The 144,179-nt window shown below is 39.5% G+C and overlaps 1 protein-coding gene across 8 annotated transcripts; it reads left to right on the top strand.

Annotated features, from left to right (window-relative positions):
* The first annotated feature begins 40,415 nt into the window (after nucleotides 1-40,415).
* Nucleotides 40,416-101,427, top strand: PXYLP1 (2-phosphoxylose phosphatase 1). Of its 8 annotated transcripts, none has more exons than XM_033005458.2 (7): nucleotides 40,416-40,513; nucleotides 51,268-51,449; nucleotides 57,756-57,887; nucleotides 84,060-84,221; nucleotides 86,280-86,406; nucleotides 96,416-96,555; nucleotides 99,084-101,427. In XM_033005458.2, exons 3-7 carry the CDS (start codon nucleotides 57,809-57,811, stop codon nucleotides 100,013-100,015), a joined length of 1,440 nt encoding a protein of 479 aa, XP_032861349.1. In that variant the 5' UTR covers nucleotides 40,416-40,513; nucleotides 51,268-51,449; nucleotides 57,756-57,808; the 3' UTR covers nucleotides 100,016-101,427. The 8 variants fall into 8 exon arrangements, with proteins under 8 accessions (XP_032861349.1, XP_032861350.1, XP_032861352.1 ...); XM_033005461.2 differs by lacking the exon at nucleotides 40,416-40,513 and adding an exon at nucleotides 40,597-40,615; XM_033005460.2 differs by lacking the exon at nucleotides 40,416-40,513 and adding an exon at nucleotides 50,129-50,238.
* The last annotated feature ends 42,752 nt before the right edge of the window (nucleotides 101,428-144,179 follow it).

Genomic DNA, 144,179 nt, shown 5'->3' with positions numbered 1-144,179 from the left:
TTAGCAGTGCAAACTGGATTTCTAGTGCTTGGAGCTCTGTCCACGCTCCTTGTTTTAACTCTATGCTAACCACAATCCAGACCATGGAGAAAACTGCAGTGAAACTGGGAAGTGGCTGCTATCTGCAGTTATAGTTCAATAACTTTTGCTTTTATTGTAATATTAATTTACTTAAGTTATTGCTTGTAGTGGAAGTAGATACCTGTGTATTGCACAAGCAGTATCAATGTGTGGCTATATTGGAAGACAAGAGCTCAGTGCATAGGATATTTTTCCCATTTTCCTTTTTTAAAAAAATTCCTACCAGTAAGCTTTAAGAAAGTGGTTCAAACACACCTGCTGATGCCAAACCCATAACTATGCAAATGCTTTTGAGGAGAGCTTGGTGAGTTATTTATGAAGGTTCAGAGCAAAGGCAGCCAGTTTCTACCTTTCCTTTTATCACTTGATGACCTTTTTATGAAGTTCTGTAAAACATGCATTTTGAATGAGACATACTGTGTGCACTTACATAGTCAGACACGCTCACTGATCAGCATTAAAGGTATGTCTCCAAACTTTTATCAAAATATCCAAGATTAGCTGTTCAGCTAGGTTGTAATAAACTTTTATTTTTGCAGGAATGCATCTGCATCCAGCATGCCTGAATTTGATATACATGAACCTAGCAGAACAAAGCCTTAGCGATCTGTATTTGTGCTATTAAAACTGCCATTCTGATATTTGGAAATATAAATCTAAAAACAGATGTTCTTATTATATTTTTTCTAGAATAGTAAGAAATAGTAAAATGCCAAGTCCAAGTTTGGCTAAGTTGTGTAGTACTGAATGTAAATACACTGCCATTAAATCTCTGATGGATATGAATGCCAAGGGAGACGAGGATTAGTGCTGTAGTATTAGTTATGTTGAGATGTACTTTGAAGAATTAAGAATGTGAAAAACTGGTTTTGTTATCAGGAAAATCCATAAGGCTTGGGTTCAGTTAAAAGGTTCTGCTTTCCCAAGGAATGTTTAAAATGCTATTAAACACAGGGACCCAGGCTGTGCTTCCAAGAAGATAAGACAGATGAGTTAAGATTTTTCCCCTCTCTGTCTTTTTGTTCTCCTATCTGGCTGCTGAGTGTGGCCCTGCTGTGCCTCACCAGCCATTCTGCACGGGGAGCATCTGAGCTGGACGTCAGCAGAGGGCCAGTAGGTGGGTGGCTGGAAACTGTCCCCACGCTTGCCAGTCAGTTACTTCCTCACTTTGGGGGAATAATGCACAGCAACACAGGAACAGTTGCTGCACACTCCTGTGGGACAGGTGGAGCAGTTACAGTTCAGCCCTGCATTAATTCAGAGAAAGAAGGTACAAAACCTGGTGGGTTTTTCAGCAGGACGTTGCTAAATGATTGATTTCTTCTTACAGATCTTTTCCCACCCTTTTTCCTTATCACGCACAGTCATTGACATGTCACAGAGCATTTGTTATGTACTATCTGTGCTGCAACACTTTACTAAAAGGTGTTTTTTTTTCTTTAAGTACCACCTCTGCTGAGAACCCTGAGCCTTTATAGTCTGTAGTCATTTCTAAGTGACAGAATTGCCACAACACATAAAAATCAAGAGGCTAGTTTGGCTAAAGTTTGGTAGCCTCTGGTTGTAACCTTTATAACACAAGCAAGGAGAGAGAAAATGTCAAGTAGTGGATGGACAGAAAGTCAGATGGCTTGAATTCCAAGATGCTGTGTAATTGCTTCATTCCTTTGTTCATAAGCTTTGAGTACTTTTACTTTCTTTCAGTGGTTTATTTTTTGTTGGCAAATGATTCTGGCATTGTTTGCTTTTTATATGAGATAATTTTTTTTTTTTTTTATGGAAAGCAGTGGGAGAACATAAAAATTTGAAAATAAAGGGAACTTGTTTGATGGAGGCATGTACAGTATGAGAGATTATATATAAAAGTGTTTTCCTTAGCTGAAAATCCTGAGAACAAGTAAAACTCAGAGAAAATGGAGAACTCTTCAAAGCAATGAGTGGCTAGAGGCCTTGTTTTGGTTAGCTTGTTTGACTTCAAGAACAAAAAGGAATTTATGGAGAACTATGATGCTATGGAAACACTTGTTTGAATTTTGCATTTGCTAATAACAACAGCCTGCTGATATCCTTGAGAGGAAAATCCTTGGTAGCGGTGCAAAACAAGCCTAATGCTTTCCTCTGCATTGGCAAAAGCTTTGTTGAAAATATTACTGCTGTGAATAAAAGAGGGGAGAGAAAGAGTTGTTGTATGGTCTGCCCAGGAAAATAATTAAAATGAAGGAAGAAGTGTTCTGAGTCTGATATGGATGAAGTTAAGATTAAGATTGAGCACTTGGATTTGATTGTCCTGTTGTATGGTGAGTTTCCTCAAGAGTCTGATTGCATCTTTATGTAAGCTTATATTTCATTCTGAAGTTAGATTGTACATTTCTCATCAGGAGATATATTTTTGAGCTTATATAGGAAAAACACATAAAGGTTATGGGGAGTAATCGGTTCTTCAAAAAATTGCAGAATGGAAATCCAGAAGTCCTAGTTTAGGCCAGAAGTAATATTAAAGCCACGATGTAGGCTTCCTCTCCTTTTAACACACAGCAGGATTTGGATTTGGCCTTGATGTTCTGCCTCCTATCTGACATGCAACAGCTCTGTGTCCACAACTCATGATAAGGCAATGTAGAACTTGTACTGGAAGTGTTCTCTTTTTCATCCAGTTAATAAAGTCCTTGCAGCTTCCCGTCAAAACAAGCAATTCCTCAACATGTATTGAACGTGGTAGTTGATCCTGAATGCTTAAAAATCAACCAGGGTAAAGATACCCACATAATTGCTTTGGCTGATGCTATCTATTATTTAATTGTAATTAAATAACACCCTTAACCTGTTTCACTTTCTTGTCTTCCATCTTGCTTTCAAGTTAACTATCTGCCAGTCTTTGAACTGTGCTTACCAATTCTCTTTGAACCCAGCTTCAGCTGGAAGCAGGCCCGGCCTGTGGTAGAAAGGGCCTAAAACTAATTTGTTGTAGCAGAGATGTATTTGACTAGAACCAAAGACGTGCTTTATTAAGTGTTAGGTTTTCATGCTGCCTTCCAGCAAAGCAAAGCTGAAAACTGTAGCCCTTTTAAAAACAGTAATGCAATTATGTGCTTTACAAATGCTTTAAAAACCATTTAGTGAAACACAGCCAGTTCTGTTATTAGCAGCAGTGTTGGGGAAGGCAGTATAAAAGCACAAGCTGATACGTTTCAAGGCTCCTCAACACTGGGGTGACTAAAACAACCAGAAACACCACCACGCCTTGAGATTGGTGTGTAAGGCACATATAGGGCAGATATCTACAAAAGGATTGTAACACTACCTTCTAGCTACTAAATATGCATTGGATAAGTAAAAATTGACTACTACTGTACTATTGCTACTGCTACCACCACTAAGCAAATCTTGAGGGCCTAACAACAGTGTAGATTTTGAAAAGTTGCTACTTGTTTCTGCTAATGACTAAATATATGGATAGGCAGGAGCATTTTGACAGCATATTTTATGAAATCTGATATATAATGCACATTATAATCTGGAAAAACAGTAGTTTCATCTATATTTCTTCTTTGGTCCAGCAAAAGTCCCTTTAAAAGGGCTTGAAAGCTGTGGTCTCTGGAGTCCATCTGAAGACAATACAGTCAACAGGATTGTTTCTGCTGACTTCATGGGGCTTTGATATAACAGTATATATGAAATGGAATTAGAATATTTCATAACTATTAGACACAGAATTAGCTCTACAAGAAATCTGAAAAAATTCACACCCTCTATTAGTCTAACAGATTATTGTTTATCTAAAGATGGAAACAGGCATTTTTTAAAAATAAGTTTGATTCTAATATTAGTAACAAATTATATAACACCTGTTGTGTGAGTCATAAAGCAATCTGGATCAGAGATGTCATTTTCTGAATAATGGCTGCTTAGAAAGCTGCCATTCATATGCTACTCATGTTTTTCTGCAGATTTTGGTTCAAACAATATAAACTTAATATCAGAATAAGATGTCACACAGAGGTTCAAACATCAAATAGATTTAGTAGTAGCTGGGATGAGATGAAACTTATCTTTTAGCGAGAAAAAAAAGAAAAAGGACAAAGGAATTATATGCAGCTTTATGAATGCTTTTCTGAAGCCTAGGCCTGGTTTGTATTCCCAGGGGTTGAAGTCCTTCACCTACTCTAGTCCCGACTTGCTCTCCCACTGTTTGTCATGTCTTTGCCCCAGCACAGCAGTGAGCAGGACAACAGCAGCAGGATTAGTGCATTCTAATAATGAGGTGTGTTGGCACAGATGTCTGGGGTAGATGTCTGTAATACTGTCTGCCAGGGTGCCAAATCCACACACACCCAAGCAGTTGTAGTCACTCACATTCTGTTTAATTAAACCACAGAGCTCAGTTTCTCAAATGCTTCTCAAATGGAAGAGTTAAAAATGCGCATGGCAGCACAGGAAAAAAGGACCATATCACTTCTGCTGATCAAGCTTATTTGAGTCATTAGGAAGGAAAACACAAAGGTGGTTCATAAGATAGCAATGCTTCAGACAAATACGGATTTTATGCTAGGTGTGTACAAGGCTTCTTGCTTGCCTGATTCTTTTACCTGTGCAGGTGAAATGTTGTCGCAGATATCCCCTGATTACATGGGGCATGCAGGTAGCAGCTCATCGATAATGCTGGGTGTAAATTCAGTGGCTATTCTGATCTATTCCTTTATCACCTCATCCCATTTGAAAAGTCCGTAGGATAACTCCGTGGACAGGGAAGGATTCTGCTTCCTCAGAGAGACAGAACAAATGAACAAACCTGTTTGAATGTGAAACATAGCTGAAATGGGATAGGTCTTGCATTCAGATCCCAATACAATAGTGCACAGTTGGTCATGTGAGCTCTCCAGCTAGCCGCAGTAGTTAAAAGTGCATCTAAAAGTGCTGTCCAAGGGTTGTCAACATCAAACATGAAGTATTTGCATCAGAGTTGGAAGTTCATAAACTGTTTTAAAACAGGATTGTACTGGTCATGTAAAACATAGTCACTTTACAATAAAATTTGGGATGTGGAAGAGTCCTTAGTATCTGGAAAGTGTGGACTGAGCGAAAATCACCCTGCCAGCATTTAGAAGAATGCTGACATTAATGTTTGCTGTACCTCAGCAGGAGATAGGATTGAAGCTTATGAGGCTCCATCACCAGAGAGGGCTGCATACACTGGGTAGGAGTAGGTGGAATAAAAAAATACATGTGACCACATCCTGGGCGATTTCATGGTGCAGCTTGATGCTACTTTGTGTGTTACTATATCTAAAGCAGATCATCCATCATCACAGTTAAATGGACCAAGAATACTTAAGGGCAAATGTAATTGGTAAGACTAAGTAGGCTCAACCTACTTATTCATCCTGTCATAGAGGATGAATAAATATTTGCAAGTGTATAAATGGAAATGCTTTCATCTGCTCGCAACTTAGCTTTGACCCTTCCCTTTCTGCAAAGCAGAATAGTCTAGAAGAAACATTTGAAATCGAGCATTCATATTCACAGAGCTTACGTTGACCAACTTCTGACTCAAAACATGCCTCACAGCATGAGTTTCAAAATGTCTAAAAACATAAAGCAAAACTACATAAATTGTTTGCCTTTGCTGGATTAACACCAGCATTTACAAGATGTTGTTGCAATTGTTTAACTAGAGGCATATGAAGGAAGACAGACACAACTGCTCATTGAAAACTTCCCTTGACTCAGCCTGCAATCTGCTTGACGTGTTCAGCTCTTGGAATGAATTAATAGCAAGGCAAGCAAAAAGATTAATTTTGGTTATTCAAGGATTAGCAACTTGTGCTATTTCCCTTCAGTTCTATGGTGAATAGGCAGAGAGGAATAGGTTGGTAATGTTGATGTTTGTAGGTGCTGTATATGGTGGCGGTGTTTGCTGACCAAAAAGGGAGGCAAATGTATTAATGTAGCTGGTTCTCAAAGTGTTAACAAAATAAGATCCACGCTTCACTGATCTCAAGGGCACTGCTGAATTTGCTCTGACAGCAGTTCTGCTTTCTGGTATCATCTGCTCTCACTGATACTTGGTTTTATTTACATCACAAAGGTACTTTTTGCAGAAAATGTGCTGCTGTGATGACATTACCTGGCCCCCAGATTGGGAAAGAAAGCAGCCCTTGATAGAAAGTAAGTATAGGAAGAATCATATTATTTCAGTTGCATTTTAATGAGATTTTTTTTTTTCACTCTAGTTCTCTGCTCTGTTCTGCTAGAAATCAGAAGGTATGTATAGGTTTGGGACAGGTTCTCTTTTCACTTGCTCTGATCAACAGGTGTCATTCCAGAATATATACTGTGGCATAAACAGTACAAATGGAAACAAATACCAAACTTTGGCCTTTGAAATAAACAAGGTGTGTGTGCAGCCCCGAACCTTCTTAACTTCCTTTGGGATAGTTTCCAGCGTGGGGGTTGCTGAAGTTGGGATACTCAGCTACTGTGTTACTGAAGTTGGCCTCACAGTTGCAATACCACACCAGAGCAGGCAGTGTGCATTCAGCAGCGATGCTCACTTTAGCGACTTGCTTAATTCAGGTGTGATGCCCAGTTCTTTGCATCAAAACACTTTCATCTCAGAGTAGGACCAGTGTTTATCCTCTTCCCATGAGGTAGAGAAAACCAGTACATTAGAAAAAAAAAAAAAAAAAACACAACAACAAACCAAAACAAAAAAACAAGCCAAACACAAACCAAGCAAACCCCCAAAATGGAGTTCTTTTTTCAATAGTGTCATTTCTGTTTTATAACACTACTTTAATGTAATGGAGGGCAGTTAGTGAGCCACATTTTCAGCTGCTGCAGATCTCTACTAACTTTGGTATGTTATGCCCAGTTCACAGTGGTGATTTTGGCCTACCTGTATAACACAGAGTCGTGCATATGAATTTGGGTACTGTTCAAGGGAAGCTTAAAAATAAAGTCACTGGAATTAATCAATCCAGTTAGGAGGGTGAATATTCAAAAAGGCATGATAATTTTATGACTAATGCTATAGGTCCTGCAAGCTCGGGGTAATTAGATTTCATGCTTCACTTCTTGCACCTGAGCTGTTGCCTAAGGGAGAGCAGAATTTCCTCTGGTGTTCATAAATCCAGTCCTGGCTAGACAGTCTCTGGACAATTCACTTGACAACTTTCCAGCATTTTGTTTTCCTGCTTCACTGATACAGACCCTAAAACCTTACAGATACTTTAATTTTTTGCAGCCACCACATTTGGCTCAAGAAAATCAGTTATGTGATCTTCAGAAGTACTCAGGCCTATCTTGGATCTCAGAAACTTTAATGTATTTTTTTTTTCTTAAAGTAAAATAGATGTGTGTTTAAGACAGGTTATAACTTGGGCAGAAAAGTCCCTTTCTGTGAAAAACATTCATCAGTGAAGGGCTCATGCCAGCTCAGGGGAAAGCCATGCACTTGGGTTCAGTATGGAAGAATGGAAGCAGCAGCTGGTAGCTGAAAAAGTCTTGGAACTGGATCTTACACTTATCTAGACACTATCCACTTCTGTGCAAGTGAATCTTTGACTTCTTATGACAGGGGTCTTGAAAGCAGAGTCGAATTTCTTCAAACATGTAGAAACATGCAGAATGCATGTTCTAGAGGAAGTGAGAGCAAGTCTATTCAAAATCAAATCAGTGACACTCCGTGTCACTTGCATGGGAGTCTCTCTCAGTCCAACTAGTTGTATTCTTTTGTCCTTTTTTTGATCCGAGTCATTAATATTAAATACTGTAATTTGTTTGGAAACAGAAACAAAAGGGACACTGTTGGTTTAGGGGAAAAAAATGACTTTACTCCAATGTTTTTGTTACCCCCCTATGAAAGTAGAGTAGATTATATGGATTAGAACAAACAATCTAAGATCTCTGTTTATCTTGGATTTTTGGAAGAATTGTGTGTAGACAACTTCCATTAACTTCGTTTGGATTTCTCCACAAAGAAAGATGGAGGAAGCAAACTTTGAGGCATGTACTCCTCAACTCCCCCAGAGAGAAAAGGAGACTGAATGGGAAGAGTTTTAGAACCCCCTGCTCCTTTAAATTGATTTTAGCTAATAAGAATATCTAATTTTCATGAAGCAACCACACTAGTTTGAATTGCTCACAGGCAGACATTTGTTAATCACCATTCTTGGAGATACACTACATTAGGAAAAACACATAAAACTGAATAAGACAAAGAAAGGAATTAGCAAAGTTGAAGTATAAAGTCAATCTTATGCTCATGGGAAAACGTTTGTTTTATCAAATAAAGTAGTAAACAATCCTTCCTGCCTTGTTAAAGAACAGAGGGCTATGGTACTGACTGTAAAAACTGTACATGAACAATGTAGCTCTAGGAAATTATGCACATCTAGGAAGCAGTACTGCACATCCTTCTGATCTGTTTAGTTTCTCTTTTATTTACCTTCTCTTAATTCATCTGTGTCTTTGGGATGCAGAGACCATAACAGCATGCTGTACTTAAGATATGGGCAAAGCAAGGATTTATACAGCGGCAAAATGATACTTTCAAAATGTTGTGGGTTTTTTTTTTTTTTAGAAGAAAATATTTTGCACCTTATTTCTCTATATTCCAGTCAGAAATCACAGTCCTAGAAAAGCAGTTGTTCACACAGCTTTATTTCTTCTGATTCAGATATAGGAAGGAAAAACCCTCTAAATATTTACTCAGATTGAACTAGGCAGCAGTTACGCCATATGTACTGTAGGCCCTTACATCAGTGATTGGCAGGAGATGAAATAGCAGCTGTATTGTTGCATCCAGGTTTATGGCTGTTTTGTGTTGTTGAAGTAGCACCCAGCACTCTTAGTGTAAAGAACCGGACCTGGACACCTAAAGCTGCAAGTCATCTCTGCACAATCTGTCTTGATGGAGCTGTGGGTCTATTATCTCTCTGATCTAGGTATAAGTAATACACAAGAAAGCAGCTTAGTACCAGCAATTCCTGAGAAATATGTCAGTGAATTATAAAAACAAGTGTTTAATTAAGGTTCACTCAATCTCATGGCCAGAGAAGCTCAGAGTAGGCCATCTGTACAAGTGAGAACCAGTTAAGATCACTTTGTTCAGAGCACCGCTCACAAAAGCATTTGTAGGGGAATTATTCTAGCAACACTGCTTTGTAAAGAGAAAGAAATGCCATTTGTTCTTATCAGTGCAGGGCCTGTTGTTTAGCAACTTCTGAAAGTTGTTTGACCCTTTCATGGGAGTAACATACATCTATCTTATTGTCACAGGTGAGTTTTATTTTTCCTTTACCATTACTACAGGAAAACAATTTAAATGGAAAACTTTACTAAGTTGAACTAAACAGGACTTCATCTCAATCCAGTCCTCCTACCTGTATTTCCCACACTTAAAACTTCATTCTAACTCATCATTCTAACTCACTCTTTTACACAAGTTGGCTGCCCAGTGAAGACACAAGGGAGCATCCCTGTCAGTTCCAGGCCACTTTCCACTGAGCAGAGATAAATGCATATCTCTGTTAAACAAAGTTTTGCTTCATGTCCTAATTCTTGATGCAAATCCGGAAGATCAATCATTGCTTCTTCCTTCTTCCCAAAGATACCTGTTCTATATGATGACATAAATCACAGCTAACAATCTTTCAAGGTTTGAGCTATGTCTCCACTCTGGCTACACAGATTTCAGTAAGGATTCCACGCTTACAGACTAGTGATTTACTGAGAGAGAATTTTCTGCAGCAAAGTTTCCTCTGAAAGGATACTAGAAGTTTTACTTGAAAAACTGCTGGTACAGTTTGAGTGAGTAAAAACTGTCACATGTTTCCTTATCTTTGGCCCTAAGATAGTCCTTCCAATGACTACTATACACAGGTTTTTTTTTATTGTTATGTATTTACAATTCTTCTATCATTTTTTCAAATGCTATACACTTATTTATGTTACAAATTTTGCTGTTGTCTTTTTTCCAGTTTTTAGGGTGGAGAAAGGAGAAAGATTGCACTTAATCTGCATCTCTGGATTTGCTTTTATATGTTCAAAGTCTGTGTAGAGCTTCATGTGTGGACACAGAAAAACTAAAAGTTTAAGAAAGGAAATTCAGACTAATAACTAAAATCCCTCTATTGTTTTTATATTGATTATAGAAAAGGAATGAAGAAACTATTCAGTGATGACTCAAGCCTTAAGATCATGAAAAACATTTTTAGGTAGCACTGGAGGAAATATTTCTGGGATAGGTGACATGTATTGAGTTACCAATTATGTCACTGATTTCTCACTACTTCACTTATATCCATAAGTATTTCTTCACCTATCTTAATCTGGGGAAAACTCTTTCTGAGATGAAAATATAGGTGAATTGACATTTTCACTCAAGTATTTGTCCACCTTTTGGTACTGCCAAAATGCCACACATTGATGCTATTTGCAGTGGAGGCAATTTGTCTCCTGAAAATTGGATTTGGAACATGAACAAGTTTATCTGCGTTTCAACATCAGCACCAAATTTCATAATTCTGATTTTAAATATTATTTGAAACTGTTATTTTAGTAGTTTCTATTCCCTCCTTCCTCTTACATTGGTAGAAACTCCGTGAAAGAATGGACCCTTTAAATATCCAAGTAAAATGTGCACAAGAATACTACTTTTAATTAACACAGCAGCCTTTTCTCAAAGTAGCTGAGTGCTTACCAAACCCCGAAAAGGCCCAGTACCTTGCTGCAATACATTTTAAAAAGCTGCTTTACGGACTGGTGAACTCAAGCGTGACAAGTTAAACCAAGGCCAGAGTAAACCACAGCCAGAAATAAACCAAGACTAGAAAGCAAGTTATGTTTAGATTGCATAAACAAATTTTAGAAAACGGGACTCTTAATCTGCCTGTATGCTAATTTCTGTAATGCGCTTCCTTTTACTCCATTGGGCTCCTTCAATGACAATATTTGCAGCAGTGATTTGGAGTGCTCTGAATTCACTCCAGGCCAGCAGAATTAAGGTCAAGAAGCAAGCTCCTTGGAGGTCCATAGTGACTTCAGTCCACTTCTCACATGGTTTGTGTGCCTTCAGAAAACCTGGGCTTAGAAAGGTCTGTGGCGTTTTGGGATATGCTGTGAGAAGAGCTCCTGCTATTCTCTGTATTTTGAGTTAACTGTAAAAGGATTGAGAACATTATGGCCTTCAGCATGAGATGATGTCTGAACATTATCCACTGCATGTGCTTGTTACAATTTAAAGCTTGCTTTTGGATAGGTTGATTTTTGCATCTATCTCTTATGAAGTATGCAGTATATCTTCTGATACGTGCATAGCTGGTGGGTGGATATAGATCATAGCAACAAGATGTTGCTTACTTCCTTCCTCTTGCCATAGGTACCAAACTTTCACTGAAGTCTCCTCGTTGCCAGTGGTGTGTGTAAGGGAAGAAGAGAGCTCTAAAAAAGGGCAATTTGATTTTGTAGCGATACATTTGCAGAGGGAACATTTGAAATCACTCCACTATGTGCTCCCAGTTCCACATAGAATCCCAACAGCTAATTATTTAGTTCCTTTACTGTATCAATTAATTTTAATTAGCATAGCCAGATTTTTGGTTATATAAGGTTTGCAAGATTTTGCCATATCTTTGTCTATAAACATGGGTGTATATTTAAAGCTTCTGTTACATGAAATAAAAAAAAAAAACCTGTTTGAAAAATAGATGGTAAATTTTCAAGAATTTCATCTTCTGCTTTCAGGGGTTGTTGCTGAACAAATAAAATAGCCTTTTTTACTGTACAACATGATAACCTCTGTTAAAAGTACTCAGGATCCTGGATGACTTTTGGATGAGTTATAAATAATGAATGCTTTTATCACATTGGTAGAAGAGAGATAACCGAGCTGACAAGTGTTTTGGCTGCAGTGTTCTTACGCCCTGTTCCTCATCCAGTTATCACTTACCTTCAGACCACAGTGCCAAGCTCTCAGCCCCATTCCTCATTTCAACAAAATGCCGTCACAGGTCACTGAATGCCAAGGCAGGAAAGAAAATTCTTTCCACTACTTGTTTCTATTTCTGTCTTTCCCTGCCATTGTGCCAGTGTCTGCTCCCAATTGCACCATCTATACTAATGGTACAGCTGGTCCTACACAAAAAATCTATTTGTTTTATTTTTCTATTAGCTACGTAAGTGGGGTAAGGAGCATATATAGATATTTTAATGTCTTTACTGGGTCCTTATACAAAACACTGAAGCAGTCCATTTATAGTACTTGGTTACTATGGCACATGGAAAATAAGGAGGTGATGGGTGACAGCCAATATGTCTTCACTGAAGGAAAATCGTGCCTGACAAATTTGGTGGCATACAACAGGTTAACAGTGTTGGTGGGCAAGGGAAGAGAAACTGATGTCATCTACCTGGACTTGTGCAAAGTTTTTGACACTGGTCTGCATGACATCCTTGTCTCTAAATTGGAGAGACATGGGTTTGAGGGATGGACCACTCAGTGGATAAGGAATTGGCTGGATGATCGCGCTCAAAGAGTTGTGGTCAACAGCTCAGTGTCCCAGTGGAGAGCAGTGATGAGTGACGTTCCTCAGGGGTCTGTGTTGGGCCCGGTGCTGTTTAACATCTTGGTTGGTGACATGGACAGTGGGATCGAGGGCACCCTCAGCAAGTGCACCAATGGCACCCAGCTGTGTGGTGTGGGGACACGTTGGGGGGAAGGGATGCCATCCAGGGGGACCTGGACAGGCTGGAGAGGTGGGCCTGGGCAAACCTCATGGAGTTCAACAAGGCCAAGCGGAAGGTCCTGCACATGGGTCAGGGCAACCCCATGCACAAACCCAGGGTGGGCGAGGAGTGGATGGAGAGCAGCCCCAAGGAGAAGGACTTGGGGGTGTTAGTGGGTGGAAAACTGCCTGTGAGCCAGCAATGTGCACTCCCAGCCCAGAAACCACCCGTGTGCTGGGCTGCAGCCAGAGCAGGGGGGGCAGCAGGTTGAGGGAGGAGATTCTCCCCCTCTGCTCCTTTCTGGGGAGACCCCCCTGCAGTGCTGGGTCCAGCCCAACATCAGAAGGACATGGACCTGCTTGAATGGGTCTAGAGGAGGCCAAGAAGATGCTGGGGGGGCTGGAGCAGCTCCCCTGGGAGGCCAGGCTGAGAGAGGTGGGGGGGTTCAGCCTGGAGAAGAGAAGGCTCCGGGGAGACCTTCGAGCGGCCTCCCAGGGCTTAAAGGGGGGACAGGAAAGGTGGGGAGGGACTCTTGATCAGGGGGTGTAGGGGTAGGACAAGGGGTAACAGCTTTAAACTGAAAGAGGGTAGATTTAGATTAGCTATGAGGAAGAAATCCTTCCCTGTGAGGGTGGTGTGGCACTGGCCCAGAGTGCCCAGAGCAGCTGTGGCTGCCCCCTCCCTGGAAGGGTTCAAGGCCAGGTTGGATGGGGCTGGGAGCACCCTGGGCTGGGGGAATGGGTCCCTGCCCGGGGCCTTTAAGTTCCCTTCCAACCCAAACCATTCTTTGATTCTATAAGGATTGAAAAATGTGGATACAGGATTTCAGGCTAAAGAAAAGATTACGTGGTTTCTCAGGATACATAACTATTTTTCCTTTTTTAAATTTGTTTGTTTGTTTGTTTTGTTTTCTGTACCACTATTAACTATTTAGTATTGTCTAAATTTGGGGGAATATATTTATTCTTTCCATTTCTTATTTGTGTAATCCTCTTGTTTTCAGGAAAGTTTATGTACTTTTAAAATTAATGTCTCACGCACACTTTTTTAGTCTTTTGTTAAGCAGTTATATGGGAATATCTTGCCCTCTAGTGGTGGAGAGAAGTAAGAATAGGCTCAGACCTTGCAAGAGCTGTTAAAAATATTAAAAGCAATCTGCATTATTTAAACACTGAAAAATGAGCTCCATAGATCATCACCCTTTGTGAGCTACACTTCAAGGGTCAGTGGGCCAACAGAATTAATGATTTTTGAAAATGTTCTAAATAAAAGTGACTATTGTATGCAAATATTGAAAATTGTTCTAAGGTGTCCAGGTGTTTCAGTATTCATAGTAATTTTGTTAAAGTTTTCTTTGTTGTAAAACAAAGGGAAAGGCTAATAATAACAAGTGTTTTTTAACCTGTTCCAGAAAGGAAACAAGCATACTACACCAGTGTTATTATCAGGCTTTAGACTGGAAAGAGTTTAACCAAATTCTAGCCAAGAGATTTATAAAAGCTTCCTCACTCTGTGAGATTAATATGTCAATTTAGAATTATTTAACTCAGTTGAGCTCAGAGTTCAGCTAATTTATGCTAGCATGTGTCTTATTTGGTATTTTTTATATCTCTTCATAATCAGAGAGTCATTAGAGAAACTCCAGGATTACTGACATGCTAGTATAACGCTGATGATGCTTTTGGCTTCCACAGCACATAGATTTCCCTTTTGCTTATTCCAAAATATTTTCGGGCTTAAACAAGTCAGAGAAACGATTTGGTGAGCTGCTGGCAAGCTGTCTGCTGCTCAACCCCTCTGTAGGGCTGTGCCAGCGCAGAGGCAGGAGCTACGTCCAGAGAGCTCTTTACAAATTGAGGGGGTTGTTTCTTTTATGCCCAGCTGAGCACCAGCTAGCATGTAAAGGAAAGGGCGCAGGTGGAGCACTGACGATGCATGAAGTGGTTGCAGGAGACCACACATGTGGTCACGTAAGTAATTTCCATTTACAGGTCTGGCAGCTTGTTTGCAGTGCTCGGTGTCTGCTTTCCAAGAGGTATACAGGCTGTTCAGTGCCAGTTCTCTCTATCCAGCACCGGATCCTGCTAAACCAGCCTGCCCTAAAGAGAATCCACAAAGCTATCACTGTCCATCTGCACAGAGCAGAGCAGATAAAACTGCAGCACTTTAAAAAAAGCTGGTCAGGCAACCCTTGCCGGAGGGGTTGTGCTTTGAACCACAGGCCACCTTGTGCTCTTTAGCCGAGATGTGCTATGGAGGGCACTACCCACAGGGAGGCAGGGCAGGCAGTCTTTAGTTACCAGGGAAATTTTTCAAAATGCCAAGTGTTTCTGCACTTATCACATCCTAAAAATGCAAAAGGTTGCCCCTGTTCCTATCAAAGGCATATTTCGCTTGTGCATTTAAGGAAGACACAGGGAAAGGATTTAAACAAGTGATCAGATGTCCACTGAAAAAGTGAGAGATGGGGTGGGGTTGCTTGCTTGGTTTATGCATAGCTGAACAGTAGCTGAGGTCCAAGGGAAACGACACAGATGAAACAATGGTGATGTACACTGTGGTTTTTAGGAGACCACATAAGCAGCCCCATTTAGTAATTTCCATGCCACGGCCTTCAAAAAGCATTTAAAATTTACGTGCAAGGATAGGCAGTTACAAAGGGAGGCAGAGGCAGGGCGGAGTTCTTCCCTGTGCACTTCTTTAATTTTTGAAACTCTGTTCAGTAGGGCTGAATCAAACAGCAAGGTTTCCCCTCACACATCATACAAACGACTACTTTCATAAGTTACTGTATACTATAGCTTTCCCTTAGCTAAATTAATTATAGTCTTTGTGTTTCCAATTTTAAATTGAACAGAGGCCAAGATCTGTACCACATTCCTCTCATAACACTAAATTAGATGCCATAAAACCAACAGCTTCTTCCAGATCAGCCTTCCTCAATCTATTATGAAATGACACCCCCATCTAACATTTCTGAGGACAGTTCTCTGCCATATTGTGACAAGGGTTTTCACTTGCAATCAAGTAAGAATTGGACAGAATTTGGAGTGGTCTTCAGCTGCTTCGGATTTCCCCTTTAATTTGTTTGTTGGTCTGAGAATATCTAAGTGTTTGGCAGAGGAAAGCTGCTTTTGAGAATCAGTGTTGGTGGTTGTGACAGGTCCTTCTGCCTATGTTAATGCCATTGAAATTCATTGTTCGTTTTTTTTTTTTTTTTTTTTCCCAGGCTTGAAAAACAACAGGCTCAAGTTGTAGCAATTGAAAGAACTGAGATTTTTGTCTCACAAGCCAGTTAATGTTATATTTCTCATTTAATTTTACTCACACTGAGTAGTGGGAGAGAAATAATGAACTGTTCACATGAGAGCATCCAACGCGACTTGAAGCAACAGGGTAGGATGTGTTGCACAACTAGAAAGGCAGTTTTATTGTACCAGAGGACTAAAGGAATCGCTCAGTTAAGTTTTTCTTATGTATTCCTTAGTGTTCAGTGTTTTTATGTAGGAGCACTAAAATCTTAACTTGTCTCAGGAACGGTGGACAAGGGAGATGTTACATAAGGATTGCTGTTCTGCATCCTTCAAGTCTGGTGTTGTGTTAAACTGCAGTATTAGGGGAGCTCTTCACAACATCTGGATCCTAATTAAAATACAGTTGTTTAAACTTAAAGTGTTTGGACCCATGACCTCAGTTCTTTCCAATCTGGCAAGAAGTTTCATGGCAGAGGTCCAAGTTGAATGATTTAGGTGCTAGGATTGGTGTTAGATCAAAGTAATTTCACTTTTTCTAGATCCTTTTCCTCAAGCTGACCACTGACCTTCATTCACAAACTTCAGCTACCTTGGAAGAAGCATGAATCCTCCTAATTGCATTAGAAAGCAAAACACAAATAAAAAAAAACCTAACCAAGAATAAATAAAAACTCTACTGCTTCAAACCTACTGTCTTTGAAAATTACTGTTTATCACTGTGAAAAAAATTCACCTGTCAGAAGCTGAAAAACATCTTACAAACACTGGCGGGTAGATTTTACAATATATGTTTGCAGTAAATAGCAATTTTAAGCCTTTCTATTCTGCATTTTTTAATTCTAGAAATGCTGCTTCACAGCTACTTTTGCTTATGGCATTGAACATAAGAGTTGTTTTGTGAATAACATTTATTTTACAATTAAATCACAGTGTATTATTATAGAGGACCTCAGAAAACACTTTTCCTCACCTTTCTTTGTCTCATGACTATAAATTCTGTTAGGTGTCCTTAGATTTGACAACTCCTGAAAACAGTTTTTGTTCTACTTCAGAGAAGAGAAATAGTAAGAACAGAAATAGTAAGGACAAAAAAGACAGAATTTCAGTTCTCACTTCCTTTTCTGGGTTCCTATCTATGCAAACTGGTCTCATTAAGAAAGAGATTGGCTTTCTACAATTCCCCTTTCATCCAGCCCTTTGTGGAGTATTGCAAGGACAGACAACAATTAAGTGTAACAACTAGTGAGAGAGATCTCAGTTTATTCCATTCACATTCATTGCAAAGGTGCCAGAGAGATTTCAGAAACCTAGTTAGTATTAGAACTGTAAGGACCCCCAGATGATCTTCTGAAAGAATCATGTCAAGTCTTATTAGGGTCCAAGGAACCACAAGAAACACCAATTAATTGAAGCCTGCTACAATCCTGTTACAGTGCAGCCTCCACTAGGTGCCACAACCCAAAACCTGTGAATTCTTTGTAAATGACCACTTTTATGGGGAAGTGTTAAGGAAAATTTTATTCAAACTTTAGGTAGTGATTGAAATGCTAGAGCCAACTGATTGAAATGGCTTCCTGAATAACTCTTTAAGACAATTGTTCGAGGTGGCAAACTACCGCTTCATCATTATAAAGGTGACATTTACCCTGCCAAGAGATCTGGCAGTCTGGGAGCTTTGAAATGTTTTTAGTCATATTCGTGCACTTTAAATATCAGCAGTATCCTTAAACATATCCATAGCTATTCTTAAATTTTGTAACATCCTGTAACTTTATTACCTTTTTCTAAGCTTTTGGGAACAGGAAAAAGCACCGTGTACATAATCTTTTAAACAGACTTCACCTTGTCATGGTGAGACATTCATTACCTGCCTCAAATAAGTGCAAGTTATTGCTTCATCTGCTCTTTATCCTCGAAGGAAAAGGACAATTGTGCCTTTGTTTTCTTTTAAAAAGTACCAGTATACCCCATCTAATTTATTCTGACATCTCTTTTATACACATATGATACAGCTCATTAAAATACCCATGGTGCAATAGGACATTTCTATATCTGTCTTCCAGAGCCAGCTTCCTCACAAAGACCCTGCTCCCTCCTGCATCTAGTCTTGAGAAGAATAACTGTTACTTACATTCTTTTTCCTGAGAAATGTTTTTCTTGGTTGAAACACAGAGGAGTGGCTTCTACTTTTGGGGAGAGGTTATCAGACTGAGTAATTTACCACTTCAATAGTTGAAAGTACTAGCAAAGAAGCTGGCAGTGTAGGGCGGTTGTCTCCTATATCTGTACTGAAGGAGACTGGGATTAGCACAAACCAGACAGACAGTCCTTGCCCCTGCTGAGGGAGACAGTCCTTTGGGAAAGGGGCAGATATCTTCCTCCTGGCCCCATTTTCTTTCTCAGCCTACAGAGCAAGCCTCAGCTCCTCTCAGGGCATTACTGGTGGAGAAGTAGCTGTTCCTTGCAGAACTGACTATGAAGAGCAAGGAGCTGGATCTCCAAGAGAAGCTGTTGTCTTACACAAGTCATTCTGAGCCTTCTACAAAGCCCCCAAAGCCTGCTGATGTGAGAGCTCGTCTGAAATCTTACTGACTGCCTCTGCAGTTCACAGCTGTCCTTAGGCTTAGCCTGAGATCCCAGATGACTCCTTGTAATTTTCCGTTTCCTCTGAAACCCTGCTGACCATTTCTGTTCCACAAGATTCCGTTGGCCTTGTCTTGCTGCCAACCCAAACCTGCTTTACCACAGCACTGAGGTTTTGCTGCTGAAAGGGGCTTGGGGCCAGTGAAATTGAGTCTAGTCTGTTCTTCTGGGCAGCTTTGAATCCTCTCTGACCTGTCAGAACCAGAGTGGGCACCACATTGTCTCTCGGAGTAACCCAGCTCTGCCTAGCTAGATATTTAGGCTGTTAAACAAAATAAGGGTCGTTGGCTGATGAGATACAATTTGCAGTTACATACAGAAGCATGTTTCATGCAGACTTCCTATGTGTGTCTCCCATACTCTACTCCTTGCTTAGCCTTGCATTCCTGTGAAGGAAGCTGTGGTTCATGTTTTTCACTATCAGGGGTGTAGTAGGGAAGTAGGCATCTATGCGATCCATCCATCCCTGCACATTACTAGAAATGTTCACAGGGCCTCTACTCTCTCAAAGAAAGAAAGACATGGTAAACAAGGAAAGGAACTTCACAGTGTTTTTTTTTCTTCTTTACTTTCCATCCCCCTACTCTCAGAACAGCTCTGCTTTAGAAGAACAATTTGCTTAAATTCTGAGTTCCTGTTTTCTGCTCTGTTGGCCCTCTGAGGGGCCACGACATAACACAACTGTCATTTATGCTCATTTCCTTCTTATGGTAGTAGGACATTTCAGGTTCAATATTCACATCTGCGTAAAGTCATTACTGCATCTGCTAAGTAGTGAATAATGAGGTTGCCAATAGAGCAGCACTTTACTCATTTCATGAGGAAAATCTGCAGTGACACTTAGCCAGGAGTCTATTTTGAATTTTTCTGACTATTGATCTACATTCTGAAGTGCACCTCAGATCTTCTGTCTCTTGACCTGATAATAATTTTTAGTCCTTCATTTAACATGAATTAAAGGATCATTTCCAGTAAACCCAAGTATACCCCTGGAATGTTGCCTAATTTGCTGGAAAGTACTGTAACTGCTGTTTTCAGAAAGACATTTAGACTTACATCCTTAAACCAGAGGCTTAGGGCCAAATACTGACTTCATTTGCACCACAGTAAGTCTAATGTAATTATTCTTCATGGAGTGGAACCCTTCTCTCTTGTCATCCTCTTCCTGTTTGGGATTTGCAGAATTTTTATCAGGAGTAGTAATAATTTCCCATGAAAACATCTCCAGGAAGTGGTCAGTGAGTGGCAAATCTTACATGATTTCCCTAGTTTGGTCAGTGAAAAGACAGATCCATCAAGGAAGTTATTGCTTGGCCTCTGTTATCCAACATCTCAAGATGCTGTGTAGCGTTTCTCAGAAACTAGAGGTATAATATCTGGCACCTACCTAACTCAATTTTTAGCAAAGCAGCTCTTTCCTCATCCTCGTTAGATTCTTATTTCCAAGCAAGAAACTCTCTTAGAGAATGGGAGAAAAGGGAGAATTGCAAATACATGGTCAGGTTATTACAAAGCACAGCACCTCAAGCCGAACTGGGATGACTTACATAGATCCTTAGCTGTATTTGCGAATACGAGGTAAATGACATTGAGTGCAAAGGGAAATAGGGTGCCAGTGCAGAGGGCACCGACAAGTCAATGTACACATTAGAATTCAAAGCACTCCTGTGTGTTTTCTGTCCCCCTGAGACCAGGCCACAGATGGCTTGCAAGATGAACCTCAGCCTTTTGAATATGAAGTTAGAGCTGCCAGCTGATGCCCTGTTTCCCGCTGATGCCCTGTTTCCCACTGCTGGTTGCAGAATCTGGCTGGTGGAGATCAGACAATATTACAACACTGAATGGCCTGATATGCCTCCACTGCGTGCTTGCTCTTTAAAAGATACCCTCAAAAGCTCTGATATAAAAGCATCACCACATATTCCTTGGGCTAAATCACTGCAGTTAGTGAGCGTGGGTAAGGGAGACCAACTTCTAGGGTTTTGTTTTCCTTGTCACAAACACCATTTTAATTACATCTCCTGTGGCCAAGCAGTACCTAGAATACTGACTTTAAACAAATGTGTCAACCGAAGGTTTAAAACTAATGCTTGTAGGTCCATTTTGGCTTGCTTTCTGGCTTTTAAGTGTAGGATTTGCTCCAATAATGTTTCCAAGTTTTGCTCTAAATCCATGAAAGCTTGAAAAGTTTAGAAATGCATCACCTAGCTCTAGAAATCTGGAGGCCCCTGGAACCAGGAAATCAGCAGCTTTAAATTCATGTCACTGCCCATGGATGAAAGTCACCATCTTTTAGAAAAATACAGCTTGCAGGATTGGACACAGGAATTTAGTTTTCCTCATAACAGGAAGAAAAAAATGGGTTGAAAGAGAAAGAAATGGGGTGGCAAGAATAAAATGAAGGAACAAGCTATTTACATATGATATGGTAGTGGGCTACGGGAAGGGGCTTGCTTTAAGAAGTGAGATATGATGGAGGGGAAGGAAGCACCCAGAGGGGCCAAGAGCTTTCATTGTGCCCATCCGTCATAGGAATCAATCTAGGCAAAACCCAGTCTGTCTCTGTAGTCCTGGCAACAGCACAGAGGTGGAAGCATAAAGCTGCCTTAAATCTAGCTCTGTTGTAGCTTATCCCAACTTTGAATAGGAGCGAAACTAGTTAGTTGCAATCTCTGCATGTATGCAGGCAGAGCAGGCAGCCAGGCGAGCAGATTTATGAGTTAAAAAGCATTTTGAACAACACTGACAAAAAGTGGCAGAAAAATCCTTGTTCTTATTCTATGGGCAATAAAATGGTCCACACAAAGCCTCTTATTTCCTCTGTGTGCCTTGCACCAGCTCTGAACTGTGTCAGTCTGCACCAGCGGCCTGGCTGTGCCTGGTTACCTCCCAGATGCTAATGTCAGTCTGAAAACCCCAGAGTGCCTTGCCGGGAGTCCTAGCTACTGTCTGCTCACTTGGTAGGGATGGGCAGTTGTAATGTGTCCAAAAAAAATATCAGTCTCTAGGTTTGGTTTGAGCTTTAAGAGGAATTTTTGAAAACTTGGAAAAAAACGTTCAGCTGGAGTTGCATAAGGGAGGAGGCTCTGCCAAGAGCAAAGACAGCAACTGAACTTCAGCATTTGCTTTTAGCAGACAAAGTGACTGAGAGACAGACATCTAAAAATCCCAAACCAACAAATTAATGTTATTTGTGCTTTATTTGTTAGAAATTTCTGATATATTTCAGATCTCCTGTTTTAAAGGCAGCACTGTGTGTGGATCCATGTACAAATGCCTGTCTTTTCAATCCTGCTTATCTAAAGCCTCTGTTCTGTGCAATCACAGCTCTTCCACTTGCTTGCTTTGTTATTTTCTCTCCCCACAATCCACATCTCACCCCTTGCCCCCAAAATGAATCCAGAATGCCAGTTGAAATTAACAGTAATAAAGAAGTAGGAGTCATTTCTAGTTGGGCTGTTACAGCATTGTGGTGTGGAATCCAAGAGGATTAAGACGATGCTGCTACAGCCTACACTTGATGTAGACAGCAAAGTTTTAACCAAATTAGGAAAGCAGTCTGAATGGACTGAGCCACATAAACACATTGTGTCCTTCTTTGTTATTTTTCTAGAAAAAGTAAAATCAAGGCAATTTTGGGATACAAAACTAAATAGCTGCATCTGTCAATTAGCAGAATTAGAGGAATGGCAGAGGGTCTGAAAGAAAGGCAGTTTGATGGTCATATTCTTTACTGCTTTCATTATGTAGCTGTTTTGGAGATGGGAGCACAGTTGTGCTTAGCACTTGTTTACCAACTCAGATCCAGCTGGGAAAATGCAATCAGTGCTGCCACGAATGAGAGGTAAAGTTTCTGCTTTTGATACACGTCCTGTTTACAAAGCGCTGAAGCTCTAAAATTCCACTTCTCAGAGGTATTTTCTGCTTTTCAAGTGAATTACACTGAAGAGTTCTGACATCCTTTTGAAAGCTTCCTGCAAGAAAGATGTTGTTTCAAACCTATATGTTACCTGAACCTTGATCACATCTTGTCTGCTATTGAAATATATGACCCAAAAGTGCCTCCTTATGAATTAGGCACTCATCATGCATTTTAACCTCCTTGGAGAAAATTATGCAGGCCTCCGAGTTGCCTGCATGAGCAATCTTTTATTCATTAGAATCCTAAATGTTATTGAAATGTATTCTTAATTATTCCCTGCTGAAAACAGTAGTGTTCTTGAACAAGTATTTTGCATTTGTTATGTCCTGCTGCTAGAATAGTTAATAATGTATATAATAATAAAATAAGAATCTATCAGAGCAGAATAAAAGAGTTTACTAATATGATTCAGCTTAAGAAAATTGTTACTTCAGGCTTTCACAGCCTATGAACAACATTGTCTGAATACTTGAAGCATGCAGAATCTTTGTTGCAAGTCTAGCATAGAAATAACAACATTGCCAAAAGAGAAGCTGGTAAAACATCACCTGCTTTGATTTTATTCATACCCTCTGAAATCACTTTCTGTAGTAGTACTTTACTTAGAGGAACTGATGTTGCCAAAAGCTTTCAGAAGCAGTCTTTGGACATATATCTGGTATTAATGGTTGTTTGTTCAAACAGAAAATCACACCTCCTAAAAATTATGGTTTTGCTTCGGTGTTTCCCCCTGTCTTTCATCTTTTCCCATCTCTCTTTGTGCACACACACATACTTTACATTTGCTGTTTTGCTGCACAGAAACCAAAAGGTTTCTAAAAATTCAAAAGCTGATTCTGAAAAACTGTACAATATTCAGGGTCACTCTCTGGTAGGAAATCTAGAAGCATCAAAAGAATCAGTAAAAATTACTGCCTTTTGTTGAGTTGTTTTTCTTGTGCAGCTGCATCATACACCTTTGACTCACCACACAGAGTGAGGGTGATTTGCCAGCATGTCCAGATCTTTTTCTTTAGTCATTTCCAGCTGGCTGCAATTCCTTAAATGCATGGCTTTGCATGCTCTGCAATTAAGTATCATCCAGTTCCTATGCTGTCATCCCCAAGATCTTTCATTCATTCTGTAGGTTATTTCAGTCCTCTCTGATATTGATAACATGGTCCATCTTTGACATTGACAAATATTACCTCCCACTTCTTTTAAATGGCAATGGCAAAATTAAGTGTTAAAGGGAGAAGTAGTCCCAATTTCAGACCTTGAAAAGACCAGCTAGGAACCAATTTTCAGCCTTCTTTTTTTGGAACAAAGTAGCAGTTCCTTAGTTTAATCATATCCCTCTCTCTGATTTACACTCCACTAAATGTTTTCCTCAGATTGAAAAATTTAAATATAAAGTGCTATTTAAGCACAGCAGGTCTAAACTACCTGGAATTTCTTATCAAAGAAGATACTAGGATGATCTGAAGGATCTGCTGTTGGTAATCTGATACTGTTTGTTATCTCTGTCAGTTCATCACATGGTCTTCAGTATTTCTTACCTTTAAAATGTATTCTAAAGCCTTAAAACCTGTTGAAGATAGACCAACCGGCTCATAGTTGCTTAGATTGCTTTTCTTCCTGTTATTTTACAGCCATTCTTGCTGTATCTGGGAATCATAGCTTCACAGAATAATTTGGGTTGGATGGAACCTCCAGAGGTCATCTAGTCCAACTCCCTGCTCAAGCAGGCCTAATGAGATCAGGTTGTGCTGGCACATGTTCAGTTGACTCTGAAACACCTCCAAGGAGGGAGGGATATTCCACAAGCTCCTGGGCAATCTGTACCAGCATTTGACCACTTTCATGGGGAAAATATCTTTTTTTTTATCTAATCACTTTCCCATGTTCCAACTTGTGTCTGTTGCCTATCGTCCTACCACTGTGCACCTCCAAGAATAATCTGGCTCCATCTTTGTACTCTCTGTTCAGGTAGCTGTAGACAGCAGTAAGGACTCCCTGCAAGTGTTTTCTTTTCAAGGCTGAACAGACCCACTTCTCTCTGCCTCTCCTCTTGCATCATGTTCTTTGGCTCCCTAACCATCTTGGTGGCCACCCACTGGACTCACTCCAGGTTGTCAATGTCTTTCTTGTACTGGAAAGCCCAATACTGGACATTATATCCCAGAGAGGCCTCACAAGTGCCAAAGAGGTAGAATGATCACCTCCCTCGACCTTCTGGCTACACTAATACAGCCCAGGTTGGAGCTAGTCTTCTTTGGTCTAAGGGCACACTGCTGATTTATGCGAACTATTCATGGTCTACCTGGACCTTCAGATCTCATTCTGCAGAGCTGCTTCCCAAACAGTTGGCCCCAGCCTGTCTGGGTTACAAGGAGTCATTCCATCCCAGATGCAGGAATTTGCATTTGCTTTTGTTTCTGTTGGCCCATTTCTCTAGCCTGTTCAGGTCCCCCTGATGAGCAGCCCTGACATTCAGAATGCTGGCAGTTCATCCTAATTTTGTGTTGTCCGCAAACTTGCTGAGGGAGCACTCTGTCCCATCATCCAAATCATTTATGAAGACATTAGACAGGGCTAATCCCGTCACTGATCCCTGAGGAACACCAGGAGCTGCTGACTGCCAGGTAGACTTTGCATAAATAGGTATTATCGAAGCCCTGTATGTGCTTTGAGCAATTTAAGTTTTGATGCTGCCACCAATGTGTAAACTGGCAGTTACCAGAGAGGACTTCTAATCGATCCTACCTTTTCCTCTGTATCCTTTATTATAGACATTAGTGAAAGCTGAGACAATATTAATGTGGTTTTTCAGATAATATTCAAAGCACTTTGGTTTTTGCCAAATCAAGTCTAGGGCAGTGTTCTGTGCATAGGGAATGTTTGTACTGGGTTATTTCTCACTGCACATACTCTCAGAGTGTAATAAAACATATTGCAGTGGTCACAACATGAATGCTGTATCCGTGATAACTTTAATTTAGCTAGCAGCAGTGAGAGTGCCGCAAGTATTTGGTGGCGTGCTCTCCAGCACAGAATGGCAGCCATACTAGAGCTTACAATTGTCAGAGCTGGCTGCCACATCTTTATGGCAAGCATTAGCAGAGCCAGCAAGGTTAATTGCCACTGTAATGATATCCCTATTTTGCTATATAGACATATCTTGGCTGCTTCTGTCTGTTGCTATTAAACTGTACAGCTGCAGCCAGCCTACACATACTTGATACTAAGGAGTTCTACCTTGTCTCTTGCTGCTTTTGGGAAGTAGGACAGAGCAGTTCCTCTTCTTTTCCCAGAAGTAAAGCAGTAAACACAATGGCTGCTAAAACCTAACGGCTGCTGATCAAGTTACCAATTTCTTGTAATACCTATTATATCCATACTGGATAAAGACTGATAGTTCAAGATGTTTAAAGTAGTCATCGGCAAACAAACACAATCAACTGCTGAAAGCAGTGGAAAAGATCTTTGGCGTGGTTGTGTTTTTGATCTGCTTGCTTCAAGTTGCAAGCAGAGCTTCTGTCATATACCTCACTTACAGCACAGAACAGGCCATTTCACTACCTCAGGTAATACTCAGCTCTTAAGATTTTTCTCTCAACATATTGTCAGCCAGCAGATCTGAGAGAGATTCGTGTATCTTATTCAGGCTTGTAATGCAATCACCAGCGGAGAAGACAGATACAGTCTACAAAAAGTACTGGTTACTTTACTAGGAGTTTCCCAGTGGAGCTTAGTTTGAGTACAAAGTTCTGGGAACACCATTCAGGTCATACAGTTTAAGTATGCTTGAAATACAAAACACTGCCTAAAACTGAAGAACTTAACTTGAGACTGAAGAACTCTTTCCAGTAATGATTTATCATATTCCACATATTAATTTTTTTTTACCAACAAAATATGTACAATTAAAAAAATGTTAACTGCCCATCTGGAGATAACTGAATACGCTATCAAAATAAAATACAGCAGTGAACTGAAAACAAAATATTTTTGTAACTGGCAATACTAAATGATCCTTTTCACCACTGTCTTATGAAGGAAAACCAAAAGCTAAAAAGCAAGAAGAAAAACTGAAAGCAGAGAATGTTGTACCATTGTGGACACTGAGAGAACTTTTGAGAGTTATTCTCACAGCCAGAATAAGTGGCTGATGCTGAAATACTTGCTTGCCAGAGTAACAAGAATCACTAGCCTAAAAAAAATTTTTTGCAGCCCATTTTAATATCAGCATTATTGAATATGGGACTTGTGTTCTCTCACTAATTTTGACAAAGAAGCAAAAGCAATTATAAAGCTGAAACATGTTTACCACCACTTGTATTTGAAAAGCTTTCAAGTTAAAAGTCTGTATGGCACCAGGCTGGCTAATGTGTTAAAAGATGTTTAAAACATACAGGAATAAAGACTGAGTTCAATTATTTTTTAATAATACTCTTTACCTTCAAAAAGGAGTCAAACTAATCCATATGTGATGTTAAGTAATACTTCTCCAATTCACAAATTACCTGAAGATAAAATTCTGCAGCTTGACAGAGGTATGGGGAGTTTGCTAACCCTGTAGGATTCTGAGTTAACAAAATACTTTCTCAGCTATATCTGTAACCTGTTTCAGAAGAGAGAAATATATAAAGAGAAACTGAAATAATTAGGGTCAAGGCTGAGATACTAAGTGCAGTCTTTCATTACACTGCCTTTCTGGAGAGAACATTTGTAGAACAGCTGTTTCAGAGGCACTACCTGGGATCATATAAGATAAAACAATAACCTTGTGGGCAGATCAGTCTGACCTGACCATTTTCAGAGTTTTAGAGCAGACAGACAATGAAGTTGTCTCTTCCTCTCAGGCAAGAAATTCCTCAATACACAACTACTGTTTCAGCTCATTCGAGTCTGAAGTTTCATCTGTTTTACCAGGGTGCTCACTAATGAATGCCTTTGTGCCTACGTTCTGTTGACTTTGAGGATGAGAACAGTGCATAACCATATGTGACACACAGGCTGAAACTTCAGCAGGGGTTTGTTCTATAATAACAATGATACGCTGAGGAAAGTTAGAGGGATCATAATTCAAACTCTTTATATTTGGTGGACTGAAGTCTGACCCTTCTTCCATTTCTCTTAGGATTTTTTTTTTTGAGGGGGGGCTGGTTTACACTAAATTGTGTAACTTTAAACCCCCTTTGCCAGACTGCTATTCTGATCTTTATGCGTTGCTGCCAACTGACACATAGCAAATTCTTTCAGGGGATGAGATTAAACACACCATGGGTTTCCATTTCTAATGAAAGCTCCATGGGAACACCACTGTGCTCCCTGCTACTTTGCTGCAGTCAAAGTTGTGTGAGCCCATGTGCCATCCCTTTGTGCATTAGGGAGACAGCAGTGTCATAGATACAATGAAGAGTATTCTGCTTTCACGCTTTAGGGCATTCATTGCAAAGAATAGCAGTGTTTTCCTCCTGTCCTCAAAGCCACTTGTTTACCCACCTCCTTTGTTCAGAACTGAAATGTTTAGCTTTAAAACCGTAGAGGTAAACTGTCATTTTTTATTTATCAGCGGTAGGAAAGCCACATGAAATCACTCTAATAAGCTTATTTGTTTAAGCACACAGGGTGTTAAATTAGCTTTCTCATCTATATGTGGTTTAATACCCCACCCATCTATTGGCTGAGAACAAAAAGGCCTTAACACAGTATTGCCTGCTGTGACAAGTGCTGTGATGAATTCGATCTTAGAAGATCGTATTATGAGAGACAGTATCACAGGGGCCTAAAGTCTATTGAACCCTATACTGACTGGACTATGAACTGCACAGTTGTTATAAGAGTAAGTAATTATGTACATGAGAGAGGGGGAAAAATACTCCCAAGACTGCTGGTGATAGAATTTTGGGGAAAAAATATCTTTTGCCAATTCTGCTGCTCACTTACCATTTTCAGTGAGAAAGCTATTAAGAGGTTGAAGGCTACTACATTTAATCAACAACTTATTCAGTGTAAGAGTTTGAAGGCTTACTAAAAGACTACAGTTAAATATTTTCCCCTATGCAGGGGATTTCTAATTTTCTGGAGTAGAAAAATCCAAAAGAAAACATACTTTCAATGCATTATAAATAGGGGCCTCTAAATGTTAGACAGTAGCCTTAGAGAAAACACAGGTTGTTGTATAATCTATTAAGAAACAAGTATTTGCTCCTCATGTTCAAGATATCAAACAAACAAACACATACAGAAGGTTTAACCCATAAACCTGACTGAGACTTATACAGTGTTTTTGCTTTTTTAAGTACAGGCAGCCAGAAAAAGAGACATTTAAGTTTCATAGCTCAGCCTGTGTAGGTCTAGTTTTAGTTGTCCTTTTTCCCATTTGCACATGATCCCCCCTTAAAAGGCCGTAAAGCCTTAAAAGGATTTACCTGAGTTACCTGGCATAGTTGGCCTGTCTGGTTTTGATTGTTCCTTTGAGACACCTCAGCTCATCTTTGTAATTCCCATCTGGCTTAGTTTTACCTCTCATGCAGGGAGGTGAAGTAAATCTGACACCAGCATAGCTGAGAGTGGAATGTAAGAGGCAGCTTGCTTTGTATCTGTGCCAATTTAAAGGAAATTTTTTTTTTGTTTTGTTTTGTTTTGTTTTTTTAAATAGTCTTTAAGCATGTACCTAATATTTGCAGCAGTTCAGTGGAATTCAAATACGTATTAAATGTGAGAATGCTTTCCTCATTCAGAACTTGCACTTGACTGTGGGCAAGAGGCATTCATTGCTATCTGACTTTTAAAAAGGACTAATGCTCCTCCTCTTAGTCATGCTGATGTAAACCTGAAATAACCCCACTGAGGTCACTGGGGAGATGGCAGAGTCCTCTTTGTGTATCTGAAATCAGTCTACAAAATAAGCACAACCAATATAGGCTACTTTAAGAGCTCTAAGAATCTACTAAGAATGCAGAAAAAAAATATTACTTAAATGCTGTTTTAAATTCAGTTTTAGAACATCAGTTTTTGAGAAAAAAAAAAAAAGGACAAATTTCAGTGGCTTATTTTTAAGTTTCTGCAAAGGAATATCAAACTATTGGAAGTGGGGAGAGGTAATGAAAATCTCAAAATAAAAAACTCTTTCACTTGAAGGCTGTCAGGAAAATAGCCCCCTGGTTTCCTGCAGCTGTGAAAGCAGTGAGAGCTCACTTTAATGACTGTCAGTGAGAGAGAGGCAAGCTGCTCTATTTTCTCCACACTTGGGCTACAGCTCACAATGTGTATAGATCCTTGTGCTATGGGAGAACTGGGGTTCGGAACTGTATCCCAGCACCAGATGTGGACAGGAGGTTCCAAACTGGGAGATGTTTGTAGACCTTTGAACAAGTGACAAACTGAGATTATTTATGCTCTGCCTGTCTGTCTGGTTGGTGAGGTCCGTGGCATATATTCTTTACCATGCTATACTTCAATAAGTAATTTGATAGATCCCTCAGGCTTTGATCCCTAGGTAGGACCTGTGATCGCTCAGATATGATCCCTAATTCATATTTAAGGGAGCCTGCATTTTTTTCTGGGTAGCAGTAGTAAAATTCTTCCTGTCTCTCCTATATCTGAAAATGAAGTTCTTAAAACCGTTGCAGCTGGATCAGTCTTCATTTGGTATCGTGGGATTAATCCATTTCTTACCGACAGCTCCATTCATATGAATTTGTTTTCAGACACGTACTTGAGCTAATAAGCATTTGGGCCATTGCTTGGTTGATTCTTTTCATTATGGGCAATATGATGCTCATGAATACAATTTGTGTTATTTAGCTATTCTCTGCAGTGACTACTATCAAATGATCTTTTTTTATCATCACACAGTGCACAACTCATTTGTCTCTCTCACATTCCCGATTCAATACCCTCCCATCTTTTCTTGATCTTGTCATGCCCTTGAAACATGCTACTTAGCTATATGCAAAAACTAACAAGACAAAGAAGTTGCAGTTTTTCTAAAAAAAAAACCAAAACAAAAAAAAACAAAAACCAAAAAACTCCACCATGAATTCTCAGAGTGACAGTGACAGATGATTTATACTGGCAGGCACTCTTCATGAACACTGAATGCTGACAGTCTGTATTCATGCTAGGTAGGGGTGACCTCTAGGGCCATAATTTGGCCTGTTATTTGTTCGTTTAACCTAAAAAATTATGCTCTCTCGAACATACTAAAAATAAAAGTATTACATTTCCTCTTACAGCATATGCAGTAAAAGGTAATCTCCAAGTAGCCTTTTTAGCATCTATCACTTAGTAGAGTACTTCAAAAGTTGCATTTTTTTCAAGCAGTCATCAAACCCACTGATGTAGCTTTTGCTGCCGTCCTACTGCATGTACTGCATCTTCAGTTGTGGGAAGGCATTATTCCCCTGACCTGCTATCACATTTCAGCTTAGTATCCTGGCCCTTTGCCTCTTGTTTATGTTTGCCACACTTCACACGTATCTGAACTGATAGTGGATATCCTGCAAGATCCGACTGTTGAGAGCCTGTGATGCTATTTGTAAAATATTAAAGAACTGATTAATACACAACACAATTCACTGAGGAAGGTGTCCCTGGGCATAGCTTTCAACAAGAAACGTTTCCAGAGGCTCCTATGGGAAGGAAATATGTGTTATGGCCCTGAGGGTACTAATGGGCCTTAATTGTCCTGACCAGCCTCACTGCATGGCCCCATCCAAATCCCTGCCTGTGGGCACGGGAGCTCATTTAAGCTCAGTCTGGGTCCTTCAGTCCTGGTGTGAAGTATGCTGTTGGGGTGCTGGTCTTGCTCACCTATAGCTCTGCATTACCATGGATCACATAGATCTGGACCCTGGCTTGACTTTGGGCTTGTCGTCACTGTGGACCTGCCTGTCAATCACTTGGTCTGATTCTGACCTGTGAGTTTACTTCCTGGCTTGTCCCGGGACCTGCTTCCTCTCCATGAACTCATCTGGGCTCTTGCTTGAACCTGGCCCCCACCTCCAGGTCTGCCCTACTGAAGGCAGTAGAACTATCCCCCGATGCAAAAAGTGCAATTAAATTGCATTTTCAGAGGAAAGGAGAGCCTTAGAAAAGGAGTATGGAGACAACTTTAAGAAATAGCCCTAGAGTTTTGGAAAGTAACGACACTGAATGACCTGCGAGGCGGTAGTAATGTATTACTAATTCATTAACAAAACTTGAATGACAAGAAACTGTAAACACCTTTCCAAATCATGATTCTTGGACCTGCTAATTCTGCTTCATGTTCTAGCAAAAATAAAGATCTGTCTAGGTCTTTACTAGCCCGTATTGGACCTAATACGCTTTTTCTGCTAGGAAAAATTATGTTAGAAATGGGCTTAGGAATTCACATGTGGGAGAGCGACAGTTTTGATAGCTTCTCAGCTGTGCTGACCTGCCTAAGCAGTGCAGAACACTCTGGCCCATCACCTCAGTATTTAAGTAAGCTTATTGTGATCTAGAAATTCTCTCCTGAAAGTCCATGCATCTGACTGTGTCCATGTTTATTTTCAGCTGCTATTTATTTCCCAGTTTCTGTTCTGTTTCAGTTGTATTGTCAAAACCTAATTCTGATGAAACTCTGGATTTGATCCCTGAAGCTTCACCTGTGCAGTATCTGAAAACTGTACTAGTTTAAGAGACTGTATTCTAGTCTCTTAAAAAAGGCAAGGGAAGGATTAGGAATTAACTGGCTAAAGAGTCCATAGGTATAGAGTAGAATTGGGATTTTCCCATAACCCCCACACACCAGAATGTACAAGGCAAAGATCTGTAATAATAGGAGAAGCTGAAATGACCTGAAAGGAATCAAGCAGTGCTACAATTGCAGTTTCCTTATCTAGATCTCAGAATACTGTCTCTTTCATGCTCATTGCTAGTGTTCACAGGGGGCTCATCCAGGCTGAATCAAATATTAAAATATGGCTTTTTCTCTTCCTTGTCTGGAAGCAAGTTTTCCTAGGGTTGGAGCCTCTCTTGAGGTTACTGGATTTGCTCATTTGACAAACCTTAAAGTAGTGAGCAGGAAATAATTACTTGAAATACTCGCCCTATGTGGGCGTAGAAACAGAGAAGCCTGGCTTAACCACACTGACTGCAATTCCTCTGTCACACTGAGAAAACACTACAGAACTCATTCACACTCTTCGTCCTACCCACTTTCTTATTTACTCCTACAACACTGGGGAAGTGCCTTCTGTATGGTAATGCAGAAGAATTGAGCCCTAAAAATGAGGTGTACTCCTGACATGAATATTAAATACAGTTAGAAATAAATTACACTGAAGTGTCTGGCTTTATATCTGTCTAGTACATTACTATTCCTGTGTTGGAGGAATTGTATGTGTTCATACTGGAAGTTCAGCTGGTCCAGCAATATGTGCATGCATGAGTGTAGAAGAAGCCTTCTCCTGATTCATAATGTTATCAGTCGGTGTTAATTATAAGAAGTAAGGATTAAAAGTTTGGGAGGGTTGGTCTTGCAGTACTATTTATCTTTACTTAAACTAGGACATGGTTCCAGATTATACATGTCTTACATCCACAACCAATGGATTTGTTCACAGAAATTGGAAGCTAAGATACTCAGATACTTAAATTATTAGTGTTATTAATATTTCAAGTAACAATGACTTAATGTTCTTATTTGAATGTTGCTTCTGCTACACCCACCCATGTTATCTGTATTCATGTATACATTCTTTTCCTGAGGGAACATCAGGTCAGTATGCCATATGCAACTGTACCTGCTGGATTTAATGCAGACAAGTGCTACTGACTGTAGTCTAAGGAGACTGGGATGTCTTGTTGCATGAATTTTTTGCCTCTCTGTTGACAAAGGGTACAGTATGAATAATACTTGTATGTCAGCATGAGCTTCTGTGTGTGTCTGCATTAGGCATTCCAGGGCTTTTCCCATCTTCAGAGTTTGGACAGCAGTATGGGACATACATTTGTTATACGGGCACCCTTGGTATGGATTTTAATAGAAGGACAATGACTAAGGAGGAACAGACATCCCTTTTAATGTCTGGCTGGAGTCCATCATGAGCAGGTTTGAAGCATATCAGAGAATGGCGTAGTAAGCAAGCTGGCAGAGATAACATCAGTGCCATGGGCTTTTTTTTCTATGTAGGTTTCCCTAATTAGACTTTTAAAGTTGGCAGTTTCCCTGAGAACTAAATACAACAGGGAAATAACATACTGTGCTTAAAATTCACCTAGCTTCATAGACAACTCTTTAATTCCGCCCACCAGAAGGGTCAGAAATCTTCCCCAGCAAGGTACCTGGGCATTCCCCAGGCACCAGGAAGCACTCAGATACTCTAAAGCCAGTTTTGCTGGCATCTAACCATCTGGTCCCAACTCACCCAGCAACAGAAGGGCTAAAAGCTGTCACTGAATAACTTTACTGCCTACCACTTTGGTAAGTCGAGTCTGAATTTAACTAAAATTGCAGCTTGCAGCAAGAATATTTATGAACTAGGAAACCCTCCTGTGAGCGTATAAGGGCAATTATATATATATATATTTCCACATCCCCTCCCCTTCCTCTTATCTCCATGTAAGCAGCGCAGCAATGCAGCCACCCTGGTTGCCTAGGAAGCCGATTGCTGCTCCTAAGGGATCTGTTTAAAATTCTGATCCAGATTCTAGTCAGGTTTGTGAGACCCTGGGAATGGAGCTCTTGAAGTGGTGGGTACTTTCCATTTTTTTCCCTCTCCTCAGCTCCTCTGGACAGAGAAGGCAGCTGTGCTGCTTTGCTAGACAGAGCAGCTGGACTTGGTTACCCCTAGAACCAATTAAGTACTGTAAGAATGGCTTGCCTTATTCCAGGGAGACAGAAGGAGCTATTTGGGATCATAAATGACACTGGAGAGTAGTTGTGTATGTATGCAGTTATTTTAAGGGTTGTTTTTGAGGCTTTTTCTAAGCACCTGCTGCCTTTTTGGGCATTTGTACTTTCATCTGAGTTGTTTGAAATGCAAATAAAAGCAATGATACATATTCAGATAATCTGAGACCTGTGTTTCAGAGGACTATGCTAAACCCTTCGTGGAGTTTCTTTTCAGAAACTAATCCTAGTGGAAAATTACCAAATGGAGCTTTAAAGAGGTGAAATAATAAGCAAGCCAAACAGTCCACCTGCTAGAGAGGCAAAGGTGGGTACTCTCTCCAAGCTGCTTTCCATCTCACAGCCCTACACTGCTGACTACCATTTGGAGAGGCAAAGCAGGGTGATTTAAGAGCAAAGTTCCTTAACGTTTAATTTTGGTTTAAGCCTGTTTGAGAATTTGTCTGTCACGTCTCATTATATGTGCTATTCAAACTTAAACAGGTGTTCAGAATAACACTTGGATCAAAATCTATGAATAAAATAGCTGATTGTCAATGTAACCGATACTCATTAAAAGACATCTTCGATAGTAACAAAAGCCAGAGTTTGAGTCACTTGTTTATGCTCTCAAGTGAGTGTAGGATCTTATTTAAAGGTGCTTTGAAGTCTGAATTAGGAAGAGGAGCTCTTTGATCAGAACTGATGTATGATGTGTCATAAGGCATTATGCCAAAAAAAAGAAGTCACTTAAGCTTCCTTTCCAGAGGCACTGAGCAAAATGGTTCCCATGCTGTGTCTTATGCTAGCATGTCCATGCTGAAAAAATTTGGCTACAAAGACTACTGCTGAACCTCTGCAAAGTGGAAACAGGTGTTTGGTTTTCTGTTGGGGAAAATCAGCAATGCATGATATGGGTATTTTCTTAGCACAGACTTATAAAGTCTATTTATATTGCACACATGCCTCCATGAGTGTGGTCCCACACAGACTTCCTCTTTCGAAAACTTCAGCCCGAAATTTAGTTTGTGGTTTCTGCTGCTTGCAGTAATTTCTCCATAAAGAAGTGACAACAAGGTCTTTTCTTCAAAATATGACACCCTGTTTGCACATTTAGAAAAATCACAGTTGGAATGTGATGTGCAATATTGCCATTTGGGGACACCTATCCCATGAATACTAAAACTACCTTTGTAGGTAGATGACTGCATTGTTGTTGAATGACTGGGTTAACTGGTCTTTGTTATTCTGACATGCACTGGCAGTCCTCTTGTGACCATGTTGGGTCCTGCTGGGATGAAACATCGACCTGCTGGGTTGAGATGCCTGTATTTTAATCCCAGGGTTGGTATGCATCCAGCTGCACGACAGTGGGGCTTGGAAAAGGAAGGAGGAGGAAGTAGTGGGCCAAACTAATTATTGAAGTTATATTTGTTCAGAGGTTTTTGAAAACCCTGAAACTAAATCAGATGATTTTTCAAATGAAGGAATATTATATACCTGTTTATACTCCGGGACACAGAGTTTTGCAAGTAGCAGTCTTCTGTTCACTCTCAGAAATAAACAGGGTTTTCTATGATGCTGTTGAGAAGAAAAGGGAATATTGGCAAGTACAGCCTGATAAGGCATCTTCTACTGTGTCTGTTTAATACCACCTAGAAACAATGTAGAATTTATAATTATTATTGGGAGTTTAATCAAACCGTTAAAAGATAGAGGAAAATAATGAAATATGTGGTAATATTCCTAGTATGTACTTTAATCGCTGATTGCTTCATTACTACTGAAACTGATGAGGCTGAGTATGATGATATTATCAGGAAGTTAAGCCTCAGAACAAGAGATGAAAACATAACATTTAATGTGAACATGATACACTGCAAAATAACATGTTTGAGGGTTGAATTGAGTGACTCTCTGCAGAGATAATTTAAAATCTGTAAAGCCATATATGTAGAAATGCTGCCGAATAAAATAATGGGCAGCCCCTGAAGAAAACAGATTTTACAGTGACTGAAATGCAATAGAAGAGTTACAGAAATCTGGGCAAGTGACTGTGGCACCATACCCAGACCAATGGTTATGACATTATTAAAAGATTCTGAAAGATCCAATGACACTCAGAGTGAGGTAATTTAATGGGTAACAATATTGGCATCTCAGGAGGTTATAGGAATATAATGTTGAAATATACACAAGTCATGATGGCACTTGAACCTATAAAACCAGGGCTGACTTTGTCAGGCACTTGGAATGACGCAGGAACATGCGCAAAGCAAGTGAAAGAGATGACATCAGACTTCAGGTATGTGTTGGCAAAAAGCAGACATAAATAACTGTTTTCAAAGGGGTTTCTTTCCAGAACTGTCAGCAGTTTCTTTAAATACTTAAAAGCAGTAGGACGGAGACACAAAGCATCTCAGTCAGTAATTAACAAACTGAAAACAGTGCTTGCTAAGAATGGGGTATTGTCAGAAGTGACCTTTTGCTAGATAAAGAGTAAGGACTTTCTAAATCATTCAGGCATGTAGCTGAGAAATCCAGCTGAAGTCAAGCAATGGAACTGAAAGAATGATTCAGACCACAGAAACTCATGTATTCTTAGAAGAAAAAAAAAAAAACCTACAAATGTCTAGGGCCTGAAACCGTTCAAGTGAAGAAGTAACCCTGGAACAGAAATACCTTATTCAAATATTACCTTATATAAACGACTCACCTAGTTCTAATGTACAATAGCTTAGAATTGCCTGAACCCTCCTTTATGAGCAAAACTGACTGCAAACTTGTCTGTGGAGCAGTGACTTGCTTCTCTCTCTTCACACTCACTTATGCTTATGTACTGAACTGCACTGCTGCCATAGCTTTTAGGAGCAGTAGCTGGGATCTAGCTGGTAAAGTCCTTGGCTTACTTCCTGATTCTCATGTCCTGAAAAAGTATTAGCTGTTGGATTAATCAGAAAATTGAATTAATTTATACTGTAAAAGGCAATTGATTTTGTACTATATGTGTTAGAATTTGTCTGCAGGAGAGCCCTGATCCAACCATTAGCTTCTCCCAAGAATCTCCTATTCAAAAACTCTGGCAAACAGAAGGGTGTATAGTTGCTCTGACTCTGTGACTAGAAATGAAGGAGAGGGAGTCAAAAACACACCCCATCCCACCACCCCCAGTTGGAAGTGTTTGTTTTTTTTTTTCCTTGGAAAGAAAAAAAGTCAAGAGGGAGAAAATAATAACAATAACAATAATAACAACAACAATAATAATAATAACAACAACAATAATAATTAATAATAATAACAACAACCACAATCCAGGGTTAAGATCAGGAGCTTGGAAATGTAAGTAAACTATAAAAGTGGAACTGCTCTCCCTGTGTGACAGGGCTGTGTTTCACCATGACCTATCCTCTATCATTCAGGTTGTCAGTTTAGCTCTTGGGATTGAGGTCAGACAGAGGAAACTACAGTGTTTTGACCACATATAATTGTGGATTGTCTCAGTAGCAGCAGGTTGATGTTAGTGAGCAAGCTCACAGTTTTAGCATCCATACACACTCCTGGCTGCTGTTTGGTTAATGCAACAGAATTTTTGAGTTCATAGCTAATTCACTCTGCTGTAAGGACATCCCTACAATACTTGCCAGAAGAGTAAATTCTGATGTTACAAAGTAGTATTTGCACTATGAGAAGTTCATTGGATGCATAATGGTACACAGAGAAGAAAGAAGATCCAACTGACAAGAATATCAAATGAGGTGGTATGGTGGGACTGTGTGTAACTCCTAGTCTCCTCCAAAGGCAGTAGTTGCAGTTGCTCTGTCCTGCAAGTATTCAGTTTGTTTCCTCTAATTTCATCTTTAAAATCCAAGTTCATGGGGTTTCTGCAGAAACATTTTCAAGCTATTAACAACTTTTGAATACATAGTCTTTTGTATTATAAATATTGTAATGACTTTATCTCTAATGAAGTTGATTTCTTTTGTGTCTATAGACAAGCGTATTTTATTCTCCAAAGCAAAAATATTCTGTGAAGAAAATTAAGTCCTTTTACTACTTAGAGAACAGATTGACAGCTCCTGAATCCCAAATCCTTTCTGAGTTGCACTTTGTTCTGGATGGTGGTGCAAATGTAACTGCCCTGGCAAGCATTTGCTATCACGGTAAATAAATGTTTCCACATGGAAATGATTTTTCTGTAAAGTGTGTATTCTGTTTTCTGGGTAGGGAAAGGCCAGATTTCTTTGTGCTGATGTTGGACATTTTGCAATCCTAAAATGCCCTAAAGTGATTCAGTGAAGGGCAGTCAAAAGTCTCATTGTTCCACATCTAGGGTCCCATAATTTGTCTCCAACTCTTCTGCAACCTGTTCTTTTTCAGATGGTCAGCACTGGTTTTGTAAAAAATAAGAAAATCATTAAGATTGATTAGCTCTAATCTGTGATGCTGGTAGCTGGGAAGAACAGCAGCCTCTGTGTATTTGATGTGAAGCTGTCAGTTGGCAGGCCAACCACCGTGCTGCTGAGCATCTCTGGGTATGGTTTTTAAAGAGCAGCCGTTGGTAAAGGCTCCAGTCTTCTGATCTGCAGCTGGATGACCACTTCCCACACCACTGTGCAGTCTGTCAGTTAAAACTAGATTAATTCCTACTTCTTATCCCAAAAGGAAAAAAGATGGAGAACCTCAGCACATTTCCAGGTGAAGTCATAGCAGTCAGGCAAAAGTACTAGTCTAGCTAGAAAAACATGCCCAGTCTTTTTTGCTGAGTATGTTGACACTGTGGATGTGCAGTATCAAAGCAAGCAAATTTGGCTCCAGGCTGCTATTTATGGGGCAGTGACCACCGGTCACCATGACCCAGGAGTAGGTGCCATGCAGATACGTAGCTTGGCTGGCAGAGCAGCGTGACAAGGCAGTTGGGAGCTGGCAGAGGTATCCAGGGAGCCGCGGGGGTGTATGAACCACACATGCTCTTTGAGGTGACTCCAGACTGCAGCAAAACCCCTTCAGGCATTTGCCATAAACACTGGTGCCAAATGTTTAGTGTCAGAGCATCCACTTTGATCACCCAGTTTTGCACAGGCTCTGCACAGACATGTTGAAGTAGGTGTGTAAAGGGAATTAAGGCCTTCCTTAAATCTGAAGAATTGATTTTAGAGTCTATTTTAGGGGTACATGTAAAATTGGTGTCTTTGAAAGACGATCAGTTTGTAGGATTAAACAAGCGCTGCTGCTGGTAGAGCAGCGTGAGCCCCTCTGAGGGGAAAGGCTGATGAGCTGGGACCTTCTTTGTTGGCAACAAATCCTGGCAAATACTTTGCAAGTTATGAAATTACTTCGCTTGCATCAGCTATACAAGCAGATATGTTTGGTTTATCTTTGTTATTGAAATTCGTGGAATTCTCCTTGGAGAAGGACTTGAAATTGGCATTTCTTACAAAGGGCCGTGACAACTTGCAGCTGTACTTCCCGGTAAAGTGAAGTATGAGGAGAGTTTGCGAGCAGGGTGAGTAGCAGTACCCATTGTGCTTAGCTGCGCTCGATGTCTGTGCTCTGCCTCCCGGGAATTCACAGCCATCTACTCAACCGCCGGAGCCAGCCGGGAGTTCAAGAACGGGGCTCTGATGCGGGGGGGAACGCGGACTAGAAGATGCCCGCTGTGGGTCCCGCGGCCTCTCCCTGGTTTCCCGCAACCGTATCACGAAAGAAGTCACCGGGGGCGGCGGGGAGCAGCGGGCGACGCTTCCCCCCCGCTCCCCGAACCGCCCCGGGCTGTGGGAACCGCGGCCGCCCGGCCCCGCCGCTCCGGGGCAGCCGGGGGCGGGGCGTCGGGGCGGGGCGGGGCGTCGGGGCGGGGCGGGGCGTCGGGGCGGGGCGGGGCGTCGGGGCGGGGCGGGGCGTCGGGGCGGGGCGGGCGGCAGGGGGCGCTGGGGGGCGGTGCTGGCAGCACTCGGGGCGCGGGGCGGGCGGTTGAGTCGTGGCCGTGGCGTGGCGTGGCGTGGGGCAGCGGCTCCAGCTCCGGCCCCCACCGCGGCAGGGCAGGTAAGGGCAGGGCGGGCGCTGCGGAAGGGGGTGGCCCCTCCGCCGGCCGGGCAGGTGGGACGGTGCCCTGCGAGCGCTGGAGGGGAAGCGCTCGGTGCCCCGGTACGAGCCGGCTGTGCCCGCGGTGCCGCCGTCGTCCCCCCCCCACCCCCCTCCGCTAAACACTCGGCGGCCCCGGAGGGGCGGGCGCTGCCGGCGGCCGGCGGGGAGAGGGGGCGCGGCGGGAGCGGCTGCCCCGCGCCCGGCTCCGAGGGCCGGGCAGCATCGGCGGCGGTCCCGCCGGCCCCGGGGAGTCCGGGGGCAGCGGGGGGCTTGGGGCGGGGGGAGGCGGCCGGCGGCCCCCTCACCCAGCCCGGCCGCCCCCCCCTCACCCAGCCCGGCCGCCCCCCCCTCACCCAGCCCGGCCGCCCCCCCCTCACCCAGCCCGGCCGCCTCGGCGGGACCAACTTCGCCGCCGGCTGGTACCCGCGGGCTGACACCCGGGGTTCGATGCTCACGGGCTTCATTCCGCGTGTGTGAGCGGTCCGCGCAGCTCCGCGGCTTCCGCGCACCCCCGTGCGGGGCAGGAACCCGAAATGGGCCGCCGAGTGCAACCCCCCCCAGCCCCCGGGGTGCCAGAGCCCCAACGTGCTGCCTGGGCTGGGCAACGCAGCGGGGCTTCTGCGGGCGGGGACTTGGCCGTCTGTTCTCGGGCGATACACCCTGGCTGGACTGGACTGGAGTAACTTACTGGGGTTCCTTTTTTTTTTTTTTTTTTTTGTTTTTAATGCCTGTTGCCTTTAGTGCATATGATAGCAGTCGCTTTCTTTGTATATACGTTCACCTAAATGTTTTTGGAGCCTTGAACAGACTTCTCTAGTGTCTTTCTGAATTGCAGGTTCCTGATGAATAATACCAAACCTTTTGTCGAGCACGGACTTTGCATCAGAAGTCTGTTCTGACATGGAGATTGCCTTGGCCTTCATTCAGAATGTTGCCCTTAAAAAAAAAAAAAAAAAAAATCTGTGAAAGGACTCTTTAAAATGCTAGGAAGTAAAGGGTTAAACAATGTATTTGTAAATGCCATAACCTGAATTTCTGGACTTTACATAAAGGCTGGGACAATGGAAATGACAGGGTGTGGAGAGAGTGTGTGATGTCCTTACAAGCCCTTTATTTTGTCTGCTGTTATAGTCTGAGATGAGCATCTAGTTCCAACCTTAAATGTTCTCCTTTACAAATTTCACAAATATAGTTCCATGTGGATGAAAAAACTACAAAGTAAGTGGCTCCATCCTTGACTAACTGCAAAAGCTGTCACATAATAAGTTTTTGTGCCAGTATTACAATAGTAATGGGATATTAAACCAACACATTTTGGCAGCAAGTAGCTGTAATACTTATGCCCTGTTTTGACGTCTGTAGAATGAGGATTAGCTCAGACAGAATTTGTAGTGGGAGGGTGTGAGTGGGATGAAAGCTAAAGCTGCTTAATTTTAATCTTCTCAAAAAGGTAACTAAAAGTAGTGCACATGGTTAAAACACATATGCTCTTCTCTCTAATGGCTTTTAATTGTAGTCTCTTAAATATTTTATGTAAACTCAGTAGTGCTGAAACATTAATTTTTATAAGATTCAATACATGCTAAATGAGCTGCCTGATCTGCAAAAAGGGAGTGCTGAGGAACAGCAGGGGTTCCTGTGGAGGCCTGGCCACACCAGCGCTGTAAAACTGCCCTGGTGACAGCACCTGTGTTCCCGAGCCCCGGGCACCTCTTGGTAGTCTCCAGGCATGGACTGATATTGTTTCAGTTCTGTAATTGTGAACTTGCTTTTCTCTAACAGCCTTCATTTGTCTTTTGGGCTTTGTTTGTGTTTAAAAAGCAGTCATCTTGGAATGAACTCACACAAAAAGCAATGCTTCAGGGTGTGCAAAACTACGGCCCTCCATGAAGTTTTCTTCCTCCAGTGGCTTTATAATGGGGTATATATATTTTTATATCATCTTCCCTCATGACCTCCTTAGATGAACCCTTAAGTGTCCTGTGAGGTTTCTAATGTAGGTCTTTGTTAGTTTTCATCTCATAGGAGACCTTTGAAACTAGACTTGGGTTGATTTTTTTCTGGATGCTTTTTCTGCTGAAATTGCAATTTTTTATTTTTTTTTAGTTAGAAAAGGCTTGTATCTTAAGTGTATCTGCATATTATTGCCCGAAAGATGAATGATGAAATCATGTGATCCTAAGTGTTATTTTTACCTGGATTTTTGGTCAGTTCTAGTTGTATATTCTCATCCTCTCATCAAGGTTTTAATTCTCTTTTAACTAATAAAAAAATATTGGGAAATAATATGCAAAAAAGCCACCATAAGAGCCATGTTGCTCACAAACATGTATCAAATGAGTGTAGGAATTAAATGTTAAGCCACCTACTAACATATGCTTTATGATTTATATACAATTAGATTTATGGTTTTTGATGGATGCCACAAAGGAGGTGCTGGTACTTTAATTGTCTAAGCGGGTGGAGACTTCAAGTCTACCTCTACAAAAATGATGAAAGTGCTTTCTCCAGGAGTATTGGGAAGCACGCGCACAAAACATGCAGCTATTGCTTTAGGTGGTAGAGGAATCATTTGGTGAAGGAAGTATGAGCGGATTAAAGAAGATGGAATTTGTTGTAGGTAATACAGGAAGGTTTTGGGAGTTCCTGCTAGATGCACAAGGAAGTTACTGATAAGGTGCCCGAAAAAGCAGCATGGCAGCTCAGCTGCGCTGGCGAGCTCTTGACTAGCGCACACAAATACAGCCTCGAGGCTGAGGGAAGATTTGCTTAAAAAGAACCTCAGTGGTCCAAATGTCGGGCAAACAGCGTGGTTTGGGGCAAAGCTGTTCAAGCAGTGCGTCACACTCGGGAAGTGTTTGAACATGGCCTTTAATCTTGACTTGCTGGGAGAGGGAGTCAGTACGCGAGCTATGCATTGATTCACATTGAGAAGGTTGCATTTAAAAATAGCTTGGGTGGTAAATTATATATAAAAATAAAAACCTAAATTGTGTATCAAAAAGGGAAGAAATACTAAATATCTGGGAGGAGACTTTAAATGTAGATTTCATGCAAGTGTTCTACTTGCATGGCTTTCAGTGTTGTGGTAATTTTAATGGAATTGTAGTAAAATATTGCAGTACTGATAAAAAGATCATGCTTTAAATTACATTTTTTTTTTTTTGAACTGTTTTCCAGAATGCTTTCTGTAACAAATGCAGGCCAATGTATGGTATAAATTACACAGAAATAGAAATGGAAACAGTTGATTGTAAACCTACATATAGGATGATGAGTGAAGGTTTATGCAGCAGCTTTCCAGACAGATACTAGAAATGTCGCACAGACCATGACATGCTTCATGTTCTGTTAAAATCAGGCTGAACTTTGGTGAAACCTGAATGGAGTCCCCCTTAAGTAAGCATTTGGTTTTGCAGAACATTTAGGGCAGAAACTTTTGGAGATATTACTGTATAAAAATTGTAGCAGAGGATACATAAGTCTTGATGCAACTCTACGCAGGAGCACGTGAGCTTTGCATGTGTGGGTCCCTTTGTTGCATCAGATTTAGGTTAGAATTCAAAATTAATGTTCATGTTTGTCTTGAAAGTCTTAGGTGGTCTTTGATTACAGCTGGGTAAGACATTTTCTTGCTCCGTGAAGGAATAGAGTGGCAAGGTATACTGCAACATTCAGTATTTATGATTCTTTTAAAAAAATGTCAGATAATGCTATTTTAATGTGTTCAGATAATGCCTGATTCATAAATGTAACAGTTCATCCTAAGCAGCAAAAAAGAAAATTTTTTTCATTGTGCAAGATGATAATAGAAATGTTTGTGATTATGCACAAAGTGCTTGTGATGACAGGCCAAGGATTTGGAGCAAGATTGGCAAGCTATTTCGTATTGATTAGAGGTACTCTGGGCATTGAAAACCTACATAGCTGGCATATTTCTTAAAAATAACTGATTTTTATAGGCTGAAATAATTAGGCTTGTTTGTGCCACATGGTAAAGAAGTTGCTCAGAAATGCTTTTTGGAAATAGTAGTCAGGCACAGTTTTCCAGCTGTTTCATCCATCGTTTCTACTGACATCTGAGACTTCTTCATGTACCAAGGATGAAGTCATCTCCCCTGGAAAGCTGTCACGTGATTCATGCCTTCCCTTGTGAAAATAAAAAAACAAACATCATAACTTTGTCTCAATGTCTGCTATGATAAATTCCACAATTACGCAGTGGAAGATACCATACTATGTTTTCCTAAAGTTTATAGTCTCTGGTGATAAACAGGGAGGCCCTGTGAATCCCTGGCACATTCTGTTGTTAATGATGATTTTGAAAGGACAAAGCAATGCTGACATTGGATCTCGCTCTTTGCCATGTTTTTTCATGTTTTGTTCATCTTCCTCACATCTATGGTTATGATGTTGGTTTCCTGACTGCCCCTGAAGTAGAAGTCTGAACACAGGCATGAGTTTTTGCCTATGAAGACTTTTGAGTATCGTTATGAGGAGCTTCTGTTGGGCCAATAAGTTGTGAAAGCAACTTTGTGGGACTAAGCAACAAAAATGTGAGCAATGGGCCTTTCAAATGAAATGCTAGGACATAGTGTTTCGTGCCAGTGCTGTTTATCTAAACCTATTTTTATTTATCCTCTTGAAGAAATAGCTCTCCTGGTTGCACCTTTGTGCTCAGGTTGTTTCTAAGATGGTGTGTTTTTAGAGGTTACGTTGTGCTGCTGCCATGAGGGTCAAGGAACAAACCAGGCATGCCCTTTTGCCAGCAGCACAGCCGTTCTCCCAGTACGTTGCCTGTGTTATTCCCCATTCAGCTATCCAGCAGCCAGGCAAGTTGGCAGTTGTACGAAGTGTTGTGGGGAAGAAAGAGCAGCAGAAAATGCTGACTGTCTGCTAATGCATCTATGTAATCACCATTCCGGGGTTAGATTGCAGGAAGATGACAAAATTGCTGATAAAGTCTGTTTAGCCTTTTTTTTTTTTTCCAATATGAGCTGTCAGCTGTTGGTTCTACAACAGATAATAGCGTAACCTGTGAAAAGAAACAAAAGTTTTTCATTTGGAAGACAGGCAACAAAAGTGTACCTCTACCCCATAATTTCGAGACCTTGTGATTGTAAAAAGGTGGTTGGATATCGGAGTGTTGGGTGACCTGGCATATGGTGATAGGATGGAACAAATCTCATAGCAGGGCTGTAGTCAGGAGGAAAAATATTTTGGGATGAGGGTCAAAATATAGCTTGAGCACAAGGATAGACCAGAAATGTGATCAGTAATGAAATAAATGCCAGCCCTTTCATCCCTCTTGCACAAACTCTGCTAACACCAGGTTATTGCACTACCATATTTCACATGTATAATTTAGATATATTAGTAAAATTGTGTTTTACTTTATGGGACATTGTCAGTAATGGTCAAATCAACAGATGTAAAACGCTACGTTTTAGAGTAAGCTGAAGGCATGGCTAGCTCAGGGTTACAGGGGGAGTCGTGGGTGAGTTCCCAGGTGAATTTAGTAGATTGAGATTCTATCAATTCTCTAGAGAGTGAGGCATAAAGGACTGTCTGAAGAGGGGGGTGCAAGGTGGAATGGTGAGTAGACTGATGATCTTGGAGTAATTAAGTCAGCAAGCTGTTACAACTGAACTAGAATCTCCCCAAATCCATTCTATTTGAATACTGTGAGCAAATCAACCTCACTATGTGAACTGTGGGCATGTGACTTTTCAGCATTAAGACATATATGTATGCAGTCAGGTTATAAACAGACCCAGTATAAGATCATCTGGAACTAATAGCGTAAGGAGAGATTTGGGATCTCGGATCATATTCTCAAATCCATCTAACCTGAGTGGAAGGGCAAATGTGCAGAGGAAAATACTGTCCTTCATACTAACATTATCTCAGATATTGGATAGGGTAAATTTGGCCTGGTGTGGGAAATAAACATTTTCCTACATTTATCAGCTTTCTTCACTGATCTGTTTATTCAATTTGACTTCACTGGTTAATCGCAACTAGCGTTGAGTGCATCCCTACAATATTTGCTTTCAAAGTTAGTGCCTGAAGAAGGTATTTGCAGCAGAATACAACCCCTGGCAGTGGAACAGAGGGAGGCAGGTCTATATTTGCAATGCATGCAGCAGGGAATGTTATAGTAGGAGAGAGAGTTGTTCAAATAATTAAAACAGTAAAAAGTAAAAGCTTAACTAAAAAAAATGTAACAATTCAAGCACATCAACTGCTTTGCCTTTGTGTGCTTTTTGGAGCTGTGATGTTATCTGATCAGCCACTGGCTGTGATCTGTGTGTGATTAGAATCTATGCTCTTACAATTGTGAGCATATGGTATACCATTTTAAAATTATAAGTTTAAAATAATTACATTCTGGTGCTGTTTTTTAAGTATTTAATTGTCTGTATGTTCTGGAATGGTTTTGCTGACAAGTAAGATTCAGTTCTGGCCTGGAGCCATCAAAATCATAAGGTCTCTTTCAAGTTTCATAATAATGTTAAAAAAGAGTTACTCAGTTTCCTTTAAGGAAGTAAAAGCACTTCCTTTGTTTATGTTTTTACTTTCCCTGCAGTTCAGAGCTGTGTGTAACCTATCATTGCATAGGAAAAGGAGTAGGAATATGGGGACATTCCTGCAGTGGACAACGAAGAATTGAGCTTGTGACAGATTTTCCTAGATATTAAAATTTTGTTTCCACAGGGCCACCGAATGTGCTGGACTGGTGGGTTGTTACTGACTTTGACTTTTTTCAGGTTTCCATAGAGTAACCATATTTACAACCAAAAAGAGATAGTCAAGGCCAGATCAAAGCACTTACTGAGAATTCTGAATGGAAGGAACTCTTCAACTGAGGGTTTAAACAGACCAGAAGAAATGGAAGTTAAGGGCACCTACTCCTTGAAATGTGTCATGCTCTCATACATTTGCTGTTCAAACAAGTAAACCAAATGAGACCTATAAAATCATCCTCATTGGAAAACCAAACTCCAAAGCATAGAAAATTTTAACAGTTCCTAGAAGGAATATGAAAATGAGAGAAGACGTATTGAGCTAGCAAATGAATTGCAGTAGTCTTTTCAGTACTATTGATTTGGCTATGGCATGAAGTCTGACTTTTTTAAAAAGGGCAATGGATTGTGATCCAAAGTTATTTAAAGACTGTTTAAAGCTTTGTAATTTGACAGATTTTATTATAAACTGGATTTTATTGATAGACTTAACACAACAGTGAAGCTTCTCTGTGGTTTGAAAGGAAGTAGCCTGTGCTATATCATGTTCTGTTCAACATGCAGATTCAAATTCAAAGCTGCATCCATCTTCAGAGTATCTGCTGCACTCTGAGAGACCTTTCAGCAGTGGTAGATCTGCGGGTTTCTTCATGTTGAATTAAGTGGTCTTTCTCCATCTTCATTTTGGTAATCTAAAATGTGCAGGTTCCTTAGAGCTGGGGACATGTTGGTTTTGGTTTTTTTTCTTCTTAAAATTTTTAAGCTTTTTGATTCATTTGGGCAAGTTTGTAGCAGGCATAGTATGATAGAAAAGTGGTTTGGGAAGGGAACAGCAAGACAAACTTCAATTTTTTTGGAAATGTTACAAAAAAGCACATGGCAGCAGCATGTGCTTGTTTTTAACGCTATTGGTAGTAGAACTTTAATGGGGCTTTTTTTCTTATCTTAGTGAGGTGCAAGGACATGTTCTAAAATCTGTAGCAGAGGATCAGTCTGCAGGAAGTATGTTGCTGTATAGGCCCTATCCTCAAAGCAGCGGTCAAAGGCAGAGTAGCATGTGACCTAAACGCAATGTTTTATATTTTATGTGCAGTTTCTCAGTATTGTCAGAAACCAAAAATATTTGTTCGAAAAACTCCAATTTGTTTCCAGATTTTTTTGTTTGCTACAGAAGGGGATGCCAGTAATCAGTTTTCAGTGATTTTTTTTTTTTTTCCTATTGTTTGGTAGGCTTTATGTTCTTTTTTGCCTAACAGGAGTCCAAAAAATCTTTATTATGTATTCATAATTAGAAAAACTGAAGGATACTGTATATGGAGTTTAGAATTTTGTTTCTCTTGAAGTGCACAAGTGTGAAACTCAAGGGTGTAGGAAGGCCCATGTTTTGCACCCTTGTTTGCAGAAATTGATTATACATCCATTACAACTTAAAAAAATAACAGCAGTGGTATAAATTGATTGTAACGAGAGCTGTAGTGAGGGTGTATTTGGGGTTTACACCTGATCTCTGTACACCGTGAATCAAGAAAACCCAGTGGAAATTTCCTCTAGTGTGTTTTCATTCCTACGTTTTGGTGGCTTGCTTGGCATCATGCTGGTTTAGAAACAAGCCCAGCAAGATAACCCAGATACGTTGTGGGGTGTTGAGGCATCCATTGCCATTCCTTCCCTGGATGTGTCCTATGAATGCAATTCTATGGATCCTATGCTTGATGCAATCAGCAATAGCAAAATTGAAACTTGGGTCATATTTAGTGCTTGCAAGCAGTGACATAAACACAGACTTAAATACAAATATTTTGCTGATCAAAAGAGATTGAATTGTTTCCAACTTAGGCACCTACAGCAATTTTGGTGAATAACCAAGAAAAGAGAAAGGCTGTGTGTGCTACATATACCTTTGGTATAGGGACATGTTTTATATGTAAATTATGTAGGTTTTAGGGTTTTTGTGTGTGTATTCTTTGTTTGTTTGTTTTTGTTTTTTGTTTGTTTGTTTTTTCTTGTTTTGTTTCAATATATGAGTCCTGACAGTATTAATATCATCCGAAACCTACTAGGAATGATGAGAAAAAGTAGTCAGTTGGGTAGGTGGGACTTGAAAATATGTAAAGACTCTGTAAAAGGGCCCAGACGAAAGGATGGAGATGGTTCACAGTGGCAGATGACAGAATAAGTCATCCTGTTTTCCACTGGAAAACAGCAGCCAGGGGAGGAATTGTGTGGCACCTACTAAAAGTGAAGGAGTACTGCTCTACAGCCAGTGGCAAGCAGGATCAGCATGCGACCTGTCATTTGGAACCCAGAAGCCTTGTGGAAGGGCAAATGTTCGTAACTGGGGAAGTCAGCACTCGGGCAGTCTGTGCCAACATACCTCTGTGCGGAGGGGCTGGGGTGCACAGGTCCCTGCGGGTGCAGGGGGGAGCTTCAGCTGTGCGTCTGCCTTCATCCGGAGCAGAATTCAGCAGCAGAAGTTCCTGTCTTGGCTCTGAGCCCCCCCAGAGTGAAGTGATATGGCAGAGCATCAGTGACTAACAAGTATGACTAAAAGTGCTAATGAAGAGAGAGAGAATGGATGAGCTGGCAAATATGAATTTTGATGCTGACGGTCACTTTGTCCTCTGGTCTAAACAGATGTCTAAATCTGGCACAGAGTGGGACAAAGGAGACCACAGACGGGTTGCCATAAACATTCCATAATTGTTTCTATGTGCAATCCTTCTTTTCCTCGTTGTTTACAGTCAGAGCTAATTTAGACTCTATTAGGGGCAGGGGCATGGGCATGTCATCTCAGTGTCCTGGCTGATGCAAACACTCAGTGTTCTTTAGAAATAGACTATTGAAGCTGGTAGGAGGAGAAATGCCTCTGCTGTCGGGATGCTGCCAGAGCCTGGTCACAAAGGCAGCAATTTGTCTCCGGGTTGAATCTCTAAAGGGGTAAGTGTTCTGGGAAGAGGAGGAAAGGGGACTAAATTTAAAATGTCTGTCTTCATTTGTTTATTTTTAAGGGAAGGATGTGCAGGACATAGAAATCATGTTTGAATTGCAGCTGTTCAGAACTTCTCTCACATGATGATTATTTTAGGAATAGCAGACAGACCAGAGAAGTAGTAGTCTAGGGCAATGGCATCATCCCAAAGGAATTAGATGTTTGCAGTACCTTATGTTTTGGCACTATAGTTTCCTTCATCTCTAAGTTAGTTCATGCATTTACTTGTGTGATTCTTAATAGTCCTAGGAATGATTGATTGTGTAGAATAACTGCAGTACTGCTAACCTTCAGTGACTACATGTAAAAATTATTGGGCTTGGTCTTAAAATACATTGTTTTGCTGTTCTTAGGTGTGATTTTGAAATGTTACTGAATGAAAGGGATACTTTCAGGTATTATGGTATTTCTTCCAAAAATTGTTTGAATTGTCAGAAACATTTTGTTTTAGAAGTGGTTGCCGGCAAGGTGATTAGTGGTCAGATTATGGAGAGGAGGATAAACTGATAGGCTTAAATGGTATTCTGTGGAAGTGTGAAAAAGATAGAATCAAACCCTTAAAGATCTTTTCATGCATTTTAACAGTTCCCACACTTTTTTTCTTTTTCTTCTCCCAGTTATCTTTGTTCAAGAAAACATGGGCATAATTTAATCAGAAAACTGATGTAAGTCTAAGGAAACTCCAGAAACCAGGAGATCTCTGGCTGCAAAATAAGTCAACTTACAATGTTGGGAAACCCCTAAAGGGTAGTTGAAATGTCATAAACTTACATTACATGAGCTATAACATTAATGCACTAAACATAACTTTAATATAGATGTCTCTACATGATTGTGTTTATTGCCCAATTTTAAGAGATTCATAGACTTGCAGGTTCTAATTTAAATAAAAGAAATATATGTTAAATGACTTGGACTGACAAAAGTCAAATGCAAACCAAAACTATATAAAAACTTGTTCTGCTTGCATCTCTTAGCTGCTGATCTCTGAAAGAAGGCAACTCGTAATGGTGATTTGAGTAGGACAGCATGGAGAAGCTGGAAACTGTCGTTTGAGGGATGTAACCTGAAGTTGTAAGATGAAGACTGCTTTCCCAGGATTTCCAGCATAAAACTATGACAGTCCTGCTCAAACCTGAAGGCTGGTTAGGAGGAAGAGGTGTGTAAAATGTTCTCCGCGTTATCTGCTTGTGAACCTTGAGATTTAAAAGCTAGGATCTCAGAGTCAAACGGACCTTTTATTTTGAGAACAGCAGATGATCTTCAGGGTGTGGTCAAATTTCAGTGTGGTTTGTGGTCCCTTCATCCATTCTGAATGCTAAGTGACTCTTCACCTTTACTTATTAAATCCACTAGTAAATTTGCTGCACACTGAAAATTGTCAGTGCTGTAGAGAGGGACAAAATAGTTTTGTAAGAGCTCTGTTTGATCTCTTATCTTTAATGAAGTGGGAGCTTGTGTTGGTTGCTTTGACAGACTGGCCAGCACTGCTGTGGCATTTTCAGTAGCTTTTGCACATCTCAAGACCAGCTGTGCCAGTAGAAGAATTTTAGAACTGAGTAGATAATGAAGAAAGTTGGAATAGGAGAAAAGAGAAACCTAGATCTAGATATTTAAATGTTAAATACTAAAATGTATTAAACTTTAGCAACTTAGCTGCTAGGCTTTTGCTGGTCTTTTAAAAATTAGATGCTTGCTGCTAAAATGTTAAGTGATTGGAAAATAAAATCATCTTGCAAGTAGCTATTAGTCTTTAGATATCAACATGTAGCTATGTTCTGTTGGATAGGCACTGCTTCCTGCTGTTTCTGTGCATGATTACTATGGACTGGTACATGTTGCTTGTTTTTACCATGACTTTCCTTACCTTCACTTTTTTTTCTTTTTTTTTAATGAGGCTGCTGACCTTTTTATACTTTAAGACAAGTTCTGTGTTTCCTGTGGTTACGAACTTCAAGCTTAAGTCATGGGGTGAGCTAAAATGAGTAACATTACTGAACAGGTTTTATTTAATTTTTTCAATGATAAGCTGGCTTTACTTTTTTAGAAATGCAATTTTTTACACCAAGTCATGTGACCTATGTCTCATAAATGCCTTTAAAAAAAAAAAAAAGGAATTCTTGAAGAATTATAATTAACAATACTGCAGATGCTAGCTTTGTTAATTTGTAATGCCATGCAACATGCAAGTTCAGTGTTGCAGGAATCATACATCCAGTTTAAATTGCTGACATTACAGTCAGCTGCAGGGGTTTCATCAGGGTTTCCTCTATGTGATGATTACAGGCATGAGTAACTAAGCAGGTCATGCTGACGGGCAAATTGGTTCTGCTGAGTGTTCCTGTTTCCCCTCTGTTCTGGTGCTTGCTGTAGATCTTTGTAGCACTGGTTGGTTTGGTCAAAACCACAAGATCCCAGCCTCTATTTTTCATCTGTGGAGGAAAAAAAGCAAATCGGTTGAAGCACCAAAGAAAAGGTTTGTCATGCACCACTTACTGAAACAACTATTTTCTGTGATTTCCAATTCAAGAATATGAAGTTTTTCAGTTGTGTGAGAATGTCTGGATTGCTGGACTTGTGGGTTTTAGTACTTGAAAAATGTACTGTGTGGTAGTCTGCTGCCAAGTGGCTGGGGAATAATTGATGGAGCATGACGAGTTAAAATGAAAGTCAAGACAGAAGTCTTCATTATAATTGTATCAGGAGCTGACACCTTAATTTCAGATGTCTTCAAAACAGGTTTTATGAGAAAATAAGACCACAGATGTAGATCAGAGATAAAAGATGTATCAAAAAGCAATTACAATTAAAAACTCTCTTCTGCAGTGTAGAGACATCAGACTAGGAAGTGTGTCCCTGTGTTCTTCCATGACTTTCTCTAAAACTATGAATGTTACTCTAAATCAACCTTATGTTGTCTGTAGGCAGACTCTGTAAGTTTGCTACAAAATGCACCCGTATTGGTCTTTGGCATATAGTTATATACAGACTCAATGCTACCTTCCTTTTTCAGCAAAGACACCATTTCTCTTTGCTGTTTCACTGCGACCACTTTTGCTCGCTTGTATTTCAGTAGACAATGTCATTCTGATGTACCACGTCAGATAAATACAGTAATTTTATTGAGACAGACTTTGAAAAGTACTATTGATTATTTATGGAGACATGCTATTTTAATCAAGTAAATTCTTTTAAGCTGTCATGGTGAGTCAGTGTAATAATGTGCTTACGCTTCATGCTAGATAGTAAGTTAGTGTTCTAGATGGATACGGGTGATCTAGAGGATGTAGCAGCATCAGTCAATTGGCACAGAAGTTTGTCAGTGGTGGTTTATTGTCATGTTTAACCTCACAAACGCTTTGAAAACATTGATGTCAAGTTATTTTCAGGGCCTGACTTAAAATAATGAAAAGAAATAGCTTAGCTAATCAACCCTGCCAAAAATCTTTGTTGTGTTTTGCACAGGAGGAGGGGTTGCTGGGGGGCAGGTTCCATGTGGAGCACTAGCTAGCAATACCCAGCCAGCGTGGAACAAAAAGGAGGTTAGTCATGCCAGCTGGTCTGCCAGGAGCTCCTTCCTGCTGAGCCTGGGCTCCTAGCAGGCACGCCGCGCTCCCAGCACTTCCAGGTAGTTACTAACTTTTCCCGTGAATTGGTCTAAAGCAGAGAATCTGACTTGACCAAATTTTTCCAAGAGCCTAGCAGAGGCTTGGCTTGTCTCCTGACTCCCTGGCCTGGCCTTCAATTGTAAGGCTGTTTTTACCCTTGTATGAGCTTGCAATAGCCTGGCACCTTACACTAGCATGTGCTGATGCTGTCTCATGAGGTGAGATAAGAGCTGAGGGTGCTCTGAATGCTCTGAGTCATTCTGACATGTTTTGATGAGTTGAGACTTTTGGATCATGTTTAAAAGAAAAAGGTATATTCTGTGGGTAGGTAGGTATGCTGCAAAAGGTGGTTCAGAATTAGCCTTTTAATTATCTGCATTACTATATAGGATGCTTTATTAATGAATATCCTTCAGAATATCTAGACTGCTTATGTGTGTCACACTACAGTGTTGCTGAAATATGTTTAGTGTTCTCTAGGTCATCTTTTACAAGTTCTGCATATATAGAAACACAGAATCATAGAATCGTTGAGGTAGGAGAAGATATTTAAGGTCATCTAGTCCAACTGTTAACCTAGCAATGCCAAGTCCACCACTAAACCACATCCCTAAGTGCCACATCTACATGTCTTTTAAATACTTCCAGGGATGATGACTCCACCACTTCTCTGGGCAGCCTGTTCCAATGCTTGACAACCCTTTCAGAGAAGAAATTTTCCCTAATCCAATCTAAACCTTCCCTGGTGCAACTTGAGGCTGTTTTGGTCTTGAGCAAAAGCCCTGCTCTCAGGGATGAGGATAAATCACTGCTTTTCTGGCACATGTCAGTGCATGCTGCTGGAACGCTGATGCTCCCAGGGCCGAGTTCTGCCTCTTCTGCAGCGGTGTGGTGCTTACCTTTCAAAGCAATAACTACTTATTTGTTTCTCAAGCAAAGGACTAAGGCCCATACCTGGAGACTAGTGGGGTGGTGTTGGCAGTCGCTGATAGGATTTGACCTTTGAGTACTGAGAGCTTACAGCGTGGAAATGGTGAGGCTGGGGCGTGACCTGCACTCTGGCCTGTGTGCAGAGTAAATAGATAAAGATCAATATTCTCTAAATGTCACGTTAGCAGCAGATGTTCTGCAACCCTGCAGCCTCTTGCTGTGTGGTAGTATATTCTGAAGATCCCAAATGTGTTTTGCTGTATGATTTGGTTTTTTGATAAGTCTGTATATAAAAACAGTTTTCTGGGGGGATAAGGTTGGTTAGCTTTCCGTTCCCCTCCTCAGGCTCAGTTTTATCTTTTTTAGCCTACCTATGCTCACTTTAGTGAGTGCTCACAATGCTTATTGTCCTGTCTTCACTTAATATGTGCTGGCTAAGTGCTGTTTTTCCCTCGGCATACAATGTGTGCTAGCACGGAGGAGCAGAGGCTCCAGTACTCTGTCTTACCTTCACCTGATTCCTGGCAGCTTGGTCTCAAGTAGGAGCTGATGACAAGTTGAATTGACAGGCTCTTCTTTAGCAGCTGCTCAACAGGAGCTATTCCTATTCCTCATAAATTGTAACACAGCAACTTTCAATCTGTTAACAGGCCAAAGGATATTTAAAAGAAAAATCCACCTTGTTTATAATTTATTGAATACTGCATTTAACACTAAATGTTTTAAAATTTATGATGTTGCAGTTAAGTTTTAAAGCTAATTAAGCTTGTTCTCTAAAACATTTGGCTAATATGTGGTGTGTATGATCTCCTTTTTTTTCAGTCTTGTATTTTTTCCCTTTTTGTGGCAACTTTCCTTTTACGCAGCAACAGTATTAATGAGTGTAGACTGTGCACAAGACCACTTGTTCCTGAGAGCTTTTTAATAGATTTTTACCTTCTCCGTGATAAGTCTAATTTTGCTTTTTCCTGTGGTTCCCCTTCTGTTCTTCCATCTGTTTGGTTAACTGCTTTATTCTCTCCTGGTGTTTTGTATACACTAATGCTTATACCTTCTACCCTTTGCAGCTTTGTTTAGTTTCAGTGGTTTAGTTCAATTTAGTTTCAGCATACCTTTCACTATGATGTTCCAGGATGAGCTATGATTTTGTAAAACTAAGACTGTTAAAATAATTTCTTCTGTCTCTTTTTTAACCTTATTACTGCTTGCACATGCCATTTATGGTGCGATTGGCATTTTGGAAAAATACTGTAATAGCTCTGGCTTCTTGCTTCTCAGAATCTCCAGTTCTTTCAATTTTTTTCCACAGTTTCCAAAAGCTGTAAAGGTAATTCTGTAAGTAAAATGAGATGGAAAGGCCTGCAAAATGTATGTGCGTAATACATTTGACTTACTGCAAGCCCCACTGCCTTCATTTCTGGAAGATCAGCACTTACACTCTGAGTCCCATTGCTTTGCCCTGTGGAAGTCACCTTGGACCAGTTGGTAGATCCCACAACTCTTCTTAAGACTAACCACAATAGATAAAATGAGCAATTCAGTGATTCATGAGACATATTCAAATCCTAATGAGAAAATTAATTGGGGAAGAAAAATCTGAATTTTGAGGTTGTGATTTACTTGGTTTATCAACGCTCAGAGATGGAGATTAAAATCTTGCTAAGGTAATTAGTCTTTGGAGTGCAGAAGATTTTTGATAAACGGGTATGTATTAATTACATGTAACTGTAAGCCTTTTAATTCTCAAAAGCAGGAGAGAAGCAAGAGAGATCTCTTCCAGGAGTGAAAATAACAAATAAGCACTGGGGCAAATAGAAAGGGGGGAAATAAGTTACTTTCTGTCAACATGTTTGGATGTGCTGTCATCAACAGAGCTCAGTACAAAGGATCTGGGAATCTCAGAAGATTTTTTTCAAGACTAACCAATTTTCTGCAACACACTGTCAGTGCTAGGAAACGGCATCACTTGCACATAAGAGCAGCTGGTAGTTTTAAAAAAAAAAAAAAAAAAGTATGTAGGGGGAGAACAACCTTCCCTGTCCCTTATATAGAGTCATTTTCTAATGGAAAATGGACATCTGTGAAAATGGGGCACTTCGGCAAATTCTGTGCACATTGGGATGTCATTTTGCAAGGAAAAGTGTGTTTTTTACTAACTGTGGATGCTTCTTGTTTGGGTATTTTCAGGAGAGGGCTGGGGGTATTTGTCCATTTTTTTTGTTTGTTTAAACTTTTGCAATGAGTTATCTGATTCCTGAAGTTTTATTAAATGCCACTGATTTGAAATATATTGTTCTGATCCTTGTCAAAAGAGTTGTTTAAAAATATTCTCACAAAGAATTATTCCATGTTTTTAATTCTCTGCAGGGGTATTGGTAACTTTTCTTACTCTGTATCCTCTTAAATAAGAATTGTGAACTTTATTTCAGTAAAAGGACTACCAGTTCTTTAGTTTTACCAATTAGAGAAACTAATTTTTAACTTGTGTTTAAAAGTGCATGTGTGTACCTTTTTAACATGTTATGGGATTATTTCGTTTCTAGGGTTGCTTTACCAAATTGCTCTTGAGAGCTCTTAAGTAATAATATTCTTATTGTGATTTGCTTTGCACAGGGGCAAGAGGTGTTTGTGAAAGAACTATTGACTATGTTATGATATGATCATTAACCCAGTGTTAGCAGGAGAAAACTTAATTTTATGGGAAATGGCAATTTTTTTTTTATTTACTTGAAACTTCTGTCTTGTGAAAATATAGTTAATGTCATAACTAGGGTGAGGACATCTTATTGATAGTGTTGTTGCCAATTTGAATTGCCTCATGTGTGTGCCTTTAAGAAATAACTTGATACTGTCAAAAGAGTATTTGAATTTTCTTTGCTAAAGCTTCCCCATCTGAAATATATTTGCCAATGTTTTGTTGTTTGCAGGAACCACTGATATATGAAGATGAAACCATGAAGAGAAAGCAGAACGAATAATAATGCTTTTCCGAAACCGTTTTCTGTTCTTGCTGGCTTTGGCAGCCTTATTAGCCTTTTTGAGCCTCAGTCTACAATTCTGTAAGTGTCTTGCAGCTTTGTTTTCTATACATAGTGGTCTATAGATATGTTTAAAAACGGCCATGCTTACATGTTGTTTAAGCATTCTTTCAGTAGTTAAATATTTGTTGGGTTTCTTTTGGTGTGGGTTTGTTGTTTTGTGTTGTTTTCAAAAACAGGAGAATAAATGTAAGAACAAAAATAGTTTTGTGTGCCATGTAGGAATTTATACAATCTAGAGATTTTTCAAATCAGACTATCTCAGGAAAAAAAAAAATCTTGATTTTGTAGTGTAATTAAGTAATTGAATGTGATGAAAGTAGACAAAACACATTTGAGTAAAAACTGCTGCAACCCCTGTTTTTTACATTGCATCAGACCAGACCAGATGGGATTGAGAAAACTGCTGTGAGAGGGCTGAGTGTTGGAACTTTTCCTTATTTGTACCCTCCCATGAGGAAACTTTAAACAGTTGAGTTGGCTCATCACAAGTGGCTGGTTTGTTTAAGAAAAGATAAATTATGTTGTGCTTCATGGGTCAGTCCAGTGGGCTGCCATGTACTTACTGATGGCTAAGCAGGAAGGTGGGGCTGAGTGCGGGTTAGTGTATGTTGACAAATGAGCATTCTGCCATCTGACTGCTTATCACGTGGTTCATCAATGGTAGCATCTGCTAGGTAAAGTGATGTTTTGTGTATATCTAATATGTACTAATACCTGCCGATGTAATTGCTGTTAGAAGACAAGGAAAAATGCATATTCGTAGTGTAGGCTAACATTCTTCGTCGTTGTTGTTGTCTTGCATCGTGCTTTAATTGTAAGAGTGTGGTCCTTCTGGTCTATGCTATTTTGCATAGTGTAAAAAAACCCCAAACCCTAAAACCAGAGGATTTTTTTAGATTTAGAATGTCTTTTGCATATGATGGACAACTTAAAAGAAAGGGGGGAGGGGGAAGGGAAAAAAACCTGTGGTTTTATCTTGTTATTTTTCGTGTATTTAAACACATCTGCATGTAGTACATCTTCATGTAATACCTGTGGCTCTGAATTGCTTTTGCAGTCTCCTGTGGGTACATGCTGGTGGGTCTGATGGCAGCTTGTTTTGCCCATTAGGTTCTTGATGCCTCTGCTCTTGGCATTATATGGTTGGTTATGAATTGTGTATAGGGTGAAAGTCCTAGAGGAACTTCAGTGGAAGTAGGAAACTGAATTGTTTAATAAAAATGAGCTTTATTTATAGATAAAGTAGGCATATAAGAGAGTGAATCATATTTCATCAAAAGGGGAAGTTATTTTCCACTTAATTAGAAGATAAGATTTGTTCAAGAAGAGTTCCTGGAGATGGTTGTTTGAGGGGTGCTTTAAAAAGCACTTAAGCTACAGCAAACAGCAATCAGGAAGCTTCGTGTCAATACCAAAATACATATAGAAATTTTTACGTCATGAGAACTGCAATACAGGCTAGCTGGAACCAAGTAGCTTATGACATACAGGTAGCTTGATATTTTAACTTCTACCAGCTTCCGCCTGTAGAGAGACTAGTTCAAAGTTGGACCAAATATCATCTCCAAAGCAAAGACAAAACTCTCTTCTATCACCATAGAAAACTACTATGGAACCCAGCTGGAGTTTGAAGAATTTAAAAACCAAACCAAAGTCTTAAAGCCAAACCAAGTTTTCCCTTCCAGCTGCAAAACAATCCACTAGCTGCAGAAGTACATTAGAGTCTACAAGTGCTTGATGAGCTGCTTTCAAATTTAACTTAGCTGTAAATTTTTAGCCCTCTCCAGATTATAGTTCCTGACTAGTTTAACATGAAATAAAGGAAACACTTGACTCTGAACTTGACTATTTAATGAAACTGTCATGCAAATATTTAAGGAAATACTTGCCTTGTGATGTTAATGGAAGCATAGTTTGAATACTGTCTTAAAGCAGAATCTTTGGTCAGTGTCCATGAGTAATAAAAATACATAAAATCGTTGTTTTGGTAAAAGTGGACCGAGTACTAGCACATAGTGACCCACAAGCTGACTCAAGGCAGTAACCCCCACCTGAGAATCTCCAGAACATCCTTCAGAAAACATCTGTCAGCCCCTCTGATACTGCATGATGTGGAGCACTGTACTGGTATAGAGCATTGAAGGACAGAAAATTTAAGTGTCCAGCTCCATGGGACATAGACATTATGTACTTGATAGATCCCTATTTACTATTTGTTTCCTATTGCTATGTTGAAGGTCCTTCCTTGCACTCATTCTGTTCCTCTTAACACAGGGCATAGTTCAGAGGCACTCATCCCTCGTGATTTGATTCTCACTGTTACACAAAGCGGTACAGATGTAGTCGTTTCATGTATAAAGCTTTTTTCTGAAAGTGATGTGCTGCTTTCCTTTTTCTTCAGACTGTAAAATTTGGTTTCCAAATTTTGATACCTTCTGAGCTGCCTGGAGAAAAATTTTGTTTATACTGCTTTGTAATTTGTGTCAGATCATGGAACGAAAATGAGAGTTTATACATTTAGACTTGGGAAAATGCCCAAGCCACTGATTTTTTTTTTTTCTTTTCATTTTTTGATTTTGTTTTTGTTTTGTTTGAAGGGAGTTATCTCTTGAAGCATTTGGAGTGAAAATGGATGTTTTATGCTGTTATGGGATTGATTCTCTGTTAGCAAGCAGTGCACAGCTTTGTGGAGGAGGGCTGGTCATTTTAAAACACGCTACTGCTTTTCTAAGCAGTGGATGTTGAAAATGTCTCTTCCTTTCTGTGCTAAATTTGTTTAGGAAAGTGAAACAGTAACATTAAATACATAATTATATAAAAGGTACATATCTTCCTTTTTTCAAATTCTGCCTTAGAGCAGAACATCACTCCATAAAAGCTTGGTATTTTATACCCTCTTGTCCACACATGGAACTGCAGCACTTTGAAGCCAGACTGGTCAGTTGTGGCTGATTGAAGAGAAGGCAGTAGCGAAGGCCAAGTTCAGCTGGTTTTCCATAGGTTCTAACTCCATATTACAAACAGCCCACGCTGGGATGGCTGACAAGATTACAGTGTGTCCTGTGCTTGAGCTGTGAGTGTTCAGGAATTGCTTGCAGCAGTCAAGCAAAAAATCAATGCTGGTTTACTGTAATAGACTGTGCTGTGAAGGGTCTGGAACTACTTACGGGCAGTGATTTCTGCAGCCACAATGTACTGGAGATGATGGGTGTCCTACATGTCAGCAGTCCTAATGTAAGTCCGTCCTTCCTCATAAGGCAAGGTCCCAAGGCAATTGTTTTAGAGCTAATAGTTGTCACATCTTGGGTTTAGACACAAGCAGAGAAATTCTGGGGAAGACAACCAGTATTGGACCTCAGAGTCTGTGGTATTGGTAGGCTTGGGATGGACCCAGGATTGATAGAAAACCTTCTGTCCTGTTTTGATGTTGGTTCTTGGTCCCTTTCTCTTCTGTTATGGTTTCTGAGTTCTGATCTAAACTAGTCTGCTTTCCTGTGTTGTTTTTTCCCCCCATGGCTGGTGCTTTACATGGATACTAACACTGTATAACTTACAGGGTAAATCACTGAGAGTTTCCCCCAAAATCTGTCTTGACAGCAACCAACAGGTCTGAGTACTAAAGGTATTCTGTCCCACCAACAGCTGCAGTGGATGGACGTGGACTGATGGCAAGGATCACTTTTACCAGAGCAGAAGCTACCATCTGCCGTGCGTCTGCAGTGCCACGGTACCAGAGATACAGAAGGCGGCTCTGCGGAGCGGTTGGTTCACGTTTGTCAAACTTTGTGTGCTGGATGGGCTTGCTGGATCAAATACCAGCTGAATGTTCTTCATTTCCTTATCCTGAGAAGAGGGAAACGTGTAAGCAGTTTGCACTTTACCAAATAGCTGGAGAAAGGACTTCTTTTTACCTGTCATAGTCATTCTTCAAGGTGATGTAGTTGCTGTGGATCCCTTAAGATACCTTCCTTTCTGCTGCCAGAGTCCTCTGTCACATAAGTTTTGGGCAATGGGGTACTGGGCCAGTTCTGCTCTTTATGCCCTCGTACAAAAAGGCACGGTGGCCGAGTGTGGTTTTTTCCTATGCTGCTTCCCACTGCTCCCAGTGCTGTACTTGTCTGCTGGGGTGCCAGCCAGCTGCCTTGGTGTTCCACTCAGAGCAGCAGGGTAAGGGAACTTCTTGAAGAAGTCCTACTCTTTTCAAGCTGTGGGTATTTAATTACCTAAATAGTGCCTCAGGTTTTGTTTCTGAACATACCTGGTGGGTGACAGGAGAATGAGGTTGGAGACATGTTTGAAAGCTTACTACAGTATTCCAAAATGTATTCATAGTTTTGCCAGGGTTGTTTACTATTTCTAATAGGCACATAGAAGAATTTTAAGAAATTTATAGTTGATGAAATAGTTCAAGTCTTAATGGTTGTAGGCATCTTTTCATATAATTGTGTGGCCTGGACTTTGAAGCAAGAGACTGGGAGACAGATGTGCTCTCAAATTCAGTTTGGCTATTAATAAATTGTACAGTGTAAAACCTGGACCATATCAGCAATAGAGGGAAATTCTCTTCAATGGCAAATGCCTCCAAATTATTTATATGTTTTAGTTTTTAAGTAGTATAGAAAACAGTGTTAAAAGTTAAAACTCCAAATGTTCTACTGCTGACTGAAAGCATACTATGAGGTCTCCGGTGGATAATTATAGTGATGAGAGTTTTCATCTGAGAAACCCATTGGTTAGAGGGACTGGTTGACTTCCAAACCAAATATGACTGGCAGCTTCAAGTTTTATTGGGAATTGTCATTGTTTCCCTCTTGTTTTATGTTTGGGTCCGGATCTGTGGAAAAGAGTGAAGTATTTTCCTTATGGCATTTATCACTCCATACATATTCTTATTTCCCTCATCTTTGTTCACGTAAATAGCCAGGGTTCTAAAACAATTTAAAGCTTCAGTACTAGAGACAAAAGGCAAACTGGTTTTCATAGACTTCTCACAGTGTTCTAAAATGGAATTATGTTGGTTTTCTATTAAAAGACTTAAGTGTTTTGCTTTGTCAGAAAAACTGTAGCATGGAAAAATGACCTGTCCTACATTGTGGACTGTATTTTTGTCTCTGTAAATATTATCTGTAATGCTGCTGGCTAAAACTGGTCAGTTTACTTCTGTACAAATACAGTGCATGCAAGTTGTTACACTTTATTCTTTTTGGCCAGAGGAAAATATTGCAGTGGTTGGGATCTTCCTTCCTACTCTGTGCTATGTAAAATGCCCAGAGTGGAGCAAAGGGATTGCAGACGCACTGGTTGGGGGAGTTCCTGTAGTACAGACATGGGGGGTGGCAGTGCAGCTAGGTTCAAGTGTGTTGTAAGGGATGTGTCAGAATCCGGCTGTGGTCCTGCAGCCTCACGCTGAGGGGAAAAGGCATAATTTAGGACCTTGTCAGCGTTAATTATCTTGGTTAGCCCTTAGGTCAGCTCAGGAACAGGAGATTGCAAGTATGCCTGAAGAGCTGCTTTCTTTTTTCCCCTTAAGATTGGTGTAATACGTGAGAACCCAATTACTGGGCAAGCACAGACCTTCCAGTGTATTAGAACCTCTGTGACAGACTGCAGAAGCCTGAAGGTGGGTCTCCTCAGGGTGTCTCAACAATTTATCTTTGAAACTACCTTGCATAAACCAAACTGAAAGGGAATTTACAAGTTAGCTGTTAAGAAGCCATGTGTAATCTCTGTGAAGTTTACTTGGTAATGGCTGTGGATTTTTTTTTTTCTTTAATCAAATGCATGTAAATAATTTTTTTTTCCAACAAAGTAAATGCCTTTGTTTACTTTTTTTTTTTTTTTTTTTCCTGTTTACTGAAAGCTTAAGGAAAGAACCAGTCAACAGAAGAGGACTAAAGTTACAGTGGGAAAGCAGCTCATTCCACTAGGTATTTAACCTTGTGGCGAGCATAAATTATAGACTTTGCTTTTGAGCCTGCCTGTTTCAGGCGCTTGCAGAATTGCAAAGTCCCTGGCCCTCAGGCAGACCCTGCATATGGAGCTTCCCTTCTGGGTTGAAGTTTCCCTCCCTAAATGCTTTGATACTTTGGTCAGTGCCTCAGGCTTGCCCTTCAATAAAAACAAATTTGTTATCTGCTTCTGCTTTTTAGGATTTCAGCTGCTATCCTGGCAGGGTGCTGGTTCCTGTGTGAAGTGTGGGGAGTTTTTTTCTTTTTCTTTAAATACTTTCTCTGCCTTGATGGTTCAGGTTTGGGTGTTGGTATTTCAGCATGTCTGGAGATGACATTTTCCTCTTCCAGTAATAATTTCCCTCTGCTTTCTGTCATCTTGTTTTGCACTGGAGGTTTTGCTTTTACAGATGAGTCATAGGAAACAGAAATCGAGTTTCTTCATGAGGAAAGGCTGTAGAGTTTTAGTTTATTGTCTTGAGGGCCCCGGGCAGCTCTGATTTTATGAGGATGGTGAGAGCACCACATGCAGCCCCCCCAGCGTTGCTGCAGAGCCCCGCTTGGAAGCCTGTTGGCTTTAACAGTCCCAGCCCCTCGGGTGTGATTGCTGCTGTTCCCATCCCGGCTTGGTGGCCTGATACAGCTGCACTTGAAGGCTCTGGGGCTTCACTCTGTGGGAGGGGGCTCCGGGGAGCAGGTGCCGGTGCCCGGCGCTCAGCAGGGACTGCGGGGGGGAACAGAGGTGGGAGCCGAGGGGGGTGTAGCATTCCTGTTCAGCCTTTCCGTTTGCAAAGCAGGATGTGCTTCCTTAACTTGGGATGCTGTAGCTGTGGCCCTGCAGAGCTGCCACTGTCCCATGTCTCCACCCCAAACTGGAATGGGAGGGTGAGCTGCACCCCCAGCCCCTTGCCCAGAGACTGCTGGTGGAGTGCCAAGAGGAGCTGGGAAATGTGAGGTCTGTGGAAAAAGTGGGAGAGCTGGGTTTTTCCAGAGCTTTAATTTCTGAAGGAGAAAGACGGGGGCAAAACCCCCCAAATAACTCAGTAAAAAGATCATATAAGCTTTTGGCTATTTATGGACAGAATACGTATCCTTACCATCTGTCTAAGGTGAATTCTTTACTGTTTGTTGGTAAGGAACAGTAAGAGATGGTAACTGCTTATGTTTCGTATTTTAAGAATATAATTTCTTCAGTGGAAGAAAAGCAAAATAACATATTGCATTTTGCTGATTTATACAACTAACTATATTTAAAAAGCCTCAGCTTTAGAGTTCTTGATGCAGAGAGCTTGTTTTTGCCATGTGTTACCAGCATACGAAATTAAAAGGAGACCGGATATCTTCCTTCCCGAATTTTGCCTTCAAACTCATAAGTATGGCAGATTTTCCACTAATGAGAAGTCTCTCTGGGTTTTTTGAAAGTACTAATTCAATCTGAATTTAAGATGAAAGGGAAAAACAACCCAGAAGGAATATATCCAAGGCTATGTACAATTTAGTAGCGAATGAAGAAAATGAACTGTAAATACACAGTTTATTTTTGTTAAAGGTGCTTTTTATGTTGTTACTGGAGATTTAAATAACTTCTTGGTGTGATTCTTGAAAGTGGTGGTATAATGTACCAGTCCAGAAGTTAAGCCTTAAAAGGGGAGGAGATGTGATGAATTTTTAAGAATGATACTATGGGACAGTCTTATTTTCTCCCACAAAAACAGTGCAGTAATTTTTAAAATGTTTGCTTTAAATATAGGTCAGGTTAAGTTGCTTCGGGCAGAATTTGACCGGTAGAAGTTACTTGGCAGGCTACAGAACTTTATAAATCTCCTTTAAATATTTATTTTGTTTTCCTCCATGATGGTTAGTGGAACTGTATTTAGGCAGAGATTAATATAAGCTGTTAAAACATATGGTTAAAGGCTACTGTAAATAAAGCCTGATACTTCGCAAAAACTAACAGCAAGTTATTAGTTAGGCTTCTGCAAATCCTTATGGCAGTGTGAGGTTAAATTGTAGAGGGAAGGAAACAAGGCTAGAAAATAATAAATGTTTAACATAATTTCTCTCAAAATCCTACTCAAATCTTGGTCCTGGTACCTGCAAGAAAGCTTGAAAGTGTTGAAACTTGTGCTTCAGTCATTTAATAATTATAGTGATACATAGTGTAATTACTTTAAACATGGGCAAGGGTGAGTGAGTTTTTGTAGGGAGAGTCTCATAGGTACGTACCTGCCCTTAATTGTTTGAGTTTTGAATGGATGGTAAACAACAAAGGAAAATTAATATTCTCAGTAGGAGAAAAAAGTTATGTTTACAATAATTCATATTTCTGTCAGTTTTTACCTAGGCTAATGCAGTGATCTTAATTCCCTTTCTGTATATATAAACCTGGGAGTGAACTCTGTTTTGTTGATAATAGTTAAGCTATCTTTGTTGGAATACCTGTGCTGTAGGTAAATCCTTCCTCATCTTCCTTCCGGCCAAACTGGGCTCTTGCACTAATTGCAAATAATGCTGCAAATAGGTTCCTCCAGAAGATGTCTACATGTTATATGTAGTTGTAGGTTATTTAAACAAATTCAAGACCTTGGGTAATACATCAGTCTTTCTACATACCTTGGAGTCCTGCTATCTTGAGATACTTGGGCTTATCACCAGAATGGGGCTGTAAAAGTAAACGAGGGTAAAATATGGAATGAGGAAGGATATAAAATTAATTAATTGCGACTGTGTGTGAGACCTATAGGTTTGTTCTGTGAAAATGTGTCAGGCCTTTGCTTCTCCTAAAGCAGCCTTTAGACAACAGCCCTCCCCATGTATCTTGTTCTTGTGGGGGCCAAGAGGTGGAATTATCTCTAGACGCAGAGGCTTGCCAAGGAGTGGGTGTGTTCCTTACTGACCTGTACTACTCAGGTTTTGCAAATCAGTGGTGTGCAGATGTAACAGCTAGAAGCACTATTTGAGTTCAACTCTTAAAACCATGGGCATAGCTAGTTTCCCTGCATGAAAGTCTGTGCAAGTGTAGTAGACTGTTGGGGGAGCTAATTGAAGATGATTGCACAGTGTTTTCTTCTCATGACTGACAATTTTTTGTAGGTTTTTTCCTACCTCTTCAGATATTGCAGTCATTTTACAGTTCTGTGAGCTTGTTTACATTGTATTAGTCTATTATGAATTTGTAGTGTTGTTTTTGGAACCACTGCTTGGGACTGTCTGGCATTGCAGTTGCAGACAGTTTGAGATACAGTACATAGAATAAATAGCTCAAATTTTCTGTAGAACTTTAAGAAATGCCTTTCTTTTTTTCTTCCTTAATATGGTGTATACCTCTTGTTCCTATGCCAATTTTTCTTCCTTCTTATTTTCCTTTCCTTCTAGGAGACAGTAGTTACTTGCCTTTTTATGCCAATTGAATCTCATCTCAGAAAAGGTCAGTTTTTACTTTAATGTGTATCAATGTGCTGATGGCCGATTTCAGTCGAGACATGGGACAGTGAAGAAATTTGGACTTTTCTTTTAAGAGTTGCTTAATCATAACAAAGCTTTAGGCTGTCTACTATTATTCTAAGTTGTAGGTGGTTTTAGCCAGTGTGTGTAACTTCTAAACTGTTTATAGCTGACTGGTCAATGCCTTGAGTAACCTCATTTGAGCTAACTCTGTTTTGAGTGCTGGGTTGGAGCTGATGACCTGCAGAGATCCCTTCCAACCTAAATGATTAGTTTATTCTTTTCCTGGGTTTAGGCCCATCTGACAACGAAGCACCACGCAACTGCTTGCTTACTCCTCACTTCAGTGGGATGGGGAGGAGAATTAGGGGGGGGAAAAAAATAACAACTCATGGATTGAGATAGGAACAGTTTAATAATCATCATAGATCATGGAATGGTTTGGGTTGGAAGAGACCTTAAAGATCCTCTAGTTCCAACCCCCCAGCCATGTGCAGGGACACCATCCACCAGCCCAGGTTGCTCCCAGCCCCATCCAACCTGGCCTTGAACCCTTCCAGGGAGGGGGCAGCGACAGCTGCTCTGGGCACCCTGGGCCAGTGCCACACCACCCACACAGGGAAGGATTTCTTCCTCATAGCTAATCTAATTTTTCCCTCTTTCAGTTTAAAGCTGTTACCCTTTGTCCTACCCCTACATCATCCTGATAGAGTCCCTCCCCACCTTTCCTGTCCCCCCTTTAAGCCCTGGGAGGCCACTCGAAGGTCTCCCCAGAGCCTTCTCTTCTCCAGGCTGAACCCCCCCAAACTCTCAGCCTGGCCTCCCAGGGGAGCTGCTCCAGCCCCCCGAGCATTTCATGGATTCCTCTGCACCTGCTTGAGCAGGTCCGTGTCCTTCTGCTGTTGGGGGCCCAGAGCTGGACCCAGCACTGCAGGGGGGTCTCACGAGAGCAGAGCAGAGGGGGAGAATCCCCTCCCTCAACCTGCTGCCCCCCCTGCTCTGGCTGCAGCCCAGCACACGGGTGGTTTCTGGGCTGTGAGCGCACATTGCTGGCTCACAGGCAGTTTTCCATCCACTAACACCCCCAAGTCCTTCTCCTTGGGGCTGCTTTCCACCCACTCCTCACCCAGCCTGGGTTTGTGCTTGGGATTGCTCCGACCCACGGGCAGGACCTTGCACTGAAATAAAATATAATAACAATAGTAATAATAAAATATAATAATTGTAATGGAAAGGGATATAATAAAAAGAGAGAAAAGTAAAACCAGAGGAAGAAAACCCCACGTGATGCACAGCACAGTTGCTCACCACCCGCTGTCCGATGCCCACCCAGTCCCCTAGCAGCACTCCGCCCTCCCAGACCACTGGCCCAGTTTAAGCCGAGCATGACACCCTCTGGTATGGACCATCAGCTGGCTCTCCTGGCCGTGCTCCCTTCCAGATTCTTGTGCACCTGCTCGGTGGCAGAGCAGGGGAACTGAAAAATCCTTAACTTAGGATAAGTGCTACTTAGCAACAAGTAAAACATCCGTGTGTTATCACCATTATTCCCACACTAAATCCAAAACACACTGTACCAGCTACTAAAAGAAAATTAACTCTATCCCTGCTGAAACCAGGACAATTCTTTAGCAGTAGCTCTGGCGAAATATTTATTTTTAGCAAATTCTATTTTGTTTAAAGTTTCAGGATGTTACCCTTATCAACAAAAGCTCATTATTACAGTTCTCTGCTGTTCCTTTTTCATAGCTCTGTAATGGTGAGTCAGGCTGCCTTACAGATCACTTCAGATGTGTTTGGATTGGCATGTCGGTCTTTTGAAAGCCAAAAAAAATTTTTCCTGAGATTTTTTCATACGTTAGTGGTGTACTGACCTGAACTATGTTTTAACACCTGTAACATTGTTCTTAAATTCTGCAATTCACTGTATTTTGTTTGTAGAAATAGTGAGGATAGTTCTGTTTGTACTTTGCAGCTGTTGGGTTCTTTATAAATGTTAAATTCGTTTTGGTGATTCGGAGTTAGTTCAAGCAGATAAAATCTGCACAATACCAGCTCTCCATTCTCCCAAGAATACGGCCACTCTGTGTGAGGTTTGCATTCTAGCTCTTGCTTGGGCTTTTCAGGACAGCAGATTCGGGTGTTGCAGTGGCAGCTGTGTGGATCCAGTCCCCGGGGGCGGCTGGCAGCGGGGGCTGGTGGGGAGATGTGCTTTGGGCTGGGCTCACCTGCAGGCCAGGCGGCGAAGGAAGAGATGGCCCGTGTGTGGTCCTGCCATGCTTTCCTGTTCTGGCTGCCTGGGCATTGGAAAGGGATTCTCATCCCTGAAGGTTTTTTTTGTTTGTTTGTTTGTTTGTTTTGTTTTGTTTTTTTTTTTTTCCATGTGCAATTTCTCATCTGCGCATTCCCTTGCTATAGGCTGCCTTCCTTTGCACGTTTGTTGTTTTTTTTTTTTTTTTTTTTTTTTTTCATGTTTCATTACAAAGGTGGTGGCATCAAAACAAATCCTGGGTTGTCTTTAGCTAAGAGACTAAGGACAGCCTTGTTACCCTGCTTTGTTTTAGCACAAGCCCTTTGTTAATTTTTTGCTGACTGCTCTGATGTTAGAGCAGTTCTATGAGAATTCACAATCAGTTCACACTGTATGAGCTTTATCCTTCTTTACTTTTATCAGAGATTTTAGGGCAATGCTATCTATTAATTGCAAATGGATTCCTCATACATTAATTGTTGGCTGTCCTTTGTTTGAGATTTGTGTTCTGCCTCTTCATCAGAGGAATGTTCTCACCCAAATCTCCCTTCCTGCCTTGTTCAGAGTGCAGACACAGTGTCTCAACTGGAGAGTACCAGGAAAACTATCTGAATATCAGTGGGTATAATGCAGATGTGTTCCCCCTGTTTATAGGCTATGTGCAGTCTTCAGGAAGAATGAATAACTACTTAAACTTTAGATTTGATGATAGCTTTGTTTTTCTGAGCTGTGCTTTGTGTCTGCAATTTGTGCCCCCTGTGCTACTGCAAACTGAGTTGAAAGCCATCGTTTTTATGGATGCGCTAGTTCTCCTGTATGTATCGTTTCAGGCATACTTAATATTCTTCAGAGAATTGTTGTTCATGTTTCTTCTTAGTCCTCTTAATTTTCCTCTTGCAATTTATCTTCCAGGCAGTTCTGTTCTTTTATCTGTGCTTTTGCTTGGCTTTCATTGCTGAAACGATATAGCGACTTACTTGATCCAAAGTGTCTCATCATTTGACTGTAAATATTTGTGAAAAATTTATTGTGTGCTATTGAGCTTGTGTATCTTCTGTGATAAATAAGGTTTCTTAAAGTTTCTTATACTGATTTTGAAGATTTTAATGCCTCCAGGCAGTTATTCATAACTGCTTTTTAAAAATAAGAGTAATCTCTGTTCCTGAATTTATTTCCCTTTTACATTTTCAGAGCTCACTCGCTGAGACAAAAGCAATGCTTGCATATACTAAACGGCATTGTGGTTTATCTGTTAATGAGGTAGGGTCTAAGTAGTTTGTATTTAAAAGACTGAGGCTTTTGTGGACTTGGCTGCAGTGAAATATGAAGTCTTGGAAAGTGGAAGTGATTTCTCTTTATGATTTTTGTGAGGTGTTTAGATTAAAAGAGCTGGAAACCCCAGGTACGTGGTGTAATTTTCGGTTTACCATCTGTGCACATAAATACTGGAGGAAGACAAGAAATAAGATTCACTGTCTTTCTCTAAGCTAGTTTACAGCAAGCGTCCTAAAGACACCAATAGTTCTTTGATCCAGAAAACACTGTTATGAATTTCTGAGATGAATGACTATGTCTGTTATTACAGGCTTCCCCAGCACAAAAATCTGTCAGGCTCTACTGTATTAAATATGTTGGTTTTGGGTTTTCTTCTAGCAAATCCGTGGCAGCTTTTTGTGCCCTGGTGTTGACAAGGACAAACAATTGAGCTGGCTTGGCTTGGGTAAGCAGTGGCATATGGTGTTGAGATCACTTCCCTGAGCAGGTCAGTTTGTGGATGGAAGACAGTTGGGATTAGATGTGAAACAGAAAGGTGCTAATTTAATGCAGTAGTTAAAATATTGATTTGAATGTGTAAGGCTTTTTATCTTGGAAGGACACTGATGTAAGGAAGTGCCAGATGTCTTCAGATTGTGTTTGATTGATGACATTAACATATTAAACAGTTTGTGTCCCGTTCCTTTGCAGAGGCTATTCCTGCCTTTTGGGTGGTAGTCCTTTGAGAGAAAGAGAGATTACTGTATCTGACCCAGCTGTGCAGAGACAGACTGCTGAGAAGTTGAGAGCAGCTCTGTTGAGAGGTGACAGAAAGATGCTTTTACAAGTGAGCAGATACACAGAATTTGTTGCAGCCCAAAAAGCCACTGAGTTGGTGTTCTGAAACCAGGGGATCAATGCTTGTAAAGATGTAATGGGCAGAGCAAAAGGCATGCTTTTAAGTCCTTTTATTTCTTTGTTTTTACCTATGTATTTTGCAATTTCATTTTCAATAGCTGGATGTTCTAATGCATGCCCTAATAAAAGTTGACTTGGATTTCAAAGGCCATTTTGAGTATTTTGGTGTGGTGTCTAAGGAGAGCCCTAAGGAAAAGAGACAATGACATGCACTTGAAGCTCTTGATAAATAGATGCTCCTATCATTTGGTCTTTTGGAGGGGGGGGAAAAAACATTTTATCTAGGATGACAGAGAACAATTGTGCAGACTTCCTCTTCATATCCATTTGATGAGCAAGAGCTTAGTAGCAAGAGTTAGTGAATTCCTTCAGGAATAAGTGTGGGAGAGCATACGTGTGTCAGCAGCAGAGAGCCTCTGTCAAAGATGTAAAGTGTTAGTGCCAGATTGCTAGAGAACAGAACAGGAGCAACTGTTGAACCATCTTGAACTCTACTGCATGGGACATATTTTTGTAGCATTCTCAGCTGCTGTAGATGAAAAGCTCACTGAAGCCAGAGGATTTGCAGTCCATGTTCCTGAGAAAATACTTTTTGCCATGTTTTCTTCTGCTATGTTGAACACTTAGGGTAGCTGACCTCTATGTTTCTGTTCAGTTCACATGTGAAATCTGCCAAGCCTCTTTTTTTTTCAGTCATGATGTAATCTCTGCTGCACAGCTTCCCACTCCGGTATTTGTGAGATCCAAAAAATATACAGGACAAAAACTAAAACGTCATGATCCACAGGTAAATTATGGCAGTACCATTCAGCATATTGTGTTCTGCAGCTACCTTTTCATGTTGACCTTTTATTTTGAGACAATACTATGGAAATGGAAAGAGTTGCCAACAGTTTCTGAACACAGCTGATAAAAGCTGTTTTGAAAATCTGTTCCAGGACAATTCCACAGGATTAGTTCCTTTACCAGTCGCTGAGGTTGGTAGACAGAAGCAGGACAGAGCTTTAAAATCTTATTGTAGTGCTCATGAATCTTGTTAGATAAATAACAGTGGCTGGATCTACTGTATTTATAAAAATCATGGTTTCAGGCTATAATAAAACCCCTTAGTCTTTGTATACTGAAGCTTTGTTTGGTGGCCCTCAGGACACTGATTTGATATAGTCAGTCATCTAACATGGTGAGGTGTGGCATCTATGCAGATACATTGATAGGAGTGACTTCATTTATAGTATCCTGGTACAGTTTATGTAACACGTCTCATTTGTGAAATCTAATGAGCCTGTGGTAGGCAAGGGACCAACATAACTGTTTCATCCTAAGCAGTGGTGGTTTTTTTTTTTTCATCTTGTCACGAAATAACCTGGAGCATGAGCAATATCCAACTCGAGTAATGTGTTTATAGAGCAGGAAATCTGTCTGCTTGTCTAGATGTCTAGAAGGAACCTCCCCCACCCCTTTCAAATTGACTGGAGAGCCAAGCAGTGAGGTATTTAGTGAGAAGATGGTAAGGAAGAGCTTCATTATGCATATATATTTATTTTAAAGGAGTACTTTAAATGGATGGGAAAAAATATTTTCCATGTTAAACAATGTAGTGTTATAGTGTAGTAGGAAAACAGAATCAAATTTAGAGAGTAATTTTTCACTTTAAGAGAAGTGAAAAACGTCTTCTCTAGAACTTGAAAAGGCTTGGATTTGCAGTCAGAATTGCTGTGTTATTGCTGTCAAGCTGAAAATCCTGGAAGCTCTTTAAGCAGTGCCATATGCCCTTCTGAATTGCCAATTAAAAAACAACTTGGGGGGGGGCACTGAGAACCCTAAAACTGTAAAGCCCTTTTCAGAGCCACATCTGGACTCAATAAATGCAAGCACCCATTGTATAGTTTAATGAGTCTGGTTAAATTTGGTCTCAAAAACATAACGCTAGAAGGCCTGCCATGTTGTGCTTTGGTGCAAAAAAGATTTTCTTAATGTACGTATTTTCCTTGTGTAAGTCAGATTGGGACCCTGTAAAAAATCAGCAAAGCATGCAGCTAATGCAGCTGGAGATAAGAAACTTGTTCTCAGAAATCCTGGTGCAAGTTGTTTAAAGCTGGTAGAGCTACTGTGCATTGTGGTCGTGTGTTGTTTTTGTATTTATTTTTGAGCATGAATATGCAGACAAGGCCATCTGGCCTTTCCCCCTGAGTCTGATAAGGAATGAGGCGCTGGGTCAATACCTGTGAGCTATGGCTCTGTGGGCAGAAGGCTGCTTTTGGCAGTTGCCCCAAGATGAATAAAATCTTTAAAGTTCCCAACTTGTGACTCAGAAAATAGGCAGACAAATGTGCCTTGACACACTTCTGGAAAAAGGGGTAGTGAATTTGGCTATTTCTGTCCAAGTCTGTGAAAAACAGCTAAGAAAAGCAGCCAATTTATAGTAGTTCTCAATTGCCCATAGGAAGATTTGCATCTCCAGTGGAAAACTTCAGGGAATGGAAAACCAGTAAGGATGAAAACTCAACTAGTGTTAGACTGAAGAATAAGCTTTTGGTTGCATTTCATGCAGTAAAATTATGTCAGTATTGATTAGTAAAGTCAAGATGCACTTCCAAGTTCCAGCTGCAGTCATATTACTATTGTTCTGGGGACAAAGAAGGGATGCATTGTGAAAGCTCATAGTGGGGCGTATGTATAGACTTCCATTTTGTTAACTAAAATTTAATTTGCCTTTTATTTGAGCTTGTGCGTGGCGGGAGACCATTGTGAAGTCTTTAGTTTTTTCCCCAATAGCTTAGTACAAATGAGGTTTTCTTAAAAACATGCACATTAAAACTACTAATCACTTCAGTGCTTGCACTCGCTCCCCCTCAATCAGATCTAACTTCCACTGGATTAGCTGAGGTACATCTGCAACCCCTTAGCCTTCCTCAGTTGCCATTTTCTGTCAATGAACATGTGATATACAGGATGCTTCTGAAAACTTAGTTTTCCTACACTTTAAACAGAGAAAGAGCTATTTTATTTACTTAATTAAAAATGGCTCAGACTTCTAGGGGGAAAATTGCCCTGTAGTATAGAGAAGTTATAGTGAAAAAAAGTAATCAAAGCTTAAGGAAATGGAACAAAATAATGGAAAATAGACCACTTCAGCTAGCATTTCTTTAAATTTTTTATTTCCTGAAGATATGTGCATCTCAGCCTTGGACAGGTGATTTTTCCTTACATTACAAAAGAAAATGTATCAGGCAAACCAAAACAAAAAGAGTATTTGTTTTATTTTCACTGTGAGCTGAATAATAGAGAGTTGCTATAGCTGTTGGTCATGTTAGTTGTATTGTCTGCTGCAGTTTTTCTTCATAGACAGTCTTAAAAAGATGGCTGAAATACCTTTGCTGTCAATAAATACGTAAAAGTAAATGTGGCTTGGGCTGATGTTTCCTAGTGGTCAACCTGATGATGGTAAGTTAGTGCCAAAGCTGAGAACTGTCAGCACAGTAATAATGTGCTCACTCCAGCGTGTGATGCAGAATCAGGCAAGCTGCTGTCTAGGTTTTCCCATTCCTGGGGTGTGTACTGTGCTTCCCCAGTGAGACCCTGCCCAAGCAGGGACTGAAACTGCTGCTTGTGTCAGTAAAAAAAAAAAAGGAAGCAAGGCTTCAGGTGAAGATTTGGAGAACAGTCTTTGCCTTAACTTGAATAACACCACTCTGTTCCTAGACCAAGTGTTATACCTATATATGATAGTTATAAAAACTGTATCATGCAGCATGTGTGACAGTGGGCTGAGCTTCCCTGCCAGGGGCTGCAGAATGCTTTTTTGCTGAAGAACTGTTGAGGCAATGCTGAAGTTCTCCCTTTGGGCATGAAAAAACAATATTTATCCTAAGTCTTATTCTAAATTTCGAGTGTTTTTTTTCCAGTTGAGGGAGGTTGGCTTCTCACATTGCCTCCTCTGCTCCGAACCCCAATTGTTTTGGGGTTGAAGACTGAATGTGTCTGAGTCCTCCAGGGGGAGGGAGGGCTGCGGGGGAACTGATGCTTCAGGGTCTGTGATGACTGGGTTTGCAAGAGTAAAAGGAATGGGAGAGATCAACTTCTTTATTAATCACAAGAAGTAATTTGGGAAGGCAATGGGACTGTAACTCCGGTGTTGACACTTGGAAACAGAAGATGTAGTTTAAGAAATATGAGGAAATACAAACATAGCACTAAAGAACAGAATTTTAAAAGCATCACTTGTCTAATACTGACCCAGGTAATGTAGAAATTCACCTTACAGGGATCAGTGCATCACAATGGAGGGGGAAAAAAAAAAGGCAATTTTGAATTTAATCAATTTCTCTTGGCAGGTTAATGTTTATATCTAAGAATTAAAAATATGATGTTCTGTTCCACAAGTGTGCTGCAGCATTCCTCATTGTCTTCAAAAGTAATTAATATTTTTGCTATAGGGAGATGTCTGTGTTTACCTGATGGGATCAATAGAACTGTTCTAGTGGGCTTTAACTTCTGGTGTCAGAATAGGTTGTAACGAAGGCTATTGCAGAAATCTGTGGCTCTGCAGTATGAAGTGCATGTATTCAAGGCTGCCTTAGCAAACAATTTCAGAGCTTTTGAACAGAAGCACTGTCTTGAAAAGAACATTTATTCAATGATATCTGCTGTTTCGTTACTACATTTAAAAATACTTTTCATGAAAATTATTTGAAGTCTGTCTTAGAACTTTAAACATAGGGTGCTGGCAATAGGATTGTGCTGTAAGTCAGCAGACCCCTGGAATATTCTCCAAACTACTGTGGTCTCTCTTAAAGAAGGAAGCACAGCAGCAGCAATCCAGAAACTGAATGTAGGTCAAATAGGTGTGTGTGTGTGTGTCTGGGCACGTCTCAGTCTTTAACTCACCACTAGTGCTGAATGTTTGCAAATTCTTGGAAACTCAGAGGAAGGAATCTGTAGTCACTGTTTGCTGTTTGCTCCAATTTGACTGTTCAGTGAATACCATGAGGTTGGAAATTCCTGCCCGCTTCTGTAATGAGGTTGATGAATTTGTGCTTTGGGTCATCCATATTCAGACCTTTGGTTTGATAACAATTGTAAGTGTATAAAAAGGGGGGTGCTTGCTTCTGCTGCTCAGCTAAAGTTGCAATCTGAAAGCTGTATCTGTGTGACCTTAGAACACATACTGTTGCTAGATTGAGGTATTGTGAAAAAATTAGCATCCAAGGAAACTTTAGTTTGTCAGGGATTTGCCAAGGCACAGCATTTTGTTGTTGGTATTCTAGGTTAAATTTAGGTGTGTCCTCCCCAGCCCCCACCCCACTGTTCTTCTTTCTGTTATCCACCTCTCCCATAGCTCCCTTCACTCTCTTTTTTTTTTTTTTTTTTTTTTTTTTTAAATTTGGAGTGGTGCTTAGAGAAGTTAGCAGCACTGTGAGAAGAAAACCTTGAAGTTTGAAGCTTGCTCTGCAGTAGGAAGGGCAGCAGTGGCATGGGGAGCCAACTGTGGGAAAGACGCCCATGCTTCAGGGGCTGCCTGTGCCACTTGCTCCTGGACAGGCAGAAGGCACATCAGGAGAGTGGGGAAAATTGGAGGGCAAAGGCTAGGGGAAACAGCAATGTGGTGAAAGAAATGGGTTCAGATGTGGCTGGTTACAGGACTGGGACCGCAGAGATCCTGAGGATGGTCACTTCTTTGTAAGTTCAGTGTGGACAGATTTTATATGATATAAAATTACTCATCAGGTTCTGTAGGGCAAGTGGTTTGATTTAAAATAAAAATTACTGAAGGTTTTTTGTTTAATTAAACTGTACATCCTTAATAAAAGACAGTGAAAATTTAAGACAAACATAAAAGTTTAGTAGCTCCATTTATACGTGATAGAAATACAGAATCTAAAGCTTAGAAGCTTATGTTCACAGGCTTAGAAAGCCTTTTAAAAGATTTTCATGGTTGCTTTTCTTAATAATACTTGATAGTTGGACCAGTGCGAGGCTAATAAGCCTTCTTTGTTTGTGTGATTTACTCAGTGTTCACATTAGTGACTGTGGCATTGTGGATTATGGATGGATGCCCTCCCTATTAATATAGTTCTTACCTTTGAGGTGTGCAAAGCTCACACCTCAAAGCTTTATTTAGCTGTACCAAAGAATAAAATGAGAAAGGTGGATTGTGTGTGTCACACAGGCATATTTGAACTTGATTGATGTCCAAATACGCATTTGTAATCCAAAGCAGAGCTCTAAAAGTGACGCCAGGGACGTGCTCCTCGGGGGTGAGCGCAGGGTGCCGGGCCTTGGGCCCATCAGGCCTGTGGCGGTGGGGCTCAGGCCCACGGCTGGGCCCTGGGGCAGTGGGCTGTGGGAGCTCCCGCAGTGCTGGGCCCAGGCTGCCTCGCTTCCAAACTGCCAGCCTGCGCCTTCAGTGTTGCTCTGTAGCCCATCTGTGCCTTATCTACTTCTTCCAGGTTGTTGTTCTTGCTGCACACATCCTCATCTTTTTCCCCCCATGCCATTTGTTTTGAGCCATTCCTGCCTCTTCCCAATTGTTCTTCCCTACATGTCTCCTTTTCTAGCTTCCATTTTCTTCAGAGAGAGTGAGTGAGCAACTAGGAGGGCAGTCTATGTTCATCACCCGAATCTCAGAAGCCTGAGTGTTCTCAGTGCTAGGCAACCTTGTTAGTGCCCTTCTAGGAGCAGAAGGGGGGAGGGGGGAAAAAAAGGTGGAAGAGGGATAAATAACTTTCTGTGCTCTCTGACATGTGCATTTACTTTTCTTTATCCGTTAGCATAAGGTTACCTACAGTGGGCTGTTTTTTTATTTGCATTTCTGCTGTGTGGCTTCATTTCCATGTGACTTTTAAATAGGATGTTTGCATGGGGCTAAAAGGACCTTCTGTTTTATAAAAGATGAAAACTTCAGGTCTCTAGTCAGAAAATTGAGACTAACATGGCAACTTGTGCTGCTGCTTTTCAGGCTGGTTGGAGCTACAAGGGAAATCAGAAATGGAAAATGGTTTTATTTTCTATCTTTCTAGTTTCAGGTAAATTTTTTTCATGGATAAATTTTCTTGGTAAACAGAAAACCCTTTTGGTTTGCCAGATGAAACTAGGACTGCAGGAGGGAGAGAAACTGGTAATAGAGTGATTTAGCATTTAATTTGGTGTTTCTTCTACATGAACTGCACTTTGCTTTGTGTTTGTTTTTCTGCTGTACTGAATTCTGTCAAATTCATGTCAGTTCTGTAGCCCTAATTTGTATCAAACTGGCTCCCTGCTTGGGCTTCATAGTTGATTTGATAAACTTGACATTCTTTCAGAGGGTATTAGTTGCTATATAGTAATTGTTGCAATTGTCATACTAAAATCACGTCTGAATGATTGTCTCTTTTGCTTAGAAACTACTTGTCGAATATTTGTCTTTTTTTGGTATATTTTTTGACAGCCAGGAATTGAGGGGGGGGGTATGGAAGTCAGATGAATTAGTTTCTTGCTCTTTAGGCCGTATTTAAAGTACATGGAAAATAAACCCATATGTCCTAATATTTCACATGCTGTTTGTTTTGTTCATAAAGACATTTTTTAGTCAAATTGTTAACTTCATTTTAAAATTTGGTTTTCAGGTTCTGTGTTTTGATTTAAAATACAAATTGCTGGATGTTTTTTGTGTAATAGAACTTAGTATCTAAGTTTGGATTTTATTTCCTCTGTATTGTGTCAACTTAAAAAAAAAAAAAAAATCAGAGTTTGGTTTGGAGCTGGAGCTGCAAAAATTCTTGGGAGTGATTCTACAGCAATACTTAGCTAGTCTACTGTGTGACCAGTGCCCCTCTGTCTCTCACAGGACATCATTTGCTGTTTGACTCTTCAATCAGGTCTTACTTTTCTCTGATACCATCCTATGTGTTTAGTTTTACTTTGTGTTTCTAACAATTTTAACTCAGTGGGACACTGAGCAGAGTTGCACTGAGGTCTCTTTCATTTTATGGTTTCTGTAAGCCTTCTAGTTTTTTCTTAGATAGAACTTCTTCAAAATGAATGTTTCAAAGTAGTCTCTATGTAGTTTCTTTAGTTTAAAAAACAAGTTTATGAATGTTGGGAAATGAAATATGTTTTTGTCAAATTACCTCTACAGTCAAATGTACTTATTCTTTATAGTTCTAGTGTTGGCAAACTTTCAGTTAGAACATCGAATATGTTTTAGATATATTGTTTTAACTGCCCTGTGTGGGGGATAGACACATCAAAATCATCTGTTTAGTTTCTGTTTTCAGTTGTTGTATTACTGTTATAGTAAAACATTAACTTTGAAAGGCACAGCAGTGAGAAAAATCCTGTTTAAAAACTCCCTTAATCAATGATTTAAGTATGACTGTATACACATTGTCAGACTTATGTTTTGGGCAAGTGCATATTACTGTGAACTAATAGAGCAAGTCATATAAAATAGTGCTAAGCTATAAAAAGTTGTGTGAAAGGTATGTAATAATAGAATTCTGATCTTACAATGATTTATAGAGGAAAGAGCAGAACAGAGTTTGGATAAGAAGAGTAATTTCAACTCCATGAGGGACTTTGTAATTTTTTTTTTTTTTTTCATTCTTGGAGCTGTGTCAGTTCAGTTCTGTTTATAGGTCTGCTAGTTATATATGCACCAGAAACCCCACCTGAGAGACAAAGGTAGGATTGACACTGCTGAGGAAGACTTCCAGTAAATAAAGACTTGGATACAGAGAGACATTCAGCTCTTCAACCAGCTTTCAAACTGCTTCATGTGTCATAAGGGGTACTAAAATAGAGGAACAGATTGAGCCCGCAATGTAATAGGGAGCGGCAGACAATGAGGCATGAAGAGAAGGGCATGGCATCAAGGAAACAAGATAATTAAGTCAGCAAGGGAGCATGAAGCCCAAGTACTCGAAAAGACAGGGAGAAAGGAGAAAACATAAATATGAGGCACTAACAATGTCCAGGAAATGGCAGAAAATGAGGAAAAGTTGAGACAACTGAGACTTTAGCTGTTGGTATGGAAAATACTTCTGTCATTATTTGGACCAGCCAGAAGCACCAAGAGGGGCTGTGTTACTTGGGGTCCTCCTATCAAAGCTGTGAAACTAGAGGATTATTACAGTTTCTGAGGAGTCTTAGCAAGAGAAGACAGCAACCAGCCTTGCTGGATTGGCTCCTCGTGTTCCCCATGCTGATAAGGCTGAGCAAACAGAAGGCAGCTTTGCAGCTGAAAATCATCTGTCCTTGGTCTTGTTTCCCCCCCTCTTCTGAAATCCTTGCTATTTTTAAATACATAAATTTGGTGGAAACTTCCAGTGTACTGCCTAGACTGGTGGCCAGATCATATGATTTTTTTTCCTTAGGTAATGTTTGGGGTGTGTTTGGTGTGTGGTTTCCCCAATATGTGTCATTTCACATGTGTTAAAAGGAAATACTACTTGTGACAAAGCTTGTTTAGGTGCCTAGCAATTTTTGATCTTCTTGGTAATTTTGTTTGGCAAACCTACAAACATTTTGAATCATTTAAGTTGAATCATAGAATGGTTTTGGTTAGAAGAGACTTCTTAAAAATCATATAGTTCAATTCCCCTGCCATGGACAGGGATATTTTTCACTAGATCCAGTTGCTCAGATGTGTTCAGAAATCCAGACAATGTGGTTATGTCTTAGATGGGTTGAGTAAGAAGTTCCTTTAGCCCAGTCCCTATCTGAGATACTTGGAAGTGGGCAGGGTGGTAGCAGTTTAGTTGAAAAATGCTGTGTCCCTTCTTCCCTGGTATAAGCCAAGTTTATTCACTGTACAATAAGGTCAATATTTACCAGCTATTGCTAAGTAATTAATAAATATAGTTAGCAGCATTTAGAAATTTAGGATAGCTTTTTGATAAACTTTTTGAAAACTAATGACATAAACTATTGTTATTCCTAGTCTCTGAGTCCATTTCCAGTCCACATGATAGTCTTATGTTGTACCCAACTGCTGTGTTGATTTAAGAATCTTCTTTAAGGGTGTTTTGCCAGTGGCTTTTGTAAACAACAGACATGTCATCTGATAATCCTTGAGGTGCTGTTTTTAATATTAAATTTTATGTTTAATATTTAAAATAAAGTAGATACTTATTTTTAAGATTTTGTGCTTTTCCTTGTTCTTAAATTTGTCTGGCACTGTTAAAGTACTACTTCAGTTAGTTTGATTAGAATGAGATTGCTATCTGTAAACAAAATATTTGGCTCTGTGAATCACAGGCAGTTGGTCTTAATAAAAATGTATGCATCTGTTCGCTGCTGTAGTTAATAGTCTCAATACAAAAACATGATCTGTTCAGGTTTTTTTGCAATTAAAACTGCCTTAGGTCAAAAATTGGGTTCCTTATTTTGCTAATTTTGCATATTTCCTTTAATTTCCTAACCAAATTTTGGCACCAGACTTCATAGCTGTTGCTATTGGGGTATAGTTTCCCCTGTCTTCTGAAACACTCATGGGTCAAAGCTGAATTGAGTTACATTACCAACCTGAGTACTTAAGACAACTCTCTATGTTTTTTGTGACATTATATGAGCAGCAGCAATGTTATGGGTTGCTCTAGAGAAAATTGTTAACAAAAAGCTGAAACCTGTTACTCCTAACCTTTTCTGACTAGGAAACTTGACCAATATAACTGCTGCAATTTCCCATTTATACTCTTCAGACTGCTGTCTTATAACACTGCTTATTTGTGAAGGCCAGTGACTGTTCTAACACATTCGTAGGTTTGGGATTTATATACTAAATACAAATTTGCTGCAAGCCCCCTTTAAGCCAGAGTTATCAACCTCTAATACATATTGCCAAGGCTTTGTATTACTACTAGAGTTCCTTGGTCAGTAGTTTGCAATGGCTCACAGTATTGTGAGTCTTAGCATGGAAGGAGCTAAAAATTGAATCCGATAAATAAATGCTGGAATGTCAGCTGAGCTCTGCAGTTTAAGTGGCCAGAGTCAAAATTACAGTTTAATATTCTCGCCAAGAACAGTGCTGTGGGCAGTCATATGCAAAATCTGAAACAGTTTAAGGAAAAGTTTAAAGTTCCTGCTCTTTGTGGGTATTTGCCATGTCAACAGCACTAGCGAGGGTATGGAAAATGCTTGAATCTTGGTTTTGGCAGGCAAAGAGAAACCACAGAAAAATATTAAAAGTGTAGTGTATTCTAGTATAAGAATGAAGAATCTGTGTTATATTAATGGCTACATGCTCTTAATATCTTTGTGTTTCACTTCAGTTTGCTGTCTTCATTGGTTTTCTTTGTCTGCATAACTCTCTATTGCAAAACAAATTCACCTCTAAAATTAAGACTGGGAGTGAAGATGCAACTGAGAAACTGACCCAGAAGAATTAGTAAAATACTGCTTTGAAATTTGTTCTCTTGTCTTTTTTTTCTTCCTTTCTTTCTTCTTTCTTTTTTTCCCTCTCACCACAGAAGACTAATAGGAGTAAAAATATAAACACTTTTCTTCCTCTTTTTCACCTCTAAGTCTTCTTGTTCAAATACCGGAAAATACTAATAGGAAAAAAAATGTACTTTTGTTATTACAAGTGTAGTGTTGTAAGGCTCATAAATTAACTAGTGCTTTCACATCAAGACAAGCTAAACAGACTTGTCAGTACAACTCTGGCCTTAAATTCAGATATGCTTCAGCATGCTTTTGCATGTCAGAAGACTTAGTTGTGGTATTTCTGTTAATTTCCCTGCTATGTGTAATCGTTAACTGCATTTCTTTGTATTTGACATTTGTTTGTGGTAGTCTGCCTCGGTTACATATCAACAAATATATTTTGTGTGTGTTTTCTTTAGATAAGTCAGACTATTTAAGGCTGGTAAAATAGCCATGTAAGGGTGGGGATTAGTAGGGAAAATGATGGATGATCCACCCCCTTTAAATCTTGACTACTTTGTTTTCCCCATGGTTTGTATTACCGTCGTCATAACTATGCTGTGTCTTTTGCTGATGTCCTTCAACATCAGTTTTTTCAGTTAAAATGATGAGACACAGCTGAGCCTCTTATAGCCCTTTTCTTCCTATTCATGCTCTTAGGGCTTCATGAGAGACTGACAGGAAAAGCAGCTTCAAGAGGAGTGCAAAAGGCAAAGTTGTTCTACGTTCACATGTATTTCTGTACTCTTAGCCAAGCACTGGCTTTGCTAAAGAGCATCCTGGCCTTGCCTTCTTGACTGTGTAAATCATGAAAAATTCACAACAAAGATCTGTACTGTAGAGTGATGTCCTTTTGTGGAAATCATAGTCTTTGTGCCTAATTACTTTAGAGAAAAAAAGTAAAAAAAGCCATAGTCCTCTATGTCCTTAAATACTCCTAAATTTATACGGTGTATGTTTTATATATTTCAGTGCATTTAATCCCAGTAAACCCTGTGAGGGAAGATGGGTTGAATCCTAAGAGCAGAAAGAGAATAATGCCTGATTTGCTGACTGAGCCTCCTGTAATAGATCCTGTTTATGAAGCTCACGTTTACTGCAATATTCCCACCATTTCTGAACGCAGCATGGAAGGTAAGCTTTGTGAGTGCAAACAACAGTTTAGTTGCTTGTTTCTCAATGCTGTCACTGGAAATCATAACTGTGCATTGTCAGTTCTTTGGCGCTTGGAGAAGGTGCAGCAAATTCCAGCGGGTTGATGAATTATGTTAAATCATTCAAAATATACTGTTCTTCTTTCCTTCACTTTGTATCTTCTCTGTTGTCTTGATTTTTGGAAGTGGTTCTGTTTCTAGTCAAGGATCAACTGGAAGTCTAAAATTGAAAGGAATGGGAGTGATATAGATGTTTAATATTTGAATCGTAATTCTTACTACAAGTGAGCTGCATTGCAAACTATTATTAACGTGAAAAACAGCTAACTTGGAATTCTGGGAAAAAAACAAAACAAAAAACCTCACCAAAATGGAGGTAATTAATTTTGGAACTCCAAACCATTAGATGTAGTCAGATAGAAGGCACAATTGCATTCTTCACCCTATAGTGGGCTGCAGCAGCCATCTACCCTGAATGAATCATTCATTAGTATATCCCACTAATGCCTATAAAATACACCACTGTGGTGGGTCAACCCTGGCTGGAGGCCAGGTGCCCACTGAAGCAGCTGTATCACTCCTCTCCTCTGAGGGGCAGGGCAGAGAAAACATGACAAAACGCTCATGGGTCGAGATAAGGACAGGGAGTGATCACTCACCAATTACCATTTCAGGCAAATCAGACTCGACTTGGGGAAATTAGTTTACTTTCTTACCAATCAATTCAGAGTAGGATAATGAGAAATAATCTTAAAATCACCTTCCCCCCACCCCTCCCTTCTTCCCGGGCTTAACTTCAATCCCGATTCTCTCTGCCTCCTCCCCCCCAGCAGTGCGGGGGGACGGGGAATGGGGGTTGTGTTCAGCTCATCACACCTTGTCTCTGCTGCTCCTTCCCCCTCCGGGGAGGACTCCTCACACTCCCCTGCTCCAGCGTGGGTCCCTCCCACGGCAGACAGTCCTCCACGAACTTCTCCCACGTGAGTCCTTCCCGCGGGCTGCAGTTCTTCACGACCTGCTCCAGCGTGGGTCCCTCCCAGGGGGTGCAGTCCCTCCGGCACAGACCGCTCCCGCGTGGGTCCCCCACGGGGTCACCAGTCCTGCCAGCAAACCTGCTCCAGCGCGGGCTCCTCTCCCCACGGGCCCACGGGCCCTGCCAGGAGCCCGCTCCAGCGCGGGCTTCCCGCGGGGTCACAGCCTCCTTCGGGCATCCCCCTGCTCCGGCGCGGGGTCCTCCCCGGGCTGCAGGTGGAGATCTGCTCCTCCGTGGGCCTCCCCGGGCTGCAGGGCCCAGCCTGCCTCCCCACGGGCTGCACCTCGGGCCGCAGGGGAATCTCTGCTCCGGCGCCTGGAGCACCTCCCGCCCCTCCTGCTTCGCTGCCCTGCTGCCTGCAGAGTTGTTGCTCTCGCGTGTTCTCGCTCCTCTCTCCAGCTGCAGGCGCTCGGGTGTTTTTCCCCCCTTCCTAAATCCGTTACCCCAGAGGCGCTACCGCCATCGCTGCTGGGCTCGGCCTTGGCCAGCGGCGGGTCCGTCTCGGAGCCGGCTGGCGTTGGCTCGGGCGGACACGGGGGAACCTTCTGGCAGCTTCTCGCAGAAAACTCCCCTGTAGCCCCTTGCTACCAAGACCTTGCCACGCAAACCCAGTACAACCACAAACTATCAAAAAGCTCTGAATTAGGCATGCTGCAAAATCTGTTACTGTGGTAGGCATCTGGAAGAGAGTCATCATGAAAGTGGGGTGGCAGAGTTCAGTGATTGAATAACATCTTGTATGGTTGTTGGACTTTAAATGAACTATGTAGAATGTGCTAAGCACCCAAGTCCTGTAGAAATTGTTTTTCTTGGGATGGTAAGTTACCGTTTCTTATGGGTGTTTTCTTTCATTGCAATACCAAAGCTATCAAACTAATTGTACCTGCTTTTTTACTTAAAGAAAAAATGTTCGGGGGAAAGATTTAGGTAACATTTACTTAACTTTTTACATTTTTCCCCTGTTTTTCTTTTTTTTTACTCTCTTTTTTTTTTTCTTCACTTTAGGACATGCACCTCATTATTTTAAGCTGGTGTCAGTCCAAGTGTTGATTCGACACGGCGATAGGTATCCACTGTATGCCATTCCCAAGACAAAGAGACCTGATATTGACTGTATGTTGCTGCCTAGCAGGTAAAATCCTTGGCTTTTGTCATTATTAAGTGCATGTTGTTTTCTGAAGAGGAACATAATTATCAAGCACAATTTATGCAGTTTGAAGTACATTGTGACTTCTGATCTTTGTGTATTGTTATGGATCTTAAAAAACCCAACCCTGTATCAGTGGTATACAGTATTTCCTTTGAAACAGAAACTATTACCTGTTACCAGTTCAGACCAGAAGAAATTCTTGATATCTCTTTAAAAAGCAAAAGCTATTTAATGGAATATTTAGGTTACCATACCTTGTAGATAAGCTTCCACACATTTTCAGAACGTAAGTGCAGTGTGTGAGAATGTCTCTTCCATTTCAGCTAAGCATGCTTCCTTTTGTGTGGATACAAAAAGGTCTCAGTTGTCACTACCATAGGAAAATTGACATTAATATTTTAAATTGTTATTTTTCACTTTTCAGAAATATAGGTCATCAGAGTTCCCTTAGATTAATTATTTCTGCCAAAGTTCAGGAAAAAAAAAAGGGGGTTGTATATTTAACTATTAAAATACCAGTTAAACAAAGTGCACTGCTTGTTGCTTGAAACTACCCTTTTCCTGTAGCTAACACTTGCTGTTTAAAACTGTCACACGCAAGTAATTTATGCCATTAAGGTGTCATTTATGTTTCTGTTTCGTATAGCGTGCTTCTATTTAACATCTTGTCTTTGTAGGGTGCTGATGCTTGCCTTCACGCCTGAGCCAGCTTGAGCTGTAGATATGGTCTGAAATGCTTCTCTTCCTTGTGGAGGAAGCTTTCTTTCTTGTTTACAGTTTGCTCATTGATAAAGATGAAGTATAGCGTAAAGCATTAGAAATAAACCATGACGATGTAAATCACCAACGTCTGTAGCTTGCTTGATTACAAGCGTTTTTGCTCTTTTTAAGTAGGATCTGTGGTATTATTTTATTCTTTTTTCCAACTTAGGACTTCCCAGTACATCTACTGAATTCTTACAGTTAAAAGAAAAATACCAAGACAAACAACCAGATGTGTTAGCAAAACTTCTGGGCAACTCTGCACCTTGATGATGCTGCTGTGCACTCAGCAGTGTCTGGTGTGGAGGTTTCAGTGACTGGGAGCTGCACCTCCTTTGTGTACCTGCATAGGTGACTCAGGAAAAAAGGCACAATAGGTTTCCTGATTCTACTGGTATGCAAAGCATTATAGATATACCATAAATACCTTTTTCCAGGATAGCAAGGAATCTCCTGTCTTGAAAGAAATAATGTTCTTGCTTTTCTGGTGTAGAATTATTCAGAATTGGTTTTACTCTGTCATGCTAGAAGTGTTAGCGGCACTCTGAAAGTGCATTTCTGATTTAAATATATGAAATGCATGTTTCTTGTTTTGATAGATTCACGGGCCCTGTTCCTTGAAATTTTAGTAGCTTCCTGTCATCATCAGCATTTATGATTTTATCTTTTATATTGCAAATACTCTGTCTTTTCAGCTTTTCTTCAGTGGGCTTTTAACAAAAGAATCTGTCTGAAGGAGAATGTGGATTATGGTACACTTTGAGGTTTGTGACTAGCTAGTCTGTGACAGTTCCATTTCAGAAAACGAACCAATTTTCATATCTGGTCCTCTGTCAGTTTCTGGCTCAAGTATATTAAGAAACAAACACAGTAGTAATATTGCATAGCAGGAGCATTGCTAAAATATGCTGATGTGACATGAAAGAATACCTGAAACTAATTATTAAGTATAGCTTCACCTCATTCTTGCAAAGGTGATTGGAAACTTGATTGAAGAGGCCTGCTAACTAGATACGTACAGTAGTGAACACAAAGGCTGGCAGAACATGATCAGTGAATTGGATCTTTCACAGAAGAAAGCTGAAATATGTTGCTTTTCTTTTCAGATATCTGGCTCCATGGAAGAAATTGCCCTTGTTATTAGTAGATGTCTTGAAATTTGCAAGGTTTGCAATGCTGTCTGCAGTTGTAGTCAGTATTGTAATGCTATTCTGGCATGAGTAATTGAAAAGTAACGGTTATTGCTGAATCAAGCTACTGCTATGGGGTAACCCTAGGAGAGTTTGAAACCATCATCAGTTTTAGCCCATCTGTGTGTCTGCCTGTTTGTAGGAAACAGATTTAGGGGCTTCTAAGTTATATTCAGGCTACGCTATCTGTCTGCCTATGTTTTGTATGAAAATCTAAACAGAGGAAAATTTACATTTTTTTTTTTGCCTCTAAACAGAGGAAAAATATGATATTCCACGTATATATGCTTTTGTCTACAATATATACAAGTATACATAAAAAAATATATATACATTTTTTAAAGAGTAAAATGGGAAGAAAAATAGACACGATGAATCTGCTTTTTATAACTAACGTGGCATTGGAATTTACAAGATTAGAATAACTTCTCCTTTCACTGTTTTTAGAGTATATATGTATTTACATCTTTTTTAGCTGCTTGCTAAAGGTATCAAAACCAGAAATCGACCAAAATCATATCCTCCTTTTTTGAAAGGAAACTATTCTTCTGGAATGCCTGTCTATGAATACAAGCTAAACCACGTGATTTTCTGACTATACTGAACAAGTTTTATCAGCGATAGTGATCTGGGACCTTTTACCTAGTGCAATTTTTTAAAAAAACCCACTTTCCTCTGCTACCATGTTGGCTGCTTCTTTTCTTTATTCATACTTGAACTTCCACCAAAATGCTTCTTTGGTCAAGCAGTAGCATTCAGTGGTCTTATGTAACATCCTCCAGAAGTTTGAATTTTTTGAGAGGTGCCCAACCCTAACAGTCTTCTGACACCGCTGCAAGCTGTCTGGCTTTCTGAAGTTAGATATGCAGCCCTGAGATTGCAGGCAGGAGACCAAACTCCAGATATCTCTGTCATAGAGTTGAGTGGGCAGTTAATTTCTTTAACAAGATGAAAAATGAATCATTTACTAATAGATATGATAACATTTTTAATGACCTGCCTTTAAGGGGTGAGAATATTTTCAGCATGAAATGCTAAGACACATGATCCAGACTTCTTTTGGAGTTCTTAAAGGCTCTGATCTTGCTCAATATCTGTCACGTTAGAATGTATGTGAGAGAACTTTATTGAAAAAATGTTAACTGCAAATGACAATTTTTGACAAGTACTGTCTTTCTCAGTATTACAATGCCACACGAGACCTTAGTTATGTATGTGTCAGAAGTTTTATAGCTGTTTCCACTTCAGTTTCAGGCAAGGAATACAACATGAAGGCCCTGGAGTCAGGAAAACTATCCATGAAATGCAAGGCAGTAGTGCAGCTTTTGACACTGTGAACAGAATGACCAAGTCAAGCAGTTTAAGAGAGGACAGTGTCAGGGTATGAGGAGGCCAGGAGTTTAGATTCCCTTGGCTGTCACTGATTTATGAAGCATTAGAACAGCAATGCACAGATGGTACATCCATTACCATTCACAGCCACTAAATATGAGTGGAGGCCCAAAAAGACCATGTCTCCTTGAAAACAAAGTTCATATAAAGTAGAACCTCCTGGCCAGCTTTGAAAGGGTAGCGGAAAGATTAAAGGAGTTGGCTCTGTACCATTCTGTCCAGATGTGTTAAAGCTGACCCTTCTGAATAAAGCTAGAGTTGTTACTGTTTCTGTCATTGTTTTGAATGGAACATTTATTACTTGAACATCAGGAAGCTATTTGCTGCATTTGACTGTCAGGCTTATATTCCTTTGTGATACAAGTTCGGTGATCAATTGTAAACATATTGATACTGAGAGTATTACAAGGTATATAATTACTACCTTTGAACTGAAGGTTTCTTGATGCTATATCATTAAGTTGAGATGTCTGATTGAAAATCTGGCTTGTTTAAGCTTTCTGGACTTCAGTTTCAGATAAGTATGCTGCTCATATTCAGTCTGTTCTTTATTTGACTTGGCATTCAGCTGATGGAATTCATTAATTAAGCAGGATATGCTACAGCCCCATGGACTTCTAATGGGTATGCAAAATAGCCTTGAGGTCACGCTTCAGTTTTGTGGATTATGGATTGTGACATGTAAGTGTGGAATGAATATAAGCAAATGGATTAAATGCTTTGGAGATTTTTTTCCATCTAAAACTTCAGTTATTACTATTATTATTTTCGTTGTTCTGGATGCAAATTTCCAAAGGGAACTGAATAATACATGCTTTTTTTCTCAAGAAAAATAATTGGATTATGTTATAAAAATGCTTTCATTGTAGTGTTTGCTTGTGGGGGAATAAATTAATCTCCCACTTCTTTTTCCTTTTGTATCTTACATTTGTACTGTCATAAGTAAATAAATATGCCATGTTTCTTCATTGAGTTTGTATGCGAGGTAGAGAAGAAATGTGTTTTGAAAGATGCTAAAATGATTTCAGTAGACTGCTATAATCTGATAGTATGCTGGGTTAATTAGCATATGCTTTAAGGCATTTGAGAGGTGTTGATGTTAATCATAAGAAGCTTAGTAACAAATACTTGAATTTTAGGTTCAATATGCACATGTCTTGAAACTGCCAGAAAAATGAGAGAGAAAAGTGTGGGAGAAGCAAGTATCATACTGTGAGCTAAAGGAGGTGTGGATTTGACTTGGAGCAAGGTCAAAGCATGATCCAGACCAAAATAGGTGAAGAAAGGTCTCCTGAGGCCTATTCTGACTTCTCTAAAGACTCAGAAGAGCAGTGGAGTAGACAGGATCACTAAAGTTTGTTATAAAAATGTAAAAACTAAGACCTTTATGAATAAATAAGCCCCATGCTGTCTTCAGGATCTCTTTTGTAGACTACAATAATCTATTGTTTTTAGTGGCTCTTTCCATTCATTTGCCTTCTAAAACGGAAACAGTATTGTCCTTTGATCTAACACTCTTTGTCATCTTGAACTTAACAGAAAACACAAGCTATTTTTGCTTGAAGCTATAAAATAATTTTTTGCATTTTAAGAGAAAAGGGACTTGCTTTTGGTGCAGTTAGCAGACAGAATCTGGTATTAGATGTTTACAAAAAGGTAGTGTTCAGTTGTCAGAAGCTTGGTGCGTGCCTGGCATGGTCATGTTTACTCGCTGAGTGACACGCTGAGGGTTCTGCAGCTCCTTGTAAGAAGTTTGGTCCTCTTGGTTTTGCAAATTCTACATTTACTAGCAAAAGTGTCATTGCATAGATAAATGCTGTTTGGGAAGAGAGAAAAAAAAATCAATTATATCAATGTTCACTTGCGCAAGTTCTCTCCGGAGGCATGTAGATCTGCAGAACTCTATAGTGCTGTGCGGGGACAGCAATGTGCAGTAACAGAGGTAAGATGAATAAAATGTTTACCCCTCCTTAATTCTGCAAAGCATCTGTAATCTGCTGTTAGTTTTCTACTTGATTAACTAATCAGTTTTAGCTTTTAAGTAAATGACTCTCAGTAATTGATTTCAATAATTAAAGTATTTCTTCTATCACAGTTTCTTTTTTAATCATAACCTTGACCAACATATTATTTGTCTGCAGCATCTTATATGGTGGTGAAGGTATGTTTTTTATGCCACTCTGTAATTTTTCCGAACATGTAAATTATGAAATAAACTGTAGTTGCATGTAGTCTTGTCAAGATAATGTCTTTCCACAGCTGTTTCTTAAATTCTGTACTCCATCTTAATTTAACTTTGCACTTCTTATACATATATAATCTCAAATCTGTAGGTGATTCAAAAGTGTTCAGTTTAATTAGTTGGAGGACAGATTGAATGCTGTGGTTTGCTGACCACCAGGTTTCTTGAAGAAACCAGGCTTACGCTGTACTTCATTTTACAGCATATGTAGCAGAAAGAAAGCATTAGTTCAATGGTCCAGTAGCTTTGATAGGAAATAAAGTTCAAGGAACCTCAGCCTGTTCCTATCAGGGAATTAATTTTGATCAAAAGTGGTCCTAAAATTAATAAATGTAAGGATGGAAGGGTGGGGAATCTTTACCAAATTGACCTCTTTGGGTCTCATTTACAGCTTAGGTTTAAAGGAGGAACAAAACTCTGCTCTAGATCTGATTCCTATTTGTTGTAATTCTTCAATAAAACCAGTTTCTGCTCGCAAGGATCGCTAGGGGAGAAAATGTTTCACAAGTAGACAATATAAATCATAGCAATATTTTACTGAGTGGTCTTGAGGCAAGTAGCTCTGAGAAGCAAGGATGATTTTCTTCCTGCTCTATAAATTAATTATCAAGCCTAGCAATGGTCTTCATGCTGTGATTCTTTATTATTATTGTTGTTGTTATTTTATTTATTTATTTTTTAAAACAAAGGCAATTAGCTCAAAGAGATAACCTCTTCCCAAAAGAGGCTTCCATGCACTCAGTCTGAGCATCGCTTTATCCAAGGGTAGAAAGCCCTGCTGTCTCCCATAGCATTTCTTAAATGACCTTGAAGTCTTGAATTCGGTTGGTCTTGTGGGAGTGGGGTGCAAAGATGTCCTATAACAAAGTGTCTGTGCTGCTATGCAAGATTTGAGGCTTTGTTGTATCATATGTTTGAACCTAATGTTAGGCTAGATGAGATATATTTTATACTTTTGCACATATATAATAGATGCATATTATTTCATGCATGTTTCTGACACAGTATTTTGTGCCATTATAGCTAAGCCATTCAAAAATCTGTCAGCAGATTTTCTGAGGTGTCATGCATATGCTTACTCAGGTAGTGTATTTCTCACTTTGTGCTAATTAAGAACAACCAGCAAGTTACTGTTTACTTAAAAAACCAAACCAAACAAAAAAAAACAACAAAAAAACAAACCAAAAAAGCCCACCACCAAACAAACCTCTAAGTTTTTGTATCTAAATTCCTCAAGGAAAAAGAAAATTTTTATTGATGGATATCAGCTCAGTTGCTGACAGAAATACACATGTAGTTGAAGTAAGTGCACAGATTTCTTTCCGTGTACACTGGTTATGGTGTAGCAATAAAGAGATGACATTTTGGTATTAAAGCTTTTTAAAACCTTTACCAATAAGATATTTAAATATTGAATAAGGATTTAAATGTTGGTCCATTTTAATGCTAGTGCATGAAAAGTACACTATTAAATCTGGGATGTATTATCCCAGTGTTTAATTTGTAAATAATAAAAAGATAAGCCGAATTCATTATTTGAGGGAAAAGAAGCATCTTCACTTTTGTTACAGATAAAATGTATTTTATTTTACAAAAATAAAATAATTAAAAGGCAAATTAGCAGTTATTAAAAATGTGAAATAAATGTTCAAAATTGGGGGAAAGTATGGCTATTACTAGTGGTATGTGAAAAGTCAGTCCATGTTCTGACAGAGTTTGAAATATTTATTGTATTAATACATTTCACAAAATTTCACAAATGTGGTAACCTACGATCATAATGTCCAGCAAATCACAGAAGGATATCTCTTTACTCGATTTTTATTTTCTGGTTACTTTTATGGAAAGATTAAGGATATTTCAGTCCTTTCAACTATACAGCTGAGTAATTTTCTTTGCTTCCTGCTCAAACAGTCCCAGCAGTCTTAGCTGTGTTGCCTAGATACACCATCTCCTGCGGCATCTGTAAATTGGCCAATTCAACAGGAGGATTCATATTCTAAATAAAAGAGAAATCTTGGGGCAGGGAGGGAGAATCCTTTGTTAGCTAGTAGCCTGAGCGGTGCTGTAAATTTTGCTGTTGAGAAAAATAAGTTTTTTATTTGCTCAGTTGTGCAGGATTAATTGGGAAAATTGCTGGTATGTTCAGAACTTGGTTACATACATGAGGATTATAGTCAGGATAAAAGTATATTGTAGCCTGAGCTGTCTGTCCCCTTCAAGCAGAATGGCTCTTATTTCTACTGTTTGATTTCTATTTTTTTTTCTTCTCTTGGAATGTATTTAACAAGTAGTAAGCTTTGAATTTATATTCAGAAATATGTTTAACAGTCATATTTCATAATTCACATCAGCAAGCATGTGCTTAACTTGTGCTCAATTTTGGATTACATGATTTAAAGCAGGTAACTTGCATCTATATATGTATATGAAAAGCTTTATTAATACATTGGAATATAATTTTATCAGTTATCATACAATTTAGTATTTTATCTTGGATGTTAGTTTACCTTGCCTGACGTATTTTAGGTAAATCTTTTTGCAAATCACAGATAAACCCTTTTCTTTCTTCTTTCATTTCTTCCTTTCCACAAGTGATTGCTGACAGTTTTATCTGTACAAGTTTGATTCTGTTAGAATTTGGGGTTTTGTAAGCAAAGTGGCAAAAGTGGTTTTTTTTAGCAAGGTGGATAATGCAGTTCTGCTAGTTTTCTTGTATGTGTATTTGCAGAACTTGCTAATTAAATAAACAGGGTTTAAAGAAAATTATGACTGATGGTTTATTCGTTTTTAGAGCTTTTTAAAGTGCAAAGTTTAGAAAATTGGTAGTTCAGCATGCTATGTCTGTAATTAAAAAGCTATTTGCTAATGGGTTTAATTTTAATTTTCTCAATGTAATTCTACCATTTTTAGATTGCACTGCTGGGCTGTGAAAATAATGGAATGTACAAAAAGTTCTGTTCAAAATTCCCATCTGGAGCTGGATTAAGCTTTCTACTGTATGTGTAGTACAACAGGAAGCCTCCATCACTTTAGAAAGCAACAGAGCCTTTTTTATGTACCTCAGTTGCTCAAATATTAATCTTTATTTGCATTGTTAAAATTATAATATACAGAAGAAGCTGTGGATGTAGAATGTCATAACTTGGCTGGCTTCCCTTTCAATTTGAAGTAAAAATGAAAAAATCCTTTTGCTATTTTTCTCTCATTTTGCTTTTTGTCTCATTTTGCATTTTTTCTCACTGGCAGTTGTACCATAATTCATCATAACATTTTCCTCCCAAGATTTTTTTTTTTGTTTGTTTGTTTTTTTTTTTTTGTTTTGTTTGGTTTTTTTTTGTTGTTGTTGTTGTTGTTGTTGTTTTGTTTTTTGTTTTGTTTTTTGTTTTTTTTTCTGAAGGTAAATGAAATGCTGGAAAACTCAAGTTATATAAAATGATATGACAATGAGCTACCTTTCTATTGACAGAGGCACTGATTCTTGAGAGACCTCCTGTATATGCATGCTGTGAGCATAGCTCTGCAAGAGGTGCCTTCTCGTTTAAGAGAAATGCTCAGTTGGCTCTTCTATGTAAGCATGAATGGCTTTGTGCTAGTAACCTTTGATTCCAGACACTTACTCATACTTCAGTAGTGTTATTGCTCCCTCTTGTGGTTCCTGCAACTCTGGAAGGTGTTTTTAGACCTGAGGATTTTGTATCAAAACAGTTTAGCATTCTAGCAAAATGCAGGCACGAACAATGAACACAAAACTCAGACTTCTGCAAGAATTCTCTGATCAAATTTATCTTCTTTTTTTATATATATATATATATATATATATATATATATATATATATATAACACTTTTATTTTTTTTCTGAGCAACATAAGAAAAAAAATTACTGTATTGAGGTGGAAGGCCCTATTAAAATGAGGACCATCTGGGGCAGAGTAGAGTTGCTAAACAGCGTCTGAGTTAGTTCTGTACAAAAGTAGAGAGGTGATTGTGACATTTGTTGAATGTTGACATTTAAGAAAGAAATCTCTACTTATGTAATGTATTTCTGTTGTAGAATTGTGATCATAGTTTTGTTGTTTGATAAGGATTTTTCTTTTTTTTTTTCTTGATTCACAACAGGATTAGTGACTGTAGTCAAATAAACAAAAAGATTCTCTTTACTTACTGAAAGGTATCATGATTTTAGCATGACAACACATCAGTTTCCCTACAGCTCTTTGGTAGTTAGTGTTTAGATTTCTTTTGCATACTTGCAAAAGTCTGGAGTTAGAGCAGATGTTGTCTCAGTGGGAAATAACCTCACACTATGAAGTTTCAGAGCTGACATACTTAGAATACTTGACTCTCTTGAGCTGTTTTCTCATATGCTTCTGCAAGTTTTCACATTTTGGTTTACCTCCTTAGGAAACCTTCTCATCCTCAGCTTGAAGCTTTCATTAAACATATGTCCAAAGGGTCTGCTGCCCAAATGGATGGCTCCCTAAGCAGCCTGCCTCGTTACCCTAGTCATTCGTTGTGTGAAATGGGAGAGCTTACACAGACAGGTGAGTTTCCATAGCAGCTTTATCTTTTCTTCTGCTCTCTTAAATACAGTCTGCATGAAAAAGAAATGTCTATTTTTCTTTATATTGAAACAAATGCTTTTTTTATGGGAAGGTGATAAAGTTGATCATAGCCAAGGTCATGCTGGGATATGAAAAAAGTATTAGGGCTCTCTACCGTAGAAGTGGTAGCAATTCTAGAAACCATGCCTGCCAATTCTGTCACAGATTGATCATGCTTGGCATCTCTTTAACTTTCTTCATAACAAGGCAGGCCACCTTTCCTTGATGTTGCTTCACACCACAAAATTGGTTTGTCACTCTTGTGAAAAATGGCATTGCTGAATCTCTCTTGAGGAAGGTCTGGTTCTCTATTACTGATTGGTTTGTAATTCAGAACAGCCCTGGAACTGAAGTGCACTTCGTTGCCAGTTTTTAACTGTGATGTAACTACTGTGTCCCCTGCAAGAGAGTCAGATGCAACAGACATGTGATGCTTGTACTGTGGAAACAGAAAAAAATGTATACATTTGGTGCTTTCCCCCCAGCTTTGTAATGAAGTTGCAAGAGTGTGCTTTCTGCCATATTTATTTATATATATTGCCACCACAGGAAAAAGCTTATTTTCTTATTCCTACAGTTCTGATGCACTAGTTATTGGGAGAAAAGATGGAGATATCAACAATTAAATTCCAAACAACTTTTTTAAAAATGAAGTTTTGAGTCTTCATCAATACTACCATGGAGACAAAGGCTGCTGAACTCTGCTAGTGAATTTATTGTTTAGTTTATCTGTACCAGAAGGGTAGGGGGGATGGGGGGGTAACTGGAAGTGTTACAGTCAGGGATTTGACTAGGTAGAAGAAAATATGTGGAGAGCTGAGAGTATTAGAAAGAGACAAAGGGTTTGGACTGGAGAGGGAAACTGGAGGTAGTGCTGGATGAGAGCAGTGATAAAAGGGCCATTTGGACAAAATCTGGGACTGCTGTCAGCAGACAATAGAAAATATGAGGGAAACAAAAAGTAATAAGACAGAAGTATAGAAACAAGTTGCCAATTTGTAAGAAACAGATTTTTAGATTCCACAGCTCTTGGAATTGTGTTCTCCACCCAGAATAGCCAGCTGATCTGGTACGAACTGAAGTCAGTGTATGTGTTTGCACTTATTTTTCTACATGCATCCATATCAGTACATCAAAAACAAAAATACAGAAGTGCTTTCTCACAAACGGGTGGAAACATACTGTTCTACAACTGGGTAGAAATCTGATTGTGAAAAGGTTTAGTCAGGTGGATTTTTCTCTTCAATGTTAATTTGAAAATTAACATTAATAATACTTTGCTGTTCTCCTGTTTCTTTTCAAATGTTAACATTGATCCATTCCATTTTATTCCCACACTTTGCTTTTAACTGTGGTGCTCTTTTCATTAAATACCAATGACTGAAAGATCATATCACACTGGATCTGTGTAGTCAATGGATTTGGAGGCTGACTAGAGAGAGTGAAGAGTCTTGAAGATTTGGGGAGTTAACGCCTTTTTCCTCTTGCCAACTATCTTTCAAGGCATTTCCTGTATTTTTCAGTCCAAAACTTGCTTGTCAAATCCTCATATGTTTTGGGATCCCATCAGAAGAAATATTTGTGTTAGGCCAGCGTCAAGTTTTGCAAAGTGACATCAGGAGAAATCTAGTCAGGTTCCCAGGGAACTTTTCTTAACATAGCATGTTGTGTGTGTGTGAAACTGGATTCATCATTGCACACAGCTTGTAACTGAGCTAGTGTCTGGGACTCCTATGCCTGTAGCAAGTTATACATATGCTCTAGTGCATAAAGGGTTCATGCCTGTTGCTTTGCTGCTGTGGGCGGATAATACGAGTAAGGTGGATTCTGGAGTAAAGGTTTTGGTGTGTGAGAAGGATACACACCCTCTTTACAGCTGGATAAAGGCAGAGCACTAGTGTAAGAATTACCAAGCAGTTTGAGTACTTCCTGAAGGAAGATGGAGAAGGAAGTTTGATGTGATTGCCACACTTCACCACTGTTCTGTGAATTTACACAATAGTTTACATACTGTGTATTCATTTCCTGACTGCTGGCAGTTTTTGCTGGCTGCCATACATTTGCAGGGAGCTCAGCATTCACTGCCTGTCTGAAACCCTGACTCAGGTTCAGTCTGGATCTGTCTTCATAACCATCTTTTATAGTCATGTTAGACTCACTCTGTCAGTGTCTCTAGTCCAAAGAACAAATTTTAAACCACTAAGGTTTTTAAACAAATTTTATGGAACCAGCTTTTTCTATTTGTATCTCAGTTTAGCTCCTAGAATCTGAGAGATACTGAAGAATACCGGCTATGTCGTATTTCACACAATTTTCCTAATAGTCAGCATAGGTGAAATTCAATTCTGAAGTTCATAACTTAACTAATTGTTCATTTATCAGGAAGACTGCTAGCTGTTTGTTTTTTTTTTTTTTCTCCAAAACTAAGACTCTAATCATATGCTGTAATTTCTTAAATTCTTTTTCAGGGGTTGTACAACACTTGCGAAATGGACAACTATTACGAGAAGTTTATATAAACAAACACAAGCTGCTCCTGAGTGACTGGACAGCAAAACAGCTCTACTTGGAGACAACAGGAAAAAGTCGAACCCTGCAGAGTGCGTTGGCGCTGCTCTACACCTTTTTGCCAGATTTTGACTGGAAGAAAATTAACATGAGGCATCAGTGGAGCACCATTTTTTGCTCTGGAAGCTGTGACTGTCCTATGCGAAACCACTACCTAGAAGAGGAACAGCGCAGACAGTACAGTTTACGGGTGAAAAACAATGATTTGGAGAAAATTTATGTGGATATGGCAAAGATTGTAGGCATTCCCACTAGGCAGTTGAGAGCTTCTAACCCAATAGACTCTCTCTTGTGCTATTTTTGCCACAATGTCAGTTTTCCATGTACCAAAACTGGCTGCATTGGTATGGAACACTTCAAAGTAATCAAAAGACATCAATTGGAGGATGAGAGAGAAAGACAAGAAAAGAAACTTTATTTCTTGTATGCATTGTTGGCTACTCATCCTCTCCTCAACCAGACTGTTAATCGACTGCAACGTATTGCAGAAGGCAAGAAAGAAGAAGTGTTTGTTCTTTACTCTGCACATGATGTCACATTGTCACCTGTTCTTAGTGCCTTGGGCATTACAGAGGCCAGATTTCCTAGATTTGCTGCTAGATTAGTTTTTGAGCTGTGGCAGGATGGGAAGAAACCCAAAGAACATTTTATCCGCATCCTGTATAATGGTGCTGATGTCACCTTCCAGACTTCGTTTTGTAAGGATTATTATAAACGTTCCAGCAAGCCAATGTGCCCACTAGAAAAATTTGTCAACTTTGTCAAGAGGGATATGTTCTTAATTTTTAACAGCACTAGTTATTATGATGCATGTCGTAGAAGACCACTGTAGGGAAGGAAGGTGGAAAGGAAGCAATGTTGACTTGCGTATCAGCAAAAGTCTGTATTCTAGTTGAGGTGCAGTTCAGTTTTGTTATTTCTTGTACTTGTATGTGTAAGTACAAAAGGATATTGCTTGAAACATTCTTCAAATAGTTTTATTTTCATTCACTCTGAAGATGGTCTCCAAGAGAAGAACAAATACTGAGGGAGTGTTATGTGTATGTGTATGCTCACGTATGCTGTTACCTGTAACGATAAATCACATGGGCTACTGTAACCTGGACGTTGCTTGATAGAGTGAGAGAGCATAGATGTTGTTTCTCTGTATTGCAGAGCAATACTTGGATACCATAAGTTTAAAACCAAATCCTCTATTTTTTCCACCACCATCTGACAAGTCATTTTAAGCAGTTTGTATCAAGGTCTGTATGAATTCCGGGCATCTGCATTAAACCATTGCTAAGGAATTCGTGACACTTCCTACTCAAAAAGAAGCCTCTTAATGTTTAGGAGCTGGTCTTTAAAGCAAAGTGCACATGTGTACCTGTGCATACTTACCTGAGCATGTACAAATGAGCATGTGCCTTTTTGACCTCACAGACCTATAAATACTTGGATCTTGTTGCCAGTGCCAGAGAAGGGTGTACTGGAAAATGGATACAAAACTCTATTATTTGACCGCACTTTCAGCACTTTGAGTAGTTCAGACACAGTCTAGAGATATGTAAAGGTCTGTTGACATCAAAATAGATAGCAAACACTAACATTACCACTAAACCTGAGTGGGAAATTAGGGTTAGAAATGTTTTATGGCGAAGTGTTGGGCTTTTTCCCATTGTGAATGTGTTCAAGCTGCTGTGCTGTGGAACAAATCAGTGTTTTAGGAATTTGATATAGTGACTGCTTGAGACAGCTTGACTAAACACTTAGAAAATTTTGTAGTTGAGTTAGTATTTTTATGGACTAGGAAGCTCTTATTTTGTAAGATGGGACTTGTACATATTGTACTGTGTATATTTATAACACAGTAGATCTTTCTTACTTGTTTAGTTTGTAAAGACGTGAAACTCACTTTTAGACATTTTTCTCCTTGATCAGGATGTTTAGACTTAAGAATAAACTGTCTTTTATGGTTAACTTGAACAATGAGTAGATGTGAAAACTTGTACTTCAAACTGCTTTCATCTCTTTAGGAGCAGTAAATTGAGAACAAATTTTTAATAGAATTCATAGGAATTTTATAATGGTGGAGGTTTTACCTCTATAAATAATTTAGTCTGTGACTTGTGATTCAATGGTGCTAGTTTATCAAAGAAAACATAACTCAGCATAAGTTCTCTGACTATTGGCATTCCACTCTCTCTGCTTTCAATGCTGCATTTGAACACATTTCTTTAAATAAAACTTTGGGGACTCTTTGTACACTTGTGTGTTACGTTTATTCTGACTTCCTTAGCTGTTGGCAGTAATAAGGTGTGTATTGTTAAACTGCTTGTTGCATTAGTAACTCCTGCAGTTAATATGTTCTGGTTCCAAGCCTGACAAGGAGCAGGTCAGCATTTTATGAATACTGAAATAGAAATCATGATAGAAAATTTGGGGCTTTTGTCCAACATCAGAATGTGTAATTTCTGGAAATGTTTTCTTTCTAAGAAACAAACTAGGTTAGTCATCTTACATGTGTGTGTGCTGGAGGGCAAACAGGAGGAGAGAAGCTGAAAACTGAGCTCACTTCGTATAAATGATGTGAACTGGGCCGTTTGTCTGATACAAGTACCAAATACTTCAAAGAGCTGTTGAGCTATCAGTGAAAGGAAGCTATAGCTCTTGGGAGTGTTAGCTGTTGGAGCTTTGCTGTTTGGTGACCATTTGCAGGAATGATGCTGAAGTGCAGAAAACATTACCGTGGGCATATCGTTGGTGTTTCAGGTATGTTATTTAGAAACTTTGAACCCTTAACAGCTTCTGCAAATGCCAGTCGGTGTCTTCAAAAACCTGTGGAGGAATAGCATCTAATCTTCCATCTTCTTCTGAAGACAGACCATAGAAGTGCTTTGTTTTGATTTCCTTGTGCAGAAAGGTACCCTTTGTATGGGTTTTGAGATGCAGCCATGAATTGGAGGAAATGTGAATTTAGATAGATTTCTCATTTGTTGGCATCAAAGAAGCATTGAGATCCCAGATATTAATGGATATTGCAGCTGATTTCCACACTTCTATGTCAACTTCTTTTGTAGAGCAGCAAAAATGCACTGATTTTATGGAACTTTGGTGGTTGGTCAACTAATAAGTATTCTGCTTTGAAGTCTTAAGTAGACTTCAAGTAACCTTGGGGTTAATCCCCCTAGGTAAACTATTTAAATTGGGTGCCAGGAAATATATTCATCTATATAGTCATACATCAAGAAGAAAGTGAGAGAGATGCAGAAAGATCAGATTCTGTTAGTGTCTGCAGTTCCTCAGATTGCCCCAGATGTCAAATGTTTGTCCCTTCTACATGTCTAATCCCAAACAATGCTGCTATGTTGGTGTCCCTAATAATGGTGGTAATGGTGAACATGCAGTATTGCTGTCCTCTAGCCAGAGTTCTCTTGATGCTTAGAGAGGTATGGGAACTGGTATTTCATTCCTCATTTCTGTTCTCCCCTCCTCAGCCTTTGGTTCACCATTACCTGTAAACTTTTGTTGTGTTTAAGGAGGGTGGAAGAGTAGGTGTAGGAATACTTCATGCTCTTTCCAGCATTGTTGATGCCAAGCACTCCCCTGCTGCCACTCCTTACTGCACAGTCTCTGAATAAAGGAATGATCCATAATACAATGTTTTTAAGAAAGTCAGTGTGGTGCTGAGTTAGAAAAAAGGAACAAGTATATGAAGCACAGGCTGAATGTAACCCTTTTGCATAGAAAAATGTATAAGAAAAGATGTGTGTGACCATAACAATGTAACAAGGTGAAAGGAACAGTGCACTTAATAGTTGTTGATGTTGTGTCTGTCGTTTTTTCCTGTGGCATCCAGTCTGTAGCAGTGTGTATAATCAGGACTGTGTGTGTACAGTATAGTGACAAGGTGTACCTATGGTATTTTGATTGTTTGCCGTTGCTTGCCTTCCTGCATGCTTTTGTCCTTCCTTTAAAGAAGAAACAAGGTTACATGAAAATTAACAGGTAAGTTATTTTTCCTATTTCTAAAGGAAATGCAGATCACTGCAGTGTGTTCTTACAGTTTGCTTAAACGTGCATACACTTTACTGTTAATGAAACTTCTCTAGAACTCCAACAAGAATTAATACATTTATAATATCGCAGTATCTCTACTGTCCAGACAGCTTTTGAATATCTTGAAGGGTAGAGACCCAACAACCTCCCTTAGTCAACATATGCCACTACTCAGTCACCCTCACTGTAAACAAAACAAAACAAACAACCCACCCCAAAACAAACAAACAAATTTCCTTTACATTCAGGTGGATCCTCCAGTGTTTCTGTTCTTGCCCACTGCCTCTTGTCCTGTCACTGAGCACCACTGAAAAGATGCCTCTTATTTACATCCTCCTTTCAGATATTTATATACATTGATGAGATTCTACCTGAGCCTTCTCATCTCTGGGCTGAACAGTCCCATCTCTCAGCCTACCCTCACATAAGAGGTGCTTCAGTCCCTCAATCATTGTGGCCCTTTAGTGGGGATTCTCCAGTAGTTCCATCTCTCTTGCACTGGGTGCAATAAAGAACATGATGACCATTTTGGCTGAAACAGCTTTCTGCTATGGTCAGGGCAGTGGTAAGAAACCTGGATTGGGGAATTAAAGAAAAACCTAGAGCAAAATTTTCAAAGGTGCAGAAGTGTCAGATTCTTCATATGGTTTAGATAGCTGAAGACAAAGATCAGCTACAGGAAAAGTTATCTCTTTCTGTCTTTTTATATTTTTGTGCTAATGTCATAAGTAACTTTCATTTTTTCCCATAGCAGTGAAGGTGAACAAGAACTAACTTATCATCTTGCTGGCACTTTTATATTTGAGGGTCAGCACATGTACATTAGCAAATCACTAATGACTAATGTTTTGTTTTATTTTTTTAAAAAAATATTCTTCTGTATGTGCATAGTTCATTGAGATACACTGAGTTCTTCTAAGCCACATACTCAGAGAATCTACATCAGCAAAAGACCTGATAAATCTCCAGTGCTACTGGAAGAGTTAAAAGAGAGCTGCAGAGCTGAGATCCTTCTTGCAAACCGCTGACTTGGCTATGGAGACAATTATATGCAAACTGCATTATCAAATTTGATTAATTATTAGGTTTTAAAGTGTTACCTAATTTATTATTCAATTTGGAGTTGTGAGTGGATTTATATTTGGACTGTGGTAATAAATTTAATACCTGAGCAATGGAAAGAAGCAATAGTTGGAATTTATTTATCATGGAATTTATGAATACTCTTGCAATAAGAATGCACTGATGAATTAAACCTACCAGTTGAGAAACATTGACTTGTGCAGTTGTACAATTTAAGCAAATGATAGAGCAGAAATAAAAGCTGTTGCTTTAAGAAATGCTGTTTTGAGATCTTGTTGCCTTGAAATTGATGTAGGAGTGGGATATTTTGTTTGTGTGCTAAACACAGTATTTAGAAACTGATGTTTAAACATGTTGGGCACCTGTAGTGTGAGTGAAATGTTTCCTCATAAAATTCAGCTTATTTTTCAGTGCAGTGCTGATGTGCAGTCTTTCTCCCTCCTCTCCCCTCAATTTGTTGCAGTTCTGATAGATATAATAGCTTTAGTTTTAAATGCTTCTTGATCATTATGAATGCCAAATGGCTTGGTTTGAGCTGTCATATTCTATTTTTATATTTGGGAGTGGCTGAGAAGGCATCTAAACACAAAGTATTGAGGTGCAAAGTATACAGAAAGAAGGTTCTCTGAAAATGACAGGAGAAAGATACTTGAAGAAAGAAGAAAATAAGATTTCCTCTTGTGGCAATTTTCTGTTGTACAAAAATGGGTCTGTGTGAATTAAACTGGAAAAAAATATGCCTTTGCTCTGAAATTGCAACACTGTGGAAGAGTTAAAACCAGATAAGTTGTAGATGGATTTCATCCTGCAGTCTCAAAAGGAGGTCTCCGTCTCTACGGTTTAAATGAATGGTTGTTTATTCTTTGATGATGCTCAAAACGTTGTGGGCTGAATTAGGAATAATAATGACTACTGTGATGGTTATTTTGAAGCAAGTCATTCATATTACTGAACAGGGGTGTATTTTCCAGGTCACTACAGCTTTGCGATCCTCTGTGCCAAAATCAGTCCTAGTCTTTTCAGCAGAGCAATTTTTGAAATTAGTAAAGCCTATAGTATATGGAATTATATTTATTTATCTGTGTCAGCTTGCTGGTTTATTCTCGGGTAGTTTTGCTTGCCTTGTGGTTTGCTTTCTTCCCCTTTTCCACATGAAAGAAGCTATGCCACATGTGTGTACTGCCGTTACTCAAGTAGTTGAGATAGGACAGGTTCTGAACTTTGAAAAGTTCCTTCCATCTGAAAACAAGTACCATTAAGCTCTTTGTTTCCAGAAGTCCTGGACAGCCATTTTCGGAAGTGATTTAGAACTACTCTTAAGCTATTCCTTTAGGATCCCCTGAAAAAAATCATCATTAAGTATTTCTTCTATTGAAAGTAAAAAAGAAGGGTGAGAAAAGAGTGATGGAATTTGACATGTAAAGCAGTCCAGATCTCATTCTAAGAATAATCGTTATGGTAGAGGAAAAAGGCAGAGCATCTGTTTGTTGGTCTTTAACATGCATTGAAAAATGGCCATTGGAGAATGTGGGGAGGAAAACTATGTGAGCTGAAGTTGTTGCTGTTGAAGGCCTTGGCAGAATAGGACACACACAATAAAAGGAGAATAGATAAGAGAAATAGAAAATCTTGCAAATTCTTGCATGCACCTTCCCTGGAGCAGGTACAAACAGACAGCTGTTTAAGCATACTAACCAGGAGACTGAGGATCCAGGACCAGCTATGGGACAGAATGAATGTCTAAGGTCAGTTACAGGGGTACCCCTAGTGCATACGTGTGGGTGCTCACAGGTACATGTGAGCATGTGAAGTAACTGGAATATTAAAGGGGCCAGGGCCAGCTACTGGATAGATTGAGTGCTGTCTTGCTACTGGCTGTAACAGGCAGAGCTGCATCAGGCTGAATTCTGTGGAGCTACTGGATTTGGTAGCTCCAAATGATTTGTCACGAAGAGCAGAGTGATCTAACAAGGGGTTCTGTAGATTTAGATAATGGGAAGGATGACTGTAATACTGATAAAACTATTTATTCTTTTAAAAGAGTCTGTCCGACCCAAAAGTAGTGAGCAACAGAGAGGGAACCAAGCCTAGTTTCTGATGAACTGATATTGGCCCACTGGTTGCTAATTTCATTCTCTTTTTTGAACTGGTCACATACTTAATGTTCTTCTTTGACAGTGGTAGTTACAGCAGGCTTTTGACCAATTCAGTGCCTCTTTCATTAAAAAAAAAAAAAAAAAAACAACCAACCAAAACAAAGCAAACAAAAAACCAAGAAAAACCCAAAACCTTTTTAAGTAACAAGCTATAGTGATTTTCTGCTACATCCATACATATGGATATGCATAGTTCAGGCATCAGAAGGATAATTAGTGACTACTGACTTTACTAGTTGTCAAGAGGACAACATTCTTGTTCTTATTCATATTTCAAGTGTGTTCTTATTCCTGTCTCAAGTGCCAGAGAAGTATCTTTCTGCTTTAAACCTCTTCCATAGGGGTTTAAATGATGTCCATTATTATGTAATAGAGCTGGTGTCAGATGACATTTGTCAGCAATTACTGTGCTCTCAGCTATGTTCCTAACTCTTTAGATGTGAACCCACACTTAAGTCAGTTTATGGAAAGTTCTACCTGTTAATAATTTTTTCAGTCTGAAATGTACTAATTGGGTTTTTGGTAAGAAAGAACACTGAAATGCATCAGCTCGCAGAAGAGTGATAAAAATATTTTTGCTTTTAATAGAGGACTGGAATCAGCCAGTCATGCTCTGAAGTGGTGGTTATAAGGAGGAAGGCAGCCAGCTCAAACATCCAGAGATAGACAGGGTCTCATTAACTGTAAGGGCTTGTTGTGCATCTGTGCTACTTCTGATAGTGCTTATTCTGACTGGCATAGGATAGGAGTTAATTGTCACAGCAGTATCCATGTGAAACTGCAGGATATGTTTGGATCTTGCCTTTTTGCAAAGAACTGCTTGCCATCCTTAATTTTTGTAGAGCACTCTGTCAGGATGCAGGCCTTGACTTCTGTCCGTTGGGCCAGTGGCCCTCTAGGAGGAAAAATTGCTGCAATTGCTGGAAACATGTGGCATGAAGGAAAACAGCATTTATCTATCCTTGCTGGCTCCTTGGCAGGGCGGTTTTCCATGCCACAGATCTGACCCGCTGCTGTAGCCACTGGGGCTGTGATTTGCAGCATCTGCTGGGGATCTAGCCTTGCATCTTCCCCTGCTGTGTCCCTATGCTCCTGCTGGTGACACAGTTAAAATCCAGCTCATTTGCTCCTACTTATTTTTGTAGCTGTTCTCCTTTCCATTTCTGTCACTCTCTGGTGTTTGTGTGGGCGCTTGAAGAATGCTACCTGTGGACCTTGTAATTGCAGCAGACACTGGCTGCTTCTGTCCTTGAAAACTGCAATTTTCTGCTCAAGCGAAGGCAGCCCCGGAGCTGTTTGGTGGGGAGGCTTTACCCTCTGCCCCTCAGCTGGCAGGGGAGAGGGATTTCTGCCTGCCAGGACACCTTGCCGACAGAGCTGTGAGGGAACACGGTGGGTGATCCAGGGCAGAGGCCTTTTGATTGCAGGGCCCTGGCAGCGCCCACCCGGCCCCGCTGCTGGCTGTCACCACCTCAGCTGTCACCACCTCTCCTGACCAGTGCCTTGTGCCCTGCAGGTGCTGGCTTGAAAGTCCTGAGGAAACTGGAGAGGAGGGAGGTGGAAGGCAACAAGCCCTTGGTGACGAATGGCTGCCAGCGCCTGCCTGCTGCCACGGCGCCATGTTGGACGGGCAGGGAGCTCCCTCTGGGAGGAGACAGCGGTTACTTGGTGTGGAGAACCTGTGGAGAAAGTAAGTAGGGGAGCAAAATGGAGTCCTTCCTCCTGCTACGATTTTGGTGAGGATGTATAATAATGTGATGATGGCCACCCAAAAGGCGAAGCCACAGAGATCATGGCACGTTGTTGCTAAAATGTGAGAGTGCGCAGTGGAGCTGGGCCTGGGCAAACATGCAAGTCCTCGCAGTGCCTGACAGTGCCAGCCCCCAGCGCTGCTGCCATGGGCCGAGCTGGGCTGTCCGGGCCCTGGTCTGCTCCCGCCTCTCCTCCGGGCTTTGAGCATCACTCAGAGATCAGCATGGGACTTTGAGTACCACATAATCAGCAAAACAGCTAAGGTTAACCAGGGTTTAAGTTTCAGGTATGAAAATGGTAGCAAAATAATGTCTTACTAGAGCACTTTAAAATGTTGCCAGCATTTAAATTGTGACAGTAAAGAAATCATGGAATATTATTGAGTGGATGATGGAGTAAGATATGTGTTCCTTCCAGTTGTATTTGCAGTCTTGTGTATTTGTGTTTGCTCACTTACTGTGTGAACAAAATCTTAGCAGCAACAATTTGTGATTAAATGTACAAGCCAGGGATTTCTCTGGTGAGAGAGGATCTCCTCTCCCTATGAGCAAATTTCCAGAAGGCATTTCCTTTAAGTAACTTGAATGCCACCCCAATCAACCTTTTGTTTCATGCAGAAAATCTAGACACAGTTTGATTTTTGTCCTGTGTTGGATTATGCCTCAACTTCAAATTACTATTTTTTTTTTTTTTTTTAATTGCCTGTGAGTGTTTGTGCTGCATCCATAGGAGTGAAGCAGCACTGGCACACTTTGACAGAAAGACATCAAGTTTTGTACAAATGTGTATTTCCCTGTAAATAAGGGTATAGATTTCATCCAACTTTGTCCATCATTAAGGTTGTATGGAAGGCTTGGAACTTGTCTAATCAAGGAAAAGAAATACCAGTAGCACATGAATGAAATGAGAAAGCTACAGAATGTAAAATATTAAGAACTGGAAACAGCAGGTGCAGGGAACAGTTTGCATAAAAGCTCAAGACTGAAATATGTCATGGAATCCCTTAGAATATTTCTGGATGTTTCACTTTAAAGTATGAAGTTGAATTGTGGTTAATTGATGGATGGAAAGATGATGGATTAATATGGTTCATTGTGAATACTTCCAACTCTAAATATACTATGAGCAAGTTACTTCTCTGGAATAGGAGATGTAATGTTGCTTTACTTTCTTTTTAAAATTACATTCTGTTTCATCAGTACAGAATCCAGCTCATGTTTCCCTAGTCATATGTGCTTTTAAATAATGAGTATAGACAGCATGAAACAGCTGTTGTTTAAACCTCATTCTCATAAGCTTTCAATTTATTATGGGAAGGGCCAAAATTTCTCTTCCCTCTTGAAGCTCTTGAGCATTTAATGTATTATCAGTGTGAAATGATGTTAAAATAACTGGTTCATTCTTTGAAGATTTCTCATCTATATTTATTAAAAATAACTCTTAGGATAACTTAAAGACTAAGTGCTCTGCATATGATACTAATTAACACAAAATACAAATTTTTAGAAATAAAATTGACAAGCAAGAACAGTTTGGGAGAAAGAGGGTCTTTATCAGAGCAGGATGGAGATGCATTCTTGAGGACACAGAGTTGTGTGAGAGAAAGAGAACCAGTGGCAGGTGATGTTACTGTCTCTGGACTGCATGAGGGAGGGTTAAAGGGAGAAAAGAATGGTATGCTAAAGTAGTAGTACGGCCTACAAAATATATGGAGTAACCCTTCCACTATCTCAATATTGGTGAAGCACTTACCTCAAGTGACATGTTCACTTTTGGGCACTTCAAGAACAATGAGAAAAGTATAGTTGAACAATCTAGTGTGAGATACACTCCAGAAGACAAAAACTGAAAGGGGAGAAGGACTTAATCAAATGCAAATATGGTTACTATGGAAAGGAAGGAAATAATCTCGTCTTCCTTATGGTTAGGACAAGAAGTAATTGCAGTAAAAAAGTCTGAAGTTGGACATTTAAGAAAAAAATTGCAGGAATGGTGGTATGAACAGGTGAGAGGGGAATGAAGTCACATGCCATCAGTGTCTTGAGGAACAGGAGATACAAACATCTCCCTGGGAGCATTTGCTGATTTTTATTTTGCAACTAGGAGATGAACAGGGGATTTCCAAGTCTCTTTTATCCTTTATTTTTCTTTGATTCTATGGAAATGTGTTCCTTAAGTCTACCACGAAATCCTGTTGAGATGCATTCATAGTAGTAGTCTGGTAAACTACTCGCAAATTCAGGTATTTGGAAGTTGAACACTTCTTCAAAGTATCCAAGTATGTACAGCTAGCTATATGATGACTTCTCATCCATCACAGTGAAGCCACAGAATTTGACAGGGCTGGGGTTTCTATTGATTCCCAACAGAGTGTGCATATGTAGATTTTGTTCTTGGGTTCCTGCCAAAAACCTCCTCAGGGTAAAAATCTATATTGTCTTAACCTGTTACCTTTCATTACTTTCTTTTTTTTTTTTTTTTTTTTTACCCCATTTTCTCTCTTTCTCAAGAAGTTGAAATATTTTTCTGTTACATCAGTGACAACTCAGGCAACTTCAAAATATTGGTGTGTCTATGGGGGCTTCTTTTCCAGACACAGAATTTAAAAGGGTTTATTGCATCTCTGATCCGCTATTTTAAGAAACACATAAACTTCTTATTTTAAACTTTTAATTTAAACTAGTTGCAAAGTTTGGCTTTTCCAGAATCCAAATGCTGCCTGTGAGTTCATGTGCATTTGTTTGTGTGTCTGCATATAAATACAGATTTTTTTATACAGGATTCTTACAAAAGTATATGGAGGAAAAACCTTTGTCTCTGTCTCTCAAATCTGTCAAGTCAGAATTGGCCTTGAGTGGTACACCTTGCTCTGTATGTACTGTTCTCTTTCCTCAGGCCCTCCGAAATGTGAGTTTTCAAAATTTCTTGATGTGATTTTTCCAGCAATTTTCCCTGTAGAGAAAGTAGTTTTTGTAATGAAAACACTTCCCTGCAAGATAAGATTTCAGTCTATTCTGTTAAATATTGACCTAAATTTTCAAGCTGTTAAAACATTTATCAATTCAGTTGCTACTAAAACGAGGTATATAGTTTATCTGCACAAAGTTAGGAAAAGATACTGGTCATTACCTTCTTGAGAAGCTAGGAACAGAAAATTAATTTTGCAAGTAGAGGGAAGCTAGGTGCCTCTTACCAAAGACTTTTAGCAGCTGTCTTCTTTGTTGAAGAGTTTTCCTCGATCTCATGGAATGTCAATATGCTGCCATTACCTTGGAGGGTCAGCTCCATAAATCACCTATTTGATGGATGTGTGGAAGAAAAGAGCATAAAGCTTTGCTACTTGACTGAAACTGGTCTATTGGTAGCATTATAACACAGAAGTGAGGGTTTTTTGTAATCACACCTGGCACTGGTTTAGGGAGAGGTCTCCCCTTGGTAACTTTTGAACCTGAGTTGATTTCAACAACACTTCACAGGAATATAGAAGTCACCAAGTTCTACAGATTTTGTGACAATATATGACTAGGCAGAGGAAAGAAGTCCTCCAGTTGCTCCACCTGTAGGGAAAGTTAAAGCATATTCTGAAGAGGCTGAAGTTGATCAGAGATTAGATAAAAATGCACAGGCACCAGGCTTAAATCCCAAACCTACATTTTTCTTCATTATTCTCCATCAGTAGACCTTTGTCCGTAAAGGTAGTACAACTAAGCATTTCCAGATTCGTTTCTGTAGTCTCAGATATCTGATCTGTTCTGAAGAGTGTCTGTAGGGAAAACAGGTGGGTAAGTTCCAAATTATTTTTTTGACATGGCAGTCTGATTTCTTGGTGTCAAGACAAGAAGCAGTTTCAAATGAATCTTGCTGGAAGTGTTAGCATGGTATTTGCATTAAAAAATGATACATGCCATCCACCTGATAGATGCTAACAGGATAGGCAAATGAGCATGGCCCTTTCACAGCTGTGAACAAAACTTTGAAAAGGCTCACCTGCACCCCAATTGAAAATCCTGAACTCGTTTCAACATGCAATGTCTGTTGGGAAGCTCTAACTGAGATTTCTCTGTGATTTTACTGACCACTGAAGTTACCAGTTGAGTGAAGAAAAGTCAATTCAAAATAAAAGTAGCAAGGGGGAAACCTTTTTATTAATTCAAGTTCTACAGACTTTTACAAGAAGCAGCGAAAGGAGTTTTAACCTTAGTGTTCTGATGAAATTCCAGACTCTGTAATTACATTGGCTCTGAACTCCACCTGCAGGTTTAATATAAAAAGCTGTTCTGCTTCAAGCTGTAGCCTGCTGTGCAGCTATGCTGCTCAGTGTCAAACAGGTGCTAGAGTTCATCTGAGAGGTAAATGATAATACAATGTATATAATTTATACAGTGCTTCATTGCGTTTTTCAAAGCTCCTGCAGGATTCCTCAGGATAAGATACACAGCAGGAATGAGATACTACTTGGAGAGACCTTTTATCAACCTGGCTGAGCCATTAACTTTTTTTGGATGCTAAATTTTTATGCCTAATCGTGTTTTGCTAAAACTTAAAACATAAATACACTATATATATAATCAACATATACATACAACAATCCAGTGTCCTCAAATATAGGCTGACTTGCCTTGTAAAAGTAGATCAGCAAAAAGGTCTGATTGATTGAATAGAGAACTGGTGCCACTCATTTAGGAGTGATTGCTGAGTTCTGTTTGCTGGTCAGGTGTGTATGAGCTCTGAGAGAATGTGCTCCCATTGCATGACTATCTGGAATAGAAAGGCTTTAATCTCGTATATTGAGAAAAGACAATGAAAAAAGAGGTAATCTGCAGTTGGATGATGTCAAGTGTGTGCTATCCCTAATTAGTATTTTTGTAAATGCAGGCATTGTTCAGCATCTATCGTTCTGTAGGTTGTGGTGTAAGAGGGCTGGTCTACACGGTGCCTTGCTGAAAGGCTCTTTGGCTTTACCAGCTCTTTGCAGGTTTCTTCGGAGGATTTTTCTTCTGAGAGCCAGTTTCTAATTTATGGTGCAGCAGAGTTAAGAGATTTGCGTTACTTGCTTTTTAAGTAAGTGTTCACTGTTCCGTGGATAGGGATTTGCAAATTGAACACTACTGCTAACACAGCAATGCATAGGACTTTGAACATCTGTGGCCTGAGTTTTGGCTTTATACCTGATGTGAAACAGTACAGACTGCATTAAGGTCTTGCACATAACTGAAAAAATTTCCTGTTGCTCTAGACTGATAGTGATTTACTTTGTTGGTTCTTCTCCATTAATCCAACTTGTATGGTGATAGGACTGGTAATTTGAGTTCCCTGCTTATGACTGCCTTTTTTTAATATAAGTATTTTTATTTTTAGCCATGAGACTACCAGATGAGATTAGATCCCACTGCCATAATGCCAGTGTGTATACTCTGAGAGATGACCCTTTTACAGAAATGGAGAAAGTGCTTTGACTAGACAGTGAAAGAGAAAAGTCTTGTTTGTCTGATCCTCACCAGAACCTCAGCCATTTAAACTAGTGCCTGTTTGATGCTATAAAGTCTACAGTGCAACAGCATCTTTGAAGTGGTTGTATTTAATTTACATCTTGCTTCTCTGATTCTTGCACCAGTGCTATCCTATCATTAAGCTCCATTCTTACTGTTTATAGACCAAACCACTTACTTTTGGTCTAGCACTTACATAAGGAAATGCTGAGAAGTTTATTATTTTTTTTTATAAACCCCAAACTATAATCAAATGTAGAACTGTTTGAAGTGATTGGAAAGCAGCTGCTGAATTTAATCAGGACTTCAATGTATGTTGTATATTAATGTAAAACTCACCTCCTTAAAATAATTCAGTATTCTGTTAGTGCTTGTGTAAGAAACCATTGTGTGTGTTGGGGTGGGGTGGGGGAGACTAAATGGCTTGAGAAGAAGTCCTGACACTGTAAGATGCTACCCAGTGTGAAATGACAGTGTCAGCCTACGATTTTGTGTTGAAGTATCTTGGGGGAGGGAATATTTTTCCAGTTTGCCATGGGCACTGAGAACCTTTGTGCTTAATGCATCTTAGAAAGTCTGCAGAGAAAATTTCTGAGGGCTTCAAGGAATTCCTAGATGCTGCAATGCCTTACTTCTGCTATTCATTCCTGCCTTGAGGTAAACCGTGACTGAATGCTGCTTAAGCTGTGAGGAATAATTCCCCTTTGATCAGACACAGCCTGAGCTGTGTGCTACTGCTCTGTTCTTCTGATGACTGTTTCTAAATTGGGCTGCAAACTGAAAGATGTACCTGGAGCTTAGTAGTTTGTATTTTATTAAAAACCTATCACAGCACAGAAGGCTGTGGTTAGAAGCTCTCCAAATGAGAGAAATCTGTTACCAATGTCAAATGAAATTCAAAAGTCACATCAGTGGCCACACTGAGCTGTCACTTATTGTCTTCCTCCTCCCATTATTATTTTTTTGCATTTAATTAAGATACAAACTGGCAACGTTCAGGTCAAACTTCACTGAGAGCGTTGTCCCACTTTTTGTACACAGCATAGCAGCCAGCTACCTTGGGGTGTGAAAATGAATCCCCTAGGTTTTTGTTCCCACAGTATCATATAAGATATTGCTGCCAATGGAAATGTGCCATGGTGGAGGCCAGACTGCTCATCTGGGAGCCCTGTACTTGTGCAGTTCTTCCATTTTCAAAGGCTACAATCAGTCAGGAACTTACATTCTGTCACACTTAGTCCTGGTTACTGGCACTGCAAATCCCTGCTCTATTGGCCTTCTTTTTAAAAGATGATTTATCCACAGGCTGTAGGATATTGATTATTATTTTCAGGTTGCTCTCAGAGGAATCCCTTTAAGAAGTTTCACAGCCTTAACTTTCAGAAGTTTTGCAGATGACTTTCTAAACAAATATGAATGGATCTGTGAGAATTACCACAATGCATTAAAATGTGAAACCATGTCATTTTGCAGAAGTGGGAATAGGAATTGTCTAGGACTCAGACTTTTGGCCAAATAGAATGGCCCTATGTTTCAGTCTGAGCTATTTTAATTTTTAATTTTAGAAGTTAGCTACCTGAAGGGTGATATGCTGCCAGGTTCCAAGTGACATACTTTGAAATGCAGGGAGTCGGTCAACCAATGGGATCCCTCTTATGGATCTGGATTTCAGTCAATTGATTTCATGACTGATTTAATCTAGAGATTCTTCTCTTCTACTGTGATTCTAATATAACCTAACACTGTTAATTGTCTGAATGTGAATGGGTGATTTTTCTGAAGATGACTGTATCTAACAGTGTCTTTGACAGTCCTGGGAAGAATCGTGTGTTTATCAAGGGGAAACACTCCTAGTTATTGTCATTATATCAAAATTTGTTGTGGCTGTTTGGCTCCAGACACCAGGAATACCACTAGTTTCTTATTAAATTGATGGAACAGGGAAAGTGTTTCTGTTTCTCCAGGAGAGGGTGTCCCATCACTGCGGGCCAGGAAGATCTTACGTGCTAAGGGTTTACACATACTTTAGTCTACTTTTTCCCATGCTATCTCTCAGCCAAAAACAGCCTGGAGAAGTGCAAAGACAGTAAATCTTAGTGAAAGAGCAATGTGTTTGAAAAGGCTGATGGAAAGACTATACCTATGACTCTCACTTAACTTTCAGGAATTTCCATACTGACAAGACCTGCTAATGAGCATAGAATGTAGCTTGAATGCACTGGGGGCAATTGTACCTATCACAATTATTTTTCCTTTTCTGTTTATGTAACAATCTATTCTATATGGTCTATTTCATTAATTCCTCACTGAAATCTAACACCTGGCCTGTGGGCCGTATTTCTGTCCTTGTCTGATTTTGTTTTCAGAAACAAGGTGTGTTCTGTATAACAACTACTATATTATATACACCTACGCTGTGAAGTAGCCTTATTTGATTTTAAATTCCTCTTCAACATGAAAGCAAGGTACCTTTTTTACTCTTTTCTTTTTAAACAGTGACTCATTATTCAAATGCATGACAGCTTGAATGAAAATTTGCATGAGGTTGCAGAAGTCAGTCTAGCTGATGGTTATAAAATGATTGTGTGCAAAATTTATTTAGGACTTCAAGTTCTTTGTTATAGTTTTGGTTGTTATTGCTCTTCCAAAATCCTGGCAGCAGAAAAATGAGAAAAAGTATAAGTAGAGAGAGAGGATCGATAGCAGAAAATTAACTTCTAATATAAATTGACAGCTTGACAGTGAACGTATTTGGCATGAGTTGCAAATGCAGCAGACTGGGAATGGTAACTTGATTTTTTTTTTTTCCTGATTCTATATCATTCTTTTATAGAATGTTTTATATGTACTAACACCATTTGTGTCATAGGAGCCTTGATATAGTCAATATGATGTTACAAAAGCATTCTCAGGATAGTCGGAAGTGCCCCATGTCTGCTCAGTGACATTTGCAATTAATTTTTGCAGTAGTAAATGTTAATCTGGGAGGAATGCACATAAGTTCTAAATGAAGAATGTCTTCTGTAATTGATTGAGTCACCTCATAAGAATAGATAATCTTAAGACTTCTGTTCTTTTCTCAGATGTCACGAAAGTAACTTAAATTGGTATTATTAGAACTGAATCAAAGCACTAGCCCTCACTTGGCTCAGGAATTGTAGCTAAAATCAAATCCAGATTCAGATCTTCAACTCTTCTGACTTTAAGAAACAGCCAATACACCCTACATCATGTGTGACCATTGATGTAACTCCTCATGGAGTTTTCTGTTGTGGTGGGTTGTTTTTTGTTGTTGTTTGTTTTCCTCCCCCCCCCCCCCCCCAGCCTTTTCTGTGTGACAGTCTCCAAGGACAACATGCAGAATGTTTCTACTGAGATTCCTACAAAACAACCACTAATTATTTCAGATATTTCCCACAACTGCAGAACATTCATTTGAAACAAATGAACTTGATTGAAAACTAGGGAGATCTTTTAGCTTAGAATCAATAACAAGGCAATTGTTTAACCTAAAATAAGGATTAGAACTAGGTGTGGTTTTGTACCATGAGCCTGTTTTACATCTGAAGCTTAACATTTAATGGAATGCATGGCTGAGACACTCACCTTGCTGTGGTATCACACACATTCCTGTGCTTACATGTGTCCAATGGAAAAGATGACATTTGAGGAAAACCAATACTTGGCTGTATTCACTGAAATTTCCTAAGGGGGCTTAGTACAAATTTTCTGAGTGACTTGCAAATGCTATGTGTTACACTGATTCAGATCTTCATTCCCAGATAAAACAGACCCATCAATTATAATGCTACATCTTAACTGGTCATTCCCTCTGCCCCCAGCCTGGCTCTTTGGATGTGGATCACAGCTCCTGTACTTGGACTCATTTTAATTTCTTTGGTTGGTGGAACTGAAAGATGATCAGCCAAGTCATTATGAGAACTGTGATGATGCCTCTTCCAGAAGTTCATTAGCACTCACTCAGCAAGGTTCCCCAGCATGCCTGTACTCTTTGGAATCAGCAACCAGATTGCTTGTAGCTGTGCAGTATGTAGCTGTCAGCAACATGAATCAGTCTTCAACAATTGTGATTTTTCTCTGTGAAAAATGAGTATGAGATTCCTTTACTGCTTTATGTCACACACACTTTATAGTACTCACAACACTTGCTGCACGTAATGGGTGTGCATAGGCTCTTCTACTTGCTTCAATAGCCTGAAATGAGACAGTGTTTGTGTGCTCGCTCATGTCCAAAATTATGCTGGTTATTGTGCCAAGTTGGAGACATGAATGTCAAGCCATTCCACAAGCCTAGAAAGGATAATAAAAGTATTTATGAATGTTACAGTTTTAACTGTTAGATTTTTTTAAAGACCTCCATTGCCTGTCTGATTTATGTCTGTTCAGCTCTTTAAAAAAAGAAAAAATAAAAAAATCAAAACATATTACATACAAAAGAAATTAAGGAAGCCAGAAGCTATTCATTCAAAGAACTATCTAAAAAATAAGAAGTACAGCTATAAACTTTAATATCCCACTGAGCAAAGGAGGAGGTTTTTCTTGTCTGGCTACAGGAGTGTGTGCAGTTTTGCTGAAATGTAGTTCTCATTTTGCCTCATACAGTCTCTATGGTGGTGACTGCTATTTTTATTTTAGACAAGGACTTTATAATTTCCTTATTTATGTTTTCATTCTCATCACAAGGGATGTATTATAACTGCTCTCTACATTCTGCATGTTTAATTCTAAACTCTGACATACAACAGCCCTGGGTTGAGCTGTGGCATCTAGAAATTCAATACAACTGACATGCAGTCCCCAGGTTTGTAAAGGAAGTTGAGTGACAAAAATACAAATTTCACAACAGAAAAAATGAAAAAAAAAAGTTCACAGAGACCAGCCGTTGTTGTGTTATACCCACATCATGACTGTTCTCTGTCATTGTCTGCATGCTTAGTATTTTTGTATAATTTTGACTGTGTATTCTCAGCTGATGTGGCAAGGATTCAGTGTTACAGCACATGTGTCAAGATGGGAAAGATTCGTGTCTAATTGTGGCAGTACAGGGTGCACATACAGTGCTCTCGTTCAGAAATTAAAGAAGTGTGTGACAGAGGTGAAATGCATATTTTGGTAGCCTAAAACGGTCACAATGAGACGGTTTTTGGATGTCAAATAGAAGAGTAAAACAATAGAATAAGAAACTGCTTATTCCCCTCAAACAGTTTGTTTTGGCTGATTCTCCTGAAGGAGTTTCCATCTTAGAGAGAAAATTCTAGCTATTCTGTTAACTCTTTACTAGCAGTGTGAAGAAAAACTGATGAAAGTTTTGTTTCTTTTCAGTACTCCTTGTTTTATTTGTCATGCTGATAGTCAGGTAGGCAGTGGCCTGGGTGAAGAGAAATGTGAAATTTAGTATTAATGTTCTTCAGTGTAGAGTGTAGGAAGCAACGGAGGATTTTGTCTGGCCACGGTGTCCTGGTCAGCCAAAATATCTTTTGAGAGGTCTGATTTTCATAGAGAACAAAGGATGAGTTTGTTAACCACTGAATATGAGGTGTCAGAAATACAGTGAACAGTATGTGTACCACTTCAAGTTTAACTTTAGGATCCCAGTACAACAGTTTTAGCCTCATATGTGAATTCAATCACATAAATATTTATTTTAAAACGCTGTATTGACAACCTGTAAGAGACCAAATTCTTTTGATCATCCACAGAAGATGTAGCTCTCAGAAAATAACCAAGCTTGCTATTGTTTTGTTTTGTTTTGTTTTTTAAACATGCCTTCTTCCCAAGTGAGTAGCTTCAGGCAGGTTGTTTGATAAACAGAGCCTGAGATCTGAATAGCTTTATGTTGCTGATATGCCTGTTTATCCATGTAAAGAGATAGCAGTCTGATAGTTTAATTGTCCCCTAGAACCAGTTTCAACCTCTGTCAGTGCCTAATTTCAGCCTTTGATCAGGGAAGATTATAGGAAAAAGGAGAATTAAAACATCAACCTCTAGTGAAATCTGTTGGAGTTTTATTTCTAGCATTGCTTTGTACTTGCTGTGTGTCCCAAAGCAGGTATGTGGGTCTCTTGGACAGAGGTGTTGTAAGCAATGCTCTGCAGCACCCTGATGGTGTCCCAGCAGGAACCAATGGGACAGTTTTGGACTTCTCTTCAGAAACACTGGCCAAACTCTGTTCCTAGAACAGTCCCATGTCCAAGGTGTGTGTGGACAAATAATGAGATGTGCCCCAGAAAAACGCTGTGGAAATGATGTATTTGAAATGCTAGGTGATGCAGTGGTAAATCCTATATAAAAATGATATGTGTAACTAGGAAAGAACACAGGGTAATACAGACTTACTGCTTTAAGGTATTTCCAAAGACTAACTACATTCCATGTGTTCTCCTCATTAGTCAAAATTTCCATGGTCTCCTTTCAACTCCATTACTCCATCTGTCACATGCAGCAGTAGAAATCTGAGACTGGTTTTCAAACATAATTCTAGGAAAGTGTCCCCCCCTTTAGCGTGTGCCATGAAATACAGCACAAAATAACATTTGTAATGAGACATCAATTATAGAATAGGTGTAAAAAATGAAATGCCATAGACCTTATGGAGTAGGCTTGCAGACATCTGTTAATGTTGTAAAGGGAAGAGACAAGACCCCAAGATGGCAAAAGCTTTGAGAGAAACATGCCGGGACCTCCTCTCATAATATCTTCTTCACAAAGAAAAACAAAGTCTTTCAGCTAACAACAAAAACCCATGTTTTATTACAACATAAGCTAGGATACTTAACTTTTTCAATAGACAAAATTCATAATGTCAAAGTCAGCCAGGATGTAAATAAAGGAGTTTATTTAAACAGTCATGTTCCCCACTCCCTTTCTCTTCCTGCTTCTGCCATGGTGGTGGAAGGTGGATCCTTGCTTCTCTGCTTAGATTAACTCATTTCAGTTTCTTTGTGGACTGCAAAAAATGTCTACCAATCTCCTTTGGTCTCTCAGGTTTATTAATTATTTCTCTATTTCTTTCAGCGTGACTTTGCTCCCTGTCTGAGTTTAAGCTTGCCAGCTCAGTGTTGTGACTCTCCCACAGCAGTCCCCTGGGCTGTGGCTAAGAGGCTGTTGTGTTGCGTATGTGGTCACTGAGCTGGTAGCATGCTCGCGGAGAAGTGATTCCCACCCTGTGGGCCCTCATACAGCCTTTGCCTGGCATTGTGGTATGGTACAGCTGCACTGCAGGGATGGATGTGCGTAGTTCCAGTTGTTTTGATATTTAGAAACCTGTTCATGTCTGTGGTTATGGCCATCACTGTCTTTGCAATACTTTTATTTCTGTATATTCCATGGTGTAATCAGAACATAACGGTATTTTGCAGTACAAGTTAATGGTAAGTGATGCAGTTTGCAATATTTTTATTATTCATATCCCTACCATCTCTTAGACAGCTTCAAGTTTGCTTTCTTAAACACCCATGCACATTGAACAGAGAGGTATTCATTGATACATGATTGGTTTTTTTGTTTGTTTATTTTTTTCTTCCTGAGGGGTTAAATTTACTTTAAAACCCCTTCATTTCTGTTGTTCAGATGTTGAACTGCATTAGGTAAGTGCAGGCTTCTAAAACATTCAGTCCAGAAAACTACCGAGAAATGTAAATGACAGTTAAGCCACTATTGGTAGTCTCCTCTGGAGAAGACAAGATTAAAACCATATGCATGCTCTAGAGAGGGGAAAGGCAGTCAGCCACTGGGAACTGAACCTAAAGCATTATTATGGGCTCATTCGAACTGCTGATTATCAGTGAAAGCTGAGCCTTGTACCAACTTGCTAAAGGTACTTTTAAGCCATTAACACATCATCATAGTTCTGTAGAAGTCTGAAAGGGTGAAAATAAACCACAAAAGTAGTTTTCCTTGACTGTAACTTTATCTGGTGAATGACAGTATGTTCTGAATGCTGTTTGTGTAGCTCTCTTTATGATTGTGGCCTTAGATAATTACTTAATTAACAAGGCTATGGCAAACCCTGTGTCACTGCTTTCATCCTAAATTGCAAGTATTTCAGAGGTCATGAGAATGAATGGCAGAGTCAATGAGGTCTCTTTGAACTCATTTGCCCCTTACTTCTATGATCTTTAAATCTGCATTCCATTACCTCCAAAACATTTGCTCAACATGACTATATCTCAGTTAAAATGCATATTCCTGGGTTCAAATAACCTCCTCTGCCCTCTCTTCCTCTTGGTGGCCTCCATTGGGTTCCACTTCAATGCATTTCAAGCTCTCCAAGATGTGGTAGCTATTTGTGGAAGCAAAATCACGCTGTTTCTTCTTTTGCCATAATGACTGGCTTCTTGAGTGTTTTCTGTCAGTCTTTTAGTCTGTCTGTGGTCTTGATTTTTGTCATTCAGTTTTCCTGGTATTGATGATTTTATTTTTTCGATTCTTTATATGAAAGAGCCACTTTAATTTTATTCTTCTGTCTCACCAAGTTCTGTTCAATTCAGTAAAACAAGAAGGACAGGACTTCTGCATGATGTTATAGTCAGTGTTTGGAGTTTAATTTGCAGTGTCCATTCATTGTTACCTCTAGCTTTAACTCTTTTTTGCCATGACTACATGGTATTTTCTATGGTGTTTTAACAGTGAATTTTTGCTTACTGGTAGTTTGAGGGATTTTCTCCTTTTCTACACTTCGGTATTGGAACTGAATGGGTTCTTAAGGTCTTTCTCTTGCATTGTTCCTTGGTCATTCTTAAACTAAGACTGTGTTGTGTTTTTCATCTCTCAGTCCTACTCCTGTTTGTTGTTAGTCTCTGGGTATAGGCACTGCATTCTCTTCTTCCTTGGATTTTCATTTGCCATCAGTCTCATTTGTGGCATATTTTCTGATGACTGTCCTTTTGTTGCACTCCAGCTACATCTCTAGCTGCCCCTTGAAAAGATCTTTCTTCCTTCTTTCTGTCTGAAGGTGGCCTCTTTTTTCTTTGCACTTTTTCAGTGAATAATCTCATTCCTGGTTAATTTTATTGGTACAGATGGAATTCAGGGACTATATGCTGATGATTTAGATTGGCCCATTTCAGATCTGATTCCTTAGGTCCAAATTAAATCTTCATCTGGTCTCTTAGATCTTGTGGATGCCTCGTCTACCAACTCGGTTTCAAGAGCTCTTATATGTGTGTGTATGTGGGGAGAATCTACCTCATCTTTCCGTGCCTTGCCCAACTGTTAACAAAGCAAGGCCTGTGCAGATAACCGAAGTTGTCCATGTTGTTTCTGTTTTTTCCTGGTTTCCATGGATTCTCATGTTTGTTATAAGCTCTACTTTTGTCTGTTAGTTCCATTAGTTAGGGTGCTCATGTGTGAACCTTGAGAGGGATCTCTGTGGAGTCAATTGCATTTGTGTTGGACTTTGTACAAATTTTTAATGTGTTTTTCTCATGTCTTTTGTACTCAACAAGACATATTCCATTGTATTACAGTCTCTGGGACTAAATAACATGAGCTCAGGGAGTGTTTCTTTATGACACTTCTGCTAAGAAAACAATGGTCCTCCAATTTTCCGGAGTCTTTCATTCTCCTCAAAAGACCAGTTGCTGGATTTTGACTTATCCAACTTCCTTTTTAGCCCTTTAATACTGATGTTTTTTGTAGAAAATGAGTTCTTTTTCATCTTACTCTAAACTAATTTTACACCTGTATATTCCCACTAGCATTACTTTAATTTACTGTGAAGTGAATGAAATCAGAATCAGGACCACTGAATGTATAAAACATACCTGGATTTGCAGGTATGATTAGCTGTGAAATGTTTCATGGCAATTTTGAGTGCAAGATGGTATACAATGACACACTGTTTGATACTCCGGGAGAGCCAGGGCTGCAGAGCCCACAGGAGACAGGCAGTAGAGCTCTGTAAAAATGAGAGAAGTGACAGAACAGCAAGTGAGAAGAAGAGAGAGAGAATGTGAAGACGGATAGAAGAATGTGTAAATGGACTGATGAATGATGAGAGAATGTGCAGCTGAATTAAAGAATGTGTGAACTGATAGATGGGGAGATTGAGCAAGCAAGCAGCAGAACCATGTACATTTAGGGTATTAATAAACATTCCAAAATGCTATACAGAGGGAAAGAGTGAAGGGTTAAAAAGAATAAAGAGCTCAAAAGACAAAGACATTCACAGCTAAACTGGGAAACATTGAGTGAGATGACCCTTTCCAGGAGAATGTTACGGAGCAATTAAGGAAAGGATAAAGACAGCAATGCCTTATATGAAAAGTCTTAAAGGAAACTTCTAAGTGACACTGGTGTGGCAGGGCAGATCTGACTGAGTTTTGAATCATCCTCTAGAGAAGCTGGCTTTTCTTTTGGGATTGTCCAGGGTGGTTTTTCTGGCTATATATATTGTCTCTAGTCTGTGCATGTTAAGTTGAATGGATGTACATGCCTATACCTTATAACTTGCACTTTGGGGCCTGAGTTGGTAGCCTACTCTTTCTATATAGGTGCAGAATCTCAAGAGCTCATTGTATACTCATGTATTCATATTCCCTGAAATAACTTTGGAGGCCTATGAATATCTTGCGGGGTTTAAGTTCTTAATTTTGGCACTGAAATCAGTTACCTTAGATTAGACAGTGCAAACTCCCCAGGTCATGAGATGCAGCATCTTCAGATGCATGGAGCTGGAAGTGATTTCTTCTGTACAGCTTTAGGGAGATTACTTAGATTCAGTTCAGAGGAAATGAGCAGTATGAATCAGCATAGTTTTTTCTCTATTCCCTGTCTACTTTCTTCCCTTAGAAAAACCTTAACTAGTGAGAAATGCTTTTAAGAACTGTCTATATCTTATTTCTATGTTTTAGCTAGGAGAAGACTAAGGCTGTCAATTCATCTACACTCTTAGCTGGAATTTACTAGTGGAAACTAGTCTAGGTTAAAATTAAGTGCTGTTTTTGATTGGTCAGTTCTTATTCTGCATATGTTACCCAGTCTATTTTGCAATGGTGCTGTACAAATAATTTTTCTAGGATGAGGAATAGGGTGGTGAAGTACAGCAAGAAGCAGGTGTCGGCTAAGACTGCTTTTGACGAGGGCAGTTTTGTCTTTAAAGTGTGTGTGAATCTACAGCCAAAGACTCTCCTTACTTATAGTGACTTTTATTTTTAAATTATTTATATTTCTAAACTGTTGTAACAGAATTCGCCACTGGAGGAAGGAGGATGGCAGACTCTTGTAGTGTTGTCATGCAGCATGTCCTATGTGACAGTATAAAACAGCAAGGAGAAGGGATATTTGCTGGTGAGTGACTATTGTCTGGCTTCATCTTTTACTGCATGGTATGTGCAGGATGTAACTCATTTTTACTATTTGATCCCCAAAGAAAGAATATCACTGTATTAACTCAACATGGAGCAAATATCTTGTAAAGCAATGCATCTACAGTATGTTAAGATTTGCAATCAATGCACATTTATTTCTCTTTATAATTCATAAGCTTTGTTTTACCAGAGTAAATGATCTTTTTTTGAGTACTGAAGCCATCCTATCTGCTGAAACTAATCAATATCACTAAAACCATGAATATATGACAGTGATCATTCATAAATGCCTATTTTCTTCAGGTATTGTCCTGGTAGGCAGCAGAGCTGTAAATGTTGATGCATTTTTAAAGCAAGTTTTAGGACATGAATATTAAAACAGCAATAAAATCAAACCCTACTATAAGAATTATCTTTTAAGAAAATGGTATTCAGAATATATTCCTAAAAGTTCTTTTCATCCCTATTACATGTGCTTACTATCTATATGGTCTGCTAAGAGCTTTGTGAAACATAACTGCTTCCTTTTCACCTGTGCATGAGTACAGACATCCTCATATGCACTACTAGGAAGCAGACTAGGCTGTTGAATGTCTCTGTTGAGGACTCTGTGAAGCTTTCTGAACTTGATTTTCTATGGAGTGAGATGATGTTTTAGTCTGTTTTAATTTTCCTGGATTAGTAGTTTTCAAAAGAATCCATGTAAAAAAGAAGCACAAATGAAACTCCCTGACAATAAGCAAAGTTTAAGAAAATCACAATATGTTAAATTGGCTTTGATCATTTCACCTAGAAACTGAAGCTGGCAATCAACGATTGTATGATCTTGATTCACATAAAGCATGGTGAACAAATTGTGCTCCAGGAAGATGCGTGACTTGAATTATGGAAGTGCTGTAGAGGTCACATGTAAGATATGTTAACGAAGGTGATTTGTTTTGATACAGTTCTTACTTTCTACAAGTAAACTTGATACTATAGAAATACTGTTTTAATAAACCGTAGGACTCATTTCCAACTTGAAAAAAGGCTGGTACTGTCATACCTTTGGTGACTTCTGAAAAGTATTTGTAGGACAGCTGAAATAGCATTGATTTTTTTTTTTTTTTTTTTTCCCTAATCTGAGTAGTTGTCCTTGCTGATCTGATGCTGGGGGGGGAGACATCAGAGGCACTTTGATTAATAATCTGTACAACTTCAGTAGTCATGCAAACCTCTATGGTTATGAAAGATTAAAGGTTCTGACAAGGTTAATAATGGTACCAGGTCTTAATTCATTTTTTTTATCCAATCTGCTGACTGAGAAGGATTTGTAAGGGGTACACTGACATATTAACAAGTCAATACAGTGCTGAACTTTAGAGTTAAGTGATGAGGAAAAAGCAGCATGAACTCAAACACTTCAAATCCTTATTATCTATCTCTTTTCTCAAAGAGAGGAAGCTATCTGCTGGACCTAGTTTAGGACTTTATACAAAATAAAATGGCAGAGATAAATGAATGTCTTACTGTTTATTCCTGTTAATTCTTTTCTGGATATTTCTCTGTCGTGCTTTTGCTGGGGCTGGCCTTTTATGCTTAGCAGTATCAGTTACTGTGAATTTTAGAGTGACCTGGTGAGACTTTGACCCCTTTTCTGATCACTTTAAAACTGGTTAAGCTGCTTCTTAATCCGTAGCTACAAGTTTTAAAGGTTGATGGGGTATTTAGTGAAATGTTTTAGAGAAGACCACAGTACAATTGTTGTCTGAGAAGCTCTTTACAGATTCTGAGCACAAAAAATGCACTGATGCTACTATTTCAGGGCAAAGCTCTGCAGAAATCATGAGAAACTTTGCATGTCTTAGAATAACCTAAGGAAACCAGTGATTCAAGGTGGATAATGCCACGTATTATAACTTTCATGGTATGTCTGTACTGTGTGCTGCAAAACAAAGCAGGAAACAAATGTTAGAAACCAGAGAGTCAGACTAGTTACTGAGAAGCAAATAGGCTTAAGGTAAGTTAGGACATCACTTAGTACTCTGCTGAGAACAGCAAACTCTGCAAACATCCCTCCTTTAAGAAGCTGTGGTAGGCTCATCAATAAACTTCATTTCGATGTCTCCCAACTGCAGTGGTGTCTGGCTTTGCTCACCAGGACTCTATGTTGAGGACTATACTGCAGTACAGTTCTGTAACTGTACAGTACCTCTGTCCTATTTCTCTCCCTCCCTTCCCCCTGTAGCTATAATAACAACCTAGCCTTGTACCCTGGAGGCAGATACCATTTTCCTGTATCTGATGAGAATCCTTGAGTCAGGTCTAGAGGCAGGTTAATTAGTCAGAGCACAGCACCATGTTGACACAGATAGACGGCTGCTGGGAGCAAAAATGAAACCTGTGCATTGCACTACAGGCATACGAGCTGTCGTAGAGTGTGTATCTGAAGTGGAGCAGCACTATGCTGTGTTGTTATCTCCTATCAGACACAGTGTTTGAGCCTTGGGTTAGCATAGTTCCAGCCAGGCAACAGTCAAATAAATTCAGTTATCATGAAAACAACCTATTTGTCTGTTAGGAAATAGGTATTTTTATTCTAGACTCTGTTCAACACTATGTTCATATTTATGTTAGATTTTATCAATAAGTTTCTTTAAGCTAACACTAAAGACTAGCTATACTGCTCCCCACCAAGATAGATGTAAAACTAGCTCATTTGGTAGGCCTGTGTTTCTTCTGCACACCTGCAAAGCAGGGCAGTAGTCAGTAGCTAAAAAAATTATGATGGATAGCAGCAATTATAAACCAATAATATACGGGAAACAGAAAAGATTGCAAAGAATTTCCTGCCATATGCATTTAGGAGGCATCTGGACTACATCTGGGAAAGCACACGCTCAGGGAACTGCAGTTTGCTGGAGGTGCATATCTGTTCTATCAGAAATAATGATAAAATAGTGCTATTCATGTTTAGTTCTTTGTGTGCTGAGGAGAGGTAAGGAATACTCAATACGAAGCATTTCTCCAAACAGATGGAGTACAATACAACATTAATTGACTAGAGATGTAGGGGAGATCACCTTGTGAGCTGTTTGCTCACTTCATTGCTTAATCATATTCAAGATGATTGATAACATTCCTTAAAAAGTAAGGTACTGGGATTGCTATTACCATAAGTGGTGACATGTAAATATGACCGACCTTAACATTTACATTTTGGCTTATTGGCCATAGGGACAAGGTGATGTGTAGAAATGCATCCTGCTAATGAATCATTAAAAAAGAGGATGAATGGAACCCATGTGAAAGGTGTGCCTGCTGATACACCAGAGCAGAGTCATTTCTAAAGAAGATTTGGATGTCTGCTGGGAAAATTGGGGAAGGAAGGAAAAAATTATTTCTTACAGATTGTTTTCTAATGTGTGGAAAGTTTTTAGATGGTTGGTTGGGATTTTTTGTCTTTGTTTCCCCTCTCCCCCTGATGAAATTAAAACTGTTCCTTAAGGTTACTGAGCTGATTTTTCTTAAGGGCTACTGAAAGGTTTGGGTCAACTAGTCTCTTTAGTTTATATGCACATTCCCATAAAGATTGAAACAACCAATAGTAGTTTGTGTGGATAATTAAAAAGAAGAAAAAAAAGAAGCCAGGGTTCCTAATCCTACTGAAATAAAGTCAAACAAGTTGTTTTCCACTAGTAGACAGTGATGTTTTATCCTGACCCACTTGTACCGTCTGTCAAAAGAGAGAGCTTGAAAAATCTCTTGATGCTAAACTAACAGTAAGCTTTTTACAAAAGCTTCGGTGCATCTGACTTGGTTGCCTTAAGGGTCATGGTAAGGTGCTTCTCTTACAGCCTTTAAAGTTCTAACCTTCATCTAATAAATTTGACTCCATGAGTATAGTGGGGAGACAATCATGACTTGGCTTGTATCCTTTACACAGGCCCTAGGCTTATTCTTTGTTCCATCAAAAGCTTATCTGTTCTGGAGGTTAGTGCAAAATCTATTACTGTTTGATCTTTCAAGTCTTGCTATTACTCTCATATTTTCTTTTGTGTGTATAACTGCACAAAGGCTGATGTGTGTAAAAAAGAAAATGCTTGTTTGAAAGCAGATTTATTTTATTGGAGATGAGCAAGAATATGTATCTGATAGATGTGTTGCATGATGGATTATTCCAGAGCTTCAGACACATACCTTGTGGGAGTCTAAAATGCATGTATGAGATTGGTGGCAAAATGCTGTGTGCTGCAGTTAATCCATACCTGTCAAGAAATAACAGTGACTACACAACACAGGTCCGGTGTTGGATCCTTTAATAACCGAGGTGTTGCATCAACAGTAATTATATCCAATCCTTTTTACTCTGTAAGTGTCCATCCCTGGAAGGGATTTAGAATAATTATGTACCCAAGAGCTATTTTGAAGCTGAAATTCAAATATTTTTTACTATAAGAGCAATTTTTTTTACTAGGATTCCCTTAGGTAAAACTATCTTTTACATCTGAAATCTTTCCTTCCTGGTTTAGAAGACTAAGTTACCATTTTATTCCTTGCCAAACTAGACCCTAAACACAACTGGTTTTTAGTCAAGCTGTCAGGCTTGATAGTGCTTTTCAATTGTAGCCTGCCTGTGGGGCAGCATGGTTGAAGTGGACTGGTAGATGTGCCTTGTTACAAACCTCTCTGGTTCTTGGGAAAAGGTAATATGTTTGAAAGCTTTTTTCCTTTGCTTTGTGTGACATTCCCATTTGTTTAGAGTGTTTGCAGGATTCTGTAGCCAGTTTCTACTGAGTGCTCAACTGCATCTGAATATAGGCCAGGGAAGTTGGGCTGTATTCACTACTTCTGCCTCTGCCAATGAGTAGGTAGCTGGACAAAAGTATTTTACTTCTTTCTACTCTTCTGTTAAGGGAAAGAGCTTGAGAAGCCAGACATAGTACCAGAGATTAGAGATGCCTGGGGATTTATGTGAGGAGCATGGGCTAGTTATTCTAGTTCTGCTCCCTACTGACTTGACAGTGTCTGGTTCTGGAGATTAAACTGGAATTTGATGACTGGAGGTATTGCAAGTCTGTCTGATACATCCCAGTTCCCAGAGGACTTTCTGCAGAGGAACATGCAGATTCTAAGGGAAAACAGGATTCTCCCACAGATGTCATCAGCTCCCCTTGGCCATAAAAAAGAAGGTGGCTGGTCATATCTAAATGCAGACCTCAAGGGTACATCATACCTGGTAACACTTTCCATAGGGCCCAGAAAATTACACAAAAGAAGAGTAATCATTGCTATAAAAAATTCAAGTATTACTAAAAAATAAGTTTTCAAATTAAAATTATCAGCCCAAGGGGATATGGATTTTTACCTGGATAGCAGATGACTTGCTGTTATTGTAAGTGGAAACACTCCCTCAGTGTGTACAGTAGGATTCATTTTTTTTTCCTTTCTCATCTTTAGACCTGTTAATTCTTGTGTACTAAGAAGATGAACTCCATACAGACTTGCTTTTAAGTGAAATAAAACAATTAAAGAAATGATGGATGTTGTTGTTTCATTATTTTCTTTCAAGGCTTTTCCAACTTTTTTTATTCTGGTTTTGTGTTTTATGTTGTTTTTTTTTTTTTTTTGTTTGTTTGTTTGTTTTGTTTTTGTTTTTGTTTTTTTTTTTTGTTTAATTTATGGCTACATTCTAGTGTCTTTCAGCTGTTGACCAGATATAAGAGCAGGTGTCATTGATTAGTGAAGTCTTCTCCCAGTGTCTCAAGTTTGTTATGTGTAAGTCCCATACACTGCTATAGGCAAGACCTGACACAAACATAGTTGGGGGCAGTGGCATCAAATGGGCTGAAAAACTGGAAATTACTCATAGACAGCTTGGCTCATCTAGTTGTTTATTCATTGTATTTTTCAGCAGCTTAACAAATACCAGTCACACTGAACTTGGAAAACAATAGAATTGTTTATTAATGTCTAATGATTTTCAGTGGAAGAGTTATAGTGAAACAGTTTTAAACATGAGACACAGCAAGAAGCTGTAGCTTTTCCTCTCATGCATACTAGTGCACTGATGACAGTTTTTCCCATGCAATTTTTTTTTCAAGGGAGAGCAAATATTAACTGTTAATATCTAAAATGAAGCAATAAGCAGGGAAAAGTTTTATTTGCCTGCTTTTAACAACAACAAAAAAAAAGACACTGTTATAAACTAATTGGTCTCACAGGCATGGCATTTAAAAAAACACAAAGTAAAAAGTAGAAGAGTCTTTGATTACCACGTACCTTAAATAAAACCACAGAAATAGACTGATTTACTAACTAGCCTTTCATTTAAAATTACAGCCACTAATGTAAAGCACATCCACCTCTTCTCTGTGTTGAGTGATTTAATTCCTATCACAGCTGACCGTTATATTTTGTGATTACATTTGTTGAAAAAGGACAAATTTCTGTGAAGGTGGTAAATGGAATTAATTCATATTGTTTTCTCAGATATTCAAAATAACTATTACAATCTGTATTGGTGAAATGGAGACCACTGCTTGAAACAGTAACCTGCAGAATCAAAGTATATGGTAAGTGCCCTGTACTCTACATCACTGCGATGGCCTCAGTTAGGCTCTCGTGCTAGAGCGCTGCTCACCATCTCCTAAGAGCAGAGGTGCGTCTAAGACAAATACTCATCCTCTGGCACTCTATCCTTATCCAAAGAAGGCACTGACTACAATAAAAGAGTCTTCATATTTTTTGTTACCTTTTAACAGTCTAACTAACAGTAAGTCTGAGCAATGTTAGTTGTTTCAGTATAAAATACAACACGAGTTTTTGTGTAAATCATGGTCTTCCAAACTTCCTTAATTTTAATATTTTTTTTTTTTCTGTATGACAAATATTTTTCTATGACAAATTCACTATCAAGTTCTTTTGTTGTGTAATTGTTATCCTTATTCTAACTTTGTTAACAAAATAATTTTTGAGACACTGTGTTATCTTATTGTCTCCCATTCCTGTAACTAATAAGATTTTATGTCTTGGTCCTAAATCTATCTTAGTAGTTTGTAAGGTCAAATGTATTCTACATCTGAGATACATAGTAAGGGGTGATGTCTTGGTGTTGCTGAGATTCTGAGATAAAATAATAATAACAGAAAGAAACCAAACAATGAAATAGTAATATTTTTGTATGACTATTTGTATGCTTCTTTGTGAAAGGTTTTCTTCATCTAGTTATCTCTCTTCATGGGAATTCCATAAATAACTGATTTAAGGAGGGATTCACAAACAGGTAAGAATATATATGGGTTTCTGTAGTGTTGGGAGACTAATTGTTAAAAGTTAAAATTGGACCTTTTGGGAGAATTCCATCTCTGACTCATGCAGTTGATGAATTACTGCTTTGGGGGGTTTCTGATACACCTGTAGACAATATTTAATGAAGCTGTTTTGTAAGACTTGTGTGAAAAAGTAGACATTTGGCAGAAGTATCCAGAAAATCAATGTTCCTGAAGAATGTTTATGAAGGCAATTTCTGTGTGCCTGTTGGATCTCACAAGTAGAAGTAACTTCATCATATATTAATATGCATATCTTTCAGGATAGAAAGGAACTGAAAAATATAGTTTGGTCCTAGAGTGAAACTTGATGGTGATGCATGTAATTATTGTGCCTTAAATAAGCTGTAAAAAACCAAGTGAGACTTTTCCATAAGTGAGTTTCTGTTCTTTTGATATTTTTCAAGCTTGGGGCTAAGTTACTGAATGACAACATTCATTAGACCCTAAATATGAAGCACTGGCTGAGAGGAGTGCAGGTCCGTGTCCTCTGTTGGCCTACAAGGATGAGTCTCTAAATGATGCAGCAAGCACTGAACTCATTCTGGTTACTTTGAACAAACAAACAAAGGAAATGTGTCAGAACAAGAGCAGACAGTTTTTAGCCCAAGATCAGATTTAGAAACTGATGTGCAAATGAAACGGAAGTATGAGAAGTGGTAGGAGCACCTAACTGTATCTATTGATACCATTTCTGTTAACAAAGACCAAAAAAAAGAAGAAATCTCAAAGTCAAAACCTGTTTACTTCTTATAAGTCAAATTACCTGATCTGCAGGTGACAATATTATTTCAGGAGACATAATGGCTGAGAAAACCTTTCTCTGTGTTTTAACCTTTTATTCTATTTTGAAGGAAAAGCTGTTTGTGTTCTGGCTTTTTGTTGTTGTTTGTTGTTGTTTTGTTTTTTATCATGAGCTCTGTGTGGCCTGTGAGCATCTTTTGATATTGTGCAGAGAATTTCTGATAGCTCCACTGTTTGAGCATGTTGTAATCTTCTGGTGATTCTTCCTTTGCACATTTGAGTTTCTAGTCACTTTCCTCTGTCAACCAGAAATGGCTCAGCCTTCGAATTCTGAGCTGTAAGGCACCAAAAAAAAAAAAAAAAAAAAAAAAAGTGTCAAAAGGTAAGAACAGAAATCAGCTCCAAGTATGTAGAAAAACCAAAAAACCCCTGGTCAAATAGAGGAGACGTCCAGTACTGGGTAGCTGTTGCTTTGTAACCACTTTGATGAAGCCAAAAGGCAAAAGGTGAATGCAATAAGCAGTCATGCTTACTGCATAAAGAAAGGTGTTTAGTGAAGCAAAGTCTGTGAATGGTCATGTCCTCCAGAAATGTTTGTGGTGCTCTTTCTTCTTTTAGTTTTATTTGTTTTCTTTCTTGCCTTTTTTTTTTTTTTTTTTTTACATTTTTAAATCATATTCTAGTTTGTAGCGATTGTAAAAGTTAACATCTACTTTTGCAAAAGTTTAGAGTTACAGCTTTGAACACACAAAGCTGATGAGTTTCTGACTTCAGATGATCCCCTGAAATGAGCGATGCAAAGAGCATAAAGCGGGAAAGGAACATATGAAAATTGGCAAGACACGCCCACCCAATTAATTCTCAGAACATAAAGAAAGGCAGTAAGAAGTAAATCTTCCATATTCTTCAGTCATTAATTTAATGTGGCCTCCCACAGAAGCCTGTTAGAATTTGAACAACCTATGTGGCATAAAAACTGTGAAATGCTTTAGTATGTTGTTTCAAAGGGTAAGGAGGTGGTGTAACAGTATCTTAGAATATTTAACAGGTTGCCTTTTTTGTATCTCTTTGAAGGCTCAAAGGTAAAATAAACAACAACTACATTTTTTGTTGTTATTAAAGTTATCTCCATGCATTTTCAGCCATCTTTCTGCAAGCATATCTGTGCAACACGGAGAATAGGGGATAGGAATAGATAAGCAACGTTATTTTAATTTAGCTTAGTTCCACAACTTCAAGCAAGTCCCATTTCCTTGTCTCTATAATAGGCTTTAATTTTTGTTTTCTCTCCCCCCATAAGTTGCGGAGGGACTCTTGGTGAACCACTTGGTGGTTGTATTTGTTAGTACACTGAGCCAACAGAATGGGTTCTCCATTACTCTGCAGATCTCTGGATGCACTTTCATTCCAGTAATAACCTCCCAGTTGCATTGATTAGTCCTGTGTCCCTGTCCCCGTTCCCCTTGCTCCCCCAACAATATTAGGAAGTCCCTAAAGCATGCTCTTCCATTGAAGATGACTGTCAGCCTAGTCATGGTTGAGTTCTGTTCTCTCTCAGATTTCACCCTTGCTATTGCTTGCTATGCCCCTGTTTTTTGATTTTTTTGTTTGTTGGTTTGTTTTTTGTTTTTGTTGTTTTTTTTCCCAAATCAAACAGCCAAGGTTCATTATTTAAATGGGTATTTTGTTACAATTGAATTTCACAAAACTATATAGCATCAAAACATGTCACAACAATGTGGTTGGTTTTTCTGCTTTTGTTTGGTTTGGTTTGGTTGTGTTTATGGTTTTTTTATCTTTTGGTTAGCTCTGTCTTTAATAACTGTAGTGGTGTTAGAAATGCAAACCTATATAATAATAACTGAGCTGCAATGTCTATCTATGAATTATCAAATAAATCTCTCATAGCAAGTGGAAGATTGTTTTGTGTTACAATAGAAGTAGCTTGTTTCTCGGTGGTTACCAGTGCAGTGTTGAGTTAGAGGCTGTCCAAGTACAGAGTCCTTTCTGGTCTTCAGGTGCTTTTAAAGCAATGTGTGCCTTTGATGTAGTTTTGTCTTGCTGCAGCGTTCTCTTCCAGCAGCTAATTTCTAATCACGTTTTCCTCCTTTTTACCTGTTGAGGATGTGATTTATTCTCCTCATTCTGCTCCCTATTGGACAAGATGAACACAAGCTGCTACTAGAAGTGGCCTAGTAGAAAGTCTTGATGGCTGAGCAGGATGGGGGACAAGGGAAACCCACCATCCTTTCAGAAATGACCACTCATCAATAGAATAAGAGAGCGTAAAGGAAGCTTGTTCCATTCCAGTTCTTCATAGCAGTTACTATAGCAGCATACCCTCATGAGCATTTTCAGAAATTACTCATTTCTCATTCCTGTTGCTTTTCTGAATGACATTTACTACTGCTTACATTCCACGCTGCAGTGGTATTTTTCTGTCACAGTGTTTCTGTGACATTTTGTTGTTTCCTTTTCATTAAGGGCGAGGAGGCCATTTCTGTTGTCATTAGCCATTCTGAGTTGTGTGACATGTTGTGAGGAGCCCGGTCCTAACTTAAAAAGTATGGTCACTTGATTAAGCAAACCTAGCAAGGTGTTTTCAGACCAGGAAGGACATGATACATTGTTATAGTATGTTTTCTAGATCTCTCCTCCTGTCTTAAATCTTCCATGGTATTGATTTCCTATAGTATATCTTTTTACACTGGTGAACTAAAGTAATGCTGTCCATGAAAGCTTGGCCTTCTTGAATTCTGTGCAAAACCCTGTACTGATCTCAGTGGATACAGGCTATCACCCTGTTTTTATTTGCGATTACATAATATCACAACAAGCATTCACAGAAATGCATATTCTGCAATCCTGTATTGTACTGCTGGTGTTCCAGCCCCGATAGTCCTTTCTGCTAGCATGAGAAAGCATGTCAGAGATCTCAGCTGGGTTTCGTGGCCTCTGCGGGATGATACCAGCCACACCTTCAGCAGCACAGCCAGCAGAGCAGGCTGGAGCTGTTATGCATTTTTAAAAGAATGTGTAAACAGAACCAGCGGGTAGCTATGCAGTGGTTTTTTTGTGGTCTGTCATGAAATCCTAAAGAGCTCTACTGCTTTTCCCTGACCCTGCAGAAGTCTCAGAGCCTGGGCCAAGAAACTGTCTAAAGCTATAGCTAATGTGGTAACATAAGGGTTTAAAACAAAACAAAGCTAAAGATACAATCAGTGGAGAATGTACAGTGTGGATAGTGGCTTGCAATTGATGAGATCAGAAGGGCCTAATGTCCCTGTATTTTTAAAGACTTTTTAGCAAAAACTATTCTTCAAGCAGGTGTTGCCATGCAACAAACATGAGAAACATCATGGATTTTATAACTTTCAGACTCCTCCTTCTCTTTTTTTCTTCAAAAGCACTAAAATTATTTATGTTTCCTTCTGAAAAAATACACTAAACCAGAACATAGACCGTTCTGTTTTCTTTTGAGGCTCTGGTTTTGATTGCTTTCCCTGAAATCATAATTTTTATTGGAGAAGTTGCCAGCTGTCTAGGTTAGCCTAAACCCCGCCTCAGTTTCCCTGCATGGAGCGACATGGCTGTGCAGGCTTCTCTCTCTGTTTATTGTCCTTGCAAGTTCCTGACCAAATTGCAACCTGAGTTTTGAACTATCTTGAACTATTTTTGAACTATTGCTTCAGGAGACATTGTCCTGAAGTAGTATTTGCAAGCTCGCAACATCTTTCAAAATGCGTTTGAACATGAACATGGTTCAGGAAGTCACCTAATTGCTTTATGGACCAGCAGAGACTTTATAGGTTGTATCTTAGGGGAAGCCTCTGCTATTTGTTTCAACTGTAGTGTACACTTTGTGTTCTGCTGCATTTTTCTTCATTTTATTGTGAAGTCAAGGGGGCTTTGTTTTGTTGTTAAGCTTTACTTTTGACCAAAAAAACCCCAAACCAACCCCAAGACAAACCCAAACTAAAACGGGGGGGGGGGGGAGGGAGGGGCGGGAAGGGATATCTGTGTGGAGATCACATGTGAGGCCACTCAGACAGAGGTGTTTTGTTTAAGAAACGTGCAGCTTCACCATAATCATCTGTTATTCCATGCTCTTAGTAAGTAGATATTGTCTGAAGACTCCTGCTCTTTGCTTCTGCTCACTTTTAGACTGGCTCAACTTCAACCAAAGGAGAATTTTTGTGTCTATTTGCTAACATTCAGATTAGTTTTGTAGATTATAAATTAGAGAATTATCAACCACACATGGAGCATGATAAGCCTCTTAGAATGATAGAATAGAATCATGGAATGGTTTGAGTTGGAAGGGACCGTTTAAAGGTCAGCTAGTCCAGCCCTCCTGCAATGAGCAGGGAACACCTTCCACTGGACCACGTTGCTCAGAGCCCTGTCCAACCTGGCCTTGAATGTTTCCAGAGAGGGGGCATCTACCACCTCTCTGGGCAACCTGTGCTAGTGTTTCATCGTTGTCATTATGAAAAGCCTCTTCCCTATGTCTAGTCTGAATCTATTCTCTTTTACTTTAAAACCATTACCCCTCATCCTATTGCAACAAGCCCTACTGAAAAGTCTGTTTCCCTCTTTTTTAAACCCCCCCTTTAAACCCTGGGAGGCCGCTCTAAGGTCTCCCTGGAGCCTTCTCTTCTCCAGGCTGAACCCCCCAACTCTCTCAGCCCGGCCTCCCAGGGGAGCTGCTCCAGCCCCCCCAGCATCTTCGTGGCCTCCTCTGGCCCCGCTCGAGCAGCTCCGTGTCCTTCTGCTGTTGGGGGCCCCAGAGCTGGACCCAGCACTGCAGGGGGGTCTCATGAGAGCAGAGCAGAGGGGGAGAATCCTGTCCTTCGACCTCCTGGGCACACTTTCTGGCAGTGAAGTTAGGAATCTATTACTGTTATAGGAGACCTTGGGAAGCAATGGTGCTGGGATAGCTCATGATTTAGACTGTGTTTTACAGTAAGGGCTCCCAGAAGCTATAATGCGTTGATGGCATAGAAGGGATGACTGCTCAATGTTTAGGTTTCCTGAAATGTGCAGCTAGTTGGGTTTTGTTGCTCTGGGGTGCAATCTGCTACTTCAATGAAGCCCTTGATTTGAAGTATCAATATTTTGATCTGTAAAAAATTATTTTGCAGTTCACTCCTTTCCCACCTAATTCTCTTGTCTTCTTGCATTATTATGGTAGTACATTTAAACAGCTTCAAACACACTGAACTAATACAATTCTAGTGGAACTACATGCTCAGTTCCATCATGTTTTTTTTTCACTGGATTTGCAGTAATGTTGCTCCTCATTTAAATTCCTAGATAAAGTTCACACTGTGTTGCAGAATTGGCTGCCTGGGAGGAAGTGTAGCCAGGAGACATGTTGAGAGCACAATATTGTGAAGTGTTTCACAGTACTGGGAGAGGACAAGAGAGCAAGTGTTGAGTGCCATCTCCTACATTGGTCTGATATGCAGGTGACTTAATTCACCTTTCTTGAACCATCCTGATTTACATTTCAGCTACAAGAAGTCAGAATGAAACTGGAGCCCCCTCTGCTTCTCAGTGGGAGTTGCATCAGGATCTCCTCAGATGACAGTGACTTCATGTGCTGTGTCAGCAGCTCTTACTGCTTCAACGCATTCCAGACTGTGTCTTGTGTGTTTGTCAGGTGATGTAGGATTTTTCAGCCACTTAATGGTTTACAATATACAGGATCTTTTGTCTGTTGTGTTCCTTTTTTAAATATTGATTTTGTTTTGTTTTGAACCTTTTGGTACTAAAAAGCTTTGAGAATTTGCTGGAGGCAAGGTACACAGTAGCCCATATCTAAAGTGTAGGACTGGAACTGCCTGGATGGTAAAGGCTTGATTCTGAAATCACTGAAGTGGGTTGTCTGCAGAGACATGGTAATCAGCAGTGTCTTGGTCTCTATAAGGCAGAAGTTCCGGGTCCCAGCAAGTAAGAATAATTACAACAATGTTTCCAGAAACCTGTAATATCTGCAGCAGATCCAACAATGCACAAACGAGTTCTTTTATCTGAACAGTCTTGTAGCAAAACATTCAAATAGCCTTTAGAAGTGTTCCCTCATCCTTGGGGCAGATTATGAAACCACAATGGAATCCACAGGGTAAAATATTATTCAGCGCAAGTCTGGATGTTATCTGAAGGTTACAACCACATTCAGTGATTGGGATCCATGGCCTTTGTCTGGGTCAGTGCAGGGTTTCTGGCACATCTTTTAGCAGTATACCTGGGCCTAATGGGTTGTAAAGAGTTAAATTCCTTCTTTATGCAGTAGTATCCACTCTGACTAGTCTTGTGTTCTGAATATGTAGGAAGAAATAGATCCCAGCATTTGTGCCCAGTTAAAATTTAAATGTTTTTATTCTCCCTGTTACCCCCATCCTAAATATATTATGATTAGCACTGATTTTCCTTTAATCACCAGGTGTCAGACATATTAATTTCTGTTATCACTGTACCTGCCTTTATTTATGTCATGTCTTGAAATCAACCTGGGATGCTTCTCACAGGACATTATCTTGCCAAGAATATTTAAGTTTTATATCCTCTGTGCTACTTGTCAGTAGGCAGGTGTGAAGAAGTGAGTGTGGACCAGGGAATTCTGGAAGGTATTTTGCTGTTGCTGATAGTGATGACAATGGTAGAAAACAAACTCAGAAGTTGCAGTTGAATTTGTAAGCCTATGTAATCATAGTATTCTGGGCCCAACTACAGAATTACTGACTATATTCTAACTTCTCCGAAAGAATCACAATATAAGTAAAAAAAGCAAAAAAAAAAAAAAAAAAAAAAAAAAAAAGTATGCAATGGAACTTATGTAATGTGTGACAGAGCCCTTAAGCATAACCTCCATATATTTTGACTTTTGGTATGAATACTGAAATAGAGAAAATGTATTGTGATTATTTATGCCAAATTTCAGCTTGGCATGGTGCTGACATGACAAGATGTTAAACTTTGAAGAACACAGCAGACAAACATTTCTCTCTTGCCCTCTGTCCATGTTTCCTTCTGTCCCTCTTTTTTCCATCCTCCCTCTCCCCTCCTCCCCGCCAAGTTCCAGACTGATTGTTTGGTAGATTGGATTCTGGCCAGAATTTGGGAATGATTTGTAATACTGAAGCTTAAATTCCAGTTTCTGCTCTAGTATTATCAGAAAATTTATATTCTTAAAAGCTGAGAACATGTTTTTTGGCACTGCCACATCTGCTAAAAGTGAAGGGAGAGTGGTAAAATGAATACATCTTTATGTCTAACTGGTGGGAGAATTCTAGAAGAAAATAGAATTTTCCAAATTTATTGATTTCCTTTATATAAAATGTGTTTGGAAATTTGCATATAGAATTTTTTTTTTCAGCTAGGTTTATTTCTCCTATTGTCCTGTTTTCAACAGGATAGAGTTATCAAGATGCTTTTCTTCTTTATTTTCTTTATTTTTTTTTTTTATTTAATAGTTTGAAGTATGAGGGAGTTTTCTCAGTGAATTTAATAAACCTAACATGTTCTTAAACTTGAAGAAATAAATGACTAAATTTTAGATATCTAACACCCTGAAAATATACATATCTCTGACTAGATGTAAGACTTCTTAGCAAATTTTATGGAAACAAAGCAAATCCCCAGTGTATTAATAAATACCTGAATAATAAAACTAGTAATTAAAGTTACCCAACTCAGTGTTTCAAATGACTATTGATAGACAAAGCATTATCCAGCCTATTTTGTCAAATTGGCTGTTAACTTTGTGGTTTGTGTGAAACAAGGCACATGGTTTCTGTCTCTTCCTCCCTGCAGAATCACTGTGTCCCTCCTGCTCCTGTCCGTACTGCCTCCGCAAACCAGCCATCCCCTCACTGACGAGTGCAGGGGTTTCATTCCTGGTATGCCTTGGAATTAAATCTCATCATTCTGCTGATGTAAAACACGAAGCTCTTGGTTTCAGTGAGAGTAGGATCAGGCAAGAACTTCTCTGAGTAGGACATCCAATAACTATGTCTTCCTTCAGATACTGAAAACTAGTATATTCTATGCTATAACACTAGTTGGTTTATCCCATGCTGGCAGATGTCTGCATCTGTTTGAGGTGGTTTCTTTGATATGAATGTCCAACCTGTCTAACAGTTAAAACTTGGAGGAAAATCCTTGTGATATGGAGTTCAGGAGAGTCTTATTTTAATTTTGTTGCAGTTTTGTGTTTAACATTTTGCATTTGAAGCAAGCAGACATTAATTTCTGTGCATCAGATACCACTGTGCTCCACTTACCAGGCTCCTAGCATCAACTGGAGAGACTTAAGTCACAGCTCTCAGTTACTGGCTATCTGTTCTCAGAGATTTTTTTTGTTGACAAATGTGCAATTTCCTGAAAGTAACTGCTGCTGAAGTAGTACTAGTTACTGCTTGATTCCTCTACTTGGCTGTTACTTGCATGCAGCATTCTGGTTCACATGTCTGAGCCTGCAGGGGTGCCTCAGGGTGCTGCTGTGCCTGCCTGTGCATGGCTTGGACAGCTGGATCCCAAGTGTCGCCATGGAATAAACTGGCATGCCCAAAGCGTGGAGGAGTTGTGAACACGAGCAAGAGTGCATACGAGACAGTTCCTGTGAACTGCAGAGCTGATGAAACTCTATTTTCTCAGGATTTGTCCTGTGTGGGACAACTGTGGTAGAGTACCTGATACCTTATAGTGGGCTACAATCCCTTTTGCATTCTTCTCCCCAGAACACTGTATCTATCTCTCCTCATTGCAGCTGCTTTTTTGGATGTAATTTTAAGAATTTAAAGTGGTTTGGATTCCTACCTTTTTGTCAAATTGCAAACTGACCCGTAAGTTCAATACTTATTAGTGGAGAGATAAGTAGACAAGTATATCTAGAATATGATCATAGAAACCTTACTTGTTTTAGGAAATCAGGCTAAGAATCATGTGTGCTTTGAATAAACCAAAACTGTGTGATGCAGGAAAATTTGCGATGGGATATAATTTGGATGTCAGTATGAATGAACGTGTCAGGATGAGGTAGCAATACATAAACTCAAATGGAAAAGGAAAAGAGTCCCATATATTACCAACTGCGGTTGTCAGTTCCACAAAGGCACTAATTTTTACTTGTGTCCTACATATTACATTATTACGAAGAGCACAGTTATGTGGAAGGTGACTTGAGATTAAACTTGCTTTCCTGAATTGGCTACAAGTAAGGCATAATGTAGGGAACATTTCTGCAGCGTAAATGGTTGCTTGTTTCTGGGTTTGGTTTATGTTTTTGTGGGGTACTGAACTGTATCAGTCAGTTTAAGAATATTATATTTCTTGAAGCAGCGTAGAAGTACATTTTCAAACACACTTTTTACCCCTGTGTTCGTCCTGTCTCTTTAGAATTAAGGAGATATATATTTATGTATATATATGTAGATTAAAAACTTTTTTATACTGTTCATAGCAAATAAAAATCTATTTTTGCTTATGAAACCTCTTTCATGATGGAAAACACCTTCAAGTGAACTAATTTTATCAGCGAACAAAAGCTCATGGTACACCCCGAAGGCATTATGTTAAAACTGTGATGCAGCTCTAAAATGAACAAATCATTTGATTTGAGTATATTGTTTATTTTTATAGATTAGAAGATATTTTCCTACATTAACCAAACAGATAGTAATAATGAAAGGCTGAAGTGATCAGTCTGTCTATTTTAATTTGTGTGTGTGTGCATTCAAATGTTGCCTGGTGTGTTTCTGAAATTCCTACACAAACAGCAAAATGAAATTGCTAATATTGGCCAGGACCATGTACCTTCTATGCAAGTTAATCTAGTTCTAGGAGATAGAAAACGTGAGGACCTTCTGGTATGATTTTCCTTTTTTTGTGTAGTGATTTCTTATATGCTTTGTGTTGTTTTCAAGGTTTGTTTAAAGAAGGTTTCTGCAATAGTAACAGAAACTGTGTATTTCACTGTGTTAGTATTTGCTTTAAGCTGCAGTGCTGACTGTGCTTTCTGTGAGTGATGATCTTATTCATAGGGTTTTAATTCCAATCTAATTCTAACATGTGCCTGAGTAGCACTTCTTTGGATAAAATCTGTTCTCTCCTTCTACCATCTGATTTTTTTTTTTTTTTACTTGTGTCTTTTAATTTTCAATTAAGAATTCTTTAGAGAATAAAGACCTGGACTAAAGCCAATTAAAGGCCATTGAAAGTATTTTCATTGACTGCAGTGGGCTTTGGATCAGACTGTAAGTGTATTAAGAAATATTTATTAGTAGGTTGTATGTATAGCACAGTCATCTAACACAATAAAAACAGTGGCCATGTAGTCCAAATGAGACTAAAACCTTCATTACTAAACAAAAGGAAGCTCACCTGGTTGCAGGAAATATTTTTGCTTTGATGGTACATCCTCAAACAGAGAATGCCTTTCTTGTTAACATCAGTGTAGCCTGGTAAATATCGAAACATCAAATTGGCAGTTTAATTACCTTGGCAGAACAAAACCTTTGTCCACAAGTACCCATCACAGGAATATACCCATGGAAAGGAGACCTTTGTGCCTATATCAAACCATTTGCCATAACACATCGGTGGGTAACAAATTACTACCTGTCACAAGATGAAACCTGTTAAACCTCTTGTAAATCAAATGGCAAATTACAATAATAGGTTTAGCTGTTTCAGGAAAAGGTACATTCATCTACAACATGATGGAACCTTTTATTTGTGGGCTTTATAAAAGAACAAATGTATGAGAGCGGAAGATTTTTAAAGAAATCACACTGGTTACTGGCTCTTCAGATAGTTCTAGTTGTTTAGCAAGAAGCATGTTATTCTGTGCATGGTTCACTAGATGGCAGAACAAGATAACCTTGCTCATATAGACAATAAGGGAATAGGGTAATTTCTAGGGATTGAAACAAAAAAGTTACAGTAAATTTGAACAATGTGGGATAAAAGGAATAAGAAACTGAAAAAGAGACAGAAAGTTTGTTTCCCCTTGATAAAAAAAAAATAAAAAAAAATTACAAATTTAGATTCTTAAACTGCCATTCCAACAAGTACAATACAGTAATGGCT

The sequence above is a fragment of the Tyto alba genome, unplaced genomic scaffold (genome assembly GCF_018691265.1).
Source record: "Tyto alba isolate M040663 unplaced genomic scaffold, T.alba_DEE_v4.0 Super-Scaffold_10, whole genome shotgun sequence".
Lineage (NCBI taxonomy): Eukaryota > Metazoa > Chordata > Aves > Strigiformes > Tytonidae > Tyto > Tyto alba.
This window is presented reverse-complemented; position numbering and strand designations above follow the sequence as displayed.

Excerpts from the sequence above, each read along its gene's own strand:
- PXYLP1 (XM_033005458.2), top strand. The coding sequence starts at position 57,809 with ATGCTTTTCCGAAACCGTTTTCTGTTCTTGCTGGCTTTGGCAGCCTTA. Across the intron at positions 84,222-86,279 it reads TTCTGAACGCAGCATGGAAG|GACATGCACCTCATTATTTT; the intron begins GTAAGCTTTGTG and ends TCTTCACTTTAG. Across the intron at positions 96,556-99,083 it reads GGGAGAGCTTACACAGACAG|GGGTTGTACAACACTTGCGA; the intron begins GTGAGTTTCCAT and ends ATTCTTTTTCAG.